This window comes from Muscardinus avellanarius, assembly GCF_963383645.1.
Source record: "Muscardinus avellanarius genome assembly, chromosome: X".
NCBI lineage: Eukaryota > Metazoa > Chordata > Mammalia > Rodentia > Gliridae > Muscardinus > Muscardinus avellanarius.
In genome coordinates this window covers 7,411,834-7,556,012 of record NC_137792.1, presented here as the reverse complement: position 1 = coordinate 7,556,012, position 144,179 = coordinate 7,411,834, and the positions used below count along the sequence as shown (strand labels likewise).

The 144,179-nt window shown below is 40.6% G+C and overlaps 2 protein-coding genes across 5 annotated transcripts; one reads left to right on the top strand and one right to left on the bottom strand.

Annotated features, from left to right (window-relative positions):
• Positions 1-49,214: 49,214 nt before the first annotated feature.
• GPM6B (glycoprotein M6B) lies at positions 49,215-92,501 on the top strand (the record flags this gene model as incomplete). 4 transcript variants are annotated; one of them, XM_080718456.1, is made up of 8 exons in its annotated part: positions 49,215-49,275; positions 58,058-58,177; positions 79,704-79,890; positions 81,712-81,868; positions 85,211-85,382; positions 88,143-88,216; positions 89,205-89,270; positions 92,352-92,501. In XM_080718456.1, 8 exons carry the CDS (start codon positions 49,215-49,217, stop codon positions 92,499-92,501), a joined length of 987 nt encoding a protein of 328 aa, XP_080574582.1. The 4 variants fall into 4 exon arrangements, with proteins under 4 accessions (XP_080574582.1, XP_080574583.1, XP_080574584.1 ...); XM_080718457.1 differs by lacking the exon at positions 92,352-92,501 and adding an exon at positions 90,817-90,897; XM_080718458.1 differs by lacking the exon at positions 58,058-58,177.
• Positions 92,502-96,232: 3,731 nt separating this feature from the next.
• Positions 96,233-138,093, bottom strand: OFD1 (OFD1 centriole and centriolar satellite protein; the record flags this gene model as incomplete). The annotated part of the gene is made up of 23 exons (XM_080718271.1): positions 138,067-138,093; positions 137,617-137,715; positions 131,224-131,424; positions 130,231-130,299; positions 130,112-130,142; positions 126,510-126,617; positions 123,669-123,805; positions 123,112-123,285; positions 120,974-121,080; positions 118,574-118,693; positions 116,749-116,822; positions 114,780-114,871; positions 113,171-113,360; positions 112,085-112,215; positions 110,295-110,406; positions 108,108-108,716; positions 107,045-107,171; positions 105,890-105,990; positions 104,006-104,125; positions 99,520-99,677; positions 97,766-97,918; positions 96,726-96,793; positions 96,233-96,275 (listed from the first exon to the last, which is right to left on the bottom strand). The coding sequence occupies exons 2-23, from the start codon at positions 137,707-137,709 to the stop codon at positions 96,233-96,235; spliced, it is 3,018 nt and encodes a 1,005-aa protein (XP_080574397.1). The 5' UTR covers positions 137,710-137,715; positions 138,067-138,093.
• Between the last annotated feature and the right edge of the window lie 6,086 nt (positions 138,094-144,179).

The following is a 144,179-nucleotide window of genomic DNA, read 5'->3' as shown; positions in this document are numbered from 1 at the left end:
CTCCAGTATGACTTCCTTTTGATTTGATGACATCTGCAACGTATTTCCAAATGAGGTTATCATCTTAGATACTGAAGGTTTAGGACCTATCCATGTTATCTGGGATGACACAATGTGGCCCACAGTAGCATGTAGACTGGGGATGTTGTTGTTGTTGTTGTTGTTGTTGTTGTTGTTGTTGTTGTTTTATTTTGGTTTTGGTACTGGGGATTGAACTCAGGGGCATTATACCTCTGAGATATACCCCTATCCCTTTTTTATTTTTTATTTCTTTTTATTTTGAAACAGGGTCTCACTAAGTTGTTCAGAGTCTCACTATGTTGCTGAGGCTGGTCTTGAACTACCATCCTCCTGTCTGTCTTCCAAGTATTGAGGTTACAGGCATATGCCACTATATCCAACTCTGTACACTTGGAGTTTTTATTTACAGTGTGTAAGCTTTTGGCCACTGCCACACTTTTGCCGCTTTTGACAGTGGAGCACTGTCATTACTTCCTTGTACCAGACATTTAGAGATCATCAATGAGTCTCCAATTTTGAAGGTTACTTGCCAGCTTCTGTACCTCACAGAAAGTGTTGAGTCTGCTCAATGCTTGATGAATATTTGTCCAATCTAGCTACCAATGAATACACGGTACATGAATTGTACTAACTAACCCCTCTCCAATAGTATCTTTCTCATCAAGCCCTAGAAAAATGTAGGCTTTTAAATAAAAATGTTTCATTTTATTCTTAGACAGGAATCTCAATCTTTATTTGTATCTGTTTACCAACTGTTGAAACAAAGGTTTTGACTGCCTCATAATGTCTTTCTACATTTCCCACTTGTGGATTAAAAATAGCATTAATATATCCATTGTAAATTGCTGGCAACTCAAGTTGAAATGTGTCTTTTTACACAATATATACTATTAAGTATTCTCATGTGTTGTTGCTCAAGGTAAGAAGAGATGACATGGTGGTTTTGTCATTTAAAGCAGCCTGGTCTTTTGTACATGCTGTATTTAATTTTTAAAAGACAAAAGGAGAGCTTAATGAGATGAGAACTTGGTATTTCAGTGATGGAAAATGTGAAGGACAAGATACTTTAGGCACATTCTAAAAGGAAATGCAGTTTTCAATATAAAGGTTTGGTTTTAAATAATTCATTCGGCAACATTGGAAGCGTTTGACTCATCTAGATCCCTTGAGTACATTTTCATGGCACTCATGTGCTGTGATGCAGCTGGACTATGATGTCATCAGTATCGCTAGAGGGCTTAATGGATGGCAGTCTTTAGTCTAATTGGTCCAGGTAACTCAAGGTTGCCCTACAAAGTTGATACAATCATTTTTTAATTGAGATTTAATGCACAAAACATAATGTGAACCATAACGTGCAATTGACTGTGTTTTAGAATATTCACAGATTTGTGCTATTATCACCACAATCTAATATTAGAACATGTTTGTCCTCTGTTCAAAACAATACCATATCCATATATCCATTCCTGCTCACTTGACACCCCTCTCCGCCCCACTTCTAAAGAGCCTTAAGCAGCTGGGCATAGGGGACATGCCTGTAATTCCAGTACTTGGGAGCTGAGACAGGAGGATTGTAGGTTCAAGGCCAGACTCAGCAAATTAGTGAGACTCTCAGCAATGAAGCAACATCCTGTTCCAATAAAAGGAAAAAATAGGACTGATGGTGTATCTCAGGGGTAGAATGCCCCTGAGTTCAATCCCCAGTACCGAGAGAGAGAGAGAGAGAGAGAGAGAGAGAGAGAGAGAGAGAGAGAGAGAGAGAGAGAGAGAACTCTTGAAGCGAAGCAACCATTTCTTTTCTTTCTTTCTCTAAGTTTTCTTACTCTGGATGTTTATTTTAAATAGACTCATAGTTGATCTTCTTTCACTGAGCATAATGTTTATCTGTGTTTTAGCTTGTAGCCTCAGTACCTTATTACTTTTTATGGCCTAATATTCTCTGTATATGTATCACATTATGTTTCTCTATTGATCAGTTGATAGACACCTAATATCTTTTTTTATACTGGATAGTGAACCCAGGGGGCACTCTACCTCCGATCTATATCCCAGCCCCATTTTTTTATTTTGAAACAGGGTCTAAGTTGCTAAGAACATCACTAAGCTTTTGCGGCTGCCCTCAAATTTGTGATCCTCCTATCTCAGTTTCCCACATACTAAGGTTACAGGCATGTGCCACCATGCCTGGCTAGCTAGTATCTTTTAGACCATTGTTGTAATGGTGTTTGGTCAAAGCCTAGTGTACGTGGTTGCCAGCCTCCCAATTTCAAAGAATCTGTTGCTCTAGAAGGTAAATTCTTGGGAGATAGTGCATATACCATCTCCAAGCATCCCATACAAAGGTGCTTACATATGTACATGATTAACCACTTTGAGGCATCTTCAAAATTAAGGCAAGAAATGTCCCTGGGGTCCCAGAAAGTAAAAAAAGAATGTGGGTTATGTTATGTACAAATCAATAATTACCACTTCTGGGAACCATGCAGTGAATTGCTTTATTGACTACATGTGAAAAAGAAAAGATATTAGTTGTCCAAGAATGCTATTGCCAAACTTTGCAGAAACGGAATCTTTTCTGTGGAAACAGCATATACTGCTTTTTGTGCCATGGAATTTCCCCTCATTTGACCCAAGGGGTAAAGAAAAACTCTTATGCAACCATCACATTTTTTAAAGTTAATCTTTCATATGTAGGCTGGTTAATAACCAACAACAGACACTTTTATCTAAGAAAAGATGACTAAGATCCTGCCTTTTGCTTTTAGCAAGAGCTGATTTACATATCTAATTCATGTTCTATTAGCAGAATTATGGGAAGTAAAGGAGGTACAGGAAAAACCCGAGACTTGTTTGGTATCTGCATGAAAAGCCCTGCAGTTATGTTCAGTTGTGAAGGCTACCTTCCAAACTCAGAAACAGAATAAACTGAGATGAGATGTTGGCCATTTATTTTAGAAATCTAGTGGGTTTTGGTTATTGCTCTGTAAAATTGATTTTTAATTAAAAACTTTCTCCCATCAATTAAACTTTCCACTAGTACTTTTAAACACACACACACACACACACACACACAATTTAAATGTATATAAAGAACTTCTCGTGTTCTGAAGAATTCTTTGCCCAATTTGAATCTTCCTTAATATTCTAATGTCACATATGTATGCCAAATGGAAGCCTTTATAGAGTCTAAGAGTTCAGAAGAAGTGCCATGTTTGGCGCTTGTGTGCATAGTTTCTATTCTGCCCACCAGTCCATCCATATTTTCTGGAACACTTGTAGATTTTCTAGAAGAGTGTCCAAAACTAGATATAGATATCATCTGGGTCTGGGTTTGGACATTCAGCTTAAACTCGAATTGGTCTTTTGGATGAATTCATCAGTTGAGCTCCTATTGCTCTTAGGGTCAGTTAAGTCTTTGCAGTCCCCTTCTTTCAGCCTCATTTTGAAATCATGCATTTGGTTCCTATGACCCCAATTTAGGATATAATATATGTCTTAATGACCTTCAACCTTTTCAGCTTCTCATCTTTATTTTTTCCTTCTTAAAAGGGTCTCTTTAAATTTTTTACTGATGCATTGTAGCCATACATCTTAATGGCATACAAGATGGTGGAGGCATACATGTACACATCACCCAATTAGCCCTTACTCAATTCCCACCCCATTCCCTCCCCTTCCCTCCTTTTCATGTTCGGCTTAGGGATTTACATTGATCACTAAATTGCTGCAGGTCTTCGCTGGCCTCAGTCCTCCTGTCTCAGCCTCACAAGTGCTAGGATGACAGGCATGCACCACCACGCTGAGTCTAGCTTCTTATCTTTTTGGTTCATCAAGTTCCTCTGGGCATCTGATGATTATGTCACCAATTGGGTTGACCTGACTTCCTAACATCCTTTCACCTGTAGGGTTGAGTAAGAAAATGCCAATCCCTTCATTCGCACCATGTATAAACATGCCAAAACAGGACAAGGGCTGATTCTCAGACCATTGCCATCCCTGGAGACTGCCCGAAAGCTTCCTGCTTTTATCCTCCTTTCTGGACACAGCTTTGAGATCTGTTGGGAATCTACCTCAGAGAAGGTCCTGCCTTCCACATTCTCCTGTGAACAGGAGCAGCCGAAAGTCTTTTCAGAGACTTTGGCAAGGTCCAGATAGCTTGTGTCTAGAGGCTTCCCTCAGCCTAACAGTTTAACCTTATCAGAAAGAAGAAGGAAGTTCTCCTCTAATAGTCCCTGCATCCTCTCCTAAGTACTCATGAGACATTTTAAAATAATCTATTCTAGACTCTTGGCTAGGAGATATATGTATATATGAAACTCACCAATCTATGGTTTTTGAAGCATATATCTTCTTTTTCCCTGTGAAAATTGCAAATGGATTTCCCTGACAGTATTCACATTACAGGGGAGGATTTGGTTATTTTATCTCCACTTGTCTGACAGTGTAATTCGTCTTCACTGTAATGCCTAAATACATTTAGAATATCTTTTAATCAATTTTGGGGCTAAGATGTCTCTTCCTACTGTTTTTCCCTACTCTTTCTTGGCCAAAGATCATTGTTCTTATTTAAGATGTTAGAGGCAAAATAAAGCCAAGAAGGTAATGGGTTTTCTTTTACCTGTTAGAAATGTAAAAAAAAAAAAATCATCAGAAGTGGGGATGTGTCTCAGTGACAGAATGCTTGCCTAGGATGTGCAAGGCCCTGGGCTCAATCTCTTCACAAATTTAGACCATGACTGCTCTCTTCTTGTCCTGTAGCATTGGGGATTGAACACAGGGGTGTTCTCCCTCTGAGCTACACCCCTTTCACTATTTATATCATTTCTTATTTTTCGAAACGGGTTCTAACTAAATTGCTGAGGGTCTCGCTAATTTGTTGAGGCTGGCTTCGAACCTGTGATCCTCCAATCTTAGCCTCCCAGGTATTGGGATTACAGATATGCACCACCATGCCCAGGCTTGTTGCTTTTTCTTAATCATAATGTCATGAGCTACTTTACAAATGAAAAAATGCTCTCGTGTGCATGTGATCTTTACTAGCACATCATGAATCAGTGGTTTTGTTGCATGCATTTAGGAAATGCAGAATTGAACTTCCATTTAGTAACATGGAGGTTTGGGTGACTTTTCTAGCCGCATGGCTCCTGACCTTTCACCTTGGTGTCTTTGCCATATTTAGCACATGGTGTACTTCCCAAGACTTCGGAAGGTTTCCCTCTGTCTTTATCTTCTGCAATTCCTGTTTACCCTTTAATTCATGCCATCCTCTCTTGCTCACATACATGATGGGAAAGGGCAATTCCCATAGACTACTGGCATATCCTGTGCTACCCTTTTTTTCTGTGGGGCTTCTTGACAAATTTACTACCAGAACATCATTTACAAGATGATCTAAGACCTCTAAAGCAGTCTTTGTTTATTCCTTTATATAATATATATGTTTACATATATTTGTGTGTGTGTGTGTGTGTGTGTGTGTGTGTGTGTGTGTGTGTGTGTGTTTTATGGGGGATTGAACCTAGGGACATTCTACCTACAAGCTACACCCTGAAGCCTATATTTTTTGTGGTATTGGGGATTGAGCCCAGGGGAATTCTAACTCTGAGCTACACCCCCAGGCCTATTTTATTCTTTATTTTGAAACAAGATCTCTTTAAGTTACAGAATGCTTAATTAAGTTGAAGAAGGCTTCACAAATTTCTGAGGCTGGCCACAAACCTGTGATCCTCCTGTCTAAGCCTCCCAAGTACAGGAATTATAAGCATGTGCCACCACACTCAGCTTATTTTTTGTTTTGAAACACGGTCTTGCTAGGTTGTTGAGTGTGTCACTAAGTTGCTGAGGCTAGCCTTGAGCCTGCAATCTTTCTGTCTCGGCCTCCCAAGTACTAGGATGACAGGCACACACCACCATGCTGGCACGATCTTCCTTTAAAAACTTCTCTCTTGTACTATGCCTGCTGTGCCCTGGGACCAGCCTGTTGCCCCACCTCCAAATTTAAGAAACATGGCCAGTCTCCCAAGGTTCATTTTACTTCACCAACTTGGTGCCAGGGAGTCAGCTTTTGGTCTGATGTGGCAGCCCCCTGTGTGCTTTCTCAAAGCCAGGAATGGCAGCAGTGCCAGGCAGAGTGATTCAGAATTTATCAGCTACTCTGCTGATTTGCAGAATAAGATCTTCCACAGGTGGGCTTCACTGGTTTGACATTATTAATGCATGTCCTTGGAGGGAAGGTCAGGGGTTAAAGGTCATCATCAATTCTTTCAGATTTGTTAAGTCTCTTGCTGAGTGGCAACCAAGCAACAGATGACCATTTCATATTACTTTATTGGTTCAATTAATAGCAACTTCTTTTTTTCTACTGCCTCACTGGCCTCTCACTGCTTTCCAGAAAGAAATGAACCACATCTGCAATTCTTTGAAATCATTTTGGGATATAATCAATGGATTGCCATGAAGAATTGATTTAGGAAGCCAAGCATGGTGGCACACACCTGCAATTCTAGTACTTGGGAGGCTGAGACAGGAGGATCACATGTTTGAGGCCAGCCTCAGCAACTTAAACCCTCAGGAACCTAGCACGACTCTGTTTCCAAACAAAAATTAAAAGGGCTGAGAGCATAACTCCGAGGTAGAATGCTCTTGTGTTCAATCCCCAGTACTCCCTCTACAATTTTTTTTTTTTTTGCTTTAAAAGAAATCCTAGCAGGGCGTGGTGGCGCACGCTTGTAATCCCCGCGCTTGGGAGGCGGAGACAGGAGGATCGCGCAGATTCGAAGCCAGCCGCGCTGGCGTAAGAGACCCTGTTTCAAAAATATAAAATAGGTCTGGGAGTGTAGCCCGGAGGAAGGAGGGCTTCCAGGAACCCCAGTACCACCAATAAATAAATAAATAAATAAATAAATAAATAAATAAATAAATAAATAAAAATAAAAAATAAAAGAAATCCTAACTTGTTATCATATGAAACAGCAACATGAGTATTTCTCATTTCTCTCTGGGTTCTTTCACCATTTCACAGCACACTTGAAAAAGGACAAGGATGGACCAGAGGGAAATGATTTCTTTGTTGTTTTGCCAAAGACCTCATCCCTTTCCCTTCAAAACGCCACACATCCTGGAGTTTTAAAACTGCTATAATTATCACAAGGCAGCTCTTTCCCTGGGAAAAAAGTGAGTGAATTTCCCATTAGGAGATCATGGTTAAAATAATCCATCAGTGCTGGGACCAAATGTAACTAGAAAGTGTGTTCAAAAGCTGCATTCATTCAGGAGGGACAAAGAACAACCTTGCTCATAATGAGCCCTGGGAAGCAGCCAGTGTGGAGAAAGGTCACACAATTGCAGTTTGGCATCCGGGTAACTACTACCAGCTTACTTCTGCTTGCACGATTGCACAGCTTTTGTGGTGTTCTCTGGGGCTGGGTCCTGGGTGTTTGTTTGTATGTTTGTTCTTTGCAGTACTGGGGATGGAACTCAGGGTCATTCTTTTATCATCAGAGGCAAATGGGGAAGGCTAGTACTGTTCCTGAAAATTATACTTTTTGACTAAACAAAATAGGGCCAGGGGTGTAACTCAGAAGTAGAATACCTCTGGGTTCAATATCTAATACCAAAAAAAGCATATTTTTACAAAGTAATCTAAAACTAAAATAGGTAGTTCTTGGGAACTATATTATACTTTTCTAATTTATGGCTTATATGCATGATATAAAAGTATATGTTTATATAAAATATGAACTGTATATTTTATACTCTTATTGAATGTTTTCCAAAAGCACTCACCCTCTGTATCTCAGCAAAATTGGTCTTAGGATCCCCTTGAATAACAAAACCTATCTCTTCTCGAGTCCCTTACATATAACATGGCAAAACATTTGCATATAACCTATACACATCCTCCTATACACTTGAAATCATCTCTAGATTATTTAAAATACACAATGTAAATGCTATGTAAATAGTTATACTATGTAGGGAAGAGTGACAAAAAAGTCCATACATTTTCAGTACAGACACACTTTTTGTTTTTTGGTGGTACTGGGGTTCCTGGAAACCCTTCTACCTCCAGGCTACACTCCCAGACATATTTTTATACTTTTTTATTTGGAAACAGGGTCTCTTACGCCAGCACAGCTGGCTTCAAACCTGCGCGATCCTCCTGTCTCCGCCTCCCAAGCACAGGGATTACAAGCGTGCGCCACCACGCCAGGCCAGACACACTTTTAAAAAATATTTTCAATCCACAGTTAGATGAATCTGGATGTGGAACTCATGGATACAGAGGTCTCACTGTACTTTTATTCATTTTTACTGCTTCATATCCTTTATATCACCCACCTAAGCAGGAAGCATGGATTCATTTCTTTTTTTTTCTTTTCTTTTTTTCCTGGTACTGAAGACTGAACCCAGGATTGTTCCACCTCTGAGCGACACTCTCAGCCTTATGCTCCTTTTTCTTTTCTTTTCTTTTCTTTTCTTTTTTTTTGGTGGTACTGGGGTTCCTGGAAGCCCTTCTACCTCCGGGCTACACTCCCAGACCTATTTTTACATTTTTTTAAAAATTTGGAAACAGGGTCTCCTAAGCCAGCGTGCGGGGCTGGCTTCGAACCTGAACGATCCTCCTGTCTCTGCCTCCCAAGCGCGGGGATTACAAGCGTGCTCCACCACGCCCGGCTCCTTTTTCATTTTAAAACAGGGTCTCACTAAGTTGTGGAGGGGCTCATTAAGTTGCTGCGACTGGCTTTGAACCTGCGATCCTCCTTTCTCAGCCATCCAAAGACTGGGATTAGAAATGTGCACTACCATACCCGGCAGAATTTGCAGAGACAAATTCTTAAAAATTCTTAGACTCAAAAATTCTTAAAGAGACTTAATTCTTTTGGTGGTACTGGGGTTCCTGGAAGCCCTTCTACATCCGGGCTACACTCCCAGACCTATTTTATATTTTTATTTGGAAACAGGGTCTCTTAAACCAGAGAGGCTGGCTTCGAACCTGTGTGATCCTCCTGTCTCCGCCTCCCAAGCGCGGGGATTACAAGCGTGCGCCACCACGCCCGGCAAAGATACTTAATTCTTAAAGAGACTCTTGAGTGCTCTGTTGTCTTCAGCAGCAGTGTTCACTGGTTGTGTTAGGGACCCTGTGGCTCTCGCAGTCTCCAGCAGTGACCTCTGCAACAGAGAGGGAGCTGCCAGTAGATTATTACATGGTCCTTCCCACCTTTCAACCTAGGTCTTGACTACCCTGCCCACAGCAAGTGGTTCTTGCTGCCAAAATGCAAACAGAAGTTCCTTTTTGGCATTCAGGCTTCCAAATACCAAGATCCACTTGATAGGCTTTGCGGTTTTGACTTTATCACTTTTCCTTTATCCACTGACTTCAAAACTTAATCCATGATTCTACCACTACCTAACACATGCATGCGTGTGTCTGTACACATGTGTACACACACACAGGCACACATACACACACCCTACCCTAAATTTGACCCCACTGAGTTGTACTGATCAGATGAACTAGACTGTTGGTTTTCACCACGAGTTGGTCATGGACTTTTGAAAAGAATCTGTTGAATTCTTCCCCTAAAAAGTATATAAACAAAATGTATGCAGAGCTTGCCTATAGTTTTTTAGGGATTTATAGCCATCAGGCCCAGGCTAGGGATTGACTTTTCCCATATACCCTTTATTGTGGTTTTAAATTTGATGTTATTTTTGAATATACTGCTTTTGTTAATTGAATCTGTCCAGGTTATCTTTTGATTAACAAGTTAATTAGAAAACCAAGAGCCCAAAACAGATTTTTCTTGTTTGATGAAGTCAAATATGGAGTCCTGAGAGTCAGTTATAACGCACAGTGTTCATTATTGACTTTTTCAGCACCACAATATTTATCATTGTGATTGCCAAAAAGACCTACTGTCTAGAGCCAAAGTAATATTGGAATAAATTATCAGTTGAATTCTTATCTGAATTATTTTGAAGATAAAATAAAAAATTTAAAAGCACCTTATTTAAAGATGAATATAAATATGTTGGGAAATGACTGTTATTAGTCTCACATTCAAGTGAGAAAAATATTTTATAGTTGCCAAAGTCAGTTACCTGTATTGACAAAAGAATAAGAGTGGATAATTACCACATCAGGAACAAACACACTTGGATACCGACCTACCTACTGGGTTTTCACAAGAGTTTATCTCATATGATGTGTGACTGTCTTTAAAAACAAAAATCAAGCTGGGCGTGGTGGCGCACACTTGTAATCCCAGCATTGGGAGGCTGAGACAGGAGAATTGAAGGATCGCAGACAGCTTCAGCTACTACTTAGTGAGGCCCTTTACAACTCATTGAGATCCTGTTTCAAAATAAAGAATAAAAAATAGGGCTAGGGTGGAGCTCGGAGGTAGGATGCCCCTGGGCTCCATCCCCAGTACCACACAAAAAAAATCAACAACCCCTCCCCCCACATACCTTCTTTGGAACTACAGTACTGCTTTGTCTTGATTGGACTCCACAGGGAATCTAATTTTTGTTTTGGTGGTGATGAAAATTGAACCCAGGGAATTCTATCTCCAAGCCACACTCAAGCCCTATTGTTCTTTTATTTTGTTTTGTTTTTTGAAACAAAGTCTCCTAGGTTGCTGAGAGCCTCACTACGTATCTGAGGCTGGCCTCAAATCTGTGATCTTCCTGCCTCAGCCTCCCAAGTACAGGTGTGTACCACCATGCCTGCCTGAGCCATTTTTTAACTAAATCTTTTGCCATATAAAGGAGAGTCATAAGATTGCTGGTATTTTCAATTAGGCATCTTATTTTCTTCCTAGTAAGGTTTATATAACATTTTGTACACTATTCTTAAAAATGTGTAAAACTAAAATAAGGGAGGGAAAAGAGGTGAATGTTGTGGGGATTACCTTGATTTACTTCTAAAATTCCAGGTATAAATACCTGGCCAACTGATCATAATTTCTTCAAATTCACTGAGCTTTTTTTTCTTAGTATATGTGTTAGTACTGAGTGGTGTTTCAGTTGTTCATTCTATTGTGATATCAGTTGCTGAGGTGATAAACAGATTTTTTTTAACCTGAGAGAGAGAGAGAGAGAGAGAGAGAGAGAGAGAGAGAGAGAGAGAGAGGCAGACAGACAGACAGGGAGAGAAGAGAGAGAGAGAGGGAGGGGAGGGGGAGGGGAGAGGCAAGGCGAGGAGAGGAGAGGAGAGGGAACAACGTTACAGCCAGCAGGCATATATCGGTGAGGTACATTATTCATTTATTTCCATAGCGGTACATCCTTACTCTTAAGCACTATTGAATACTCTGTGGGTGGTAGGATCGTGTGTGGGAAAGAGCTTAGTTATAATAGCTGACATGTATTGAGCACCTGCTATTCTAAGCACATTCTATGCATCCACTCCTCTAATCCCCATGACAACCATATGGATTAGCAGGGTTCAAGTCCTGACTCCTCCACTTCCTGGCTGTGTAAACTTGTGCAACTTCATTTTTTCATATGAACTAAAACTATCCTTTAGGGTTGATGTTAGTGATAAACATTAAACAAGGTGCTAGTTATAATGTATTTATAATAGTGCCTGATATATAAATGAACCCAATAAATAATAGAAAAGACAATAAAAAGCTGTTTACACAAAACTATTTTTGTGGTGGTAGTACTGGGGATTGAACCTAGGGGCATTCTGCCTCTGAGCTATACCCCCAGATTATGTTCTTTTTTTTTTTTATTTTGAAACAAGGTCTCACTACATTGCAGAGAGCCTTGCTAAGTTGCTGAGGCTGGATGCAAACCTGTGATCCTCCTGTCTCAGCCTCCCAAGTACTGGGATTGCCCACAAGGACCAAACACCTGACTTCATAGAAAGACTTAAATGTTCATAGCAGCTTTATTCATAATATTCCCAAACTGGAATTGACCCCCATGTCTATCATCTGACAAATGGATTAAAAAAAAAAACATAGAGCTGGGCATGGTGGCACATGATTGTAATCCCACATTCAGGAGGCTGAGACAGAAGGATCATGGGTCACAGCCAGCCTCAGCTACTTAGTGAGGCCCTTTGCAAGTCAATGGGACCCTATTTCAAAATAAAGAATAAAATATAGTGCTGGGGGTGTAGCTCAGAGGTAGAATGCTTCTGGGTTCCATCCCCAGTATTGAGAAGAAAAAAAACAACCATGACATGTACATATTATGAAATACCAATCAACAATGAAAAGGAAAGACACAAAAGGGTACCCACAAAAATATGGAAAGATCTCAAACATTATGCTAAGTGAAAAATACAGACTCACACATAACTGTGTGATTCCATTTACATGACATTCTAGAAAAGCCGAACTACAGCAACAAAAAGACTAGTGTTTGCCAGGGGCCAGGGAAAGAGACAAGCTACAGAAAAGTACTTGGACATTTTGTAAAGTGGGGGAGCCATTCTGTACCTCGACTGTGGTGATTACACACCTGCATATGATTACCAAATTTCATCAGACTGTACCCTTAAAAATGGATGAAGTTTAACGTAGTAAACTACAGCCCAAAGCTAGAAAAACTCACTTTGCAAAGTGTAAGGTTGTATGGCATTAGGCTTTCTTGTATTTTAGAGCAGGAGAATGAGAGATCCTGTTTGGGGGCCTGTTTCAAAGGAGAATTATTGCAGGTATACTGAGCCCTCTCCATGCATCTGCCTGCTGCAAATGATATTCTTGAAATAGGCTCTCACTAGGTTGCTGAGGCTGGTCTCAAACCTACAATCCTCCTGTCTTAGCCCCCTGAATATTGGGAAAGGCATTGCCAGCAAGCCCAACTACCCAAGCACAAATGTAACATGCACCCCTTATACAAAGTGGGGTGCTTTCAGATCTTCAATAAATGGTGCTTCCTCTTACCTCGGCTGCTCTGAGATATGGGCATGTCTTGAATTGTCAATGCACGCAGGTTTCTCCCTCCTCCGTGCTTCCTGGCATCCTGCAGTTTTCCAGCACATGGAAGGCAATCACAGCGGCTGAATTCATGAAATCATGAACTAGTTCTTCTCACAGTACTGTGCGTACTGCATGCGCACAGTACAAATCTTGCTTGTTCGTCTACCTCATCCAAGTTCAGGGTCCCCAAAGTGCCATGCAAGTTGCGTCTTTGGGTAGCCTAGCGCCTCTTACTGCACAGTAGGAATGTTCTCAAGAAGTGCTTATAGAATTAATGAATTGACATAATTTCCATTTCAAGATAACATGCAGTTATCAAAATATAACTTAGAGCCAGTGGTGAATACCTATACTCACAGTATTTGGGAGGCTGAGACTGGAGGATCACAAGTTGGAGGTGAGCCTCAGCAACTTAGCCAGACTGTTTCAAAATAATAAAGAGCTGGGGGTGTAGCTCAGAGGTAGAATGCCCCTGAATTCAAAAATTCAATCCTCTATCTGCCTGCCTGCCTGTCTCCTGTCTGTCTGTCTGTCTGTCTGTCTGTCTGTCTCTCTCTCTCTCTCTCTCTCTCTCTCTCTCTCTCTCTCTCACACACACACACACACACACACACACACACACACACACACACACAGAGGCATTCTTCTGTTGTATAAGACAAACCAGAATCTTTCCTAAAACTTTTAAAAGAGGTACTATCAAATTGTATAAATCATGGTGTTGACACCTCGGCTGCTCCTTGTTGAAAAGCATCAGTCTACCAACATGTCAGGTTGTGTGTGTATGTGTGTATATGCAGTATAAAAAAATTGAGCAGTTTACTCTTAAGGTTTATTCTGAGCTTGAGATACTCTGATTCTAAGAAGTGGGGTAGCTCAGATTTTGTGAGCTTAAAACCAGGGCCCCTTTATTGCTATGTGTTAAGGTGAAGAGTTAGGGCAGGTGTAAAAATTGCCTAAGCTCTTATTTTCCTTCTTTGTATTAGGCGGCACTATAAGGGATCATTGGTAAGTAATATGGGCTATACCCCATTCTGTACAATTTTCTTCTGCCTCATCTGTAGTGGGCTGAATAATGCCCCCCCCCAGATGTTGAGGTCATCCTCCTTGGAACCTGCGACTATATTACCTTATGGGGCAAAATGAGATTTTGCAGGTGTGATTAAGTTAAGGAACTTGAGATGGAGAGATTATCTTGGATTATCCAGGTGTGCTTCTTCTCACAAGGGTCCTTATGAGAAGGAGATGTGAGGATGAAAGCCGAGTGGAGAGGGACAGAGATTAGAAAGAATGGACAAATAGCCATTAGAAGCTAAAAAGGCCAGGAAATGGATTCTACCCCTGGAGCCTCCATAAGGGTTCATCCTGGTTAACACCTTGACATCAGCCCATTTGGAAAACTGATTTTGGATGTCTGGCCTCAAGGTAAAAAAGAAGTACTTGTTGTTCAATTTAAATTTTTTATACTGTTGCTCAATTTAAACTTAAACTTTTAAAATTTACTTTTTATACTGGGTTTTGAATCCAGCAGCATTCTTCTTCTGAGCTGGTAATACCCCCAACACTTTTTATTTTTTATTTGGAATCAGAGTTTTGCTAAGTAGCTAAGGTTTGCCTTGAACTTGTGCTTCTCCTGTCTCAGCCTCCCAAGTACTAGGGTTGTAGGCATGTACCACTATTTCTGGCCTCAAAGTAAAAATTTTTTTTTGGTGGTACTGGGGTTCCTGGAAGCCCTTCTACCTCCGGGCTACACTCCCAGACCTATTTTATATTTTTGAAACAGGGTCTCTTACGCCAGCGCAGCTGGCTTCGAACCTGCGCGATCCTCCTGTCTCCGCCTCCCAAGCGCGGGGATTACAAGAGTGCGCCACCACGCCCGGCTTCAAGGTAAAATTTTTTAGGTGTCCTATATATGGGATGCTGGGAAAATACGGGGCAAGCCACTAAATCTGGTTATTGGCTACAGCAGGCATAGGGAACAAATTATGTGTTCTCAAGATTTGAATCCGGCATCTTTTGCTTTTACACTTGAATGTACATACGGATCACATATGGATCTTGTTAAAAATACAGAGTCTGATGGGAGAGATCCAGGGAAGAGGAGGCGGGTTTGCATTATTTGGAGACCCGGTGATGCTGAGGCTAGTATCCATGGGCACTTTGAATAGGAAGGCTCTGGCGGAGATATTCGTTGTCCAGGCTTCTTTCTCCTTAATTGCCTTTGGTCGACATTACTAAAATATTATATCCTGTTGGGGCTTCTTAGTTTCTAGGAGCATGTAGAGAATTCAAAAATGTTTCCAGGCAAGCCACAAAGACTTGGAATCGAGCCAATGTAGGAGAGAATAAAAGAGCTGCAATTATTCAATCTCAAGAAAAGAAGGCTGAAGGATGATTTAATCTTGATGTAGAAGAAAGCAGAGAGTTAATATGTGGGGAATGGTGATTAACTGCTACTCGTCTCTACTGAGCCAGCTAGAGGATAAAATAACAGCAAGAAGGATTCAGGTTTAGGAACTTGGTACTGGGAGGGAAGATTGCGGTTTCCTTAAACTATAGAATTTTGCAGCTGCAGACAGCCCAGAGATCCTTCTTGTTCCATCGCTTTCATTTGCTAGATGTTGCAGTCGAGACTGAGAGTGACCTTTGGAAGGTCACAGGCAAGTGATGGAGCCTGGTGTAGAACTTGAGACTCGAGCACGCTCCCTGACCACCTCAGTGAAGACAGTGCTGTGGGTCGAAAGATTTGGGAGATGCTTATCTCTTTGAAGTGAGTTAAAACTGTAGTGTGCTGAGGCAGCCTTCCCAGGCAACAGAAGTATTCTGTATGTTGGTCTTAGGTTTGCTTCTGCATGTGTGTGCGTGTGTCAAAATCACCTCGTTGTATATTTGACATTTGTGCATTTGACTCTGTGCCGGCTCTTCATCCATTTTGAATATTTTTTTCCTAGCATTTAGAAAATGAACATGTTGAGTTCTTTGTAAATAGCCCCAAACTGGAAACAAGCCAACTGCCTTTCAAAGTAGATTGGATAAATAAACTGTGGCGCATTTCTAGGACGGATTTCTCTACAGCAATAAGAATAAGTAAACTACTGTACTATGCAGCAGTGTGGCTAAATCTCACAATCATACTGAACTGAAGAAGTCAGACACAAAAGAGGACATTGTATAGACTTCCACTTATAGAAAAGCCCAAACTGAACAAACTTATCAGTGATATTAAATGTCAGGGCAGCAAGCCGAGCATGGTGGCACACACTTGTAATCCTAGTCCTTGGGAGGCTAAGACACGAGGATTGCAGGTTTGCAGTGAGCCTTAGCTACTAGTGAGGCCCTCTGCAATTTAGTGAGACCCCGTTTCCAAATAAAGAATAAAAAAAAATAGGGCTGGAGTGTAGCTTGGGGATAGAATGGCTCAATCTCTAGTACTAAAAAAAAAAAAAAAAAAAAAGATAAAAGGTAGAATAGTGAGCCAGGCACTGTGGAGCACACCTCTAGTTGCAGTACATTAGGACTGCAGTTGGAGGCCAGCCTCAAACACTTAGTGAGACGCAGTCTCAAAATAAAGAGGGCTGAGCTGGGTATGGTGGTATATGTATAATCTGTAATCCTAGTACTTGGGAGGCTGAGATAGGAGTGTTGCAGGTTGGAAGATATCCTCATACTCTCAGAACCTAGGGAGACACTGCTTCCAAAATAAATAAATAAATAAAAAGAGCTGAGAGTATAGCTCAGAGATAGAATGTATCTGGGTTCAATGCACTGTACCATAAAAAATAAAAAGGACGGGTTGCAGCTCAGAGAGAGAATACTCCTGGGTTCAAGCCTCAGAATCAATCGATAAAAATAGAGTAGTAGCTAGCTTTGAAGGGAGATGGTAGGGAGTTCTGTCTGGTTACCTAGATACATCCAATTTGTGAAAATACAAAGGAGGTATGTGGCTCTCACTTGTGTGTTTTCTGCATGCAACTAAAAGTTAACTTTAAAATGGGGCCATTAAAAGGTCTCACAAGCAAGTCGACTGTTGTTCTGGAGACCTTAGTTTTATGATTTAATTTAATTTGGTTATTTTGTAGTGGGGATTGACCCAGGGGTATTCTACCCAGGCTATACCCCCAGCCCGTTTAGCTTTTTTTTTTTTTTTTTTTTGAAATAGGATCTTGATACATTGCTGAAGCTGGCTTTGAACCTGTGATCCTCCTGTCTCAGCCTCCAAGTACTGGGATTACAGGCATGTACTGCCACATCGGCTTATGTTTTATTTTAAAGAAGCACAGGTAGATATGGCTGCATTCGAAAGTATGTGCACTTTTATAGAATACCTAGAAAATGCTTGCTAAAATGAAAAATCTTCTGGTAAGAAATGAATGTATTTAAATCTCACTTGTAAAGCAAAGAAATCTACTCTGTAGTCTGTTTTCTCACTGAGCCAGTACAGCCTTTCTTTTATGAAAAATCTCTGAAGCCAGCACCAGCCCTCTGTTCCTTTTTGGCCCTTTGTAGTGCCTCAGAATGAAAGAATGGGGTCATTTTTTAAAAGCAGCAGCTTGTGATAAATAGTAATTTTGTTAGGAGCTGGTTTTGTCATGCTAGGCACATTTCCCTGCGGCAGCTCAGGGAGAGATGCAGAGGGTTCAGATGGTGTAAAGTGGTTCAAGGCGAGCAGCTGACCAATCAGAACTCAGTGGCCAACCAATGAGAACTCAGCAACCCACCAATCAGAACTCATGGCCGACCAATGAGAACTCAGCAGCCGGCCAATCAGAACTTGTCACCCTGAGCCAAAGTTGCAGGAAACCACATTCACCTCCTGCCATTGGTGGTAGTTTAAACTACCTGACTAGCTTACCTGAAATAATTTCATTTTGTGAGACTCTGCGGAAGAGAATTGACATGGCAGAGCCAAAACTGCTGCCATTCCCTCTAGTAATATAAAGCTTGCCCTAGTTTAGGGAAAAAGATAGTTCAGGGTGCCTAGACTGGGCAGGCAATACAGTTCATGTTGGATACCTGCTTTCCTTCCCCCAAATGATTTTTTTTTTTTTTTTTGCGGTGCTAAGGATGGAACCCAGGGACAGTCTACCTCCAAGCTACACCCCTTGCTCTATTTTTTATTCTTTATTTTGAAACAGGGTCTCACTGAGTTTCAGAGGGCCTCACTAAGTAGCTGAGTCTGTCCTCAACCACAATCCTCCTGTCTCACTCTCCCAAATGCTAAGATTACAAGCATGCACCACCACACCCGGACTCCCGACTGAATTTTGTTAAGTTTTGGCAGAGGATGCCAACATGAGCATCCTTGCTCTTGAATGGGCAGATATGGTGCTCACGTGTTTGGTTTTCTTTGCTGGAGATCGAATTACTGTATGTGACCTTCATAGGAGGAAGAGAGCACATGGAAATCCAAACATAGATTCTTCCAGGCTCCACAAGCCTTTTTTCCTTATGAGCTGCATGTCCTTATTATGTGGGTGTAATAAATATTGGCTGTAAGTACAGTGACAAGTCCTGTAAGGCCTTCATTTGGATTCCCTGAACATGGCATGGACCTGGGGATGCAGGTAACTAAGAAAACATTGAATGCAGTTTCTCAATTTTGTTTCCTTAATGCAAACTGTGTTAGAAGACATTTTCATGGGTTGTTGGTGGGAGTGCACAATGGAACAACCTGTGTTGAGGACGTGTCTGTTTTGGGGGAAATGATAAATTCATCGATCCTTTGATCCAGAAATCCCACTTGTAGAAATCGATCGTATAGCTATAAACCGCGCCTGTACAAAGTGACGCATATGAAGCTTTTTCATTGCATTCTTGCTCCAGCTCTTTTGTATGTGTGTGTAATCGCAGAAGACCAGAAACTAGTATCTGTAGGGGGCTGGTTGAATCTCCTAAGTTACATATGCAGCTCAATAAAAGAATGAGGGAGTTGTGCATTGATATATAGAAAGATGCTCCGTGTGTAATAAATAGAAAACAAGATACAAAACAGTAAATCTAACATGCTATTTTATGTGTGTATTATCCTCTATTAAAAGTGACAACCAGGAGGGAGAAAGTTAAATAGTGAATGGAGGCAGAAGAGACCCTTCTTGGTGTATACTTTCTCATACTGCTTTGCTTCGTCAATTGGCACTGGATTATGTCTTTCAAATTTTTAAAGAATAAAAATGAAAATTTGAATATAGATGAATGCATCAAAATGAAACTATTATAAGCAAAAGTAAGAAAAATATACATTCTCCAAACTTTTACCTTTGCTTTCATCAGCTGTGGACCATGAGTCAGCCACCTATTTCTGTCAATAAAGTTTTATTGAAACACTGTCATGCCTGTTCTTTATGTAATGTCTATGGCTACTTTTGCACTATTATGACAGAGTCAAGCAGTTGTAATGGAGACAATAAGGACCATAAGATCTAAAAGATTTATCATCCGACCCTTTACAAAATGTTCTCACATCACGTATGTGGTCCGTTATTGACTAAACTTTGAGGTGCTTGACTATACTTTTATTTATTGCATGTCCTAAAGACTACATGTAATTTCAATGATGTGTTTCCATTGACTTTGTGAAACATGTTTACTATTCTTTTTTGGTACTGGGGATCAAACCCAGGCCCTGGGCTAAATCCCAGGCCCTTTTTATTTTTTATGTTGAAACAGAATGTCACTAAGTTGCCGAGAGCCTCACCTAGTTGCTGAACTTAATCTGGAACTTGTGATCCTCCTGTTTCAACCTCCCAAGTACTGAGATTACAGGTGTGCAGCACTGGGCCCGGCAACATGTTTAGCATTATTTAATGGTCAGAGAAGTGTGGCGTTGAAGAGCTCAAGTGTGTTGCCCATGCTTCCATGCAAAGTTTGGCCAAGGTACAGACTCCTAATCTCTGGACCCTTTTCTGTCCCCTCTGTAACACAAACTTGACTTGATCCATTAACTATGAATATTCTCAATGAGAAGGACAAACGTACTGTTCAAGTTGTTCTCTTATTTTTATCATACCCCCACACTAAACATAGTTTGTATTAAAAGTGTTTCTTTGGACCAACTCCCTGGTTCTGTTTTCCTCTTGCCTTCTTGCTATCAATTATGGGGGCCATGTTCTAACAAATTGATTTTTACTCTACTGTTGTGCTGATGACTTTAGCAACTCCTGTGTGAAGGTAATTGCTAGTTTCATTGTCTTAACATTATGAGAACTGTTAGTATAATCCAGAATAATCAATGATATTTAGCCTCAGGCTGATTATGTTCAATTGTTTTGCCATTCATTTGTTTGTGAGTATTTATGGCAGGCCCATGTACACATCCGGCCTCCAGGCAATGACAGTGTGCATAAAATAATCAACTGATAATGGAAGGCAGTGTGTGATTATGTCAAAATGAATAGACAGGGTGTCGGTGCTATAAGAGTTCACCAGATGCGAAAGTGGTGAAGAAAGGGCTTGTGGAAATCCTGGCAGTTCTATTTTCTCAGCATCTATTGAATTAGTACTCCTTTCCCTAAATCTGTTCCCACTTGGTCCAAGCCACCATCAACTTTGATCTGTCCTGACTCTGGCCATTTCTCCCATGTTTAATTTTTTAAAGCACTTGTATTAAGGCATAATTTACATACCATAAGCGTATCCCATTTTAAGGTACAATTTAAACATCGTTCAGTACATTTATTGCATTGTGGCGCCATTACCACAATCCAATTTTAAAACATTTCTAACTCCCAATAAGATTCTTTACACTTATTTATGGCTAATTCCTGTTCTCATCCCTAGTAACCAGGTTCCCTAGAGAACCACTAATCGACTTTCTATCTCTGCTGCTTGCCTTTTCTGAACATTTTAAAGAAATGGACTTGGGTGTATTCCTTTGTGCCTGGCCTTCATTCAGCAGAAAAAGGTCTTTGAGGTCCGTCTGTGTTGGAGCATGTATCGACACTTTGTTTTTACTGCTAAGTAATATTTGATGGTATAAATAGACTGTTTTGTTTCCCCATTCACTAAAGTGATGGACATTTGACTTTTTTGTGTTTCTTGGCCGTTATGAATAATGCTGCTATGAACATTCATGTACAAGTTTTTGCGTAGACATATGATTTCATTTCTCTTACATATCCATCTAGGAGTGGAAATGCCATATTGCTCTTTGAACTTTCTAGCAATGTATAAAGGATCTAGTTTCTCCATATCCCCACTAACAGTTTTTTATTGTTTTGTTTATAGTCCTTCCAGTCTGCCTGAATGATCTCATCCACTATTTTAGGTTCTAAACGAAATGACTTTTTTTGTTAACAAATGCTTATCTGTTATCTTATACTCCAATTTCATTAATAGATGTAAAATAAAGTGTACATAAATGATTTGACCTGCTGTCACAGGGAGGTTCTTTAGTAAGTAGATTCTGAGATTGAGATGTATATTGGGTACTTCAGGGGGTGGAGGAAAGAGGGGGCACATATCATAGAAGGAAACAGGGTTGGATAGGGAATTTGGGTGGCAATGTTATCACAACCATAACAAGCATTTCCCTGGAGCAGACAATTTTAATGCCTTCCTGTGTCTTTTGTCTGTCCCCTGTATCTCCTACTACTTCCAATTTATCTCCATAATGCTGTCAGAATTCTCTTCCTCCAAAAGTATATTTGATGTTCACAATAAAAATCTCACGGAGAGTAAAGTTTTGCTAAAAATGTGGCCAATAGGAAACAAGCAGAAAGCAGTGTTTATATATTGTATGTAATGTCACACATAAGTAGAAAAACAAGTCAAGAATTAGCTTAAAATATTAGTAGAAGCCCAGCATGGTAGTGCACATCTGTAATCCCAGTACCTGGGAGGGTGAGGCAGGAGGATTCCACGTTCTCAGTCAGCCTCAGCAACTTAGCAAGACTCTATTTCAAAATAAAATGTAATTTAATGAGACTCTATTTCAAAATAAAAACTAAAATAGGATTGCGGGTGTAGCTCAGAAGTAGAATGCCACTGGGTTCAATCACCAATACCACAAAAAGGATAAAATATCAGTCAAGGTAGTAGGCTTAAACTTTCTTCTTTCTATTTTTCTGTTACATAACCCTGTTTTTTTTCTTTTTAATTCTGATCCATTTGAACATTCCTGTTTGGTTTCCATCATGTATTGCTAGTCTTTGCTTTCCTTTACAGACCATTTCTGTATTCGAGTGTTATTTATGAAGCCCTTTTGAATACCACTTGTTTGGATATAGAATATATTTTCCAAGACAATTCTCATGCAAGATAGGCCCCATGGTGAAAAGTTAAAGTGTCAAGGAGATAGTGTATGTGAACATGTTTGGGGGTGCAGGGAGCTGGCTAAGGGACACTTGTGATGTGGGACAGATGCTGGAGTCACAGGAAAAAAGTTTGAAGTTCTTACTTCATTTTTTGGTAGCCCCCTTAATATTTTTATAATGGCCGTTGAATATTCATGTAGTTCCAGACTTAGACTATAGAAAGAAAATGTAGGAGTTTCTTCCCCACTTTGCTTTTTAAGTCTTGAAACAAATATGATTAAAAAGTGATAGAGAGGGCTGGGGGTGTAACTCAGTGGCAGAGCACTTGCCTAGCATGCATAAGGCCCTGGGTTCTATCCCCAGCACTATAAAGAAGTGACAGAATTTTAAAAATCAATTAATATTTAAATCACTGTGTTAGTGAAATTACTTGTAAAAGAACCTTGCTATTAAGCTAGTGTTAGGGCTGTAATTTGGAGGGTGCTTTGGGCTTTATTATAAAGTCCAATATTGGGAATTACTCCTTTGATATGATATATAGGAGCCATTTTCTAATGTACCTGCATTAATCCACTTAGAGCTGAGTGGCTAACAGATTAGCAAACATTTCCATTTTCTATAAAGAAAAGGATATTGTGAGGGCCTGAGTGATTGCGAGGAGGCTGAATAGAATCATAATTCATATATTCAAACTATGCAAAAATATAAGTAGGATTAATGTTGCATTAAAGTCTAGGCAGGGATATTTATGCATTATACTTAGAAATAATATACTGAAATCCATAAAGAATAAAAGCTCCTCATTGTTGAAAGTAGACTTTAAGAGAGAAACTCGTTGATAAATATTGAAATTCTGTTTCTGAATATTATATTAGCTGTTAATTGTTAATTTAATTAGGCTTTTTTAAAATTGCCTTTTACTTCTCGACCAATTTTTCTGACAATTTTTGTTGTTGTTCACCACTTCCAAATACTAAGAATGCAGACATGCACCACCACATCTGGCTAAGGACTCATTTCTATGTTATTATTGACTTGAATTTTGCTTTATAGGACCACATGTATATGCTTAACATCTGGAAATGTGGCAAATACTGAGGGGGAGCTCAATACAAATAGTCTAGGCACAAATAGTACTAAGCTACAGTTATAGGATGGTTCAGTTTTGATGTGCTATACCACAGTAGAATAATTATAGTTAATAGTAATAATAAAAATAGTAATAGACTACATATTTATTTATTTATTTATTTATTTATTTATTTATTGTGATATTTGGGATTGAACCTGGGGCATTCTACCTCTGAACTATACCCTCAGCCGTATTTTTATTCTTTTTTCACTAAGTTGCAGAGGATCTCACTAAGTAGCTGAGGCTGGCCATGAACCTGCCATTCTCCTGTTTCAACCTCTCAGATACTGGGATTACAAGGGCACACCACCATGCCAGGCTAGATTGTATATTTTAAAGTAGTGAGATAAAAGGATTTTGTATGTTTTGTGTAAAAAAAAAAAAACAATGATAAATGTTTGAGGTGATAGGTCACCCTGAATTCATCACCATAGGATGGATACATACACTAAAACACTGCATGGGTACCACATAAGTAGGTACAATTATTTGCCAGTTAAAAAATAATAAAAAAAAAACAGGAGTGATGACACATGCCTGTAATCCAAATACTTGAGAAATTGAGACAGGAATATTGCAGGTTCGAGGTCAGCCTCAGCAACTGAGCAAGACTCTTTCAAGATAAAAAAAAATAAGTAAAAATTTTAAAAGGACAGGGGTGTAACCGGGCGTGGTGGCGCATGCTTGTAATCCCCGCATTTGGGAGGCTGAGACAGGAGGATCGTACACGTTCGAAGCCAGCTTCAGCTGGTTTAAGAGACCCTGTTTCCAAATATATATATAATAGGTCTGGGAGTGTAGCCTGGAGGTATAAGGCCCCTGGGTTCCATCCCCAGTACCACCACCAAAAAGGACGGGGGTATAGCTCAGAGGTAGAATGCCCCTGGTTAGATCCCCAGTGCATAAAAGGAATGAATCAAGAATATGAGTGCTTCCTGCACATATTGGAGGTTCACCCTAGCACTGCATATTTGCTTCAAAAACAGGAGGCAGTAATAGTGAAGATAATCAGGCAAAGATGAAAATGCAACAAAAACGTGTTGAGGGAAGAGATCCACATTTGCTCTGATTGTTTAGAGAAGACTTCTTAACACTTTTCTATAGAACAAGGAAACAGAAGTGCAAGACTACAGTGAGTCAGCCGTGTGTGTGTGTGTGTGTGTGCGCGCGTGTGTGTGTTTGTGTGTGTGTTGGTACTGGAGATTGAACCCAGGGGCTTTCTACCTTTGAGCTACACCTCCAGCCTGATTTTATTTTGAAACAGGGTTTTGCTTGGTTTCTTAAGGTCTTGCTGGGTTGCTGAGGCCGTCCTGGAATCTGCGGTCCTCCTGTCTCGGCCTCCCAAGTACTGAGATGACAGGCATGCACCACCATGCCTGGCTCAGTTCTTTTAAATGAGTTTGGTTTTTGGTTCAAGGGGGCTGGGAGATATCCAGTGTTGAAATTGTGGGGCTGATCAGAGATGCAGTAGATCAATATAGGGGAATTCAGGATTCCATAGAGAAAACAGGAGGCAAAGGGGGCAGTAGAGGAAAAGTTGAAAGCTCTGAAGTTTCGTGAAGTGGTAGGGAGGCAGCCAAATGGCAGAGGAAAAGAAAGATGGAAAGAGAGGGAGGGAGGGCAGAGCACAGGGTATTTAGCATTCTTCTCGGTGGAATAGGGCTTCCCACCCACTCTGCCCAGGTTGGATGTAGTGCCTTTTCATGGCCTGGCAAGAATTCTCAGAAGGACATAGCCTCCTACAATAGAGTGGGAGGTGGGAAAGAGTCAGAGAAAACACAGGATGAGGACCATTGATTTGGAGGTTGCTTCAGGTTCTGTGTGGGTGTATACCTTTTACAGACTGTGTTGCTGAAAACTCACCCACTAATGAAAAGTTGTCTTGCAAAGTTGCAGGCTGTGCTTAAGTCTGTAGAAGCTAAAGCATCCTGCTGGGTGCAGGGGTGCACACCTCAAATCCCAGCTTCTGGAGAGATTGAGGCAGGAGGATCCTGAGTTTAGGACCAGCTTGGGGAGTGTAGCAAGACCATCGTTCTTAAGGCCGAGAGTAGGGTATGGTGGTGTAATCCCAGTATTTGGGTGGCTGAGACAGAAGGATCATGAGTTTCAGGCCGGCCACAGCCACTTGGTGATGTCCTCAGCAATTTTGTGAGACCCTGTCTCCAAATAAAAAATAAAAAGGACTGAGGTTGTAGCTCAATGGTAGAATGCCTTTGGTTCACTCCCCAGTAGATAAATGAATAAATAAATAAATATAAATAAGTAAAGCTGGGGATGTAGCTCAGCGGTAGAGACTGTAGCTTCAATCTCAAAACAAAAGAAGACCTCACATATCCCATAGAAGTGGTAGAATGCTAAAGATTTTAACAAAATACCTAAAATTGACTACAAATATATAACTAGTGGCAAGCTGGAATCGAAACTTCTAGTTGAAAATACAAAACTATTAGAGAATTTTCACTCTCAACGTATTCTTGCATGGAAAAGTAAAATTTTTCTTTTATGTATGTTGGAAGCAGTTCAATTTTTAAAATAGGTTAGAAGGAAGGCCATTTCATTCAAATGAACAAAATTTCTGAAATGGAAATTGGCAGTTTGTCCTAAGTCAATACTCAAGAGCTGGAAGCCTTTCAGGTGCTCATATTTCTACCTTAGAAAAAAATATTTTGGCAAACACTTAGTTGGTACCTGAGTTAAAGTGAGCAAGATCAATTTGGGCTTTCTTGGACTTACTTCATATTAAAGACAGTGAATTGTCATTTTTGTTTTCTTACTTTTGTTCAGAGTATAGTCAGTGGTGAGGAGGAAAGAGGGAAACTCTCTAAAGCACATGATGTACTTAAACAAACATATCAAAGTCAATCACTAAGCCAAGCATGGGAAGGAGAGAGGGGGAGGGAATGGGGTGGGGATCGGGTAAGGGCTAATTGAGTGATGTGTGCATGTATGTCTCCACCATCTTTTATCCCATCAAGATGTATGACCACAGTGCGCCAATAAAAATTTTTAAAAAATAAATGTATCTGAATGTGGAAAAAATAACAGTACAGGAACTCAAAGCCACAGTTAGCTCAGAGACAAACAAATGCGTTGTCAGGTTCTGAGGGAAACCACCTGTAGCTATAGACAACTTGAAAGTGTGGTGGAAAACACCATGAAAATTTGTCATGCTATTGTCTTCTCTAAGATTAAAGATCTTTCAGGATCCCAGAATTGACCTGTATAATGACATTCTCCAATAAATTGCTCTACAAGTTTCTATGAGTTTAAAACTTGGCAACTGTTATACTGTATCCAACTGGAATGTTAATTTTTTTTTTGGTGGTACTGGGGTTCCTGGAAGCCCTTCTACCTCTGGGCTACACTCCCAGACCTATTTTTATACTTTTTTGTTTGGAAACAGGGTCTCTTAAGCCACCGCACGCAGCTGGCTTTGAACCTGCACGATCTTCCTGTCTCCGCCTCCCAAGCCCAGGGATTACAAGCGTGCGCCCACCATGCCCGACATGTTAATTCTTTTGTGTGTGTGTGTGGTACTGGGGATGGATCCCAGGGGCATTCTACCTGCAAGATACACCTCCAGCCCTAATTTTTAATTCTTTTATTTTGAAACAGGGTCTCACTAAGTTTCAGAGTGCCTCACAAGTCTCTGAGGCTGGCTACGAACCTGCCATCCTCCTGTCTCAGCCTCCCAAGTTCTGGGATTACAAGTGCCATCACGCCCAGCTTTGGAATGCTAATTCTGATGCTATTTATTTAAATAATTTTTAACGCACTAAATTGAAGAAATTATTAAATGGGATGTTTACCTAAAAGACATGTATGTGATTGATTAAAGCACCCTTTAACTGTCAGAAGATTATGGCTCTAAAAGTTTTTTTGCCATTGGGTAAGAATTAGATATAAAATTAAGTTTTTCTAGGACTTTAATATACCAACATTTATGTTAAAATAGTTTTTTCAAAATGGAATTTGGGGACCCCTAAAGTAGCAAAAATTATAAACCTACAGTAGGATATATTCATAAGAAAAGACATGTAGAGTCTAGAATTAACCCTTACATTTATATTCAATTGATTTTCCACAAGGGTGCCAAGACAATTATATGGATAAAGATTTCTCCTTTAACTAATTGATTGATTGATTGATTGATTGATTGATGGTACTGGTGATTCAATCCAGAGGCTTTCTACCTCTGAACTATACCCTCAGCCCTTTTGAAACAGGATCTAGTTAAGTTGCTGAAGGCCTGGCTAAACTGCCAAGACTGGCCTCAAACCTACTATTTTCCTGTCTCAGCCTCCCAAGTACTGGAATTATAGGTACGTGCCACTACACCCAGCTAGAATCCTCTTTTTAACAAATGGTGCTGGAACTGAATGTTCACATATATAAGAATGAAGTTTGACCCCTGCCTCACACCATATACAAAAATTAACTCAAAATGGATCATAGATGTAAATGTAAGTTAAAAATAAAGCTGTTGAAGAAAATATTGGAGTAAATCTTTGTGCCCTAGGATTAAACAATGGTTTCTTAGATATAGCACCAAAAGTACAAACTAGAAAGGAAAAATAGATCAATTGGATTTTATTAAAATTAAAAATCTGTGCTACAGCCGGGCGTGGTGGCGCACGCTTGTATTACCTGTGCTTGGGAGGTGGAGACGGGAGGATCGTGTTGGTTCAGAGCCAGCTTCGGTGGTTTAAGAGACCCTGTTTCCAAATAAAAATATAAAAATAGGTCTGGGAGAGTAGCCCGGAAGTAGAAGGGCTTCCAGGAACCCCAGTACCACCAAAAAAAAAAATTGTGCTACAAAGGAAAACACCAAGAAAGTAAAAAGAGCCAGGCATCTTTGTGTATGCCTGTAATTTCTGTGCTTTGGAGCCTGAGACAGAAGGATTGTAGCACTCAGCAACGTAGTGGGATCCTGTTGCAAAAAAAAAAAAAAAAAAAAAAAAAACTAAAAAAGGAATAAGGATGTAGCCCAGGTAGAACACCCCTGCGTTCAATTACCAAAAAAAGTTAGAAAGACAATCCACAGAATGGAAGAAAATATTTAAAAATCACTCTACTATGTGACTTGCCCCCAGAATATACGCTGAAACCCCACACAATTTGATACTAAAAATGACTACTCAAATAAAAAATAAAGGAATTTTTGTACTACTGGGAAATGAACATTAGGGGGGATTTTACCTCTGAGCTATACCCCCAGCTTTTATTTTAAAACAGGGCCTCATTAAGTTACCATACACTGGCCTTGAACCTGCAATCCTCGGTTTGAGCCTACTAATAGTGAAATTACAGATATGTGTCACCATACTCAGCTAACAAAAAATTAAAGGATTTAATAGGCATTTTCCCCAAAAGTTATCCAGATAGCTCATAAACACATGAAAACATGTTAAACATCACTGGTCTTCTGGAAATACAAATCAAAATCACAATGGGGTACCACTTCACACCTACTAGGATGGCCAGAATAAAAAAAGGTAGAAAATATGGGACTGTGGAGAAACTTAAAGCCTCATGCTACTGATGGTAATATAACATGGTGCAGCCACTTAGAAAAACAGTCTAACAGGTCTTCAAATGGCTAAACAGAGTTTTCACCTGACCTCACAAATATACTTTTAGGTATATACCCAAGAGAAACTTATGTCCACAAATCTTGTTCCCTAATGTTTGGAGTAGTATTACAGTATTCAAAATAACCAAAAAGGGAAGTGGTGAGTTGGCCTGGACCACCCTCCCCCTTCATGCCATTTTGGCATGAGGCTGTAACTATTTTCTGTATTTCTATTTTCTGTATTTCTATTTTCTGTATTTCTATCTTTTTAATAAGCTTCCTTAAATCTTCAAAAAAATAACCAAAAAAAGTATGAATGGATAACAAAAGGTGGTATATCCTACAATGGAATATGATGTAGCAATCAAAAGAAAGGAAATACACATATGACAACATGGATAACCTTTGAAATACTGTGAAATAGGTTAAAGAAGCCAGTCACCAAGGATAGCATGGAATATGTCTGAAAAAGGCACATTGGAATATGTCTGAAAAAGGCACATATATAGAGAAATCAGATTAATGGTTGCTTAGGACCAGAGTTGGGTATGTGGCTGGGTAGGGAGGACTGAAGGGTGACTCTATTGGGATCAGGCTTTTTTAGGGGGAACCAAAATGTTCAAAATTAGATTCAGGAGACAGTTGCAACCATATAATTTGAACAAGTGGAAGGAAGCAACATACTAAAACCCCATTTAATTGTATACTTTAAATAGGTGAATTACATGGTATGTCAATGATATCTCAGTAAAGTTGTTTTTTAATGGATTTTGGCTTAATCGTGCATCATACCCAGTGGAAAAAAAATCTGTTGAGCAAATGTTAATAATACATGATTGTGTGCTGTGTCTATTGACTCATATTTTAATTCAGGAAATATGCATCTCTAATTACTACCATTGTATATCTAAGGCTGATGTGTTTGGATAGATCTTTTTGACCATGGAAATTGGCATTCTTTAATCAGGTCAATAAAACAATTACTGCTGGCAGATGGATGTGCCTCCTGTTCAACATTGAGGTCATTTGGGGCCCTTGGGCTTCACAACCCATAGGTAGAAAATTAAAACTATTCAGTGTTTCTTTGTTTTGAACTCTACCAACATACTGTATTAGGCATATAAATTTGCATTTTTCATTATTGTTGGCTAATATTTTCCTCTCTGGTAATGAAGTGCTACTTAGTTAACAATTTTTTTTCTGTTCTGTTTTGAGAAAGGGTCTTGTTGTGTCATCCAGCTGGCCTCAAAGTCCTGGGCTCAAATGATCCTTCTTCCTTAGCTTTTTAAGTAACTGGGACTATAGGCATGTATCCAGCTACTTAACAGTCTCTTAAAAGAGATGCTACTACATTGTCTCTTGTTATTTAAGATAGGAAAATTATACCCTTATTTTAAAATCCAAAGAACATGAGCAATACAGATAGTCTAATAGTAATTACTTGAAAAGCAATGATTTTTTCACTGAATGTGACCACACTTTTCAAAATCTACGCTCTTTCTTCTGGCATGGAACCAAAGAAGAAGTGTGTGTGTGTGTGTGTGTGTGTGTGTGTGTGTGTGTGTGTATGCATATGTAGTCCCTGCTCCATCAGAGATCAGAGTCTCTATGGAATATGTGCATGCTTTGGGGGAAAACATAGAACATCATAATATGGTAAAATGGGGGACATACACCTGAGATTCAGTAGGAATTAAGTCATGGTTTAACACAGGTTGTAGCCCATGAGTTGTAGTTTGAAAATGAATAGAATAGAATTAGAACAGGTGGAAAAGTAAAGAAGACTGAGAAGAAAACTTCTTGAAGGAGCAAAGGCAAGAGGGTACAGGCAGGTTACCTTGCCTCAGCTGGTGCCTAGACTTAGCCTTAAGAAAGCTCTAACCCTGAATCTCATTGGCCTCATCTTTGGAGCTTGGGAACGCAGTGAGTCTAGGCAGTAATTAAGGAACTAGAGTTCATGTGAAGAAGGGTACCATTTTTAGTATCCCTGATGGTTTTGAGGTGCAGTTAAGGAGCCTGGAGTCCTTTCAAAGAATCCAATCCGAACAAGATAAATCTTCATTTCTCCTTCTCAAATCGAGACTCAATCCTTTGGAGAATTACTGTTTAGTGGCAAGGGACATGAATCATTTCTTTTGCTGGCCTCTTAGGATTTACTAGATCGATGATGTTTTTATGACCTTTCAAAGTTGCCAGTCTTGTTTGCTAGCCTGTGCCTGTTGTGTCTTCGGACTCTCCTTTAGCAAGGGTGACAGGGAAAGCCTTTAAGAAAGGCAGGCATGAAATGACCATCTGCATAAAGAATCCATGTTACTTTCACTTTTTTCTTTTGGGGGTAGGGATACTGGGGATTGAACCCAGGGTCATTCTACCTCCAAGCTATACCCATAGGTCTATGTGGGGGGGTACTGGGGATGGAACCCTTCTACCTCCGGGCTACACTCCCAGACCTATTTTATATATATATTTTTTTATTTGGAAACGGGGTCTCTCAAGCCAGTGCGTCTGGCTTCGAACCTGCGCGATCCTCCTGTCTCCACCTCTCAAGCGTGGGGGATTACATGCGTGCGCCACCATGCCTGGCTATTTTTATAATTTTTAGAACACAGTATCCCTAAGTTTCTGGAGGGGCTTGCTACATTGCTGAGGTTGGCCTGGGACCTGTGACCCTCCTGTCTCATTTGTGGAGATAGGAAACTTTAGCGGGTCAGATGTGTCTCCTAAGAGCGTTTCTTCATATTTAGAGTAACTGGATTTCTTCTGCATTTTGTCAATTTTTTCAGGCCAAAGGGTGATGCCCTTCTCCATCACCAGATTGAAGGAAAGGCTAAGGATTCACAATTTTTTAATCAAAGAATGTAATTGCAATTTAATGACGAGAGGAAGGCTGTTTATTACACAGCGATCCAATAAATACAATAGTTTCTAATAAGTTTTTTAAGCCATTTGAGAGGAAGCTTGCTTTAAGAAAATGGAAAACCACCCAAGCCCCTTGGAGGGAGGCAAATCGTTGAATTTCAGACCCTGTTGCTAAGAGCAGCCTTGCTTCCCCTCCTCCTCCCTCGCTTTTAAGAAGCAGAGGCTTAAAAGCCTCCATTGTGCAGGGGGGATATGCTAATTCGAGGCACATTTCCCATCAGAGTCTCTTTTAGGCCTGTCATAGCTGAGATATGAATGATGATAAAGAGAGGAGAAGGCGGCATTATGAGGGTTCCGAGGTTTGTTATTGTACTGGGAGAAAGGGGAAGATTAGGGTGGCAGCTTCAGTCACCCGTGAAGCCCCTCGGGCCCGCGGGCTGTCCAGAGTTCAGTGGGTTCTCATGGGTATGCTTTGCCCTCCCCCTGGGCGCTGCCTCCTGGCGTCTTTGCTAGACCGCCATAGTCCCCTTTAAGGAAGTGTGCTTCAAAGTAATAAATGAGCCAGTGTGAGGACTTTAAGCAAGGGGTAAAGAGCTGGGGATACTGGAGTTGGGCTTCCCCCTTCTGGACAAGGCATAGCTAAGAAAAAAAGTTGGTGTTTCAAAATGGCACTACCAACTCTTTGACACCCAGCCATGATCGATCGAAGGGCTGGGCAGATGTGCTGTTCCCTCAAAGCCACCTCTTGTCATGGTTTGATACAATTGAAGTTATGTTTATTTTCATCTTTAGCACATACAGTCAGCTTCCTCACAGGATAACTAGATATGTAACTAAATGGTTACGCTTTAGACTTTTATTTTTATGGGGCAAATTGAGCCAGGAGTTCTGTATAATGAGACTGACAGTCTGGAATGAGGTCTTCCCTGTTCAACAATAGGCAAAACAGGTTTTCCTTGCTGCTCCGAGGGGCTGATTTTTATGCAGGAAAGTGCATTGATTTAATTCCTTGTGGGCACATTTTAGCTCAGTTAGTTTTTTAAATGTGTGAATTTTATAACCAAAGAATAATGTATACATTAGCAAACAGCCATTAAGACCAGCAAAAGGGCTTCCAAGTTGACACTGCACATGACTCATTGGAGGAAACTTGTCTATTTGTCATGTATACATGTGGTATATTCTGTACAGTTCACAAAAATGAGCAAGCCATTTGAAGCCAGGAAAGTAATGTTAATTGAATTTTAGGTGTGTGTTGAATACTTAGTAGATACTGACGTAGTATAGTATGCTTTTGGTGTTTAACACAAAATAGGCTGTCTTTATTGCAATGGTACAATAGTATCTAAAGTTGTATTTTATTGTTGGGGAAGTACTGAAGACTGAACCCAGGGAAACTCTACCTCTTAGCTACATGCCAGCCTTATTTATTTTATATTTTGAAAAAGGGTCTCGATAAGTTGTTGAAGCTGGCTTTGAGCTTGTGATCCTCTTGTCTCAGCCTCTCAAGTACTGGAATCTCAGGTGTGCTCCACCACACCCGGCTTCCATATGAATCTACGCTATCATTGATCATCCAGGCATAGTGACTAAAGTTCCAACTACTTGGCTGAGGTAGGGGCCAGCCTGGGCAACATAGCAAGATGCCATATCAGAAAAAGAAGTTATAATTATCTAAGACCTTTTCCAGTTGATAGTATCATCATCAGCAGTCTGCTTGAAAAAAACGTCAAGGACTCTACGAGGATTGTGTGTGTGTGATTGAGTCTCAAATCTATTGATTTGAATGTCCTTATGTGGCCCACAACTGGAACTTCCCAATTGCAGTGTCAAGATGTATCATATATTAATTTTTCAAAATTTATAATCAAAGGAAGCAAAAATGCAATGCTCACTTTTATTTTAAAAAAAGGATAGCCAGGAGTGGTGGAGCATGCTTGTAATTACAGTACTTAGGGGGACTGTATAGAAGGAAGAGAGGGCAGGAGGGTGGGAGGGAAGGGGGAGGAAGGAAGGAAGGAAGGAAGGAAGAAGGGAAAGGAAAGGAAAGGAAAGGAAAAAAAAAGGAAGGAAGACTGTAAATAACCAGCTTTTATCTACACTAACATATGTTTCATACTTCATATATTCAGGAGCTGTGGTCATCACTTTACCATATCATCATTTAATCTCCCCAGTCACTCAAAGGTGGGTACAACTAAATATCCTGCTCTATAGGTGAGCATCTGAAGCACCATGGAGTTAAGTAACCTGCCTGAATGTTCCAGCTGGGGAAAATCTCAAACTACTAGCTTTTAAACTGGGGTTTAGTAATACTACAGAAATCATGTGAAGTTCCCCAAAGGAAGAGAGACAGAGAGAGAGAGAGAGAGAGAGAGAGAGAGAGAGAGAGAGAGAGAGAGAGAGAAAGCAATAGAGAGAGAACTTCTGCTCCTTATCCGTCAGGTACCCATTCAGATAGCATTTCTTCCACAAAGCCTTCCTTTGCCACTTCCCTTTCTCCAGCCTTTAGCTGCCTTTTTTGAGAGGGGGTGTGCTGGGGATTGAACCCGGGGCATTCTGCCTCTGAGATATACCTCCAGTCCTATTTTTTCATCTTTATTTTCAAACAGCATCTCACTGAGTTTCAAAGGGGCTCATTAAGTAGCTGAGGCTGGCCGTGAACTGAGGTCTTCATGTCTCAGCCTCCCAACTGCTAGGACTACAAGAGTGTGCCATTTGTGCCCAGCTAGCTGCCATTTTTTAACTGTTCTTTTTATTGTAGTCCTGAGGATTGAACCCAGGGGCATTCTACCTCTGACCTACACCTCAAACCTTTGTGTGTGTGTATGTGTGTGTGTGTGTGTGTGTGTGTGTTACTAGGGGTAGAACCCAGGGGCTTTTCTACCTCTGGGCTATACTCCCAGGCCTATTTTTTGTATTTTATTTGGAAACAGGGTCTCACTATATTGCTGAGGCTGGCTTCGAACTTGCGCAGTCCTCCTGTCTCCCACCTCCCAAGTGTGGGGATTACAAGTGTGTGTTACCACACCCAGCTCAAGCCCTATTTTAATATTTATTTGAAACAGAGTCTCAGTGGGTTGATGAGAGTCTTACTAAGTTGTTAAGGCTGGCCTCAAACTTGAGATCCTTCTGTCTCAGCATCCCAAGTACTAGGATGACAGCCGTGTTCCACCATGCCAGGCTCCTTCTCTGCTATGTTTGCCCAGGATTCATTGTGGTACAGCTTCACTCCCAAGGTTCCAGTCATCATTTTGTGGATTGCGCAAGTTTGAGCAGGGCTGAGGATCAGATGTCACCTTAATAGTCATCAGCATCACCACTAACAGTGGCCCCTGGCTTGATGCTGGGCCTGGGCTGGGGAATGAAGGAGGTATGTACTCAGTACCCATGGGATGCCCAGTTTAACATAATCCCTGTTAATGGGCTGGCACTTGATAAATACACATTAAGTGAACAAATGAGTGGATTAATTAGAAGTTAAAACGCTAAGAACTGGTTTTAGGTATCCGAGGAGCAAATCACAATTATTTCAAATGGACTTCATCACCTTCTGTGCTTCTTAATATGTGTTAATGAAGAATTCCTGAGCCACCTAGATTTTTCTTTGATTGGCAAGGAGGAGCACAAAGGGAAGGGGATAGAAATGTTCTGGCTGAAAAGTTCAAGAGGTACAATTTTAAGCTGGTGTTATACATTGAGAGCACTTAGGGCAGCCTAATGGACAGCATTAAATATACTAATTATCTGCTTTTTATCCATAGTGATAAAAATCATCATGAGTGGTTATTTCCGTCTTCTACTGAATGTATTAAGACAAGTATGAGGTTAACAGGCTTTAAATTCATATCTCATTTCTTTTGAGTTCTTTAACTAGGGCTAGTAGTAATTAGTAAAAAAAAATAGCCAAATTGCTTTTTCAAAAGGAGTAAATTACTGCATGATTAACTGCAACCAACCATTTTGTATGAACACCATGAATTACTTGCCACCTTTATCTGTAAAACTGAAAAAGAAGCAGAGGTTACACAGCACATCTAGCATATCAAATAAGACTTTTTTGTGGTACTAGGGATGGAACCCAAGGGCTTTCTACCTCCAGGCTATACTCCCAGACCTATTTTTTATATTTTATCTGAAATAGGGCCTAGGTTACTGAGAGCCTCACTATGCAGCTGAAGCTGGCTTCGAACCCACACAATCCTCTTGTCTCAGCCTCCCAAGCACTGGGATTACAAACTTGCGCCACCACACCCAGCTCAGCATAGAATCTTTTAATGCTTTATCAGTTTAAGTGCTCAGGGGCATTTCCTGTCTCCCCTCCCCCCACAAGCAGCCATTCTCAGCTGGGGAACATATTTAACTTATGGGCTACTGTTATTGGTGAGAATTTCTAGTCATTTTTAACTCATAATAAAGCACAAAGATGTGGACTGATTTTCTTTTTTGCTGTTATAAACACACGCATGTATTCTGATCATATACAGCTGTCACTGCCTTACAATTTTTATATGGTTTTCTTAAGTGGGCAGAAATGAGTGGGTTCTCAGCTTGGGAGCGAGAATTTGCCCAGAAGCCAAGGTCCTCCCCTGAGAATGGGTGGAGCAGGTGACCATTATCCATCCATTAAGCCCTGGCTGTAGCAGGTTGTCAGGCTCTGTCCTGGAGCTTTATTGCCTTCATGAAAAAGGATTTCGACCCCACTCTGGTCTCGTCTATTAATCATAGCAACTACTTTTTATTGAGTGTTTTTAGGTGTTATGCAAAGCCCATGGCATACATTAGCTCACGTAATCCTATGGCATGGCTTATCAGTGGCTTTTCATTAAAAAGATAAATTGACATTAACAAGCATTGATTTCCAAAGAGTCATGTAACCTTCTCTCTTCGCTGTCTTAGCCCAATAAAGGTTTTCTTTTTAAATGATATTGTGTAAAATATACATGAACGTGTTTTTGCAAAGGTGTAATGTGTGTTTTTAGGGAGAATTATCTCTGCCTACCCTGTATGTTATACTTTTGGCATTGGGCCTTATCCTAAGAGAACATTTGCTTTGCTATAACTATGGATCAGGGGGAAACAAGAGCATGTTCGGATGTGAGCTGAGAGAATTTTAATTCATTAGTCCTGTGTTTCCTAAATACAAACTGGGAAAGTTGAGAAGTGCTAAATAGTTTAAATTTTTCCTTCTTAAGCTGGCTGTGGTGGTACATGCCTGTAATCCCAGTACTTGGGAAACTGAGACCGAAAGATTGCAGGTTCAAGGCCAGCCTCAGCAACTTGGTAGATATTTCAAAATAAAAAGATCTGGGGGTGTAGCCCAAATATAGAATGCCCCTGAGTTCAATACTTACTACCAAAATCATTTTTTCTTGCTTAGAAATTCTGTATACATAGTGTTTATTCGAAATAAGACCAGAAAATCTGAAGCATTGAACCCAATTCTCATAGTTTTCTGTGCAAAACATTCTAGATTAACTCCAGAGCCTTCAACTTAGATGTCCGGGTGGTTAAAAATGGAGGTACACATGTAACCACACACACAAGAAAAGCAACAGAGTCGCGCTAAGTTGCTGAGGCAGGTCTCGAATCTGCAGTCCTTCCTCAGGGGGGAAAGAACAGCAGAGTGGCCTAGGGCAGGGTGGGGATGGGGTGGGAAGTGCTTTCACACATCCAGTCAGGCCAAGCAGGTTCACACATGAACCCATCAGGGACATGGAACCATCTAGAAGGACATGACATTGGTTGGTCCTTTGCTTGCCACCTCTCTCTTGGACCCGTATGATGGTAGTGGGAGCATGAATAATTTCCACAACAGATACCGCATTCCATCAGTACCACGTAGGAGGTGTTGCGCTGAGGCTCAGTGCAGTACTTCACTGTACTAACAATAGTCTAGTGGAGAGCTGGGCACGGTGGCACACGCCTGTAATCCCAGTATTCGGGAGGCTGAGATGGGAGGATCGCAGGTTTGAGGACAACCTCAGCAGCTTAGTGAGACTCTATTTCAATATAAAAATAATGAGCTGGGGTGTAGCTTAGAGGTAGAATGTCCCTGGGTTCAATTCCCAGTCCTTCACCCACACCAAAAGAAGGAGATGGAGGAGGAGGAAGAGGAGGGGGAGAAGGAGGAGGAGGAGGAGGAGGAGGAGGAGAAGGAGAAGGAGGAGGAGGAGGAGGAGGAGGAAGAGGAGGGGGAGGAGGAAGACAGAGAGGCCAAAGCAAACTTTCTTTTCTTTTCTTTCCTTTCCTTTCTTCATACTGGAGATTGAACCCAGGGGTGTTCTACCTCAGAGCTACACCCCCAGCCCTATTTTTATTTTGGAATGGGGTTTCACTCAGTTACCATGTATGGGCTCTGAACCTGCGATCCTCCTGCCTTGGCCTGCCAAGTACCAGGATTGTAGGTGTGCACCACCATGCCCAACTCAAAACCAAGCTTTCTTGATGCACCCTCAATTCTCTGAAAGTTTCATGATAGCTGGGCGTGGTGGTGCATGCTTGTAATCTCAGCATTTGGGAGGCAGAGACTGGTGATCTTAGTTCGAGGACAGCCTCAGCTACTTACGAAGGTCCTTGGCAACTTAGTGAGACCTTGTTTCAAAAATAAAAAGACTAAAAAATAGGGCTGGGGACGTAGCTCAAAGGTACAATGTCCCTGGGTTCCATCCCTAGTACCACAAAAAAGGGAAAGAAAAAGAAAGAAAGAAAGAAAGAAAGAAAGAAAGAAAGAAAGAAAGAAGGAAAGAAAGAAAGAAAGAAAGAAAGAGAAAAAAGGTAGGTTCATAATGTATTACTTCATCTTTATTTCTATGCTACTGGGCGCATCCCATAATTATTTACCTTCAGTTCTGAGTTTTTATAGCTCAGATGTTTTGTGATTTACCCTGGAATTTGAAAACATGTTTTCCTTGGGCAAAGCAGGCCAAAGATGTCGAGATATTGAGTTGCACCTGCCTATGGCTGCCTTCTCTGGAGTCACCCTAATGAAGATTAGGGTTGGCCCAAATTGTCTTTTCTCACCTGAATGGGAAGCAGGTAAAAACATTCAGATGTCCTCCCAGTGTAAACAGCTGCCATTCGGAGACTGGCAGTTATCAGGAGACACACAGGTGAGTTAGGCATGACATCGCGATGAAATCTCGAGGGTTTGGGGCTCACCCAAGAGGCTTCCTAAAAGAGATGGGCATCAGGCTGTGTATTTCAGGAGGAGAACTGGAGCTAATCAGGCAGGGTGGGGTGTGGAGTTTGGGGCTGATGACTTAAGGAAAGTCTCCAGCAGAACACCCCAAGATCCCCCAACTTTGTAGTTGAAATGCTGACTCTGGATAAGAGAACACTCCAGCCCTCATGTTTTCTCATGGTGCTAAAAGGAAGTGCTCTGGACACCTGACCGGGAACCCAGCAGCTGTGGTTCAGAGCTAACAAAGAGGGACTCGGAAGGTCTGCCCTTGTTCATATTGATCTGGTGCATGCTGGGTAGATGCATTAATTGGAAGTCCTCACAGGAAGAGCTTATTGATGGTGTGCCACTCTTAATGAGGGAATCTGAGCTCCCTGCGGGATGTGATGATTAATCAGGAAGGTTGTTGTCAGTACATCAGCTGTCTGTCTCATGACATATGCCTTCTATACACAGGAAGAAGTGTGGCAACCTTCTTTCTTTCTCAAAACCACTTAAAAAAACTATCATGTGGTGCTCATCTCTTTGGATTTTTTTTCTTGCATGCAGTTCTGTCATTTTGGGTTCACTCCCCAGTTTGATGACACATAAAATAAGGGTATTATCTCCCTTGCTCCCTGGGATCTCTGGCTCCCTAAAACTAAGCTTCACTTTGGTCCCTAAGCAACCCAGACTCAGGGCAGGCCACCTGCCTTCCTAAGATCAAGACACTTCCCTTTTGTCACCAATAAAATGGGGTAATAATCCTTCTCTCTTATGGTTGTGATGTGGATTAAATCAAGTCATGCCACCACCACTGCTACTTCTTCATCTTCTTCTGCTTTTTTCTATTCTTCTTTCTCCTCTGCTTCCTCTTCCTCCTCCTTGTTGGACCTGAATAATGAACCCAGGGGCACTCAATCTTTGAGGCGACATCCCAGCCTTTTTAAAAAATTTTGAAACAGGATCTCATTGAGTTACTGAGGCTGGACTAGAACCTGTGATCCTCCTGTCTCAGCTTCCCAAGTACTGGAATTAAACATGTGCATCACCAGGCCAGGCTTCCACTACCTCTTCTAAGGTGAATTTCTGTATGTGTGTGTACATATGTACTGGGAATTGAAGTCAGGAGCATTCTACCTCCAAACCATTCCACTGGCTCTTTTTACTTTGAAACAGGGTCTAGTTTGCTGAACGGCTCAATAAGTTGCTGGGGCTGGCCTTGAACTTTGGATTCTCCTATTTCAGCCTCCTAAGTACTGGAATTACTGGTGTGTGCCACCATCCCTGGCTTAAGGTGGAGCTCTTTAAATGTGAGAGTTTGATAGACTTTCCCTGTCCCCTCCTGCCCCCCATAGCTGGCTGCCTGCCTCTTTTGTACCTCCACTTGCATCTCCTCCAATCACCTTGCCAGCATAAAGCATTTGGGGACTCTTCCTGACTGGTGTCCTCTTTCATCTGTCTGCATCTTTCCCTTGCCTTGCCCTCACCCCCACGTTTCCGTAGAAAGTAGGCTGCCCTGGCTCCCTTTTCTTCACTTCCTGGCCCTCTCAGAGCCCCTCTCTAAATTGGTTTCCATTCCAGTCTCTGTGCTGATGCTGGCACGAAAATTGGAATTTTCCATTTCAGTGGTCTTTGCCAAGCCCTCGCCTTCTGGCTGCCTTGACTATGGAACGCCCCCTCCTGCTTAAAATTCCCTCCTCCTCTGTGACAGGGCCCTGTCCTGGATCTTCTCCAGCAGCCTCTGCATCCTTTGAGGGTGGTTCTTCCCCCTAAATTATGTGGCACCTGCATGCTTTTCTCCTCTGCATCTTCTCTCCAGCGTCGCACCCACTCCTGCAATAACTGGTTCCTCTCTGTTGATGACACCCAAGTCTTCCATTTCTAACCCTGCCCAGACTGAGCAGCTACACAGTCCTTGTCCCTGGTACCTGTGATTGTGTCCTTATTTGGAGATAGGGTCTCTGTAGCCACAATCAACCAAGTTGGGATGAAGCCATATTTGATCAAGGTAGGCCCTAATCCAATTCTTCCTTCTGAGAAAAGACAGACATAAACACTCGAATGAACACCATATGTTTCCAGGGGCAGAGGTTGGGATGATGCTTGTACAGGCCAAGACCCATTCAAGATTGCTGACTATTCCCAGAAGCTGGAATAGGTAAGGAAGGATCTATTCTTAGATCCCTTCATAGAAAACAGGGTTTTCCCACATCTTAGTTTTGGACTTTTAGCCCCAGAACCTGGGGAGAATAATTTCTGTCCTGTTAATAAAACTACCCTGTTTGGGCTACTTGTTATAGCAGCCCTAGCTAACCAATACATAACTAGATCTCCTTATGTTCCCTATGGCACTCATTATCCTTTTATTTCTCACCTTGATGCTCAGTTTTTCACTTCTGCCCCAAGTGTGGAGTGGAGTGGAGTGGAGAGTCTCCACTTCTTGGTTGTGTATAGTCATGCTACCCATGATCTCTCTGTTCTCCTATCCAGCCACTAAACTGTCCTTTGTATAATTTTCCTAAACAGCTTTGTTTCATTGCTGCTGCAGCACACAGACAGACAGACAGACAGACAGACACACACACACACACATTTGTGTTACTGGGTGTTGAATCCAGATGTGTTCTATTTCTGATCTAAACCCCTAGCCCTTTTTATTTTGTATTTTGAAACAGCATCTCACTAAGTTGCTGAGGGTCTCACTAAGTTTGTGAAGCTGTCCTTGAACCTGTGATCCTGCTGTCTCATCCTCCCAAGTACTGGGATTATAGGTCTGTACCACATGCTCAGCTTAAGGCATATATTTTGTGTGTCCCTACCACCTACTGAAGATGACTGCATGTTAAAATTACGTAGGGAGATTTTTAAAGCACTTGTGACCACCACGTGCCCCTGACTATCAAGTCACAATCCCTGTAAGTGGGATTCTAGCATCTTTACTGTCCAAACTTTGCAGGTGATCTTGAAGTACAGCCCTGCTTGAGAGTCATAGGCTCAAAAAACATGATAGTAGCCAAAATATAGGGAAGAAAAGACAGGTTTAAGACAGTTGTTCTCAACTGGGGGTGATTTTACCTGCCAGGAGACAGTTGGCAGTGTTTGGGAACAATTTTAGGTGTCCAAACTGGGGTGGTGATACTGAGTAGAAGTCAGGGATGTTCCTAAATGTTTGCAATATCCAGGACAGCCCCCATAGCAAGGAAAGAACTGATCGCAAATGTCATTAGTACTGACCTTGAGAAGCCTGATAGAAGAGACTGAAGAGAAATAGCAGTGCGGGAATTAACCTTGAGACAGATAGATGTGGTCCACACCAGTGAGAAAAATGCCTTCACCACCTGATGCCCCAGGCTGTCCTCGGCTGTGCCCCTTCTTGATCTCTGTATATTCAACTCTTCAGGCCTGTTTCTACCCAGAAAACCTCATCCTGCTCCTGCCAAGCTTAACTTCTTGTGCTACTCTTGGAAATGAGGTTCAGTGGAGTTTGTTTTGTTTTGTTTTGTTTTGTTTTGTTTTGTTGGCAGGAGAGAGAGGCCAATCACACCTCAAGTTGGCTTTTGCCAAAATAAACAATCGCTTTTTTGGTGGCTCCTAAAACTTCTAATGAGGTTCTGCCTATCATTAAATAAACCACTGAGTAGGTTCAGGAGAAACTGGCCTGAAAGAATCTGCATGTGTTTATGGACTTTATCTAGTTTCACATTAGTGACCTACCTGGGAACCACCCCTACCATTAAAGAGAAACATGAATGATGATGGCTTATGCTTGCAAAGCTTTACAGTTCATTTATTCGTTCACTCATTCACTGTGGTAGTAGGGAGTGAAACAGGGAGTGAATCCTACCTTTGAGTTATACCCAACTCCTTGTATTTTTTATTTTGAGAACACTAGTTCCTGAGGGTTTAGTTAGGTTACTGAAGCTGACCTTGAATCTGTGATCCTTCTGTCTCAGGTTCCAGAATACTGGGATTACAGGTGTGTGACACTATGCCTGGTAATTTGTATGTTCTAAATGGGTGAAAATTGTTAATACTCAGATCTGTGCATTGATGGTCCTGGAACATTGTTTATCAGTCTGGTGTCTTTGTTTATGTAGAAAAAATGTATATGTATTCAGTACTTTTCTAATGTGAATTTGAGGTTTCCATTTTATATATGTAAATTCTCTTTTGTAAGACTGATATTCTCTTAGACATTGTTTAATTTTTTTGTGTGTGGTACTGGGGATGGAACCCAGGGGCATTCTACCTCCGAGATACACCCCCAGCCCTATTTTTTATTCTTTATTTTGAAACAGGATCTCACTAAGTTGCGGAGGGCCTCACTAAGTAGCTGAGGCTGTCCGTGAACCATGATCCTCCTGTCTCAGCCTCCCAAATGCTGGGATTACAAGTGTGCCCCACCACGCCTGGCTTTGCTTAAAATTTTGACAGCAGGTTCTTAAAGTTATTTTCTACCCTGTTCCCAATCATATTACAATTTTTTCTTGTTCCATGGGAAGGAACTGGGGATTGAACTCAGGGACATTCTACCTCTGAGCTCCACCCCCAGCCCTTTTTTATGTTTTATTTTGAAACACGATCTTGCTAAGTTGCCTAGTCTGTCCTCGAATGTGCAGTTCTCCTGGCTCAGTCTCCCAAGTACTGGTATTACCGGTGTGCATAACCACACCAAGCTTATATTCCTATTTATAAGTGTTCATATTCCATCAGCCAGCCTGATTTGTCTTTTCGGTTCTTAGCTTTATGCAGTGTCATTTCTTATAAAGAAAACAATAGAAAATATGCTTAATATATGGAAGAAGACATCAGGAAAAAAACCCATATTAGATGACAAGTTAGAAAGTTAATTCTGGTCATGGAGGATACAGCTTTGCCAAATTGACAAAGCTTTGGGACATTCTGGCTATGGCAGAGACACAATTCAAAGCAGTCATTCTGAATTTCTGTATTTGTTCTCTCTTTCTTGTTTCTGCCTTTTTAAAAACTTTGTGACATCTTAACCAGCACAAAATGATGAATATTTAAAATATTTCTAATTTATAAAAGTATACTTGCTACCTTAAATGTACTGCTTAGAAATTCTTGCTGTATTTGTAATTTTATTCTCTCCAAGCAAAGAGAAAGCCCAGATAATTTATTGCTAGAGTATGTCTTTGATTTTGTTATGGGGAGTAATGTGAAAATAGGACCTATTTAACAAAAATTTATTGTGTGTGTGTGTGTGTGTGTGTGAGCATGCACATGCATGTGCACACATGTGTGCATGCATATGATATTGAGAATTGAACCCAAGGATGCTCAAACTCTTAGCTACACCCTCAACCCTATTTTATTTTTTTATTTTGAAACAAGGTTTTGCTAATTTATCATGTGTTGGCCTCAAACCTATAATCCTCCTGTCCTAGCCTCCCAAGTATGGGAATTACTGGTGTGCACCATTGCACCTGGCTTAACAAAATATTCTTTAAAATTAGTTTACTTAACATTCTTTCAAGTAGGTGTGGGGGAGTCTTACCCTCAAATGTGAAATGTAGTTCTTTGGTTCTGAGGTTGTTACTCTGGGTGTTGATTTCCTTTAACGGGTAACAAGGGAGGATTCTACCAGAACAGATTTAATGTTACAAAAATGTTCCATGAAACCTGAAAATTGCGGAGGAATTAGTCACCAGAGGGAATATGAAAACCTCTCTTCTTGGTGATTAATGACTCCAATCATTCTGAGGCCAGAAGGAACCGAAAATATAATTCTAGTAGGCTGGGAAAAGTAGGCATTTACAAAATCTTTGACAGCACTGTGGCCAAAATAAAATCATGCAGTTAGGTCATGGTGCAACTCAGTGAATTACAAGTTGGTTGAAAAATCATAGTTCTATAGCATAGAATGGCGACTCGCTTTCTGACGTGCAGTATGTGCTTAACAAGTCCTACTATGCTCATTTCATTGTGGTGATACCATAGAACTCATAGTGGGTAGGAGCACCCTGCTCTAGGAGAGTTTTCTGTGTCCTGTCAGCCTTGAGTAACCTGGTGACGATGCCATCGCCAGTTTATATATGGGCTTCTCGTATACATTAGTGCTTGGAACGTTATTGCATTCATATTTACTGAGTAGACTGGAATTCTAGAGAAGACTTGCAAGTACATAAGATGAATCATATGAAACTGCTATTCTTAGGAAACATCAGTAGTTTCATATGGTTGAATCTAATACATCCATTTTGTGTCAGTTTTTCTTATTCTTTCTTTGGCTTTCAGAAGCACTCTAATGTCTCACAGCATGAGGCTCAAAGAAATACTTTGAGCTCTAGGAGACATTCCCCTGTCCTATTCAGTCTGTGTTTTTATTTTTTTGGTACTGAGGATTGATTCCAGGAGCATTCTACCTCCAAGATACACCCCCAGCCTAGGGTCTCGCTAAATTTCTGTAGGTGTCCTCAAATCTGCAATCCTCCTGTCTCAGCCTTCTAAAGACTGGGATTACAGGCATGCACTACCATACCAGGTCTATTCTATTTGTGTCAAAAATGGATGTGTACCTCACAAGTATACACACACACACACACACACACACACACAAATATATACATATACACACTTTTCTTTCTTGTTGACAATTTTTCTCTCTTATTTTCTGATTTAAATGGTTTGTCATAAACATCAGTGAGATTTTGGGGTGTTTATGAAATGATACAATGGTAATTTCTAGAATTGTCATATGTCCTTTTCCTAACAAAAATGATGAATTTGTGACTAAGGCAAATGTGATAAATTCTCACTTCAGGTAGATATACTCACTATAGCTACTTATAGTCAAAGTAGATGAAGGCATCAACTGGAAAATTTGTAAATATTTTGTCCATTGGCCTTGATTCCTGTCATTATAATACAGAACTTAAGAACTGTCCTTAAATTTAGAATGTCTTCCATATTCTGCTTTGCCACTTGTATCAATATTAAAATAATAGTCCTACCTGGGTGCAATGTTCTGCAATTATAGTCATGGTTATTGGTGAGGCTGAAGCAGGAGGCTCGTTTGACCCCGGGAGTTCAGGGCTATCCTGGGCAACATAATGATATCCCATCTCTAGACAAATAAATAATAAAATATTATTAACCATTAGTCAAAAATTATTCAACTCTGCCAGTTCTTTGTTAGACATTTTTTGAAAAACAATATAATGGCTAATCTCAAGCATCCTCTTTTGTGTCCAGTGGACTTTTGCTTAGGTTTTAATTTTCATTTGAACTGGTGAGAGGAACAAGCTGGTCACACGCATCAATACCTGCCACCTTTCTGTATGAATGAACCTAAAGACTCTTTGCAAAACATGTGTGAAACTTTCCCATGAAGATATATCATAGGGTTTTCCCATGAAGGTAGTTATATCACAAGCAAATCTTTAAAAAAAAAAAAGTCTGCAGCTTTAGGCTACCATGCTTCTCACCAAAAGACAATAAAGTTGGCTGGGGCCACAATTTATGGGAACAGTTTATTGTGGGTGTGGTCTTTGGGGACAATGGTTAAAATGAAAAGTGAGATGTAAAATTTAAAGAAAGTGTTGAGACAGGGTGAACTGGTTTTCAAAATCTTTTCTTGTTTAACACACCAGAAGCATTGAATATAAGAAGGTTTGGGGGATTATCTAAAAACCAAAGCATTAAAAGATCAGGTTGTTAGAGGATTTTGGTTCAAGCTCTTAAACATTTTTAAGGTGTTGAACAACAAACCTTCAAAGCTTGGGAGAGAGTTTTTAGGAGTAGTGCCCAACTTGTCTCCGTATCTGCCTCCAAGATGGGTGTTTAGCCCAACAAACTACCAGACTCCTCTTGGTCACTCTGTGGTTATCAGTGGTCATCTTTGTATTTGGCTTAACATGTTTAATAGGGACAATGAATGTAAGTGAGCCAACCAAATGCATTTAAAATAGTGCAGAAATTAGTGATAATTGTCAACATATGGCTAATAATCATGATTATAGGTTTACATGCTATGGCAGGTTAAGAGTGTTGGTCCAGTAGTAGCTGGGTGTGCAGGAAAGCTTGTGAAAGTAGCGATCAAAACTGCATTATTGGTGCAATAACCTCTATGCTGAGTATTCAGAATGCTCTTAGCTGGGCGTGATGGTGCATGCTCCCTGCGCTTGGAAGGCTGAGACAGGAGGATTGCACAGGTTGGAAGCCAGCCTCAGCTACTTAGGCTCTCAGCAACTTAGTGAGACCCTGTTTCCAAAATAAAGTATAAAAAAGCTCTGGGAGTATAACCTAGAGGTAGAAAAACCCCTGGCTTCCACCCCAGTACCACACACACAAAAATAGAATGCTCTCTTAAAAATGCTGTTTGGATTTTGAGTGAGAAGTTCTGTGTGTGTGTGTGTGTGTGTGTGTGTGTGTGTCACTGGGGATTGAACCCAGGGGTGTTCTACCTCTGAGCTATGCCTCCAGCCCTTTTTATTTTTTGTTTTGAAAGAGGGTTTCGCTAAGTTATCACCTACTGGCCTGGAATCCATGATCCTTCTGACTCAGCCTCCCAAGTACTGGGATTACAGGTGTGTACCACCACACCCAGCTTGTGTTAATGGTTCAAATAAATATAATTCCATACAAAAATAATCACAATTGATTACAAAATGTTCTGATTTTCATTCCAAGAAACCACCAAATTGATGGCTAGATTTACTTGTAACATGCTTGTTTTTATTTTTATTTATTTATTATTATTTTTTTTGTGGTACTGGGGTTCCTGGAAGCCCTTCTACCTCCGGGCTACACTCCCAGACCTATTTTCTATTTTTATTTGGAAACAGGGTCTCCTAAGCCAGCGCACGCGGCTGGCTTCGAACCTGCGCGGTCCTCCTGTCTCCGCCTCCCAAGCGCGGGGATTACAAGCGTGCGCCACCACGCCCGGCTAACATGCTTGTTTTTAAATGAGGGAATGTACCTTTTTATAAATTCAATTTGAGTTAAAGTTACTATCACATTGTATTAAATACAAAGAAATGGATTCTGGTACCAAATTGTTACATTACTATTGTTAAATCCATGTTTGGGTTTTTCTATTTATCTATCTATCGATCAATCTATCTACTATCTATCTATCTATTTAGAGAGTGTGTAGAGAAAGTATTTTATTTATTTTATTTTATTTTATTTTATTTTCGGGTCTGGGGGTGGAACCCAGGGGAATTCGACCTCTGAGCTACACCCCCTGCCCTATTTTTTATTCTTTATTTTGTAACTGGGTCTCACTGAGTTGTTGCAGAGGGCCTCACAAAGTAGCTGAGGCTGTCTCCAACCACGAACCTCCAATCTCAGCCTCCCAAATGCTGGGATTACAAGCATGCGACACCACACCCAGCTTGAGAAAAAGTATTTTAAAAAGCAAATAAGTCAGATGTGGTGGTGCACGCTTGTAATCCCAGCACTTGGGAGGTGGAGACAGGAGGATCCAGGTTCGTGGCCAGCCTCAGCTACTTAATGAGGCCCTCCGCAACTTAGTGAGACCCTGTTTCAAAATAAAGAATAAAAAATAGGGCTGGGAGTGTAACTTGGAGGTAGAATGTCCTTGGATTTCATCCCCAGTACTGCAAAAAAAAAAAAAAAGCAAGTAAATTTGAGACCATGGGCATGTCCTGTGAATATTTTTTGCCAGGGTTGGGGATATATTGAATAAATAAACCTGATACGCCAATAAAGGGGTGGTCTGGGAAAGCATGTGCTCATGAGAAGACACGCGTTCTCCTGAGACAACATATATTGCGGCGACCAACTAAGTCACGTGGTAGGAGGGGGGCTCTTTTTCTTTCTCCTCCACATCCTTTCCTCTGATGTCACAAATCTGTTCTTTCCTGGGAGAATTAATTAGTATTCATTGGGTGCAGTTGGCAAGAAGAAAGAAGGGGGAATATCTTAAGACAGACAGCAAGGAGGAAGAGTTGGGTGGGGGAACGGGTTCTTCCCCCCAGCCCCGGAGCCGCATTGAAGTAGAGGCTCAGTCGGGTGCAGAATGGCTGTTTTATAACTGGGATCCTCGGTGACGAACGGCTGCCTGTTCCTTGGCAGCTGTCTTTATGGACCAGTAGGCAGAGCGAAATTGACGCTGACAAGACTTTTGCGTCCTGCAAGGGACTGTAATCTACTGTAGTGAAGAACAGAGCGTCTCAATCAGGCGGGTGTAAATAAGAGACGGAGGGGAGTCCAAAAGAAAAGGAAGAGGAGGAGAAAAAAAGTGTGTTGGGGGGAGCAGGGAAAAGCATTTTTGGTGGATGGTATGAAGCCAGCCATGGAAACTGCAGCCGAGGAAAATACTGAACAAAGCCAAGAGAGAAAAGGTACCCAGTGCTCTGACAATAGCCTGTGTAAAGCTTTTCACTGAGGGTGCTTGAAAAGGGCTAGTCGGATTTTTGTCTCTTTTAAATGGCTCTGAAACAATCCCTATGGCATGGTCTTGTTTTTAGGGTGCTGTTTTGCTGCGGGATGATGGTAATTTAATAGAGCAGCCTTTCTTCAATGTATTCCTGTTGCAAACCTTTCTCCTGAATGTGCTATTTCATAGAAGGGTATCGTAGTTTGTCGCCTTGGCCAGCTGAATCGGGGAAACTGTCTCTTTTATTAATGTAATTAGTCATAGCTTAGGTTCTATGTTCTGCATGTTATGTTACAGGGATATGCAATATGTTGTTCCCTGTCAATGCTGAGGAGGAACCGGAGGGGCATGCATGCTAATCATGTGTTGGTTCCACTAAGATGGTAGTGATTTAGACATTCTCTAATTTTCTTATTTTAGTATAATTGCTCTTTCCGTATATGAAGCCCTGATTATGACATGTAATAATCATTTATAGTTGGAGCCTGAGAGAGGGGATATCACTCTGTCACCTCATGCTAATGGAAGGGAGGGGGTCTTCTGCTAATTACAACTTAAAGATTTGAGAAAGGGACTAATAAAGTTCCCTCTTCCTTGAAGAGGAGCTTAGACCACGTCACAATTTTTGATATACAGAATAGTGTTTTTGAAGAAATGAGTGTTTTACAGTAAGAAGATGGCAGAAAATAGAAGCTAAACTGAATCTTTCTTTTTCTAAATAATGACTGATGGCAAGTTTGATGCCCCGTGGAATCAGCCTAGCCCCTGCTAGGTTAATGGCATCGCATTGCACTGTAAACGATCTCACTCAGAGTCACAGACTAGCATAAACACACAAAAAATATGTTCTCTATCTGCAGTGGCTTTGATATGAAAATCCATCCTGTGAGATTGCTTCTCATGGCCCTCATGCCCAATGACAGCCACTAAACTATAGTAATTCTCCAGGATGGAGGCACAAGTATGTTTTTCTTACAAATATACAGATCGAACTGTATGAAATCGCTGATTTTTCGTCAACCATTTTAACTCTGCAAAAGCAGCAACTATATGTAGTTCAACTTACTAGCATGCTAGGTTAAAAGCTACTTGCTTTTAGGTAGAATTTCTTCTCTTATACATGAACATTTTATTCTAAACAGACCGATTTTGGTTTTGTTTTTTTAATTTTTTATTGGTGCAATGTATTCATACATCATCCGATTTTGTTTTAAAAGTTAATTTAGTGTTTAAAATGTGATCAAATATATAGTAGCTAAAGCCTGCTATCTCAACCTTTCAAGTGTGCAATTCAGTGGCACATAATAGTTTTCAACATTTTCAAGTTGGTCCTTTAATTCTTGTTTCAGACCTACCTCTTACCAACAGAAACCCACCCTGGTTTTTCTTGTACCTGTTTCATATTTTTATATATTTTTGAATCGACATGAATTGCTGGATAGCAATCAGGAAACCTTTTGGGAATGTTCATTATGCTGAGGGAACGAGATAAAAGTTTAAAGATTCATTTCCATGATGATTAGAGACTAAGGTGACTGCATGTTTAAAGAGTATGATAATGTAATAGCATTGTCCTAAGGACAGTTTATAGCATTTATTTTCTTAAAGTAAGTGATTTAGTTGTATAAATACCTCCTATTTTTATTAATCTGGTGTCCACTCATGACAGATAAAATGATTCTAGTCTCTACAAAACATATCTTTTGTTTTTCTCTCCAAAATAAGCAAAGAACATGTACCAGTATAAACTCCTCACTACATAATTGTGTATTTCATCCTTGTTTAGACTCATGGATTGCCATCTTATTTCAATTAAAATTACTTAATGATAGGTCCATAGGTGGCAACGATATCCATGATTTCCTCTATGTGAAAATTCCTTGGCTGTGGTTTTAGAGAGATGATTAGAAGCAAAAGATCACCCTGGAGGAACTTTCAGAATTGTCAACATTTATAAACATGAGCCATTTGCTAATTAATTCAAAAACACTAAGCTACCAACTGCTAGCATCACATGTATGAACCATGCTTGAATAAGAAATTGGGCTAGGAAATTGCTTTTCACTGATCGCTAGCAACAAAGATTGTGATCTTATGTGACCCGCTAAAATGCTGACCTGGAAGCTGGCTTGTCTCCTCATCCTTATTTAGATGAATGTGTTTATATGCCTGCTGTACAAGTCAAAACTCACACAAGTACCTTCTTCGCCGCTCCCGGTTTGCCCCCACCCGTTGTCATTAAGGTCCAGATGGTCATGTGTGCTTGTCACTCCACTATTCCCTCAGATTTCATTTTAAGTTTCTCCAAGAAATGCCTATTTCTAGCCGGGCGTGGTGGCGCACGCTTGCAATCCCAGCATTCGAGAGGCTGAAACAGGAGGATCATGGCTTGCGACCAGCCTCAGCTACTTAGTGAGGCCCTTTGCAACTCAGTGAGACCCTGTTTCAAAATAAAGAATAAAAAAAATAGGGCTGGGAATGTAGCTCAGAGGTAGAATGTCCCTGGGTTCCATCCCCAGTACCGTAAAAAAAAAGAAAGAAAGAAAGAAAGAAAGAAAGAAAGAAAGAAAGAAAGAAAGAAAAGAAAAGAAAAAGAAATGCCTATTTCTTTGAAATTAAAATTTAAAACTTGACACTGTTACTTATAGAATGCATTATGTAACTCTGGGGCCAATAGATCCACCCCTCCCTTTCTTTCTTTTAAGCCTTTCAGCAGTTCTTATTTTCTAAATGGAATCCCATCCATTTTGTCACTTCCTGCAGTTTTTTTTTTAATGCACGGTATTTTTCCCTTTTCCCACTTGTTTTCCAATGTCAGTGGGATATTTTTGCCCCACCTAATAGTTTGTAAGTTAATAGCTTTGGGTAATTATTATGGTGTCTCTTAAGAATGTAAATTAAACTTGGATTTATAAACTGACCTCAGCTCTTCTAGTTGGTGCCTTTTCCTGGGAAGGGATCTGGCAGGACAACACCTTTCAGCTATTGTGATTCACTAACTCCTACAGAGAGAGCTTTTATTAAAAAAAAAAAAAAAACCTTTAAAAACAGAATGGCTTTGTTTGTTCCTGTTTTTGACCAAAATAATCCAAGTCTTTACAAAAGGAAAGCATTTGTGTTTTTTTAAATAGTCTCGTAGCTTTTATCAAGGCATACTACTGGATAACCAAAAGTCACAAGAAGTGTTCAGTAGATATTCAGGGATTTTTTTTAAGAAAAGCAAGCCATCTTTTGTAGATGGATGGATGGAATGCCAAATTATTACAAATGATGGTTTTTAAAATTGAAAGCATTAAATTAAATCAAAGAGTGAGGATTGAGTAAGCAAATTCACTGAAAATGGAATAAGTGGAGGAAATAAATAAGACAGAATCCAAGGAAGTAGATCATGAGATCCAATAATAAAAGACGAAGAGTTAGGTATCCATCGATTTCAGTGGAGTCAATTCATTTGTGAAAACAGATGCATCTGGAACCATACAATCACTGTATCAACAAACAATTGAATCATAACCACTCTATATGCTCTCTTATGTGAAAAATCGGAGTGTGATGAAAATTATTTTTATGACATATAGAAAATTGGAATCTACCAAACTAATTTTAGCCAGGCATAGTTCAGTTCTTATAAATGATTGATGAAATAAATTCTAGAATCCAAGCATCAGATGAAAGTTCCTAAGCACATAGGAAAAAAAACATAGTAAGTTGGAAATGTTTAACTTAAATAGCAGGATATAGTCAGAGCCAGAAATGGATTCAAACCATTGACTTTTTTTTTAAAAATCAACATATCCATCTTAAACTTTTTTGTTAAATAGATACAATTTCTTATAATTTTTAAAAATTTAGCAAAATGTGTTTATATATTTGGCTCCCCTTTTTTTGTTTAAGGAAGACAGGCACTCCTTTAGAATGTACTAACAGCCCAAAGGAACACATTTAACATGTTACATTATTCTTAATGATCTAACAGTTATTGGATTTTTATTGACATTTTCTATTTTGTTTATATGAATGTGGTAAAGAGAAAGTTTTATAAGAATTTGCCAAAGTGTACATCTGAAGAGATGGTGTCTGGGGAATAGGCTATAGATCCAAGTGCTTTGCCAGATGGTGCAGGACATACGTGGTAGGTATAATATGGCATCATTTTTTTAAGAAAATTGAAATGTGGAGAAAGAGCTCAACGAGCCATTTGGTGTATCTGCTACTTTTGTTATTAGCAATTCCATAAGCCTGCTTTTCAGGACTTGACCTTGCTAGTTATTTCATCGGAGAAGAATTCTGGCCCACTTCTAAAAATTCAGATGTGTCTTTCTTAAAATTGAGCATAAACTCAAATTAAGTTTGAAGATCACGTTTCTCTGCGACTTAGATGTACAGGCTGATTTAGAGTAAAAGATCTTAAGAAAATAATCTTGTATCTGAAAACATGCACAATAGCCAGTATTCTAATCATGTAACTTCCCCTCACCGGGACTGGTGATGAATTGAATCGTTTCAAAGACACTGCCTTATTTTTTCTCCCTTGGACCAAATGCATACATAGGAGATGGAATGCAGGGAGGCTATGGGATGCAGGCAGACAGGATGCGCCTTGGATTTTAAGTGAGGAAGGCTACTATCCTAGCTTTGCAATTGCCTTTTTTTTTTGTTCACCATTTGTTTATTCATGTATTTGCTTAATAATGTTCTCCTTTGAAATGTCATCCTTCCTCTGTCCTCTCAGCACATGTTAGGAAACTGAAAGGCTGCTAACTCACTTTAAGCACCATTAGGAGGAGTATAATCTTGAGTTTAACCATAATTCTGCGGGACTGGTGGTGAATTAAGTAGCATATAGCAGTGCCTTAGAGGGAGATTTTGATCCCAAGCCAACCTAGTGATATTTCTCTTTGAAGAGTATGTAATAAGAGAAAATAAAATGTCCTCATTTTTTATGAAATTGTATTAACTGCTCTATATATTCAAGCCTTACTATGATATATATATATACACACACATATAAAATCGTGTGTGTGTGTGTGTGTGTGTGTGTGTGTGTGTGTGTGAGACTGAGAGCATTGAACCCAGGGGCATCTTATCTCCAAGTTACACCCCCAGCCCTATTTTTCAATTTTTTTTATTTTGAAACAGGGTCTCACTAAGTTGCTAAAGGACCTTAATAAGTTGTTGAGGCTGGCCTTGAACCTGTAATGCTCCTGTCTTAGCCTCCCATGTACTGGGATTACAGGTATGTGTCACCACGCCTGGCTCACTAGGCTATCTTTGATGTCAGTGGTCAACACTCTTTTTCTGTAGAGGGCCAGGTAGCAAATAGCCGCAGATCTCTGTTGTGTCTGTTCAGATCTGCCGTCAGAACATGAAGACAGCTATAGATAGCATGTGAACAAATGATCCCAACTGGGTTCCATAAAACTTGATTTGCAGAAACAGATGGCCATTATTCACCAGCCTTTACTATATTCCATTGTATCATTATGGCTTTCTCGAAATATTTAACGAATAGTTGAAAATGAAGGATGAAAAATACCTTTGAAAGACCTGGCCTAGCAAATATGGTCTCTTTAAGCAAATTAGTGTTTGTCAGTTAGTTGCTTCCAAAGACAATCTCCTATCTGCCAACAAGTATTGCAATCTGCACATCACTTGTACAGCCTGGCCACCAAATCATATTATCTGAGGAAATAGGGAAAAGGGGAACGAGGATCATTTTGCTTTCCTTTCTTCAATTTCTCATTGTTTGCATCATGTCCACCTCTGGAGAGGCCCACTCACAGTTGAGTTTCCCTGCATAAACCACTTCATCCCCAGTCTGATCTCAAAGGGGGATATTTCATAGTGTCCCCTCTGGAGGGCATAAACTATTTTCTCATTCTTGCTGGCTGCCTGGAATCAACAGGGCATTTTCACATACCAGTTGAGCTGAGGCTTCTTACAATCAGGCGACTCCCTTCAAGGTATGGGGACCCTTTTGAGAATTTATGCTGTGCTCTATGACATTTTAAATAACTTTCCACATCATATCTCGTTTAACTTTGGCTCAAAACTCTAAAATGCAAGTGATTTCCTTTTCTTTCATATGTAAGGATTTACTGTAGGGAAAAGACCTCTCCAAAAATATTCGTCCAGGGAATTAGTAAACATCCATCCCGTTGCCCAGTCCCATCTCCTCATCTGCTGAAGTAGTCGTATTTCAATGCTAAATTAAGTGTCTCCAGCACAGCTGCCATGGTTTTCTCAGAAAACATATCAGTGCTGGGCAGTCCGTGGTTTTTCATTATTGTTGCCCGGCAGCCAGTGTCCGATTACCCGAATGTCTGCACACGTCCCCATCCATGTGAGCAGAAGAAGAAAGGACACAGATAAATAGTCTAAATTGCAAGCCTTGGCTAGGGTGGAAGGCAGCATGGTGGGAATCCTAGAGATCCATCTCTGGGTCTGTGAAGTCCCAGTGCACTCCCTTGCTTTCAGCCAAATATTCATTCAGCTAACAGGTAGTGGGCATCTATCGTGTGCTAGATATGCAGAGATTTTTTGTTAATCCCAGAGGCAATCTACATCTGAACAACACTCCCAGCCCTATTTTTTTATTTTTATTTTGAAACAAGGTCTTGCTAAATTTCTGAGGAACCTTACTAAGTCATTGTTGAGACCAGTCTCCAACCTATGATACTCCTGTCAGCCTCCCAAGTACTGGGATTACAAGCATTCACCACTCTGCCCAGCTTGAGACTTTAAAATTTAAAATGGAAGGTGAAGGGCTGAGAGTGTAGATCAGAGTGGTAGAGAGATTGCCTCCCATGCATGAGCCCCCCAGGTTCCATCCCTAGCACCCCTCAAAAAAAAGAGGATGAAAATTTTCACACTGAAAGCGAATGAGCAACTTAGAATCCTCTTACTTGATGGCTCAATGTGAAGGGGCTTACAGCCACTTTACCAAGAGGAAATCAGATCATACCATGAGGTGACTTGCCCTTTTGGTTCTTTCTACCTGTTGCTCTAGGTTTCTTTGCTTCAAAGAATGTAGCACCTTTGTCTGAGAATCCTTGAGCAGCAAAGAAAACACATACGTCTAGGATGGGCTTAGAGTTCTGAACTTTTATACACTCTGAATTATTAACATCAGTAGCAGAGGTCTTGGACTGTTATAAAAGACATTGCATAGCTCACCTGCACAGGGACTTCAGACAGACTTTCTTAGTTTAGCAGCTGCTTCTCTCTGCAAGAGTAAAAAAACTACAGACACATGCCATAGGATATAGTGGTCTCAGTAGTGCGCCCTCTGGAGGGAGATTGCCTAACTACATGCCCAGGTTTCCTCTGTCCCCTGGCTGAATGATCAAGGGCAAGTGATCCTTATCTTTTTGTCACCCTCCTTTCTTCATTTGTCAAGATAGGATCATAATTTCATGGTCTGCTTGTGACAGATGAGATAAGAGGCACCATATGCTTAACATGACGACCGGGACACCCTAAGCACTTCATAAATTATAGCTACCATCGTCATTGTGGACAACAGCAAAAACAGTTTTATTGTACAGTTCTGATCTTATCGAAGTGTCTTTTATTTTTCCTTTTAAACAAAACATTTTTATCTTACCTGGAAGCCAAAAAGTTCTTCTCTAAAACACTACCTAGAAAAATAAAACATGTCTTTTTTACTTGAGCGCTTTCAGAGAGCAAAGGTGCCAGGCACCATGAGGTTTCCAGTGACACTGTCAGGGGGTTTGCTTGTTTGCCTCACAGTGTGGTATTTACTGGGTCTTTCTCTCCAGTGATCAGAAGTGCCAAAAGGAACATTACGACCCACTCTTCTGATGCAATCATTACCCACATCAATGCCAGAAGCATTTGTCAAATCCTTAAATATTTGTGATACCCCAGAGGACATACCCCTATTAGGTTTTATGGGATTTTCAGATATAAACTGGACACAGTGACCTTATGGTTTCTCAGGGATTTCAAGATTGTAATTCAACTAAGAATTACCAGAAGCTTTCTCTGTGGCAGGCAAATTGGTAGGTATTTTTCTCTCCAGTTACCTAAGAAGTAGGAAATATAGTCAAGTAGAGATCCAATCCCCAGGAGACCAATTGTCACCACTTGACCGAGTCAGGAGTGAGACCAGCAGCCCTTTCTCTGTAATACACTGAATGATCATTGAAATAGGCTTTAACGCAGAACATTCCAGACTCTGATGTACTGAGCTGAAGGTGACAGAAAATACTGCAGATGTCAGTAGAGGACAAGTGTTTTGTCCAAGATTCAGCAGGCCACAGGGTTATTTGCCAGATTTTTAGGACTGGAACTGGGTGCCATTATGGAGAGTGAGCCTATATTCACCTTTGTTTGTGCAGCTGGCAATAATTATAGTGCTCTGTTGGTCTGAAAAGGAAAGAAATGGAAAGAAAAATATGCGTGAAGCCAAATTTTAACTATAAATAGTATCTTCCCCAAATGAGCATTTTAAGGGGTGGGTTGGGGGGATGGAGAAAATGAACAAAGCAAGGAACATTTTGATGAGTTGTGTAAGGTTTAATTTTAAAAGATGGAGGAAGAGACTCCGACAGTCTTAAATTGATCGTGCTGAGCTGTTAAACTGACACTGAAGGATTGCGTTTCAATAGCATTTTAAGCTCCCCGTTTCCTTTAACTATATGGTTAAAAAATAAATAAAAATGCTGATATCGAATCTTTGCTGGAGATAGAGACACTGACTCTTTGCCACCTGAAATTGGCAGTGAACAGCAGAGCTGAAATGGAAATTGGCAGGTACCACTGGATGTACCCAGGCTCAAAGAACCACCAGTACCATCCTGTGCCAACCCTGGGGGACAGGGCTAGCCCCTTGAGCAGTCCAGGTAAATACAGCCTTGGGGTGAATTCTAATAGCAAGTCAACTGTTAACTTTACTATGATATGTAACGGCTCTTTCAGTTTGGTGATATTTTATGTTTTGCTTGATGCATTCATTTGTCAACATGGGCATGGGTGGAATTGGCCCTTACAAGTTATTTTAATCATCTTTCATTTTTCTCTCCCTCTTTCCATTCCACCCCATCTTCCTCCACTTTCTCCCCCTTCCCTTTTTCTTTGCCCCCCCACCTCGTCTTCTCAAGGGGAACAATATGCAGTGAGATATGCCTTTGGGTTAACCATAAACTTTCAAATGTCTGAACCAATAATGGGGGAGAGAGCCACACATGTCTGCCGTGGGGCCCAAACTGGGTCAGGAGGGTCAAGGATTCCTGGCTCTGGGGCTCCTGATCATCCTCAAATGTCTTTCCAACCCCAATGCTTTGCACTACCCTCTTTAACATCAGTCATTGCCTTTGAGAAAGGAAAAATCAAAGCCTGTGAAATTAGGGTTGGAGCACTGTATATTCCACTCCCACCAGGTAGGTCTCAGGGGTCTGTTTTCCATTTTCCTTGCTCATGAGGAACATTGATCTCTTAAACTCCTACGTGCCAGGTCAAAGTGAAATGCTTACAAGTGGATTTGGTTCCCACCAGGACAGGGAGAGTGCTGAGCATTATAAACATCCACCCTCCCATAGACCCCAAGTCAGCACGTGTCTTATTGTTCAGTTCAGTTAATTAAAACTCAGTGATTTTGCCAACTCAGAACCATAGTTCAAACTATGTAAAATGTGACATAAGGGGCTGGTGGTCAGTCACATAAGCACAACATGGCTTAAAGTACTGCTGCGATTTTCATATCAACCCTTTATGTCATCTTTCCTAAATGGTTACTTTTTCAGGAATAAATCAGACACGGCAGTGTAGCAAGTACAGCTCTAGAAAGAGCTATCCCGAGGAACAATGTAAGATATCCACTAAATGGCCAAGTCCTAAAACCCACCGTTGATTTAATAAAATTGTGTCTTTTTCTTTTAAGACCTAAATTGTGGCATCTGATTAATTAGCACAAAATTTGACACACTATTTAATTCTGTATCTTGGATTGTGCATTCTTTCATTGGACATGCGGCTGATAGGTTCTACGTAAGCCCACGAGGGGCCGTTGACTAGAAAAGGTGAACAAGAATGGATGCTTTGAAGAACAAGGGGGCATCCGGAATCTTGATTCAAAAACTCATTAGGTGTGATATATCCATTCAATGGGTTACTACTTGGCCATAAAAGGAAGGAGGTATTCACACATGCTATGATGTGGATCAATACCCAAAACAGAAGCCATACACAAGCGATTGGATGTTGCGCAACTTTGTTTATATTAAGTTATCTATAACTGGTGAATCCATAGAGACAGAAAAAAGATTCGTGGTGCGAGAGGCTAAGTGAAGTGGAGAATAGGAAGAAGGAGGCTATGTGGTCACAAAACATGATGAAAATGTTCTGAAATTAGATTGCAGTGATTTACACAGCTCTGCAGATTTACCCAGAACCACTGAGTTGTACACTTAAAACAACTGTATTTGTACTGTATAAATCCTATATAATAAACTATTTTTACAAAGAAAACTCCTCTACAAGTCAGTATACATTCATAATTCAAGGGCTGGGGACTAGGTGGTAGTATTTGTTAACATGACAAGAAGGTCCTCATCTTATCAGAAGCCACTGCTTGAGGCAGAAGGAAGGGTGCTCATTTTAAGAATAAGTAGTAGATGACACTGTGTGCTATAACATACCAGCTGCAGCAGCTGGGTACTTGTATAAATCCAGCCTGTTAATCTTTCTAGAGAACACCAACCAGATAAATGAAGACCACCAACAACCCCTTGTCCAGTGAGGTCTGATTTTAGTATCAATATTATTTCAGGTCAACATAGGTTTTGCTGCCAGATAAGTTATGTAGAAATGAATTTTAGAAAACTCTTATTTTTCAGGTTTCTTTTTTTAATTCTGAAATGGTATGATAGGAGATTATAGAGCTCCCATGGTCTGAGGCTGCTGTGATATTACAAGTGAGAATTCTGTGAACTAGCAGGTTCTTGCCTGGGGAAAAAAACAAAATCTCTGAACTCGATTTAAAGAATTACCTTCCTAGATCCTTAGATGGTCTCTAACCACACCGTTTTAACTTTTGTGTGCATCGATGGCAATCATTGTTTAAAAAAAAAAGAGCCGGGGGTGTTGGCGCACGCTTGTTTAACGCCAGCGCTTGGGAGGGTGAGACAGGAGGATCACACAGGTTCAAAGCCAGCCTCACCTACTAAGTGAGGCTCTCAGCAACTTTGTGAGATCCTGTTTCCAAATAAAGTATAAAATAGGTCTGGGAGTATAGCCCGGAGATAGAAAGCCTCTGGGTTCCTCCCCCAGTACTGCCAAAAAAAAAAGAAAAAAGATGCTTTGGAGGCACAAAACTTTGGGACTAATTTGTGTCTGGAGCTGGCCAGAGACCTCACGCTTGGCAGTATGATGATGGTACAAGCCAGAGTGAGGGGGGATCAACCCAGCTCTGTCATCTCCCTCCCAGGTGCCAAGAGGCTTTGTTGGCTCCAAAATTAATGCAATTGCCATTCCATACTTAGATCCCAAACCAGATGGTGTGAGGGGGAAAAATAGAGAATTCCATATGGCTCTTGTGCCTTGTTTTTGGGGTGTGTGTGTGTGTGTGTGTGTGTGTGTGCACAGAGTTCTCGGTTTCTTGTCACTGGAGGAAAAGAGGTTTTGATACAGGATAACAAGGAAGTCTTTGACAAAGGAAAATGCCTCTCTCTCCTATGTGGTCACAGTAGCGGGGAACTACCACCCATCCCCAACTTCCTTATTCCCCCTCGAAAGGCTAAGGTGGTTGTAGTCTCCTTGTCTTGAGTTTTTTTCATATCTGTCCACCTTTCTGCTGTTCACTCCCCAAAGATTTAGATTTTAAGGACTTTGATAGTTGCTCTTTTACTATCCATTTTTTTCTTGTCTGTTCATTTTTTTAGCACCTTGGGCCAGGTAAGAGATTCATATTTTATCTAGGCCTACAGGAGGTCAAGGGATGGATGGTGTAAGACTTCCCTGGGCGCCTAGACCTATAATGGGGGTCTGATGCATGTGATAAGTGGTAAAAGAAGTAATAGCTGATCTATATATGTATTCCATGGAACAATGTGCTTCACTGGTAGGAAATATTCTCAGGCTGCTATAGATTATGCTACATAGGCTTCACAGCACAGTCAAAGAGAATTTAGATCCTCTATCCCAATGTGGGCTATAGCACAGCAGAATTGGTATCACTCAGGAAATTAATAGGACTGCAGAGTCTCAGGCCTTGCCTGTCCACCCTGAATCAGAATTTTATTATTTCCAGATGATTTCTCTGCACATGAAAGTTTGAGAAGCATTAATCTGAAGCGAGGTCTAAGAGCAGGAAGGAAGACAGGATGAAATTAGTTATGTGAATTTAACCTCCAGGTCTAGAAATCTCTATCTGTAGAAAAGAGAGAACAGTTGTTAATGTGTGCATTCTTCTTTTCCCTCTCCATTTATTGAGAAGCATGAGTAAGAATTGCCATAGCCATTGGAACCATGCTGAGTTTTGGTTGGTTTGAAGGACAGTGTCCTTTGATTCTCTTATCTACTGTTCTAACGAAGGAGATTGGGGGCAGGTAAGCAAAAGTGGAAAAGGTTGATTTCCTTGTGCAAAGAGAGGGCCAGAGGAGAAAGTCAATAATGGAAGCTTGGGAGAAGTTCTCAAATGCCTCTCATATTCCCTCTTCAATGAAACCCAATGACATATAAGATGCTATCACTTAATATAGTGGTTTAGTCAGCTTTTCCATGCTGTGATTAAACTACCTGACACAACAACATAAAGAAGGAGAAGTCTATTTGACTAATGATTTCAAAGGTACAGTCCATAGTCAGCTGAATCCAAGGCAGACATCTGGTAGACAGATCTACCTATTCCAGCCATGCTCCACCTGCCTCAATTACCACCCAGTAAATCGACTCAAATGACTAATCCTTCTGTCGATGTTCCCACTGATGAGGGAATTTTGCTATTGTTCTTTAGCATTTCTCTTTCCCAACCTAAGGTTTTAAGGCCACACTGAGTTTGAGGGCTTTCTCCAAAACACTTAAAATGTATTTCAAGAGAAAAATACATCTATTTTTAAATTCACCATTGAGACTCTGCATGTGATCAGGTATATTCACTACAACCGATGCGCTGATCGTCTTGTGTGGGTTCCGGGGGTGCTGCCTCTCTGTTCCCCAAAGCCTGGGTACAGGAACTTTCTGACTTTACATGGCTCAAGTCGGTCTGGGGGGAATGCTTCCAATCACTTTGGGCATTTCCTGTTTAATTGGGAGAGTAGTAAACATAGTGCAAGCTATAGTTCGGGTCCATGCTGTGACACTCCTAAGGTCTATAGGGTTCTTTTCATTTGATTTGCTGCTATGTAGATTACTTCATCTTTAAACCAGGAGTGCAAGCTTATAATCCCAGTACTTGAGAGGCTGAGACAAGAGAATCACAGGTTCAAGGCCAACCTCAGCAACATAGGAGGCCCCGTTTCAAAATAAATAAATAAAAAGGAATGGGGTGTGACTTAGAAGTAGTATGTCGTAGCCGGGCATGGTGATGCACGCTTGTAATCCCAGAATTCGGAAGGCAGAGACTGGAAGATGGTGGTTCGCAGACAGCCTCAGCTACTGAGCGAGGCCCTTCACGACTCGGTGAGACCCTGTTTCAAAAACTAAAAAAAAAAAAAGGACTAAACAGTAGAACCAGGGGTATAGCTCAGAGGCACAATGCCCTTGGGTTCCATCCCCAGTACCACAAAAAAAAAAGAAAGAAAGAAAGAAAGAAAGAAAGAAAGAAAGAAAGAAAGAAAGAAAGAAAGAAAGAAAGAAAAGAAGTCGTATGTCATCCCTGGGTTCAATCTTCACTACAGAAAATAAATAAGAAATATATATATATATATTCAAATCACTGGCAGTTTTCACAAAAATGTGGCGTATAATATAGTACTTATTTTATAGTTATTTAGTAAAGACTGTAATCAGCATATGTACATGTGTGTGCAATTTCTTGACTATTTATGAACATTCCATCTGTTGTGTCCATTGTCTCATCAGTAGGTTAGCGAATGAGTACATGGTTTATCAGCTGTCTTTGCCTTTTGGTCTTGTGCCTGCTCTCATCTCAAACTAGGAAAAGAAAGCAGAGATGAGAAGCAAATCGACCCATCATGAATACCGACCTGTAGCCTCTGGTCAAGTACAACATCTGGCTTTAGGGACACAACTTGGATTTTCCAGACTGAGTCATTCTCAGGCTTTTAGTAACAGTGACATCTGGTCTTCTCTTTCTTTATAATGCCTCTTGTAGTTACTTAGTTTTGTCTTGAAATCTCTTGCCATCCTTAGAGATAACTTGGAGGTCCTGGGAAGGACCAACGTGCCTTTGCTATATTCTTTTTTTTTTTTTTTGTGGTACTGGGGTTCCTGGAAGCCCTTCTACCTCTGGGCTACACTCCCAGACCTATTTTTATATTTTTATTTAAAAACAGGGTCTCCTAAACCAGCGCGCGCGGCTGGCTTCGAACCTGCGCGATCCTCCTGTCTCCGCCTCCCAAGCGCGGGGATTACAAGCGTGCGCCACCACGCCCGGCATGCCTTTGCTATATTCTGGTCCAGCCTACACTCAGGGGAAGGAATCAAATTGGTGATACAAGTCTGTACTTCCAGAATTTAGGGGGCTGAGAAAGGAAAATTGACAGTTCAAGGCCAGCCTCTGCAAATTAGCAAAACCCTCAGTAACTTAGTGAGACCCTGTTTAAAATAAAAAATGAAAAGTGCTAAGAGTATAATAGTTCAGTGGTAGAACGCCTTTGCATTCATTGCCCAGTACCACAGAAAAAGGGACACAGCACTTAAACCAATAAATTTTAGCCCAAATCTGTTTATTCATACACTCCATCCATATGCATTAATACTGATATGCTTGTGCTATGAACTCCTTATCCATACAGACTCGTGCATGGAGTATGTGGAAGTGTTATTCCAATTAGAGGAAGAGGTATTTTTTAATTTTTAAAATTTTTTTGCAGTACTGCGGATGGAACCCAGGGGCATTCTACTTCCAAGCAACACCCTCAGCCCTATGTTTTATTCTTTATTTTGATACAGGGTCTCACTAAGTTGCAAAGGGCCTCACCTAAGTAGCTGAGGCTATCCGTGAACTGTGATCCTCCTTTTCCCAGCCTCCCAAATGCTCTGATTACAAGCATGTGCCATGCCCAGCAACATGTTTTAATTAGCTTCCTTTGTTTTCTTTTTCCTGATAATAGGTCTCTATCCTCTGCTCACCTGGTAAAGGTCCTGACTCCTCCCTGGCCCTTTGCTGTCCTCAGCACAGAGGCCTCCTACCCTGCCTTGTTGACCAAGCCAGTAGACCACCGCACCCCTAGCCCACCCCACCCAGGATAATGTGGCACCAGCCTTTGGCCACCAATCTTCAGTTCCCCAAGGAGGCTCATAGCCTTTTTATATTGTTAGTGTCTTTTGTAAAAAACAAAATTCAGCGAAACAAGTCTTTTTTAAAAGCTGTTTTGATTGGTGCAGTGCAGTCATACATCTTAATGGAGTACAAGATGGTGGAGGCAAACATGCACACATCACTCAATTAGCCCTTACCCGATTCCCACCCCATTCCTTCCCCCTCCCTCCTTCTCATGTTGGCTTAGTGATTGACTTTGATATGTTGGCGAATGTACATCATGTACATTGGGGAATCTGAAACAAGTCTTTTTTTAAAACTTGGTTTGAAGCCAAGCATGGTGGCGCACGCTTGTCATCCCAACATTTGGAGGCTGAGACAGGAGGATCTTGGTTCACAGACAGCCTCAGCCACTTAGTGAGGCCCTCTGCAACTCAGTGAGACCCTGTTTCAAAATAAAGAATAAAAAATAGGGCAGGGGGTGTATCTCGGAGGTTGAATGCCCCCTTGGTTTCATCCCCAGAACTGCAAAAAAAAAAATGCTTTGAGGCATAATTGGCCTGTGTACACTGCATCTGTTTACGTGTCTGTTTGGTAAAGTGCTGACATCTGTGTGCCCATGAACCCAGCAACACAAACAGGATGCTGACATGTCTGTCACACCCTTTTCCTCAAGCCCCTTTTAAATTCTTCTCTGCTGTTTTTGCTTTCTGTGCCCTGGATAGTTTACCTCCTCATGAAGGACCCTTGGGAAGATCTGTTCACATGAATTCCCTTGCCCTTTCTCATTTATCCTTTCCTATAAAATGGTTTATGACACTGATGGCTTAATAGTTCCATGGCTGTGTCTGCTTTGTCTCCTTCTCCTTCCACTGCCGACGCCCTACCCCCCTTCAGTGAGACTCAGAAAGACCCGCTCTGCCACCGCCTACAGCGCAAAGACTTTAGTTGGCACCCACTCCGGTCCAGCCCACACACCAGTGCCAGATTAATCTCCTAAAAGCACATCTCAAATCATGTCACTCGCCTGCACACAAACCTTCCCTCTTGCCACTGCCTGCAAATGAAGCACTGAGGCTTGGACTTGGGTGCCGCCCCCGGGGCAGGGGAGGGCCCACCTGCTCTCCTGGCTCCACATCACAGACCGCGGTGTCCTTGAGAAACTCAGCTATACTACTTGTTTCTCTTTTCTTTTCTTTTCTTTTCCCTTCTTCTTCTTCTTCTTCTTCTTCTTCTTCTTCTTCTTCTTCTTCTTCTTCTTCTTCTCCTCCTCCTCCTCCTCCTCCTCCTCCTCCTCCTCCTCCTCCTCCTCCTTCTTCTTCTTCTTCTTCTTCTTCTGCAGTACTGGGGATGAAACCCAGGAACATTATACCTCCATGCTACACCCCCAGCCCTATTTTTTAGTCTTTTTAGTTTTTGAAACAGGGTCTCACTGAGTTACAAAGGGCCTCACCAAGTAGCTGAGGCTGTCCACGACCCTCAGTCTTCCGGTCTCCACCTCCAGAATTCTGAGATTACAAGCATGTGCACCACGCCTGGCCTTATACTATTTTCTTCATTCTAATTAAAAGTTTGTCTTATGGGGTCATCTTCCACCCCTCTCAAGGTGGAAAGGCATACCTCCAGTCCCAAGCACAGTGCCGTGCACACAACACAATTCTGCAGACACTCACTGAAAGGCTAGCATCCAGGAAAGCAGAGGTGTGGTCTCCAAAGCAGAGGTGCCATCTCCAGGGGCTCAAGGAAGTTGAGCACCGCTAGAGCTCAACATTGCTTCCCATAGATCTCCCTGCTCTTTACATCTGTGTGGTCTGGACTCAGAGTGAGCTTCCCCTACGCAACATCATTCTCCCCTATTCCTGATCTTTAGGAAAACTAAAGCCAGTTCCCATAAAAGGCAAAGAAAGAGACAGGCAAGTATCTGTTTCTTGATTGTTTTTATTCCCAGCCATGTAAGTGGTTTTTTATGTAATCACTTATCTTGCACTACTGAGACCTTATTACAAGTGTTGGAGGTTAATTTATTTTAAGTCTTTTATAGTGTGCCTCAGAAATGAAAATTCTTATTAAATAGATTTTAGGAAAAGCCTTTAAAAGGATTTTCCAAAAAATTATTCCCTTTATGGCATTAGTCTCAGCATTCTTATTATTACGTAGTTCAAACATTTTATGTTTAGGACTGTAAGAAAGTTAAAAGGGAACTGGAAAATAATGTATCATTTAAGTGATTTTGTACATAGCTCCTCAACAGAAAGACCTTCTGCACCCCAAGATTTGACTTCATGATACCTTCTTATTGTACTGTACTAATGTTATCAGGCATTGGGGAGTTAGGTCCCTTTAAATTCTTAAAACTAACTGAGCCCCTACCTCAATCACTTTTTATTTTCTACTTTGAAACAGGGTCTAAGTTGTTGAGTTAGGTCTTCAACCTGCAATCTCCTGACTCAACCTCCCACATACTGGAATTTCAGGCATGTGCCACCATGCCTGCCCCTCCCCCAAAAGCTCTTACCTGTGTAGGTTATACCTATGAATATTTTCCATCTTAGACTTTATAATGAATAAATGCATTTTAATAACCTTATTTGTTAAAATAACACATCTGTTATGTTATCCAAATAGTGCTCAGAAAAGACAACTATTTTCCAAATCAAAATACTTGAGAGAGCAAGTACTATTTTACATTTTTGCAAATCTCTTTACTGTCTTGATATTAGATGGCTGATTCTTGCCTTTGCCTCTGCATTCATTCAGAGGAATCTTGAGGTGTCTTGCTTTAGTTGAAGTATATGAAAAAATGCAATCCCCAACAGGTATGTAGTTGGAGAATAGAGGAATGTTTTAATGGCCTTTACAAATAATTGTGGAATTCCTCTTTGCTGATAAGCCAACATTCCACAAGTAGTTGTTTCTTTTTTGGTAGAGGTGCTAGGAATTTCACCACCACACCTGGCTAAGTATTTGTTTTTTAACCCATTTGTCCCACAGAACATTATTTATATATTCCATATATATATACCATATATATATTCCATATATATACCATATATATATATACATGCCATACATATACATATATATATATTCCATATATATATTTGTCTTAACGGTATATATATATATATATACCGTTAAGACAAATATAATGGGTTTTTATGACATAATGGGTTTGTTTTTATATGACATAATGAGTTTGTCCCATATATTATGCATATATATATGAGACAAACTCATCATGTCATATAAAAACTTATATTGAACAACAAATATACCACGTATGATGGTCACTTTGAAATAAATATGGGTTTTTTAGAGTTCTTTTGAGAAAAGTAATAGGCAAATGATTAGAGCATTATAAAATATTTCATATATATAATGTGTATAAAAGATATATAAACTCTATGATTTCCAATCTATTTTAATGTACCTGTGCCAATTTCATTGAAATATCCACAAAATTGGAAATTTGGGATTTAATAGCTTAAAGACTTTGTGGTGTAGAATCTGAAAGCATATTGATGAACTTTTTGCACTCTGTTCCATTAAAGTCTGTTGCCCAACCTTGTTTTGGCTCTCATATTCATTCAAGAATGATTTTGTAAAAATCACACATTGGTTGTTTGGAAAATATTGGTTCCCTGAATTGTACAGATCTTCCAAATATTGACAGATTTCATTAATCTCTGTAAAAAGAAATCCTCTGTTGCTATTGCCACTGATTTCATCAGGAATCCATCTAAATTTTTGAAGCTGTCAGTTTCCTGTGGCAGGTACAAGTGTCCCCAGTTTCACTGGCAGCAAATACTATCAGTCGTTTCTTTGAAATGACAGGCTACTCGCTTAGTTCATTTTTGAGAAAACTTCTGCCAATTCCTAAGTCTAAATAACTATAGCTTGTTAGTCATCCTTTCAAGAAAAAGGAAATGGCGTTCTGCAAAAAAAAAAAAAAATGATGCTAGTTTAGCTCGTAACTCAGATACACCAGAAATTTCCCTGAAGATCACCATCATATGTTGACAGGGAGTGGAAGTGCTTTGGGACCCTTCCACTCACGTCATTGAACAGAATATTCAAGAAAGATTCTACTCGGCTAGACATGGTGGAACATGCCTGTAATCCTAGTACTTGGGAGGCTGAGACAGGAGAGTCCCAGGTTGAAGGACAGCCTCGGCAAGTACAAGTTGTGAGACTCTCAACAACCTAGCAAGACCCTGTTTCAAAGTAAAAAAACAGAAGAAGGGCTGGGGGTGTAGCTTGGAGATAGAATGTCCCTGGGTTCAATCCCCATTACCAAAAAAAAAAAAAAAGAGTATACTCCGGTTGAGACTTAATAACATTAATATGTTTTTATTGTACCAAGGATGTTTTAAAGTGGAACTGTCTTTTTTTTTTCTTTTCCTGTAAGTGCGTGGTGGTAAAGAATGTGGTGCTGAGAAGTACGCTTTGCCGACACTGTCTGATTCGCACTAAGGCATCAGCAGTTTTACTGTGCAAATGTCAATGCAGTGAGGAAAAGTAAATAACATCTTAGTGCTGTTATAAAAAAAATTTCCCATCACAGACCTCCTGAAAGGGTCTCGGTGTCTCCTAAGTCTGCACAGACCAACCTTTGAGAACTCGACATTCTGCCCTCCAGGTTCAGGGTAGACCGGTAGGATGGATTCACTCTGGACCTGCTGAATCAGAATTCTGCATTTTAAAGTTGGCCTAAAGTTTGAGGACCACCGCTCTTTGATGGGGCTTTGCAAGCATTTCCTGTAATGGGCCTGATGGTAAATATCTGCAGCAAGTACTGGACTCTTGATTCTGCAGCTTGAGAATGAGCGACTAGGGCTGTGTTCCAACAAAACCTTATTTATGGGCCCAGAAATTGGAATTTCATGTGCTTTCCATGTGTCACAAAATATTTTGAGCTTGAACAAAAACTCTTTACAAACGTAAAAAGCATTCTTAGTTTTCTCGTTACACCGAGAGCCAGATTTTTCCCATTGACCACAATTTGCTGACCTCTTCCTTGTACCACTGCTTCTCCAGCATGGGTGTTCCATTGAAATCACCTGGGGAACCTTTAAAACGCCCAAACCCTTCTAATCGCTGAATATCACCCCTGGAATTCTGACTTATCTGCGGTGAGGCCTGGACATCAGGACTTTCACATATATCCAAGATGATTCTAATGTACAGGAAAACTTGAGAACTTCTCTCCATTTTCTTAAACTAAATTTTGTTTTAAAAATTGGAACCTCAAAGCAAGGATTCTCACCTGGACACCATTGACATTTTAGGTCTGATCATTCTTTGGGCGTGGGATGTACTAAATATTCGAAATAATAGTAGCATACTTGGCTTCTACCTACCATGTGCCAGTAGCATCTTCCAAGGTATGATGACCAAAAATGTCTTAAGGCATTCTGAATTGTCCCCTTCTGAGCAAAACTGCCCAGCATTGAGAACCACTGGTCTAAACAGTATGTAAGAATTTTTATACTATCCCGGTGCCTCTCTAATTTGGCACTAGTGATGTTTAGAACTGGATAAATGTTTTTATATTATTCCTAAGGATTTGAACCTAGGGTCATTCTACCTTTGAGCTACACCACCGCCCCTTTTAGTGTTTATTTGTTTTTTGTTTTTTGTTTTTTTTTTAATTTTTTATTGGTGCACTGTATTCATACATCATAGTGGGATACAAATTAGTGTTTATTTGGAAACAGGATCTCACTAAGTTGCTGAGGCTAGCCTCAAACCTGAAATCTTCCTCCTGTCTCAGCTTCCCAAGTGCTGGGGTTACGGAAGTGTGCCACTGTGACTGGCCAGGGCTAGATACATCTTTGTGGTGAGGAGCTGCCCTGTGCAATGTGGGATATTGAGCTGCATCCCTGGCCTCCACTAATAGGTGCCAATAGCATCCTTTCTTCCAGATGTGATGACCAAAAATATCTCTAGATGTTGCTAGACATTCCCCTGAGGGGCACAAGCATCCTCTGCTGACAATTCTTAGCTCTCTCAGTCAGGAAGGCTTCGTTACCCTGACCCTACTTCTGCTTCTTTTAAATAGGATTCTGCCTGCCTCCGTTTCCCAGTTGCTTGAAAGTTACAAAGCTTGGTTTGTTCTCCTTTTTTAATTTTGTGGCTCATCGGGAATCAGTAAAATAGCAAAGAAGGCCCCTGTAGAGGAGCGTGTGATGTGTGTGTGTGTGTGTGTGTGTGTGTGTGTGTGTGTGTGACATTCATTCCCTGGGGAAGAATCTGGGCCCTTGTTTCCGCTGGCCCCCCTTCTGCGCCAGCATTGAATTGGCAGGCAAAATCACAGATAACTTGGGCAAATCACTTGGCCGTTATGAACTCAGAGCCATAGCAACGGCCATCCACAAGCCCGAGGACAAAAGTTGTTTTATTCTCTTGTTCTGCACAATAGGTTCTTGGCATTCTGGAAACAAAATGGCCATTGAGTATTAGGGGCACTGATGTGTATTTTTTCTCCCTACTATGTGGTTTATATTTAAACTGTCTTAGGCTATACACACTGGAGCTTTTGTACGAATCGAAACCTAAAGCTCTCTTCAGCCAAAGACTGGCTAATTGAAGGCTCAAGACATTATTCGTTCAACAGAGGTTTGGGGATTTGGTGAGAGGTACATAGAATTACTAGTCAAATAAGCTACAAGATTTGGCACTGATTTTTCTTACATGAGCAGATCAATCATAAAAAATGCTTTCCTTGCTTCTTGTGGTTCCTGTTAACCAACACAGTCAGTGCTGGCTTGAAAATGGGAAAAAGTCAGTAGGTTGACCTTTGACGAGTATCAAGGAGAGCTGGGAATGTAGCTCAGTGGTAGAGTGATTGTCTTCTCTCTCTCTTTCTTTCTCTCGCTCTCATCCTGAGGATTGAACCTAGAGTCATTCTACCTCCAAACTACACCTCTAGCCCTTTTTAGTTTTTATTTTGAAACAGGGTCTTGCTACATTGCTGAGGCTGGCTTTGAACCTGTCATCTTCCTATCTCAGCCTCCCAAGTACTGGGATTATAGGTGTGCACTATCATACCAGGCCTAGAGTACTTGCCTAGCATGTACAATGTCCTGGGTTTTATCCCCAGCACCACACACGTGTGTGTGTGTGTGTGTGTGTGTGTGTGTGCGTGCGCGCACGCGCGCACAGGCGCGCGTGCACAGGCGCGTGCGCACGTGCACACTGGTCAAGCAAAACACTGTTCTTTCTTGACTAGGACCAACTTTTAATAGCATAAAACTCTGGTGATAGTGGTCACCAACCCCACTATCAGTTAGTTTGCCTGTGACTTCTGATGCTGGAGACAGCCTGAACCAGAGGTCTACTTCCTTTCTCTGTATTGGCACAGCCAGCACCATAGGGAAAGATGGTATATTTCTAAGTCTGCGTTCTCGAGTGGCTGTGTACCTGTTTCCTCAGGCCCTGCCTAAGCTGGGGCACTAATGCATCTTTCCTTGTGTGTGTGGTACTGGGGGTGGAACCCAGGGGCTTTTCTACCTCTGGCCTATACTCCTAGACCTATTTTATACTTTATTTGGAAACAGGGTCTCACTAAGTTGCTGAGAGCCTCACTCGGGTGGCTTTGAACCTATGCGATCCTCCTGTCTCAGCCTCCCAAGTACTGGGATTACAAGCGTGTACCACCACACCCAGCTCTACTGCATCTTTAATACAAGAAATTCCAAGGTTAACAATACTTGCTTGGCTCTACAGAAGCACTCTAATTGCATTCTTTTCAAGCCAGCCGAACAATATGGAACATTGTGGGGTTTCTTTCCTTGCAGCACTTGGAACTTGCCACTTAATTTGCAAGTGGCTAGATTATGGCTGAACCCAGCAGGCTATCCATTTTCTTAGGGAGAAAGCATCAAGTGCCATTGAATACGAAAGGGGACATGCGAGCACACTCAGGACATCATACCTGGGGTGGGAGGACGGACCTGCTGACTAGAAATGAGCTTCTCTAATGTCCCCATGCCCACAGATCACTGGGGCAGGGGAGGGGGCTTGTTACAGTATAGATGCTCACTCAGCTAGTCTGGGGTGGGTCCAAGATTCTCCATTTCTCACAAGCTAATGCTTCTGGTCCCTGGACCACACTTTGCAACATAATACACTTGCATCTCTTTTTTATCTCTGAAATTTCTCACCCATAGACGCTGTCCACATCCAGCCAGGTACAGTGGTAAATGCCTGTGATCCTAGTACTTGGAAGACTGAAACAGGAGGATTGCAGGTTTGAGACCAGCCTTGGCAACTTAGTGAGACCGTGTTTCAAAGCTAAAATATAGGGCTGGAGGTATAGTTCAGAGGTAGAATGTCCCTGGGTTCACTCCCTAATACATGAAAGAAAGAAAAGAAGGAAAGGAAGGAAGGAAGGAAGGAAAAGAAAGGAAGAAAGAAAGAAAGAAAAGAAAGAAAGAAAGAAAGAAAGAAAGAAAGAAGAGAAGAGAAGCTGTCCACACCCACGTTTAGATCTTCAGAGCCACAAACCCACATATTCCCTTGCATCAGCCAGGGTGATCTTTTACAAGCCCAATCTGTCCCCCTGCTTAAACATGCTCATGACATCAAATGATTCTGAGCATGGAGTCCAGAATCCATAAGATGGCCTATGCAGTCCTACATCATCTGTAAGATACCCTGCCTTCTGTCTCGACGCCACCCTCTCTCTGAACTATTATTTGCTGTGTTCACAGTTCAGGCAGCCTGTAGGTGCACCTTGCTCTCCCACCATAGGGCTTTCTTTGTACTTCGATCAGCCTCCCTACACATCCTCTCCCCCTTTACCCAGTTAAGTCTAATTCATCTTTCAGATTTAAGCTCAGGAAGCCTTCCCTGGTCACCCCTTCCCTGGTCATCCCCATTGCTTATTCCCCTCATTTTTCTGAGTTTAAGATAATTGGACTGCCAGGCATGGTGCACAATACCTTTAATCCCAGCAACTTAGGAGGCTGAGGCAGGAGGATGCAAACTCAAGGCCAGCCTGGCCAATTTAGTGAGACCCTGTCTCAAAAATTAAAAAGGGCTAGAAATGTGCCTCAGTGGTAAACCAACCAAAATTGGGGCCAATGTTGCCCCCCTCCCACAGAATGTTAATTCCAACAGATAGTCTGTGTCTTTGTCTCTCTGTACTGAGAATTGAACCCAGGGGTTCTCTACCTCTGAGCTACATCTGAGCGACACTCATAGAACACTGCTCATGACATCAAATGATTCTGAGCATGGAGTCCAGAATCCATAAGATGGCCTATGCAGTCCTACATCATCTGTAAGATACCCTGCCTTCTGTCTCGACGCCACCCTCTCTCTGAACTATTATTTGCTGTGTTCACAGTTCAGGCAGCCTGTAGGTGCACCTTGCTCTCCCACCATAGGGCTTTCTTTGTACTTCGATCAGCCTCCCTACACATCCTCTCCCCCTTTACCCAGTTAAGTCTAATTCATCTTTCAGATTTAAGCTCAGGAAGCCTTCCCTGGTCACCCCTTCCCTGGTCATCCCCATTGCTTCTCTCTCCCTCTCCAGCCTCTCCCACATACACACTTGCACGTACTTTAAATGCTGTTTATGTGAAGGCAGTAATAGTATCCTTGACCAAAGTGACCGGGGTTAAGCAATGTCTTCCACTCTATGGCTGTGTTCCTTTCCCCTCCTCATTGTTCCGCCTCACCACAACTTCAGTGAGAGACCCCAATGCCTGTGAGGATGGTAATAGCAAGGTTCTGGGCAAGAGCTTCTTTGAGTGAGGGCTGGGCTATGCCTTTTGAAACCCTGTACTAACTGCTTCTGTGAAGTGAGCTATAGATCACCTGATGTTAGTTCTTTGGTTCTATTTAGTATTTAAATACTTGACTCATTAGCCATGGATGATTCTTCATAGCTTGATGACTAATACCTTGAAGATCATGGATTCATCTATTGTCCAGTGTTTCAGCTATTTGAGACAGGAGGGTCAATTTGGTTTCTGTTTTTCCATCTTGGCCAGAAGCCAGGAATCATTTTGTGGGGTTAGATTTTTATTGTAGTGAAATTTGGCTTATCATAAAAGAAAGCAGATGGAACTGACCTCGTAAAGAGCTTGCATGATTCCTTGGAACAGTTGTTTTCCAATTTGAGCATACATGAGCATCACCCAAAGGATTTGTTAAAACACAGATTACTGCATCCACTCCAGAGGCTCTCTGACTCACTTGTTCTAAGAAGAGAGGAGGCCTGTGAATTTGCATTTTTAATGTGTTTTAAGTGCTGTTGATGGTCCAGAGACCATACTCTGAACACCAACCCTTCTTTTAGAATTTTTTTTCTGTAAAGAATTAAAGAGTAAAAGCTATGTGGCTTGTCACAAATATTCATGGTGGGGCAAAAATAACCAGAAAGTTTATAAATGTGGCTCTGTCTTATAAAATTTTATTACAAAAATAGAAGTTATAGTTTGCTGATCCCCGGTTTTGGAGAAAGTTGAGCATTACTTCTATGATGGGTACCATGGTGGGTAGTTTGGTATTCCCTTTCAGAGTAAAGGGGAAGTCATTAATTCTCCTCTAGAAATATTGCATTAAATGTGAACGGTCCCTTGATGGAGTATGATGGTAGCAGTACTCAGAATGACTTAGTAGTTAAAGCAATGGCTGCCTTTTCAGGCTGGGTTTATATCTACTCCTATGAAATGAAACAGAATGACACTGTAAGCACAAAGTAAAAAGACCTCTTTTCCCCCTCCACATAAATACACGTAGGACTAGCTATGTAATGTGTAGGTCTCGTATTACATAAAAATTCAGGCACTCTTATTCAAAAATTGTTAATAATTGAGGTGGGCATGGTGGTGCACACTTATAATCTCAGCATTTGGGAGGGTGAGACAGGAGGATTGCAGTTCCCAGATAGCCTCAGCTACTACTTAGGCCCTTTACAACTCAGTGAGACCGTGTTTCAAAATAAAGGATACAAAATAGGACTGGGGGTATAGTTCAGAGGTAGAATACTCCTGGGTTCTATCCCTAGTACCACAAAAAAATTAAGAATTTCAGGATGGCCACAGAAGCACATTACACCAAACATGGGTGTCCTGTGTGATTACAGAAGTTGCCTGGCCGGAAAGCTGACCTGAGGATTTATCACCATCACATCCTCAGCCACTCCTTCTGCCACATACACACTTGCGTGTACTGCAATTCAAATGCTGTTTATGTGAAGGTGTTAATAGTATTGATAGTTTTAGAAAATATTTTGCTTTTTCTTAGTATTTCAGGTAGTTTGAGGCTGAGCATGTGCCATGTTCCCAAACCGCCCAGTGTTCAGTGATATTTTGGACACTATAGATAAAGGTGGCTTCTAAAATGACATAGGAGAGACAGTGGGAAGTTCTCCATTCCTCTTTAATTGGACATCAACCAGATAGATAACTTTTGACCTGAAGATAACTGGTCAACCAAGCTAGAATATGTTTTCCATCTACCAGTATTATTTCTTATCGATGTTGCCTATGTCATATGCTACAAGCTTCTAGTCCCACTGGCTAGCAGGGTCTTTAAGAGTCTTATCTGTGCATGTGGAACAAGATGGTGATTTCAGTTCCATAGGAGTCTGGATTCCTCTAGCTACAAATTAAATCCTCTGTTGAAAACGTAAGAGCATTGGCTTCTGCTGAGAGAGTACAATTCATTGAAGCGATCACCCAGCTTCTTGAATCCTGGTTTCCCCTGCTGTTACAAAACTAGATCCACAGCATGGGGCATATGAAGTCCTTGAGAGGTAGAAATTGGAGGAAACTTTAGCCTTGATCTAGTATTGAATTTGGGACTGGACAGCAACATACTTCTAACTCTACTTGTCTTTGGGAGCCTGGAAGCAGCTGTGGTATTTCCTTTGAAAGAAGCAGAATGCTCTACCCCTATGGATGAAAGATCCTTTTGAAGTGGCAACTGTGGATTTGGAAAATGAGTTGTATTTTTAAAGGGTAAATGTGCTATGCCAGAACACCTGACCCTAACTCCAAATGATGGGAAAGGATGTAGGTTTATTAAGTATATATGTAACAAAATACCCAGAAATTAATAGGCATTTTAACAAGTTACGTATCGCTGCCACCAAATTAGCCATTTAAGTATCCTGCACAATATGTCTTTCTTGCCCTCTCTCCAATAGGAACTATAGTCTCTCACCCAATTTTACTGGCTCTCTAGTGGTCTGTATCCCAATCTCCATAATGTTTTACTATATTGAGTATATTCCTTATCTACCGGAAGCATTAGACCGATCTTGAAGGCAAAGAAGATGTATTTTTGAATGTTTTGGTACTGGGAATTGAACCCAGGGGCATTCTAACTCTGAGCTATACCTCAAGCACTATTTTATTTGAGACAGGGTCTTGCTATGTCGCTGAGGCTGACCTTGAACCTGCAATCCTCCTGTCTCAGCTTCCCCAGTACTGGGATTACAGGTATGCACCATTATGCCAAGCTTAGAAGATGTTTTATTTCAGATATGTATACTTGGTGCCAAGCACAGTGGTTGGCAACCCACCCACTGTATCTTCAAAGGTAGCAAGTTTGCATGCCTGTAATCTAAGTTTTTGTGAGGCTGAGACAGGAAGATTACAGGTTCGAGGTCAAAATGAACTAACTTAGTGAGACCCTGTTTCAAAATTAAAAAAAAAAAATAAAAAAGGGCTAGGAGTATAACTCAGTAGTAAATAGCCCATGGATTCAACCCCAGTACCACACACATAAAAATGTGCTAAATTGACTAACTCTTGGGTAAAACTGGTTATTAACCAGTTTACATTACAGAAAAGCAAATATATGCCAAGCCAAAATATCTTTTAAACCAGGCATGGTGTCACATATGAGACATAGTAAGACCCGGTTTCAAAAAATAAAATGAAAAGGGCTGGAGATAAAGCTTGGAGGTAGAATGTTTTTGGGTTCAATCTCCAGCATCCAAAAAAATGTGCCATTGAAGTAATATTTTGCCGTGGCGAAATTAATGATTGTCCATTATGGTAGCCAGTAGTACAAGTGCCTATTGTACACATGAAACATGGTTAGTACAACTAGGTACCTGAATCTTTCATTTCATTTCATTTTAAATAACTTTAACTGGCACGTGTGCTACTGGCTACTTTACCAGATAACACAGTCCTGAGGCCATATGTCTGTCCAATAAGGACTGGGCACAACTGGATTCCCCAGGAAAGCAAGCATTGGTCTGTTCTAAACATCATCATAGAGACTAAGAAGGAGGAAGGCTGTGAATGATGCCACACACAGGCCTCTTTCTTTTTTATTATGGGACACATCAAGGCCAAGGATGTTGGCTTCACTTGGCTTGGGAGCTTGGAAAGAATTTAGACTTTAGTTATATTCTTCTCACTGCAGAAAGTCATATGACAAAGTAAGATTGTGCTCCAACATCCTGGTCACAAAGATCCTCACGGTACTGATTTGCTAGTGAACTGAACCATATTGTACCCTGGTTTCTATTTCAGCAAATGCAAGTTTCCCTGAATACTAGGAAGGCCACCAGGGGAAAAGAAATTTAACTGGCTTAATATGCTTGTCCTGAAGTAATGAATCGTTCTTGATTGCTGTTAAACATCCTAATGCATTTAGAGTGCTGTTTCCCTGACAAGCCATTTACTTAAGGGTTTGTATAATATAAATAGGGATGGGAGGTTAGGAAAGGTACTTACATTACCCGGAGGCCAGCACTGCTTACTATACTGAAGCATAAATGTCTCCAAACTGAAAGTGTCACCTGGCTCTGCCCTCTAGAGAGGTTTTTATGGACATCTTAAGTAAATGTTTATTTTAAAATGGGTAAGAGCCAGGCACTGTAGCACATGCCTGTGATTCTAATACTTTGGGAGGGTGAGATGGGAGGATCACAGGTTTGAGGTCAACCTGAACAACTTAGGAAGGCCCTCAGGAGCTTAACAGGACTCCATTTCAAAATAAAATGAGCTTCTGGGGACATAGCTTGGGGATAGAGTGCTCCTGAGTTTAATCCCCAGCACAAAAAAGTAAAATAAATAAATAAATAAATAAAGAGTAACGATCTCATCTTCTTAAAGTTAAAAACATAGTATGGCTCTATCTCCTTCATTTCACTTCATGGATGCTCATTTTATCTTTTTGTTTGTTTTTCTTCTGTTGCATTTTTTTCCCTTCAAGTACTATCACTCACCAGTTCTGGGTTCTAACTCTGAAAGTATGTGTTGGGGAAAGGGTAGATTGAAGTTGGGGAAGGGGAGGAGGAGGAGGAGGATTTTGAATGAATTTCTGTGCTTCCTGGGCTGGGTGGGGGAGCATTTTTATAAAAAAGTTAAGATTGTTTCTGACATCAACTTGAATGAAACATGAGTGGACCCACTTGCGTGGATCTTAGTGACTTTGTACTTCACCAACCTAGGGATCCAGATAACCCCGGACCGTTCCAAAATGATCACGTTGCTATTTTTCCAAACCTGGTAACTATAATTACTGTACCATCAGCTTCTTCCAGTTCCTGGGAGGTTGGGCTTAAGCCATTGGCTGCTACAGCAGTAGGTGAACTTGGAACCCCAGAAGGCTGAGTTTGGAGAAGGCCTGACTATCGCTCTCCTTTTGGGGGCTGCAGTTCCACTGATACACTTTGGCTTTGTTAGTGGAATGAGGATTCCCACTGACACTTGGGCAAGGGTCCCTCCAACTAATCTGTCAGTAAGTCAAATTGTCATTTGACTGCTCTGTCACTCATTATCCTTCTAGACTCTGAGCAAATTATGTTCTGTTCTTGCTTGGAGCCACAGGGTCGTCACGTCCAGAAAGCAAGACTGTGGGAACCACTCCCTGGTCCTTGGGATGATGAGGTGTTAGCCGTGGAGCAGGAGGGAGATGGAGAAATAGACACTACTGTGTTAATCGGTGGTCTCCTAAGGACTGGAGGCATCCTTCCCATCACAGCACTTTTTTCTTTCCTTTGGATCCAGGCTGCTTCGAATGCTGCATCAAGTGTCTGGGAGGAGTCCCCTATGCCTCCCTGGTGGCCACCATCCTGTGCTTCTCTGGAGTCGCCTTGTTCTGCGGCTGTGGCCACGTGGCTCTCGCCGGCACTGTGGCGATTCTTGAGCAACACTTCTCCACCAACACCAGTGACCATGCCTTGCTGAGTGAAGTGTAAGTCTCTGCTTCCTTTTGAAATATGTACATAAGATGCAACCCCCTTTGCCATGTTTTTTTTTGAAAGACTACCAGGTACCTTCCTGCCAGAAAACAGATGCTTTTTAAAGCTCCCTCTATACAGATAAAGTCCACGCCAGAAGGAAAAAGAAAGGGCTAAGAATGTGGCAGGCTTTGGGATCCCAGTGTGGGATCTCACTTGGGGATAGCAAGGTATACACCTAAGGTGCTCCATAGGGTAGCGGGGACCTATGACAAAGTGACAGGTTGGTGCTCCTGAGGATGTCATCAGACTGAGCCTTGTTCCCAGGTAACCATTACCCTCCGGTTTTATTGTAGGAATGATAGGAGCCCCAATGAGGACTTGCCCAACTCTAATTCTGTAAGAAAGCATTATAAAGGGGGAAATTCCAGGAATTTCATCCTGAGTCTTGGTTTTCCCATTCTGGAATAATTCTCAATGGAGTCTCAACAATTCCCAACTAGAGTCTCCTATCTACATAAGTTCAGCAGCTATAGTACCTATTTCCTTCAAATATCTTCCCCTCTCCACTCCTTAAGCATTTTTGTTTTCTTTCCTTTAATCCCAAGGTTCCACAGCAATTATGTATCTTGTGATTATAAGAAACCACTCCATTATAGTGACAAAAAGGTATGAATAAACTTTTGTGGATGATGGAATCATGTTGGAGGAGTGCTTAGGGAATTCGTCCTGATATTCACGAATGACATCCAAGGAGATGAATAGGAGTGGGTGAAGTTATAAGAAGGGATGAATCAGGACAGGGGACTTATTGTGTATCAAACATGTTCCGAGAGGCAATTTTTAACCAAGACCAAACCTGAGAAAGTTATTATTGATCTCATTAGCTAGTGATCTCAACCCATGGTTCTCATACCTGAGAAGCTTCTAAAAATGCCCATGCCTCAATTAAGCCTAATTTTTAGGGGTACAATCCAGATACCAGCATTTTCTAAAGTTCCACTGATTCCAATGGTCAGCCAAAGGCTGAGGGCCTGTCATCTGGATCTCTGTCAACTAAGTTGTGAATTAACTTTCTATAATTTAAGTCTACTTGTGTAGTAAGGCTATCAGTGCAAAAATATCTACCCAAATTCCTCCTTAATGAGGACCTGAAACCAGGAGCAGTGGCACACTTCTGTCGTTCCAGTACTTGGGAAGCGGAGACAGGAGGGTTGCAGGTTCAAAGCCAGTCACAGCAACATAGCAAGACTGGTTCAAAATTATAAATATTTAACATTTTTTAAAAGGTTAGGGTTGTAGATGTGGCTCAGAGGTTGAATGCCTCGAAGCTCAATTTCCAGTGCCAAAAAGAAAAGAAAAAAAGAGGACCTAAGTGCTTGTTCAGGAATTCTATCAGAATAACATTTCCCACCAGGCCTGGTTTGGAAACATTTTGATAGGGTGGAAGGAACATGCTGTCCAATGAGCAGGGTTCAAATGCTGGCTCTGCCACTAACTCTGGATCCTTGGATGGGTAACTGAACTCCTTCATACCTGTGTTAAGTGAAAATGAAGATTCCATCCATCACTGCAGAGGACTCAGGTATTACTAGATTATGATTGCCCCTACCCAACCAAAGGAAACTTCTCTTTTCTGGCATAGTTGTCTACCTCATCCACACACCCACCATGGAAAGAAGGCCCAGGTTGCTGGGCGTGGGCAGAGGTGCCTACCCAGGATGCCCCACGAGCCCACTTATGTCACAGCAACTTTAGCTCACATCTTCTTTTGAGTTTGGAAACATAATTTCTACCACACGTGAATTTAACATTTCAGTCTCTTCTTTTTGTAGGATACAACTGATGCAGTATGTCATCTATGGAATTGCGTCCTTTTTCTTCTTGTATGGCATCATTCTGTTGGCAGAAGGCTTTTACACTACAAGCGCAGTAAAAGAACTGCACGGGGAGTTTAAGACAACCGCCTGTGGCCGATGCATCAGTGGAATGGTGAGTTTGAACCTCTGGTGTACAGTGAGCACTATGCCTGTGTATTATTTCTATTTGGTGAGAATCGAGAGCTATTTGAGAGTGGTGGGAGGATCTGTGACACAAAAATTGGTCTTACCAACAAACCATTAGGATTATGAAAATTCTCAACATGTTATTGATAACAAATCAAAACTGATGGCTGGTAGTATTAAAGGTTTCCTTTATCAATGCGCAGATAAGGATAGTGTATATTCTCCAAAAATAAAGTTCCCATCATGGATGATGACTTGTATATCATCCCAATGTTTTCCTTTGTCTTTGAATATGAATAGTGGCCGTAGAGACTTATGTGCTCTAGGATAAATGGTCACAGTCCTATTGTATTTTTTTTTTTGTGGTACTGGGGTCCCTGGAAGCCCTTCTACCGCCGGGCTACACTCCCAGACCTATTTTATATTTTTTAATTTGGAAACAGGGTCTTTTAAGCCAGCAAGGCTGGCTCTGAACCAGTGCAATCCTTCTGTCTCCGCCTCCCAAGCGCGGGGATTACAAGCGTGTGCCACCACGCCCGGTAGTCCTATTGTATTTACCAGCATACACTGTACCAAGCACCTAGCTGAACTTTGTTAGTCGCTGGAGGTGCAAAGATTAAAGCAGGCTCTTCCTTGAGGAGGTTACAATTGAAGACATGGGTTAGCGAACAATGGCCTATGGACCATATTTGGCCTACTACTTGTTTTCATTTTATTTTTCTTATGTATTTTATGTTTTCACTACTGCTTTTTAGACAGATATAAATGGTCCAAAAAAGCCAAATGAATAGTGGGATTTCATATGTGAATATCAGACAAATTCAAGTTCTGATGAACATAAATCATTTTATTGGCATAGCCACTGGATTAATTTGCATCTGATATGTGGCTGATTTCCTGCAATAGTGGTAGAACTGAGTAGTCACGAAGGAGATGATATGTGGTCCCCAAACCCAGTACCATTCCCACCTTCCCTCCAACCCAAGGGCATTCTACCTCTGAGTTATGACCCCAACCCTTTTTAAAATTTATTTATTTATTATGTATTTATTTATTGTGGTACTGGGCATGGAACCCAGGGGCACTCAACCTCTGAGCTAGACCTCCAGCCCTATTTTTTATTCTTTATTTTGAAACAGGGTCTCACTGAGTTGCAAAGGGCCTAAGTAGTAGCTGAGGCTGTCCACGAACCATGATCCTCCTGTCTCAGCCTCCCAAATGCTGGGATTACAAGTGTGAGCCACCACGCCCAGTTTAAATTTTATTTTAAGATAGGATTTCACTAAGTAGCTGAGGGTCTTGTCTCACTAAATTGCTAAGGCTGGCTTCAACCCCGCAATCATCCTTGTCTCAACCTCCCAACCTGTGACACTGTTTTCTCTGATTTTACTTTTTAGTTTTTGTGGTGCTGGGAATTGAACCCAGGGGCATTCTACCTCTGAGCTACACATCCAGCCCAATTTTTTATTATTAAACAGGGTCTCACTATGATGTTGAGGCTGGTCTTGAACCTACAATTTTCCTGTCTCAGCCTTCAAACACTGGGATTATAGGCTTGCACCACCACACTCATCTGTACTTTGGCTTTTTAAAGTTTAGGTTCACAAAACAACAGAGCACAGGGATGCTAATGAGTGCTTGAACCAGGCACTAAAAACAGAAAGTTGTAAGAGGTAGGAAAGATGATCAGCTCTGCCCCTGTTCAAGAGGCCCTTGGTCTAAGTGCTTTGTGGGAGGTTTGCTTTGTGGAAGCTGAGGAAGCAGCTCTGAATGCTGGCGGCCACCATGACAGGAACAGCACCCAGCAGGGCACCCTCCACTGGGCACCAGCTTTCCCTTTGGAGCCCTGACCTCCTCCGGAAGGAAGACTCACCAAGGCCAAGAATCACTAGCCCCCTTTCAAGTCCTGGTGGTGTTTTTGAAAACACTGTGAAGTTTCCTTTTGATGAGAAAAGAAAAAGAAACTCTAGCCAGATCATAAACACTGGGGAGGAAGGGGAGGTGAAACTGCTGAAAACTTTGTTTCTTTGAATATTTTTAGAAATGCAAATGTTTCTGAAGTCATAAATGTCCTTGCAAGAACCAGAGAAAAGGGCTTTGTTTCTGCAGTACCCAGGATAACCAATAGGTGGCAGCCCCTCCGAGCTTGACCCCAAGTTGCCTTGCACTGTCCAGGCATCTCCTGCCATACAGAAAAGTTAGATGAAGCTGAGTATGGTAGTGCACGCTTATAATCCCAGTACTTGGGAGGATGGACAGGAGGATAACAGGTTCACAGCCAGCCTCAGGAACTTAAACCCTGTTTCAAAATAAAAAATAAAATAGGGCTAGGGGTGTAGCTCAGAGGTAGAAAACCCCTGGGTTCTATCCCCAATACCACACGTACAAAGTCAGATGAAATCCTCAGGTCTTCACAATTAGCTTAAAAATAACCAAGCTGAACTCCAAACCTGCCCACACACCCAGTGGGTGCACATTCTGAGAACAGAAATACCACAGCATGTCTGAGGCAGCCTTTCAAAGCTCTCTGAAAACTGATAGTCAAGGCAGGTTGTGAAGAAAGTTGAGTGCTAGATTATGTTCTTGGAATCGCCCATGGCCATTTACCGGTGAACACCATGTGGTTTTTTCCTAAGTCACTGCTTTGTTTGCAAAGCTACCACAAATCTCCAAAGAAAACTAAAGGAAAATGAGCATTTTGTCACATTCACTGTACTTTACGCTTGTGTTCATGGCTATTTGAAACTTGATAAAGACTCAAGCATCTAATATTTTAGTAATTTCACAGGATTGGGAAACTAGCAAAATTTTCTTCCAAGAGAAGGCTTCCTACAGCATTTGCTATTCTTCAATATCCACAGGGGATGTAAAATAAAGGTAATTTTGATAAAGTGGTGTTATTGTTCAGTGGCCTGTAAAAGCATCCTACCTCATGTTAAGTAGAATGCTTGGAATTTTCAGAACTGATGTTTACAGAACTGATGTTTACCTTGTGAGAGGCCTGTCACTAATTAGCTCTGTGATCTTGGATGAGAAAGGTTAACTCTTGAGGTCTTGTGTCCTTGATGGTTAAAAAAAAGGGACCTGAAAAAGCCCCTTTGGTGGCTTTGGGCGCTACCATTCTAGATCCTCTAAGATGTGGAGGGTAGCTAGTTCTGCTTTCTCCTACACTAACATTTCCTTCTAGATGCCATGGCTGGATGGGGTCCGGAACTCCATCCTGCATCCCACAGGTTCAGTATGGGGCCCAGAAATGCACAGTCCTTCCTCTGGAAGATGCAATTGCTCATATGTATGATTCTCTCTCCTTCCCCTCCTTTTTGGCCAGTTCGTTTTCCTCACCTATGTGCTTGGAGTGGCCTGGCTGGGCGTGTTTGGTTTCTCGGCGGTGCCTGTGTTCATGTTCTATAACATATGGTCAACTTGCGAAGTCATCAAGTCACCACAGACCAACGGGACTGCGGGTGTGGAGCAGATCTGTGTGGACGTCCGGCAATACGGTACTTCCCTTAGTTCCTCTCCCCTTTTTTTGCTTGTTGCATACGTCTGAACCTTAATTATTACACGGGCATCTTTTTAATCGTTATGACCTGTTTCATACATTCTTCTAGTGAATAGTTTATCCTCTTTCTCTCCATATGCACAGTTTTCTGGATGGAAACATCACTAAAACTTCTACTTGCCATGATTCTGTTGTATTTTCCAGTTGAATATATAGTAAAAGATGCCTTTTATAACACTGAACTACTTCATAAGGCAATTTTAATAAAAGACTTGTGGACATCCACTATAAAAAGATTATATATTTTATTTAGTTTTTTGATACTGGGGATTGAATCCAGGGACATTCTACCACTGAGCTACACCCCAAACCCTTTTTAATTTTGATACAGTCTCACTAAGTTGCTGGGGCTGACCTTGAACCATATGTCCTCCCATCTCAGTCTCCCAAGTACATGTGCCATAATACCCAGCTATATTCTTAATTTTTTTGTTTTATAACTGACTTTCATCTAAAATCATGCACACACTGTACAATCCAATTAATTTTCATGTGTGTATGTGGTACTGGGGCTAGAACTCGGGGGCACTCGACCTCTGAGTTGCACACCCAGACCTATTTTATTATTTTATTTTGAAACAGGGTCTCACTAAGTTGCAAATGACCTCACTAAGTTGCTGAGGTTGGCCTCGAACCTGTGATCCTCCTGTCTCAGCTTCTCAAGTACTGGAATTACAAGCATGCACCACCAGTCCCAGCAGTATGTCCAACTCTTTAAAATGAGTGTTTAAAAAATGGACAGCTGCCTAAACATCTGTACAAAAAAACCTATATATACTTCAAAGTTATATTTAGGATATATTCTGTAAAAGTTGTCTTTAACTGTTGAAAACTGGTTCAAATGTTTTTTTCCTAGTAAATGGGATCCTCACAAGAGAACTAAGGTTGGTTTTTGTAACAAGCTCCTCTCGTCAATTAATTGGAGATTCGACTTCCCTGCTGAGTGAAAGAAGGCAGCATCCTAAGGAAGAAGTCTAATTACTGTTCCCATCCAGGATGGTAGAAAATCTGTTCTTGGCAGAAAGCAGCAGCTAGGGAGGAAAAGAGTTTTTTATTAGAATTGAGGAGGAAATAACTGTCCTTCCTGGGCCTTTCTGGAAAGAAATGACTGTTTCAGCTTTGATTCTTGTTTTTCTTGTGTGGTTTAGTCTCAGCATCTTATCTTACAACATAATATGAAATTCACCTAAAACTACCCATCAGAAAAATCTCTTCTTACAAAGACCCAGGCATAACAACACTTAAAAACAGAGCCTGAGGTCAGATTTTAAAGTATTCTAAAGGAGTATCTAAATATATATTATTTACCTCTTCCCTAAAAATTATTTTACCACAAATTTTTGGTAGTGAGTAATCATCTTTTAAAATCTTCTGTATTTGCCCAACCAGTTGTCCTTGAAGTCACTGGTTTCAGTGAAAATTTCCCATTCTTCTGAGGCATAAAGTTATACTGTTGGCCTCTGTCAGGTATAGAGGGGATAATGACTTTTGGGTTTTTTAACACTCTTTTCTGACCTCCTGGGAGAAGTGTAAATGAACTGTGCTTATTAGTTAAGCACACATATACTCATTAAAGGGAAAAAGAACAGCAGCCCAATGGACAGCTATCACTGTGGAAGGGACTCAGAGTTTCAGTGAGTGATGACACAGAAATGAACTGTATTTGTCCCATTCTCTGGAGTAAAGAACATTAGGATTTTTCCTTTTAAAGTTTCAAATTTGATTTTCAATCCAAAGTTTTTCCAACACAAACCATGTATTGCTGCTGCTGTTGTTTGTGGTGCTGGAGATGAAATCTAGGGTTTCACACATGTAGGCAAGTGCTATACCATTCAGCTACAGCCCCAGGCATACAAAATACAAACCCAATGTTTTTATTGGATTCTAACAAAACTAAATTACCTAAATTCAAGTTGCCGTGCAAGTTTCTCAATTTTGACACTTACCTCATAATGGACCACTCTCAGCGAAGAGCTTGAGTAGCTAGGCCACTGCCTACAGCATTCACATGGAAATACATGTAACTTCAGCATGTTGCAATGCCTTGAGAGGGGTCATCCTGCAGAGAGAGTTAATAAATTCACTGTGGGGAAAACTTAGCTGTGAAAATCATTTTTAAGCCTGGAGTGGTGGTGCACGCTTGTAAGACCAGTACTTGGGAGGCTGAGATGGGAGGATCACGGTTTGCAGCCAGCCTCAGCTACTTAGAGAGCCCCTTTGCAACTTAGTGAGACCCTGTTTCAAAATAAAGAATAAAAAAAAAACAGGGCTGGGGTGCAGGAGATAGAATGCCCCTGGGTTCCATTACCATACTGCAAAAAAATCAATTTTTACAAATATCAACACAAATGCAAACAATGCACAATTGTAGCAGCAAAATAACTGAGCTATTTAAGTCTCTCATGGACCAGGTGACTTTGCCCCTGCTCTATTGTTCAAATGGAACTTACTCTTTACTCCAAAAAGCCTGTTCTACAGAGAGCAGATGGCTTGATTTTTGAGGAACTTTGCCTCCAATTACATTGTAAGTAGTGGCCGAAATGGTGAAACCTGTAAGAACATGAGGTTGGCTGGGGAGTGCTCAGTGATGGAGCTTTTAACATGCCTGAGGCCCTGGGTTCAATTCCCAGCACACACAAAAAACCCACCCTGAAGCACTGACATTTGCATTAACATTCCATTGGTATTCATTTTGCAGGTATCATTCCTTGGAATGCTTTCCCAGGAAAAATATGTGGCTCTGCTTTAGAGAACATCTGCAACACAAATGAGGTAAACCTACCATTTCAGAGGGCTCCTCGAGAATGGCTTCACAAATTAGACAGAAAAAAGGTTCTCCTAGCTGGAAAGAGCAAGAGATAGCCAAAATGCTACTGCAGACAGCTCTTTTCTATAGATGCTTTAGTGAACACTATGTAACCATCGCTATTCAATCATTATGAACCTACAAAATGATCATTTCGTATGCTCCGGTTCATTCCATGAGGATGCCTGGGAATCGGTGGGCATTTCCTTTGAGGAGTAATTTGGGAGTGACCTCAAACCTACAAATCGGAGAATCCATATTTCTTTTCAGAAAGTGTTTAAAATGAAACACTTATCACCAAACAGAATGTCAATTTTCACACAGAAAACCTTCCCCTAGATATGTACATATACTAAATTTTTAAGAAGAGGTTATAGATAATCATTTATATTCCCCAAACAACTTGCTGTTATTTCTACATTTCACATTAATCCTAGTTGGCAACATATCATAACACTTTGGTTTAAATTATCTCAACCCTTAGAATAGTCTTCGTTCATGAACTTTTAACTATTTATAAATCAAAATTCTTAAGTGCACCAGTGGGAGCATGCACACATAATAAAATACTAATGTGGTTTTGGAAAACAATGAGTTACAGAAATAATCAGCTCTTACTCTATCTGGCTTGTCAGTTTGTATATCCATAGCACAGACTGACTCAAAGCAGAGCCTCCTGCCACACACTGCAGTCATGAGGGGAACATTACAATATACAAATGGCTGAGGCCCAGCCCCTAGATGTTCAATTTTAATTAGTCTGGGGTATTGCCTGGATATCAGCAATTTTTTAAAGCTCTCCAGGGGATTCCAATATATGGAGGGGAGTGCAGGCTTATATCCAGCCTTGCAGAGAACAGCTGCAAAGGAGGAGGATGAAACCACATCGCAGAATGTGTATAGGCCATTTAATTCCACATCAAATGCTTATGCCAGTGCCCTGTTCTTTCCTAGTTCTACATGTCCTACCACCTGTTCATTGTAGCCTGTGCTGGAGCTGGCGCCACCGTCATTGCCCTGGTGAGTAATTGCCCTAGGACCACCCAAGTGTAGCCCCCGCTCTTCAGACTCGCAATGACAGACTTCCCTTCTAGCTTTTACAAGCCCACTGAAGCAAACGAACCTGGCACTCAGCCATGGGTAACTATTACCTCTGTATACTTACCATGTGTCTAGTCTGCAGGAAGTAGTAGTGGTTTCCTTGACACCAATGGTAATGTTACTTGGACTCTGTGGAAAGAGGAGAGGGTACCTAGCATGCATTTAGCACTTAAGTGTCATGATTTAATTCATGGACAAACGTTCACATGAGGCACTGCCCATTTCTTTGCAAAGAAATCTTCTAAACAGAAATATGCACACACATACACACACACACACACACACACACACACACACACGTACATGCATTTGTATATAGTTGATTTCATTAGATGCTATAATTCTATAAAGTTACTTCAAACACTGAAATACCGAATACTGAACCACTGCCCCTAGGGGAAATACAGAGGGTCCCTGCAAGCCTCTAGTCACATCATCCTCAGTACCCTGTCAGCAGATAACTTTGTTGTATAGTGTTTCTATGTGTAATGACACCTTATCTAGTATATACCATTGGTTATTAGTATAGAATTCATGGCCAATAGCTTGACATTCATGCCTGAATGAAGTTTCTCTAACACACATTACCTCTGTGAGGCATATCAGTCTTTTTACAAGTCATCTTAAACAGCAAAATCAACAAATCACAGAAATATGAAAAAGCAGCACTAACTCTACCTCCAGACACACTCATTTACAGTTTGGGAGCTGAAACAGGAAAGCAGAGTGTGGCCTTGTCCAACCTCCTCTGGAACTGTGTGCATTAGATGACTCAAATGTTTCACTGCTTCGTGCATGTCCAGTAATGACTGAGAAAGTGCCTCAAGTACTGATTTGGGTCATTACAAATAAATTTTTAAAAGTAGGGAAGTTTTGAATCTATACATACCAAGGATCAACTGTATAAACACACAGGTTTGTGTGTGTGTAACTTGGGGGTGCTGCTTAGTTTGTGCTTTGAAGAAAACCAACTCAGATTGGTAAAGTAAGAAGCGAGGTCTTAGCTGCTTGGAAAGGAATCATTCCCAGTTTTTCTAACCATTAGGTCATTCCTTCCTGTGACAGTCTATGAAAAAACAACCCATGAACTCTCTTGGCTGAGCAACAGGCAGGAAGAGGACTAATTGCTGCTGAGCAGGCAGTTTTAGAAAGATGAGGAGAAATAGGCATTTTTGCTTCATCTTTCCCACGTAGCTGACCCAGCTCTTCAGCTTATTGTACTTGAAACACATCCAAGTCTTTTTAATAAGCTTACTGAGGGTCAAGCCAAGGACTTGTATTGTCTATGTGTGATGAGAAAGAGTTTGTGTGCTAGATATGAACATCATCTGTCATGTTTGAAACTGGGGCAAGACAAATACCATAGACTATGAGCTGGCACCCATCCCTGCCCAAGCTTAGAAGTATTGCGACATGGGCCCTCACTGCCTGTATCTTACTGTCCTGTTTTGTTCTCTTCCACCAGCTGATCTACATGATGGCTACTACATATAACTATGCGGTTTTGAAGTTTAAGAGTCGGGAAGATTGCTGCACTAAGTTCTAAATTGCATAAGGCCAATAAGGAGCGTTAGAGAGCTCTACTCTGTAGCGGGAATATCACTGACACTTCAGACTAAAGCAGAGTCTAGGTTTCTGCAGTTTTGTTACAGTAATTTGTAAATAGCTTCAGTTAACTCATTTCGCATGGTAGAGTAATATGACTTACTGTTCCTGAATTACAAAATAATGACATCTGGCTATTTCCACATTTTGAAAAGGATTCAGTTATCTACTGACATTGGTGAACAACCTTTCAAAATTTTTCCTGAAAAGCTTTGAGCAGTATCTAAATGAAGTATTAGTGCTATAGCATACCTGCATTTTCCGTTATTTTTGCTTGCGAACCAGTTTCGATGATGAAAGTGAAAACAAGTGCTGAAGATAAAATGGAAGAGAAACGTTTTATTTTGGGTTTTGTTTTGTCAGACTCTTTCTAGAAAATATTTTGCAAGTACATTTTAAATTAGATTTTAAAACAAATTTTTTATGATCACATGGTTCACCCACTACCAAATAAATGCCCCCCTCAAACCAGATGAAAAGGTTTTCACCCATTTAAGTTCTCTGGAAAAGTATAGGTATTTCTTTTTTGCATAATGCAAACATTCCTTTAGAACCCACAAAATCGGAAACCTTTAATTTCTTTTGGCAAATCGTAACTGTTTCCCCATAGCTAGTTCTCAAGCTGCACGTAAGATTTTAATGGGAAGAGAAACTGGGCTTACATCTGAAGGTCTCAAATACGTTGAGAAGAAAGTATGAAACAGAAGGAAATTGAAATATAGATTGTGCAGGAAATATAGGGAGAAAAATGGGAAAGAAGCGTGTGTCACATCAACTGTAAAGAATGATGAGAAGGATTTTTACATTTTGTGAAATGAAATAATGGCAGTTATAAAATGAAAAATGTAGTTTCAGAACTAAAATTTTGTTAATACAGAAACTGCATGCTTTAAGGCTCTTAATTTCAATTTTGGCATTCATTTAATTTTTCCATGTTAAATATGTAGTTCCTTAATTACTCAAAATAAACATTGTTTGCACTTTTCTAGGCCTTTGGGGGAATTGATTTTTATCCACAGGTGGAAAAGATCTTTGCATTATACTTATTTAAAATAAACACAGCATGTTTAAGGACTTCTGAATTAGTCTTTACAATTATCCTCAAAATGGTAAAAAGCACCCTTCTCGTATTTCATGTTTTTGCTTTTTCTTAACAATAACTTTGGCCATTTTTTCCCGAGTTCACTCTATTTGTGTACTAACTTTTCTTCAGCCTTTTAATATGAAGCCAACTAGTAGAGCATGCTCTCAGTGTCTGCTAGCTCTGCTAGCAGAATGAGTATTAATAACGAATAACCCTCGCCCCTTTTACAGTCGAGTCCGTCTAATCTGCCTAGCAGCTCGCTTTGCCTTCTCACGTGCTCACTAGCCATCATGCTCACCCTTCTTTTCCAGATCCACTTCCTCATGATACTGTCTTCTAACTGGGCTTACTTAAAGGATGCGAGCAAAATGCAGGCTTACCAGGATATCAAAGCAAAGGAAGAACAGGAACTGCAAGATATCCAGTCTCGGTCAAAAGAACAACTCAATTCTTACACATAAATGTTTGCCAGAGTGTTTCAGCCGACGATTATACAGCTCTGACAAATCATCAGCTGCTCTGCAGTACAGATGTGTATCCCACCAAACAAACAAATGTAGATGTACCAACATTTCACTGTCTGTCTCAAGCTACTGGGATGTATCTCTAGGAAAACCTTCCAGTGGGTAAACCTTTTTCTTTAGAATATTGGAGGTTTCATGTCAGCCATTTTAAAGGGCAACACTTTGACAGAATGACTGTTCATCCTTTGAAAATTTGTGGCATGTGCATACTTATTGCTAGAGAAATTCTACCAGGACAGTCAATGGGAAAACGTCACACTCCTTGATGTGCCAGCGTCAAGGGAGGTGACCATAAATTCACATATGCCATCTGTACTCAAGTAAATTATCTACAGAGGAAATAAAATGGAATGGGTGTGAAGTTCCATCTCTGACAGCTGACATTTATTAAACTTTGGCTCATCAAAGATAATGTGATTCTTCCAATTGACTCTTTAAACAGAATTAGTACCCTCAATTCCAGGACCTGTTAATTTCCCGAGCCAATCAGTAATCTATTTCTTAATAATGCTAAAACAAGCTACAACAATTTTGCTGAACCTATCATGGAAGAAGATGGATTCTGACTCAGCAACAAGCTTTCCAGAATCAATTTTATAATAGATTTCATTTTAACAAAATGATAATAGCCCAGTTATCATTCTTCTTGGGAAATAAATGTCAGCTCTGCCTTAATGAGTATTTGCTTGAAATTTCTAAGAATTTATAACCAGATGCCCCAAAACCCTTCACAGAATTTTGTTCCATAAATATTTTTAAGAAGTGTTACCTTATTAAAATGACCACCATTTTAAACCATTTTTAAAAGTGGTCTGGATCGTGAGTTTACAGTTTCATACCAACTATCTAAAACCTAACTGCAAATTGACCACAGACCTCTCTAACCTCCTACTTTTATAGACTTGAATGCTTAAGTAATTTAAATTAGGGTTCGTATTTATTTCATTTTTTCTGATCTAAATCTTAGTTTCCTGGAATAATAATGTTTGATGTTCAGCAAGAATACTGCTTGAGTTTAAGCCATTTTCAAAAGAAACTTGCCTTCTAAACCATTGTGTTTCAGAACATTAAGTGACTATAGGTACTGGGTATTAGTGATGGTAAACTTTGTGTTGTTCTTTTTGAAATGATCCATATAATTGTTGGGTGCATCAGTGCTTTTCAAAGGGGCTGCATACTATAGGGTTAACTATGTATATTCATGTTAAGAGTTAACTTGTGGTTTGGCTGTTTCCTGGATTTTAAAACATATACATGTGCAGAAATGTATTCAAATGAAAGGAAGCATACCTTTATCAAGATGCTATTAAAATTGAACATCAAGTATAATATTGGATTCTTTTTTTTAGTTAATGCCTAAAATGCCTATTTTGGATTTTTTTTAATTGGGAGAAGCTCTTCTGTGTAGAACAGTTGTTCCAAAGTAGCTTAGTGTTTTGTTTTCCTGTTGCATGACAGACTTAAATATTTTTTCCAGCAGTGGAGGTGCTGTTAGAGTCCAGTGTTTTAGAAAAGGCAGTGTCTAAAGCCTAATTTTACTTTTCTAATTCTGGTAGCTATTACCAAGAATTTTTGAAAGTTTTGTTGAAGTAGTCTAATATTTTTTATGTAAAGAGCATTAAATTTTGCTATGTATAAATTTTTGTAACCTAACAGTGAATCAATATTTTCTATCAGTGCCAAGGGCTTCCTGTAGTTCTATTCAAGTGTTACAATAAATATTTGTAGATAATAGTCAATACTTGTGTATGCTTATTTTAAAGATCTATTTAGGTGGAAATAGTTGTGGATGTACTAAGAGTAATGAAATAAAATTATAGCTTCATTTGCTTGCCTTTTTACCATACATAAATCCTATCTTTCTCTGTCCTCAGTATGGTGTCATTTTTCAATAATATGCATTATCAGGACTGCATCTTTGTATAGAAATCTAGTCTGTGAGGGAGTGCTACATGTTTTATTTCTGGCAAAAATCTCTTTTCAGCGAGAGCAATTTGAGAAAACAACATAACCCACTGGGCTGTTTTGCATAAAATGCCACTAGTACTTTATAGAGCTCTGTGAAAAGTACAGAATTTTTCTGACTAGCTTCCTCAAAAAATAAAAGCCATCTACTCTTACCCTTAAGATTAACACAGGGCAGGCTTAATCCTGGTAAAATCAGGAACCATGGGGGGGATCTTCATGAAGGTCCATGGATTGTTGGCTAATTTTCAAATCCAAAGTACAAAACTCTATTGAAAGAAGATTGATTGAGGAATATAATCAAATTTAGGTCTAGCAGTTACTCTGAAGCAACAGAGCTAAGTTTGTTACCTGGGGTTTCATTTTATAGTTTTTAAAAATGACTTATCTGCCAGCATGATTATGCATTTGGATTTCCTACATCTGACCTTTCCCAGTGAGGACCAGTCTTTGTCATTACTAACACCCTGACATTTCTAAATGAGGTGCTGACTCTGGATCATCGCCCTTCATTCACGCACGGCCGGCCGGAAAACAAGCGCAAGCCCAATTAGCCTGCTCTTTGTCACACTACTCAGTACCTTCTGTTTAAGTAACATTTTGTGCAATTACATACATCACAAGTCTCCTGAATAAACTGTAAATAATGGTCCAATAAGATCACAAGCAGTCTCTTAATTATTGACAATAATCCTGCCGCCAAATGTAGGAACCTCTGGAGGGTGGGGATTTTTACAGTTACACCCGGTAAAATTTGACTTTCAGGAAATGAGAATGAAGTCCCAGTTATAGGAGTGGAGCATAATCATTTAAAAACCAATAAACTAAGTCCATTCATTAAAAATGAAGACCAAATATTTGACAATAAAGATGGTAACTCAGTCTTCTGCTGTTGCTATAACAAAATTACCTTAGACTGGGAAATGTATAAAGAACAGAAATGTATTTCTTACCATTTTTGAGGTTGGAAAGTCCAAGATCAAGGCACCAGCAGGTGCAGTGTCTAGTGAGGGTCTGGTCTCAGCTTTCAAGATAGCACCTTGTTGCTGCACCCTCAAAGGAGATGAATGCTGTGTCTTCAATGTCTTCAAACAGGGGAAGGGCAAAAGTGCCACACACTAGTTCCATCACTTTTATAAGGTCACTAATTTTATTCAGGAGGGTTCTGCCCACATCACTTAATTATCTCCCAGAAGCTCCCCTCCTAACACCATCACACTTGGGTTAAAGTTGTAACATATGTATTTTGGTGGGACACACACATTTAAAGCACAACAGATGTCAAAAGTACTATTTCTAGAGGATAGGATGGAAAAATCTGTGTCTCTATGTACAGGAAGAAAAGCTAAGGGTGTTGGGGAAGACAGCCTTCTGTTTTATAGGTGGCAGCTAAATCTGATGAGGGAGAGACACAAAATATAGGTCTGGGGTTTGACAAGGAAATTAGTTTGCAAATAAGTATAACCTAAGGCAAAAATGGGTAAGGAAAAAAATTTTAGTATAATGAGAAATTCTATGGCTAAAGAAGGGTTTCCCTTGACTAAATTATACTTGGTTCATATAGTACAGTGCCAAAAATGTGAAAATCACACTGGATTAAATAAAGTTTTTATTGAGAATTTTGATTACAGAGAAACATTTGAAAAGGACTGTTATATAACTTCACTGCTGTATGTGAGGAAGAAGCTGGACAGCTAATATGATTACCAAATGTCATCTGGTTCTTCATGAGAAAAGCCTGTGAAACTAAATTAGGGAAAGAACAAACATTAACAATTTTTAAAATTTGCATTAGATTTGGTATATTTATAACATTCTCATTTCTTCCCTGTGGGATTTCTGCCCTCACTTACCATTTGTTTGTATCAATTTCATAAGTTAAATATCAAAATTAAATTTTTGCAGTCAAGTTTTTTTGGTGTATGTGGTACTGGGGATTGAACCCAGGGGTGTTTTACCTCTGAACTACACCTCCAGCCCTTTTATTACTTTTTATTTTGAAACAGGGACTAAGTTTACCATGCACTGTCTTGAATCTATAATCCTCCTCTCTCAGCCTCCCAAGTTCTGCGATGAAGTCAGAAATTTTGATTCTGTTTCTTTAAAGCAACCTCAGGTATCTGATCACTTCTCGTGGGCTAACAAAATGAGCACTAATGTTTTGTCAAAGGAACACGGTGTTTGGGGAAACCATACCTTTCGTCCTTATCACTGGATTGTAGTGTGTCCACAAGTGAGCATTCTCTGACCATCTTTTTTGAACTCTGACACAAAGGGTAAAATAAGAATTTTGAAATTAGACAAGAATTAATGCTATTAAATACTGATCTAAGAACTATATTTGAAATATTTTTTTTTTGGTGGTACTGGGGTTCCTGGAAGCCCTTATACCTCCGGGCTACACGCCCAGACCTATTTTATATTTTTATTTAGAAACAGGGTCTCCTAAGCCAGCGCACGCGGCTGGCTTCGAACCTGCGCGATCCTCCTGTCTCCGCCTCCCAAGCGCGGGGATTACAAGCGTGCGCCACCACGCCCGGCTATATTTGAAATATTAGTGAGTCTAAAACCATGAAGATGAAGAAGCACACCAAAACAATGATATGTACTTTCAACACCTTAACTCAGGCTTAAAAATATCAATGTCTCACAAGGCATTCATTATTCAAAGACAAGTCGTTATTTCTTTCTTGTTCTTAAAACAATAAGAGATATCCCAACCTATTAAGCTTTGATATAACAAAATGTCTTCAAATTTTTATCTAAGCAAAAATTATGAAATTTTGCCAGCAGAGTGTAATATATTTAAAAGTCTCTAGTTTTGCATGGTAGTACATACCTGTAATCCCAGTACTTTGGAAGCTGAGACAAGAGGATTGTAGGTTCAAAATAGCCTCAGTAACATAGCAAGGCCCCATTTCAAAATAAAACGTAAAGTAGGGCTAGGGATATAACTCAGAGGCAGAATGCCCCTGGGTTGAATCAAAAGGGGGGAAAGAAAAGAAGAGAGAGGGAGAAGGGGAGAGGGAGACACATACACACACACATGCACACACACACACACACACACACACACACACACACACAGTCTCAAGGTTCTATCTGAATTGCCAATATCTATGCTTTTAACTTTTTTCTGTCTTCATAGAGAAGACAGATTCCTGCCCCAATGTGTTAAATCACAGCTCTCCACATGCCAACTTTTCCACCACCCACCCTGTCCATAACAAAGGTACCTTCTCTGCAGATTCTTGGTCTTTTCCCTGCTGGATGATTTTCATGTATTTCTCTAAAGGATTTTCACCATGAGTAGATTTGTCTTTCATTTCTTGAACACTCAGTTCTAATTCTTTTTCCATTTCAATCTTCAATGATTCTTCAATCATCCTCTATGAAACAAATGGGTGCCAAAACAGGAAATATACAAATACATTTTAAAAGCTTTTCAGTGCTTAAATACACAGTGATATAATCCAGACCCTATAAACTACAATCTACATACCAGATTTAAATTGAAATTATTGCTACTACCAATGCTTTTAGACCCAAATAACCAGGAATCCAAAGAACATTCATATGGAAGATTAATTTAAGTAAGATTTGGCAGACATGTTAAGCAGCCAGAGTAATCCATCTGTCTAGGACCAAAATCAGGATGTAGAAGACAAAAAAAAAAACTATAGGAAAGAGGAAGGCAGTGTGTATCCCTGGAAGCAGCTGTGGCCTGGTAGACACCTCCCCCACTGGCTCTTCTAGTCCCAGATAGCTGACCTTGGAAGCCTCTTCTTTAGACCCTGTTTACAGAGGGAAGCTCTATGGCAAAACGTAGTCTGCTTCACAACTCTATTCACAATAGCCAAATTATAGAACTGAGCTAGGTATCCATCAGCTGATGAATGGATAAAGCAAATGTGCCATATACACACAATGGAATTTTATTCAGTCATAAAGAAGAACAAAATTATGTCATTAACAAAAAAAGGGGTAGAACTAAAGAACATGATGCTAAGTGAAATCAGCCAGTCTCAAAGTCAAGGGTTGTATGTTTTCCCAAAAACGTGGAAGCTAGAGAGAAATTAGAAAACAAAGAAGACTTCAGATAAATGAGCGAGAACAGTAGAAGAGTGAATGGAAAGTGGATGGAGGAGGTAGGTGGGAGGGGAATATAATTAATGACGGAAACAGTTCAAATAATGCTATGTCCATATATGAAGATATCACTACCAATATTACTAACATGTATTGGGTGTAGATGCGGGTGAAATCTGGAGGGAAACACATCTAGGGCTGTGTGCATGATGTGTGTATCACTTTGAACCTCACTATGATGTTGTTAAAATGCACCAATAAGCCGGGCGTGGTGGTGCACGCTTGTAATCCCCGCGCTTAGGAGGCTGAGACAGGAGGATTGGACAGGTTTGAAGCCAGCCTCAGCTACTTAGTGAGGCTCTCAGCAACTTAGTGAGACCCTGTTTCCAAATAAAGTATAAAATAGGTCTGGGAGTACAGCCTGAAGGTAGAAAGCCTCTGGGTTTCACCCCCAGTACCACCAAAATAAAATGCACCAATAAAAGTATGTTAAAAATATAAACATTTAAAAAGCCACAAATAAGCTGGGCACAGTGGCAAACACCTGTAATCCCAGTACTTGGGAGACTGAGACAGGAGGATCATGGGTTTGAGGTCAGTCTCAGCAACTTAGAATGACTCTTAGCAACTTATCAAAATCCCGTGTCAAAATAAAGACAGAATTCCACTGGGTTCAATTCCCTACACACACCCGAAAGAAAGCAAAAGTCATCCTTTACCTTGGCAGTGAGAGGTGTGGTCTCTCTGCAGCCTTTCTCATACTAGTATGACAAGAGAGGAAGTGATGGCCTCTTCAGGGACCCGCCACTCTCTACTGCAGGAAACTCCCAGCTCACCTCCCTGAGCCCCAGGTATGTTGCGAAGGGGTGCAGAGGACAGAGATTTAAGTCACACACGTTACCCTTTCCTGATCCAGTTTTTCCAGTTCTCTTCGTTCCCGTTCTAGAGCTTCTTGCCTCTCGCTCTGCCTTTGCTCTTCTCTCTGCCTGCGCTCTCTCACTTGCCGGTCCCATGAATCTTCTTCCTCCTTTTGTTCTTCTATTTGTTTCTGATCTGTACCTAATAGGACATCAAGAACAGCTTCCAACATCAGAATTTTCTTTTCTTTTTTTGTACTAGGGGTTTAAACCCAGGGACATTCTACCCCCCAAAGCCCCTTTTTAAATTGTAAAACAATGACTGAGTTGCTGAGGCTCTCGCTAAGTGGCCGAGGCTGGCCTTGAACCTCAGATCCTCCTGTCTCAGGCTTGCAAATACTGGGGTTACAGATGTGCACCAGTGCACCTGGCTCAGATTTTTTGTGTGGTACTGGGATGAAACCCAGGAGCGTACTGCATCCGAGCTACATCCCCAGCCCTATTTTTTATACTTTATTTTGAAACAGGGTCTCACTGAGTTGCAAAGGGCCTAAGTAGCTGAGGCTGGCCTCGAACAGTAATCCTCCTGTCTCAGCCTCCCGAATTCTGGGATTACAAGTGTGTGCCACCATGCCCAGCTCAGCATCGGATTTTTCTAAGGAACGCGAGACAATTTGGTGGGAAGACTGCTTAGTTCTTTGCTGACTGTTGATCTGCTTCCAGCTGCAGCTCCATTTTCATTGTCTGCAAGCCCACAGGCCCAATCCTAGTCATCACTCCTCACCTTTTACTTTCCTGAGATGAATACAATTCACTTTGGTCACAATGACTCCAACTGTGCTCCCTCCAGGCCGCGAGTTCCCATCCTCTTCACCCATCTCCCTTGTTCAGCCTTTCTACCACGACCCCACCCATCTCCCTTGTTCAGCCTTTCTACCACAACCCCTGCATCTCGGCTCCTGATTACACTCTCTCCACTATCTTGGGGACCCAGAGTGAACCACTGACCCCTATTTATGTACACAACAGCTTCATAACTCTTCCTTTCTCTCATACAGATGCTCAAGTCTCCCCTTACCCCAAACAGAACGCAACCCCCTACCGGGCTCCAGAAGCCCTGGCCATGCCATTTTTGGTTTCCTTCTTCCTCCCTAGGATTTTAATGGCTGCCTCAGAACTGATCATTCCTGTGGCTTTAGTTCCAAAATCTCGCACTAGCCTCATATCCACGTTCCTAGTGGGTTCCCTGCCATCAGCACATGGAAATCCCACAGCACCTTCTTTATCTCTAAAGTTATGGTGGCCCTTTGTTTGTTTAGTGTGTGTGTGTGTGTGTGTGTGTGTGTGTGTGTGTGTGTGTGGTACTGGGGATGAAACCCAGGAGCTTTCTACCTTGGGCTATACTCCTGCGGTTCGTGGCAAGCCTCAGGTTCTTAGTGAGGGCCTTCACAACTTAGTGAGACCCTGATTCAAAATACAGAATAAAAAATAGGGCTCAGGGTGTAGCTTGGAGGTAGAATGCCCCTGGGTTCAATTCCCAGTACTCCCCACAAAATTAAAAAAAGCAAAGAAAAAAATCACTAAACATGCTCTTTCTTCCATGTGTCCACTCGGCCACCAGGGTTTGCAGGTCCCCCAACCCCATCCTTCTGTTGCAGAGCAGGTCCTTGTCACCATTCCCCTGGACCACTAAATGCCTGAGTCAGTGTTCTCCCTGATGTGAGTCTGCCATCCAGCACCCATTGATACCAGCACTAGGTATTTCCTGCAGGGAAAGTGTGGATTTGCCATGCAACGTCTCTGCTCTGGCAGAATCCAAACCCATGGTGATCAAGGATCTGATAATCTGCTTTTTTCTTTCAAGACTGATTTCCTACCTTACACTACGAGCAGCCTGTAGCAGCCCACTCACTGGTCCCTGAATGCAGCCATATCCCCCTGGCTCGGGCCTGTGCCTTCACTGTCTCCTTAGCCCAAGGAATTTGTTTCCTCCGGCCTCTCCCGCCAGTCCTGAAATGCTATTTGAGACCCAATTTAAATGCCACCTCCTCTGTGATGTTTATTCCTGAACTGCCAATACGTATTTTGGAACCTTACTTAAACAGTATCTTGTACCTGCTTTGTCAAAAGCCATGTGTCCTTGTTTCTCCCACTAGTATGCTTCTGGGCAAGGCCCATGGTTTAATTACTTGCCTATTCCCGCTAGCTCTTGGCATAGGTCCCTAGACTTCAAAGGTTTAATTAAATCTCAGTCCCACAGATGACTACACTGGCCTTTTTCTTTCAGCCCTGGCCCATAATCTACATTTTTTTTCTTTACCCAAGCAATTCCAATAAGCAGAAAAATTCAGAGGTTCACTAGAGGACTTCAAAGCATTTTGCTGTGCCTTTCCCTGAAGTGGTCAACAGTCCCTGAATAAGTGTTACTAGTAGGGAAAAGGCAACACAGGTCTCTCTCTCTCTCTCTCTCCCTCTCCCTCTCCCTCTCCCTCTCCCCCTCACCCCCCCCTCTCTCTGCCATGGAATTATAGAGCAGAGGAGGCCATTAATCTTCTCTGCTGGCAGAAATGCAATGTCCCCCTTGCTGGTGGAAAAGGGTTACTGCTAAATAGTACCACTTTTATATAAAGAACTGCAATCTCAAAATAAAAGTGTTGTTTGGGTTCTAAATTTTAAAAAAGTAAAAAGGGCTTTTTCTCTACTCTGGGGTGCATTTTGTAGCTATAGGTTGGCATAGGAAACTTCTTTGGACACAATAGCCAAGACAAGAAGCATGCCCACTGGGTACCTCAAAGACACCAAGTTCCAGCCTTTTTCATTTACTTCTGTGCCCAGATGAAGAGTTATAATGGTGAATATGACACTTTCTCTATTACTAAAACACAACCATGCTGCTTACAAAGTTGTTTCAAGAGCCACTACTATAATCTACATTATATCTCAAGGCAGAACACTGATCTCCCTCTTCCTATTATGTTTGGGTTTTCTCCCTCACTGGGTGCCTGGCCACTGCCCCTCTTCAGCTGGTGTAGCACCTCCCATCCACAGACCTTGGTGGCGGTTTACTGACCTGGGCCCCTTGCCCCCAGACACACCATGAAGGCCCAGGTCAGTTTTGGTCACTGCTAAATGTTTCATCCCTAGAAGAGTACCCAGCAGAGAGAAGGCGCTACATCAAGGCTGGTTGACTAAGTACCTTCCAAAAAAGATTAACTTGGCAAAATCAGCCCTCTCAAAACTCTCACTTTTTCTAATAATTCCTCATATTCCCAAGTACTGTGATTTAAACCAAGAAACTGCTAATAAGTGGCTTTGAGCTGGGCGGAGTAGTACATACCTGTAATCCCAGTACTTGGGAGACTGATGCTGGAGGGTCATGGGTTCAAGACCAGCCTCAGCAACATAGCAAGGCACTCAGCAACTTAGTTAGACCCTATTTCAAAATAAAAATAAAACAGGGCTGGGGTTGTAGGTCAGAGGTAGAACGTCCCTGGGATCCATTCCCAGTACCACCAAAAAAAAAAAAAGAGAGAGAGAGAGAGAGAGAGGCTTTGAATATGTTTGGGAGGGACTCAAAGTTAGCTTTACTTGATACACTTCCTGATACACTTCCTTTCAAATTTGAGGCTTACATACTTTGGTCCAGGAAGTAAAGGACTCAGCAGCTGGCCCAGGCTGGAAGTAAACACACATCTCCTCTCAGCTCTAATCTCCACTCCCTGCACCACCAGAGAGGGAAGCAGGAAAGTTGTAAAGGCCAAGATGAAAGAAGCAAGGGCCAGGCAGGAGAATTCTAATCTCGTTGCCCTCCAGTAACAAGTCAACGTTATCAGCTTTTCTCAAGATTGAAAGATAGTTTTTCTGTTCAAATTTCTTAAGACATAAAAGGATCAAAAAGAAAGATAATATTAAAATGCTACAATCACATCAAATATGTAGGCCAAGAGTTGACCATTATTTCGGCTGTTGACCATGATTTACCAAGGCGATAAGGCTCCAGTGGAATGGGAATGTTTTGTGCAGAAGTCTGAGGAAAAAGTTTAACTGCTTTGTCAGACTCTGAATAGGTAAAGAATAAAAAAGGTTTAAAAAGCAACTCTCACTGAGGCTGGTGAACATACCGATGATGCCAGCACTTGGAAGCTTGACAGGAGAAATGCAGGTCTTCACTAGCCTCAGCAACTTAGTGAGACCCTGTCTCAAAGTAAAATACAAAAGGCTAGGGGCGTACTCAGTGGTAGAATGCTCCTGGGTTCAATCCCCAAAATCACAAAAATAAATAAACAGCAACTCTCCTGGGAAGACTAAACAAGAAGCCTTCTTTCAGTTTTTCCTCCACACTGTCACTGCACGTTCACATGGGCAGTTACTTTAGAAATGCCCTTAAAATGATAATACCCCAACCTCATTTCTTTTAAGTTATACTTCTAAAAAGTCCTTTGGTGACACAGGAAATCACTTATAGAACACACAGATTGTCATTCAGTATGTGGCTGTGCTAACGCGTAATTTAAAAAAAGCAAAACTTACTTGCATAGTGATAAGGGATAGACCTGATGGGCAGAGCAGCTGCGGCAGCATCCACGTGGGGCATATCGCCAGCAGGGAGCAGCCCATCTGCTTCGAACTGCCTTGGCTTGTTCCCTGCATCTACAGAAGGTGCAAACCATTGTGCAATAAGCCTTCATAATAACAAGAAGAGAGGGCAGTGGAGCTTGGGGGTGCACATGAAGTGAGCTAAGGCAATCCAGGGAGCCCTTTCCTGCAGGATTCCAAGTTCTCAACCCTTTGCCAACACATTCACTTTTTGAACTGTTTGTTTTGTTCTGCGATGCTAGTGGTCGAACCCAGTTAAAGTGTTCTTATCTTTTAAGAGAATTAAATTTGTTTACAAAATTGGATTTGTTTCTCAACAGAAAAATCAATCCAGTAACAGAGAAGAATTCACTTCACTTGCTGATAAATCATTTGAATTCAATTTAAGTGTCAATGGTTTAACAAAGTTCCTTTAAGTGGCAAGTTAAAAAGGCCAGAAAATTTATGAAGCCTTCTTTTCTCTCTGTGTGTGAAAGAGAGAGAGAGAAAGAGTGTGTGTGTGTGTGTGTGTGTGTGTGTGTGTATGTGTGTGTGTGTGTGTGAGAGAGAGAGAGAGAGAGAGAGAGAGAGAGAGAGAGAGAGAGAGATAGATAGATAGATAGATAGATAGATAGATAGATACTGGGGACCGAGCCCAGGGACATTCTACCTCTGAGCTTCACCCCAGACCAATTTTTAATTTTTTCTTTGAAACAGGGTCTTTCTAGGTGGTTGAGAGTCTCACTACTTGCCGAGGCTGACTTTGAACCTGTGATCCTTATGTCTCAGCTTCCCAACCACTGGAATTATTATAGGCGTGCCCAACCATGCCTGGCTAACCATCTCATTCAACTGTTCTAAATATAATCATTTCAGATTTGATGATGAAGTCTTAAAGGCTAAATAAATACATAAAAATACAAAGATTTATCAAGCTGGGAAAAGCCTCAGGGAAAAAATGAGGGACTATTAGAGAGAGAGTCCAAGACAGGGCTACATCCAAAATGCCAGTTTCGGAACTCTTATTTTAATATTCTTTCACCTGCATTCTTTTACTAGGAATGGAATTTACTTTTTCTTCTTTTTTTGTGTGGGTCTACGGATGGAACTCAGGGACATTTGACCTCTGAGCTACATCCCCTGCCCAAGTTTTTATTCTTTTTTTGAAACAGGGTCTCACTAAGTTGCAGAGGGCCTCACTAACTAGCTGAGGCTGTCCGCGAACCGTGATCTTTCGGTTTCAACCTCCCAAATGGGGGGGCTACAAGTGTGTGCCATCACACTTGGCTAGGGATGGAGTTTTCCAAATCTGAGCAATCAACAAAATCAGTATAATGAAAATAACGCCTTCATATTCCATAAAAAGGTAAAATAAAGAAAAATTGCTTATTTTAAATCTGAGGTAATTCCAAACTTGGTAAACTAAGATTAATTTGTTGGCTTAGCCTTTTTTTGTGTGTGTGGTATTAGGGATGGAACCCAGGGGCTTTCTACCTCCAGGCTACACTCCCAGACCTATTTTATATTTTTATTTGAAAACAGGGTCTCACTAAGTTGCTGAGGCTGGCAGCAAACCTGTGCGATCCTCTTGTCTCAGCTTCCCAAGTACTGGGATTACAAGCATGTACCACTAAGCCCGGCTTATTGGCTCAGCTTTAACTTTGAAATCAAAGTCATTCTGAAATCTTTAAAAAGGGAACTCAGATGCACCCCTGAAAATTCTCATAATAGAACATTTCCCAATTTATAACTGCTTTGCTTATACTACAGATTGTTTCACTAAAACTAAGCTTTCTCTATTTTCAATATATCAAAACCAGTACTTATATTTGAACTTACATTCAAAAGATGCTTCAAATTCCTTATTATCCTTAAAAGCTAGCTTGTTGAGATTTGTATATTCACTTGTGTCTTGAACTTCAGTTTGTCTCTGATAAACACTGGATTGAAAGAATAAAATTCATGAATGCAATGTCTTAGTAATGTAAAACCCAAGAACCAAGGGCAATAAAAAAAAGCCTTCTGTGGCTCAAGAAAACGATTTACAAAATTCTTTTTGTCTTTTAAAAAACAGCTCCATTGCACTGAGGTTCACCTGGTTCCAGGTATTGTTCTCAGCAATTAATACATGTTTACCCAGCTACTCCCCATACCACCTCAGGCCCAAAGGTAAACACTATCATTGTTAATAAAGAGTGTTGTGCTCTCAGTGCTATTCCTAGGAGCTCAGTTTTCCAATAATCACAAAATGTTTCTGAGAAAGACAAATCCCGCACATCCTCAGCACAACCCAGCTGAAGACATGACAGCATAAGCTTCAGCACACATGTGTGGGTCTTGTCCTTCCTTTTGGCTTTATCGCAAGACAGTGCAATATAAAAAATCAAATGCCCTAGGTATGTGGCAGTTTTCAACTCTATACAGCAGAACTACATATACATTATGTACCCAGACTCCATCCTGGAACTATGGAGTCAGAATCCCTGCCATGGGAACCAGGCATGGGCAGAAATCCTATGAATCACAGCTTAGGTAACCCACTGGTCTAGTTTCTAAAGGCATCCACTTCTTCTTCCTGTTTCAACCCACTAGAACCTACTATCACTTTGAAATTTTTTTCCATGCTACATAAATCAGAATTATATGTTTATATTTAAATGCAAAACATTTTTACGTGACTTTTTAATATGTGAAATTATTCCAACTTTAAAAATAAGCCCAGTTCTCACTTTTGAAAGGAGTATAGAGGACAAAAATTTGCTTTGATAAATTTTATACATGTTTATCTTTATTAACCAAGACTTATGCAGATGTATATTAACCACATCCCCCCCCTAGGTAGTCATATGATTCTCAAAGATCACACATAAATTTATAATCTAACTGCAAATTCTATACTGCCACATGATATTTAATAGTGTCTAAAAAAGGTAGTAAAGGCTGAGACCACAGGTAAAATGATTCAAATGAAGCCCATCAGAAAAGGGTGCTTACCTGGCCTTTTGCTCTGGAGGGCCAGAGAAGGAAGGAACAAAGAGGCTATGCCTAGAGTCAGTAGGTGACACTTGGAGCGCTATGTCAGGACAAGGACTGGGGGAAGGAACACGTGACCTGACCAGACCTAAGGAGAAGGAGGAATCAAGGTAAGATTATTACAAGCTACACCAAAAAGATACCAATGAGATTTTTTTTGTGGTACTGGGGATTGAACCAGGGACATTCTACCACTGAGCTACACCCCCAGCCCTATTTTAACTCTTTATTTTGAAACAGAGTCTAAGTTGTGGAGGGCCTCATTAAGTAACTGAGGCTGGCTGCAAACCTGCGATCCTCCTGTCTCAGCTTCCCAAGTACTGTGCTACTACGCCCTGATACCAATGTGAGTCTTAAGCCCTATTAGTTTGCCGGGCATGGTGGTGCAGGCTTGTAATCCCAGCACTTGGGAGGCTGATACAGAAGGATCACACAGGTTTGAAGCCAGCCTCAGCTACTTAGTAAGGCTCTCAGTAACTTAGTGAAACCCTATTTCCAAATAAAATGTAAAATAGGTTTGGGAGTTTAGCCCGGAGGTAGAAAAATCCCCTGGGTTTCATCCCCAGTAACACAAATAAGTCCTATTAGTTTAAAAGTAAATTATATTTTCCTTGTAAACAGTGGTGTACAATGTGTGGGATCCACAAAGGTAACAATTCAAGCACCTAAATTAACTATAGAGGTAGTACTAGAATGTATAAAACTAACCAGGAGCAGAGGCAAGGCCACTGCTGCTCTCTGCACACCTGTGCATGCTAAGCAACCACTAGACCTTGACATCCTTTATGCCACTGATTTCCACAGCAACCCTGAGACATGAGGAATGCTGTCAACCAGGAGATGGCAGATTTGGAGCAACCTCAACTCCTCCGGCTAGGGCTCTCCCAGACTGAGTGCTGCATAATTTGTTCACCATTTCCTGTTATCTAGGAGCTGTACTCTCATTCAAATAAGAGGTCCCAGTTAAGACGATCAGGTCTCTATAACTCCAGGGAATCCCACAACACTCTGGGCAGGGGCTTACCTTCCAGATACATTTCATTATTGAGGCTTCTTCTCGCTTTTGGAAGGGGTGTGGAAGACAAGCGTCTGGAGGAAGTTCCCCTGTGTGACCTCGAAGCTATGCTGCCCATCAGTGCTTCAGAGGCATCATTCTTTTCCTCTTTAGGGGTGCCCCCCTGAGGCTGCTCAGAGACAACTCCATCCTCTGCAAAATGGCATCTTTCCGAGGAACTGGCAGGAACGTTTCTGAAAGCTCCTACTAAGTGCAAAGATGGTGGACTCTTTGATAGTAGAGGGCTCCTAGAAAAGTGTCTATTAACTCTTCGATGGTAATCTCTGAAAGCTTTTTCCAAGCGTTCGGCCTCTTGTTCTAGCTCTTTTACTCTTGCCTTTGTATTGGCTACAAACTCAATTTCAGAGTCCGGGGAGCCAATCTCCATCCCTGCATTTGGAGAGCCTATGATTCTTGGTACAACTGCACCTGCCATGACCTTCTCTTGTATAAGAGGACTGTTCAAGAAATCTCTATGTATATCACCAGTGTGAGATGTCATTTTGCCACTTCCTAACCCATACAAGGACTGATGACCCAGAGACGGTTTTGGATTGCGGTACACTTCATTCTCCAGTGCTGCAGATTACAAAAAGATAATTTGAGAAATGACAATAAAAGACAGTGAGTAAAGTTAAAATACCTGAGAATAGTATTTTTTGGAAAAATGAAATAAGGACACACTTGCACATTAAACAGTTTCTCAAGCCACAATACTATTAACATGTACCAGCTACAGCTTCATATGTTTTCCTTTATAATGCATGATATAGTTTCATGATCCAGTATGTATAATTTTGAAAGCCAAAAAGGTTTGAGAAGTAAAAAATGTCTTTATAATTTACTTGGTGGGAAAGTTCAACCAGACTTGAACTCCTCTGGTTGGAAAGCTTGACCTGAACTGAAATAAATCCATTCATAACTTTACTTATCCCAACCAGCATGAATATCCATATGTTTGACTGCAAAATGCCAATGTGTTTCACTATAGAATGATATAGAATGAAAATCATAGCCTCATAATTTCCAGGGCTATTGCAACAATCCACAGTGTACAGCCTGGACTTCAGATAAGGGAAAGAGGTCTTGCTTTTACAACACTGTGGCCAAGGAACTCTCACTGGTCTCAGTTTACAAATGGAGGTCAGAGGTTTACTGAGGCTGGGTTGCATAGTCCTAGAACCACTGGAATTTCCTAGTGCAAAGCCAGTGGATGTACCAGTCCTCGTCCCAATGTCTCCCGATGATGATACAGAAAAGAAGCTTCCAGTGAGTAGTGCATGTATACAGAAGAGTCCTAGCCTCACTTACTTATTTTTCATGATATAAGACTGCTGTGACCTTAGCTATGGACAATGTGGCAACCAAAACTGCTCAGAAAACAGGAGGAATGTGGAAGAATTAGAGAGATAAAAATAAAAGTAGTGCAGGTAAGCCAAGCGTGAAAGGACATGCCTGTAATCCTAATTCTTGGGAGGCCAAGACCAGAGGATCACAGGTTCAAGGATATCTCAGCAATGTAGCGAGATCCTCAGCAAACTAGCAAGACCCTGTTTCAAAACAAAAAGTAAAAAAGGCTGAGGCTGTAGTCTGGAGATAGAATGCCCCTGGGTTAAATCCCCAGTATCAAAGAAAAAATAAAAGCAATGTTCTTTTTGCTAAGCCATCCTGCTTCTCTCATACATTTCATATATGTGTCTGTTAAGGAATAAATAAAACTACTGAAAAGTCAATCAGTCTTATCAAGGTAACAAATGAAAAAGGAAAGACAAGAATAAATTGGGGGGCTTCTGTGTTACCACCATACATTTCCTATGAAGGCAAGTCACTTTAGCAGATGACCAGTCAGTATTCCTGAGATAGGAAGCTTTACTTCTAAGATCTCTGTGTCTCTGACACACACACACACACACACACACACACACACACACACACACACACACACACTTTTTTCCAGTGCTGAAGATCAAAGCCAGCAACTCATACATGCTAGGCAAGTGACTGACCACTGACCTATGTCCCCAGCCCTAAGATGACACATTTTATTTCTATAGCTTTCCCTCAATACAAGAAATATGTGTTCAATAAATTACAATTACTATATTCCCACAAATGTAACCAGAAACTTTAAACGCAAAAAATATTTATGTCTCTTACCTGTCTGAGTATGTTTCAACTGCAATTTTAAATCAGCAACCTGAGTAGTTAACCTCTTTACAGAAGCATCATAATCTAATATCTGGGCCTTGAGATGTGCAGAATGTTCAATCTGAAAAGATTCAGAAAAGAAAAAAATCAATTTAAAACAAATCACAGCTTGCTGGGCGTGGTGGTGCACGCTTGTAATCCCTGTGCTTGGGAGGCAGAGACAGGAGGATCGCGCAGGTTCAAAGCCAGCCACACGCACTGGCTTAGGAGACCCTGTTTCCAAATTTTAAAAAATGTAAAAATAGGTCTGGGAGTGTAGCCCAGAGGTAGAAGGGCTTCCAGGAACCCCAGTACCACCAAAAAAAAAAAAAAAATCACAGCTTGCTTCAAAAGGAAAAATCATCTTATTGTACTAATACTCTTCTGGTTTTCAAATTCTAGGAACTTTACACCAGTAATCAATGTGTCTCTATTTTTAAAAAATAACAAAAACTAGACACACAAACCAGCTTTTCATTCCTATCAAAGAATGGCTACTCTAGGGCATGCAGGCAGAAATCAGAAAAACACAGTGTACATTTATTTGGAAGCCTCAGGATGAGAATCAAGAGACTAACATGGGTACTACCAGGTACTTCAAGAATTTTGTGTTTTGAGTTTGCCTTTCTTTCAATTTTATTATTATAAAGTCAAGCCAGGTATAATGGTGCACACTTTTAATCCCAGTATTTGGGAGGTTGAGGCAGGAGGAGCGCAGGATAGCAGCTAGCTTTAGCTAGTTAGTGAGGCCCTCCACAACTTAGTGAGACCTTGTTTCAAAATAAAGAATAAAAACTAGGGCTGGGAAGCCATGTATGGTGGCACACGCTTGTAATCCCTGCATTCAGGAGAATAAGACCAGAGGATTGTGGTTCGTGGACAACCTCAGCTTAGTGAGGCTCTTTACAACTCAGTGAGACCCTGTTTCAAAATAAAGAATAAAAAAATAGGTTTGGAGGTGTCTCTCAGAGGTTTAGAAAGCCCCTAGGTTCCATCCCCAGTACCACACACAAAAAATCTGTCTTTTGAGGCCAAGTGTGGTGGCACATGCTTGTAATCCCAGCATTCGGGAGGCTGAGACCAGAGGATCATGGTTCACAGACAGTGAGGCCCTTCACTACTCAGTGAGACCCTGTTTCAAAATTTAAAAAAAAAACAACAAACTAAAAAATAGGGCTGAGGTATATAGCTCGGAGGTATAATGCCCCTGGATTACACCCCAAGTACCACACACACACACACACACACACACACACACACACACACACATACACACAAAAAAACCTATGGCTGAGGGTGTAGCTCCAAGATAGAATGTCTCTGGATTCAATCCCCAGTACCATAAAAAAATAAAAATAAATACAATACAAAATAAAGTCATATAATCACTAGAGAATGTTCTTCGGTGAAAAAGGATACTTTATCATATTTCAGGGAGTAATTTTTATGTTAAAATATCTGGGTACAGTGGTGAATGCCTGCAATTCCAGTACTTGGGAGGCTGAGATAGGAATACAAGTTCCAGGACAGCCTCAGCAACTTAGGGAGACCCTGTTTCAAAATCAAACGGGCCAAGAGTGTCACTCTGGAATAGAATATCCATGGATTCAATCCCCAGTACCACAAAATAAATGAATAAACAAATGTGAGGGCACATGTGCATGAGTGCTGATTTGTGCTGACAGGATTTGTGTAAAGCTTATTATACGCCTACAAAGTGGACTGGCGTAATACTGTCATAAGAGAACGACAATACTCACTTCGCTTTGTAGCTGTTTTTGCAGAACTTGCCTGTGTGTTTCAAACTCCTTATGTTCCAGTGCTATAGCATTTTCTGCTTTCTTTAATTCTTTCTGAAAAGCCAGAAGCTCAGGAGCTGGCTGAGCTATGCCTTAAGAAGGTGAATAAAACAAAATCTCTGATTGTTATCAACCTAAGCCTCCTATTTCTCTTAACAAAAGCAGCACTAAAGTGGTTTTAAATCATTTCTCTTTTTGTACTCAAGCAATTAATACTCTACCATTTCTATTAAGTAGACTAAGAATAATCCTGATTCACAAGTTTCAGAACAAAAGGATTTAATACACATTAATACACACTGTATTACCCTTGGAGTCTTATTCCAAGTGAAAGAATTCTTTCAAATCCTCAAGGCCTGCTTTTCTCCTCTGCCATGCACATAAGGCATATAAGAAGCTCTCTAGCTGTTCACCTATTGATGCCTTCCCTGAGGTCTCCTCTGATGTAACCTATTGTCAGTTACAGTCAGGGTCCAGGAAGAAAGATGGTGCCCTCCACCTGAGGACCCTTTAATAAAATGCACCTTAAGCAGTGTCACCACAAAGAGTAGACTAGTGACAGGGCCATGCTGTTAGCATTCCTTTGACCTGGAGGGTCAGGGGAGGGAGAAATTCCCAGAATTTGAGTGAGTGGGTATAGGAGCCACGCTTTGATAAGATACCATACACAGGTACTGTGACCTCACTTGGCAGTAAGATAGAGAGGACAGGCTAGGGTGCTGTACAGAAAGGTTGGGACAGTGGTGGGTTAAGAAGCAATCTCAATCTCCTCTCCTGGCCTTTTTCCAAGTGCTTCCTGGAGTCCCTACTGGACAAACCCAACCAGTAGGGGGCAAGGTGAGCCCTGATACCACCCACAGAGGTAGCATAACTTGAAAATGTACCTTCTTAAAGTGATACTGTTAGTTATGCAAGCCAAGGAAGCATTGCCAATGTGAGAATCTTACAAAATCTTCCCAATATAAGCCTTACAGGTACAAAGCTCAGTCTTATAATACTAACCGATTAAAAGTTATAGAAACAAGCATATCAGAAAAAAAGACATACGATTAAGGAGATGCAAGTTTTCATTCCTACTCTCTTCTAGTTGTTGTTTAAGTAATTTATTTTGGGCCTGAAGCTCTAGCTTCTCTTCTTTCAGTTGTGAGTAATCACTCATCTCTTTAACCTTTTCATTCAGCAAGTGGTTTTGTTTGGTCATTGTCAAAAACTGGGCTCTGACACTCTCTAATTCAACCTGAAATTAAAAAAAAGAAAAGTTATATTTGAATAATATCTTTACCTCAAAAAAAGTTGGAAAGCTGCTTTAATTTAGGCATCCCAACATAATTAGGCATCCCAGTGACAGAAGTCAGCTTCTCTGCAACCACAAGACCATAACTATGACAAGAACAGTCATCTTTTGCTGGAATTGGAACAGGATAAATTCATACTCTGCATGTGTTCTATGAAGCCAGTGCTTCTAATGAAGATTATCACTCCGTTTTGCAAATGCAACCAAGTAATGATCACACATTGTCGAAATACTTTTCTTTTTTGGCACTAGGGAGTGAACTCAGGGGCATTCTACATCCAAGCTACACTCCTAGGTCTACTTCATTTTTTATTTTGATACACGGTCTTGCTAAGTTGCTGAGTCTGGCCTCAAACCTGTGACCCTCCTGTCTCAGCTTCCCAAGTACTGAGATTATAAGTATGTGCCACTGTGCCTTGGCTGCAAGAGATTTTTTTTTAAATATGAAAAGGTGAGATAGGGATATTCTCTAACCTACTGTGAAGTGCTTTTATAAATATATTGCATATTTGGGTACAGAAGCCAACCAATTTCTCAAACTATCATGAATGCAAAAGTTAATCTTAAATACAGAATATTTGAAGTACCTAAGGTTCCAGTTGTTTAAAAAGACAGCTTTCAGAAAGAAAGACACTAATGAATAGAAGTAAAGTAACAGTGACACGTGAAAGCTGCATTTCATTTTGTTTTAATCTGTAAGATAAAGATATAAAGACTGGAATTTTTCTCCGCTACTGATGGGACAGAAGAGGCAGAGGTAGAAACTAACATGCACTAGCCATCTGCTCTGGGCGAGGCACCTAAGTTAGCTCACTGAATTCCCTCAACTATCATATGATAAAGGAAAACATCCCAAAGTTTACAGATCAGGAATCCGAGGTCACAAAACTCGCCCAAATGCACACAAACAGTACGGAAGACAAACAGGATCTGAGTAGGACTCTAGGATTCAAAACTTCCAAATTTCCTATATGATTTTGAAAGTAAGAACTACTAAATTATCTTCAGCCATCGCCTTCTTAGTTAAAGAACAACCAGGCCCAACATATCAAAATGACTTAAGCTAAATTATGCAGGCCTAAAACTAAAATTTCACATATTACTTCAAAACACAACATCAGGCTGGGTGTGGTGGTGCACGCTTATTTAATCCCAGCGCTTGGGAGGCTGAGACAGGAGGATGGCACAGGTTCGAAGCCAGCCTCAGCTACTGAGTGAGGGTCTCAGCAACTTGGTGACACCCTGTTTCCAAATAAAGTATAAAATACATCTAGGAGTATAGCCTGGAGGTACCACCAAACCAAACAAAACCAAACAAAACATCTACTTCAAAAAACAAAAAAGAAAAGGCTTAACAATTACCTCAAGTTCTTTCATACGATTTAAAGATTGAGTTAGTTCCTCCTTTTTTGAATTAATAGTTGTGAGCTCCTCTTGCAAATGAATAGCTTTCTCTGAAAGAAATAGCCTACCAATTAATAATGTTTTCCTAATGAATCCAAGTCATTTAATAATTTGCAGCCAGTATGCCAGAACTCATGACCATTATTTCATCATCTAAAATAGCAGATTTAGAAGTAAACTTAGTGGCAAGTAAGAAAAAAACTGTTATTCAATGGGTAAAGTCACAACTATCATGTATGTGGTGAAATTCCTCCTGCTACATGTTAACTAGAGTTAGACCATCTGCTCAGAGCACCAGGGCTCTAATGTTGAACATAGGTCATTTCCTTAAAGACAAAGATCTGTTACTATTTTGTAGTTTTTACTTCCTCCTACACAAGTCTATGTAGCTCAAAAGTGTATTTACTAAATACACTATGGTACTTACTAATCCACAAAAGTAATATTAGTCTCCACAAGAGAGCAGAAAAAGGAGTAGCCACATGTTGAGTGTCTGGTCTATATCAAGTACCATCTCTAATTTACTTCCAAAAATTTTTTTTTTTTTACGGGTCTGGGGATGGAACCCAAGGGCATTCGACCTCCAAGCTACACCCCCTGCCCTATTTTTTATTCTTTATTTTGAAACCAGGTCTCACTGAGTTGCAGAGGGCCTCACTAAGTAGCTGAGGCTGTCCACAAACCGCGATCCTCTGGTCTCAGCCTCCCGTGAATGCTGGGATTACAAGCGTGCGCCACCACGCCCGGCTCTTTTTAAAAATTTTTTATTGGTGCATTATATTCATACATCATATTGGGGTAAAAAATTTGTGTGGACATACATGTACACATCACTGATTTAACCCCTACCCAATTCCCACCCCATTCCCTCCCCATCCCTCCTTCCCTTGCTTGGCTTAGTGGTTGACTTCAATATGTTTAAGTACATTGTGTGTTTTAGAGAACTTCCTTCTTCCCCGCTCTCATCCCCTCATTTAGGTTGTCTTATTTGCTCCCCTATAGGATTTCCTTTTTCATCTAGAGTTCCTCCTATAACCCATTTCTCCCTAGCTCTCACATATTAGGGAAAGCATCTGATTTCTTATTTTTTGTGACTGACTAATCTCACTTAGCATAATGTCCTCCAGTTCTATCCATTTCCCTGAAAATGATGTAACTGAACCAAAAATCTCTATAAAATCTCCACCAACAGTTTTATTTCTTGTGAAATAATCTCAAGACTAAAAAATTATTCAACTTCTGTAGCTCGGGTCACTGCATGTGAGAGCTTAGGAGGTTATATGTCAAGTAAAATTACCATGAAGCATAAAAATACATTAGAAGTATATCACAGAGACAGAGAAGTAAAAATTTTCCATAAAATCTCTCACTGTTAATATTTACCAGATGGCAATAATAGTCATGTCACAGATTATCTATCATAATACCTTGAAATAAAGTTGGATAAAATACAAAAAATACTGAAGACATATCAGTATCTCTTGTGAATATACAAAACATTAAACACAAAAGGTTTCCAAAAAGGTAGTGAGCAGGGTGTGTGTGTGTGTGTGTGTATGTGTGTGTCTGTGTGTGTGTATGTATGTGTGTGTGTAGTACTGGGGATTGAATCCAAGAGCACAATAATCCTGAGCTACAGTCGCAGCCCTATTTTATTTTTTAGTTTGAAACAGGGTCTAAGTTGCTGAGGGCCTTGCTAAATTGTTCAAGCTGGCCTCAAACCTGCATTCCTCCCAAGTACTGGGATTATAGGCATGCATCACCACCATCAGCTTTTTTTAATTTTGTAAAATCAAAATTACAAAAAATGTAATCCTGAAGTAAAAATGAATTAAATTATATATTTTAGAATATTGAATAGATAGAATTCAGGAAGCGAATAAATTACATCAGAACTGAAAATAAAGACTCTTCTCCCCCCAATCACCTTTATTCTTCCTTTCATCTTCAATCAATCTATTAGTTCTAGTGATGTAGTCATCCTTTAGTTCAAGTTGATACCTGAGAATTAAAATGAAGAAAAATGAGTTCCTTGTTATCTCCCTGAAAAGAATGCTATCAATGCAGGAGCTTCTCTCTGGCACAGGGCATCTGAGAGTGCTGAACCTGACAATGTGTTAACTTCAAAGTCTCTCAGTAACTAGGGTTAGGGATCTGAATTTTGAACATTAAAAGGTCCAGTAAAACCCCTTCTGGATCCTGCAAATTGGGTCTCAAAACTCAGCTGCACAAAATGAAGAAGGTTATCTCAAGGTTACTGAAAGCAATTACTTTTCAACTGGTCATGACTGGCAGAGAGCAAAGAAGTAAACCAAGTTAAACTTACATAGCACATGATGAACTTTTAATCCCCAGTGACAACAAGGCCATCACTTCCAATCCACTTGCCACCATCTTCCCACCCCCAACCAGGGTAAGTACTTTTGCCCTTAGGGTCTAAGCATTGCATAGAGAGATAACTGCTGATGGCATTATATCCATATCAGTGATAAAAAAAAAAGGCCCGTCTTCATGGAGCTTTATTTTCTTCAGGAGCTATTACCAGTTGCCCGGTTCAGAGACAGAAGAAAAGGAAAGAGGAGAGACAAACATTCCTATGGTGAATACCCTTTAAACTCCCACATTTGCCTAACATATGAACAATATCAAAATGATACTGAAGCACTGTCTGCATAACTATGTGAAATATATATTTGTTCATTAATTCCTAAAATTTACTACAGATATACTAGCATTTCCTACTTTAGTAAAGAAACTGACAAAACAATGTAGTGAAAATCTGTAAATTCAAAATTGATAGATGGAAAAGGTGATGTCTTTCTTTCCTCTTTTGAACTGGGGATTAAACTCAGGAAATTTTGCCTCAGAGCTATACCTCCAGGCCTTTGTCTTTTTTATTTTGAAATAGGGTCTGCTAAGTTGCTGAGACTAGGTGTGAACCACCATGCCTCACTTACTCTGTAGTATTGTGTGAGTGTGTGTGTGTGTACTGGGGCTTGAACCCAGGAGCATTCTACCTGAACTATCCCCTCAGCTTATTTTTATTATTATTTTTGTGGGTCTGGGGATGGAACCCAGGGGGATTTGATCTCTGAGCTACATGCCCTGCCCTATTTTTTATTCTTTATTTTGAAACAGGGCCTTACTAAATAGCTGAGGCTGTCCGTGAACCGCCATCCTCCGGTCTCATCCTCCTGAATGCTGAGATTACAAGAGTGCGCCACCATACCCGGCTTTTATTTTTATTTATTTATTTATTTATTGGTGGTACTGGGGTTCCTGGAAGCCCTTCTACCTCTGGGACACACTCTCAGACCTATTGTTGTATTTTTATTTGGAAACAGGGTCTCCTAAGCCAGCATGCGCGGCTGGCTTCGAACCTGCGCGATCCTCCTGTCTCTGCCTCCAAAGCGTGGGGATTACAAGCGTCCACCACCACGCCCGGCTTTTTATTTTTAATTTTGAAACAGGGTTTTACCAAGTTGCTGAGGGCCTTTTTAAATTGCAGAGGTTGGCCTCAAACCTCCCATATACTGGGATTATAGGAATGTGCCACCATGCCCAGTTGATTCCATATGTTTTAAAAATTATCCTAACTCAAATACTCATGGGAAAGGATTAGTCAACTGAAAAAAATAGTTATTTTTTTCAAACACTAAATTTTGCCATAAAATGTTAGCCTTATCTTTGTTAGGTTTTGCCACATTTCTACCAACTTAATTCAAACATATTTCTTTCAAAATGTCAATTACTTTAGAAGTTCATTCTTGAGCTTTTGGTCATAGGTCTCTTCGATATTCTTTATATTCTGCTCTCGTCTCTTAAGTGCCTCAGCTGCACTTTTATTTTTTTCTTCTTGGAGTCTCTGGGTCCTGAAATTAACAAAAATATATAAGCAGAAAATAACTACAATATCTAAGGTGATGAAATTAAGAAAAAATAAGATATGTTTGTAGTTCAGACTGAAAACTGTTAGGTAACCATTACTACTAGAAAATGAAAGAGTTAGATGTCCTCCTCCATTGTACCAACTGACCAAGATACAATTTATGAGAACTAGCAGAGGGAGCTGGATAGTAGCACCTTTTAGTAGAGAAAAGTAATTTCCCAAAGAAGATAATACATAAAAGGTACAGGTGATAAATGGCCATAATCCATTCACAGGTAGAAGACTGACATATCAGTTACAAAGTCATAAATACAACTTAAGTTAGACATAAAGAAGACAACTTATACTAAGAGTGAAGTATTAATGTTTTCTATTATTATTTCTATTTATATCTCTTTGCATCTCTGCTAAGCTTTGCTTTAATAAGAGGTTGCTGCATTTTTGTCAAGATATTCGTATTTGTGATTTCTCTATTGCGAAATATAAATTGATCGATAAATGGCTTTATTTTTTCTTAAAAACCTTCAGTGTTATGTGTTTGCCTCTTCTGTAATATTTTTTCTGTGAAATCTAATCCATTATCCCACAGATTAACAAAGGCAGGAGATCTGTGTTTATTATTTAATAATCTATTTATTGGATACTAAAAAGCGTGAAAATAGAGAACAAAAAGTAGGTGGATTGATAAGGGCTCTCAAATGTTGAAGAGTCATCTCCCTGCTATCGATTTAATCAATATGATTTTCATAGTAAAACTTTAAGTCAGCAGTAATTAATACCAGCTCCCCAAACAAGGGGTCAGGTTCACAGGTGTTGTTGAGATTAAGCCATCCTGAGAGGTACTAAAAAAAAACTCTGACCAGTCAGAGACAGGATCTATGAATTAGCCCCCTCTGCTGGCTGATCTGCAAAGGAACAGAGGAGAAAAAAAGACATTTCACTTACACTCAGGAAGAGGAGGAAATGGAGGGGAAAAATGATTATATGGGCTGGGGTTATAGCTCAGTGGTAGAGTACTTGCCTAGCACATGGGAGGTTCTGCGTTTGATCCCCAGCACCGCAAAAAAAAAAAGATAAAAGAAATGATTATATAATCATGAACTATCTCTGCCCAAATTTTGTTCCTTTTCTCTCTTTTGATCAATTTACCTCTTCAGTATTAACAAAGAAGATAGTAAGGTAGCAAGGGGAAAAATAAAACAAGTAGTCTACAGAAGTGGGAAAGCAACATTAAAAAATATGGGGACAATTTCTTTAATGTTCTAGAATTTCTGGAGTATCTATGAGTGCCATTTACTTATTTACTTTGGCCTTGGGGACTGAGAACCCAGGGAAATTGTCTCTCCAAGCTACATACCCAGCCCTTTTTATTTTTTATTTTGAAACAGGGTCCTGCTAAGTTGCTGAGGCTAGCCTCACATTTGTGATCCTTCTGTCTAGCCTCCCCAGTACTGGGATCATAGATGTGTGCCACTGTACCTGGCTCTACAAGTGTTAATTAACAGCTGATTCCAAATGAGAAAGAAGGCTCATTGGACACTATAGATGAGTGAGCTTGCTATCAATCCCAGGTAAGATTTGAAGAATAAAATGTGAGTATTTAGAAGTAGGTGACACACATTCCATGAAAAATAATTTCACCCAGCAGACAGCCATATTTCCTTTCTTGAGCATACCCCAGGCAAATACAGCAGACCTGGATATTTGGAGTTCAGTTACTATTAGATCTGAACGACTGAATGTAACTGCAAAACATACGCGATCCATTCAAGCACTATTCGCTTCTCCAAATTTTTCTGGTTTTACTGCGGTATTACGATGATGTTTCATTCTGTTTTTCATTTCATACAGGCTTGTGTCTATATTTCACGAGTAAAATCCTAGTCTGTGTTTCTCTCAACTTGTACTTTTTAAAGCTAGTGATATCGCCTTTACAACTAAGCTCTACTTGGCAATTAAAATATGTGAACACAGCTGGACATGGTGGTATATGCCTGTAATCCCAGAACTTGGGAAGCTGAGATAGGAGGACTGCCAGTTCACGGCCAACCCCGGTAATTTAGTAAGGTTCTCCACAACTTTGTAAGACCCTATTTCAAAATAAAAAATAAAATAGGGCTGGACATGTGGTTCAGAGGTAGAATGCCCCTGGATTTAATCTCCAGTACTACATATACACACACAAAAAGAGTATGCGGACATATACTTAGTAAATCTTTTTCTTCTCATTCTGAATAATCCAAAATGAACACACATTACTTACAATTCAAAAGCTTCAACTCTTTGCTTCAGCTCTGCTTCTCTGCCTCTTAGCAAATCTATATCTTTTAGTAGAAGCTGTCTTTGGGCATAAATTTCTTTGGTTTCAATCTGTATAGGGAATCATGAAGTTTTAACAAGAAAGTAAAATAGATTCGAACAGGGTATCTGGAAAGTATAGGCATTTAGGGTGATAATTCACCTTTCAAGAGTTTTTAATTCAAGGTACACTTTTGTCTTTGCACAGAAGATATTCTGCCCCCTTGCAATTTTCTCCCCCCGTGACTGTTAAACTGTATTACCCTACATTACTAACACCCCTTGCTCAATTATTCTACCTAGTTCTTTAACATCTCTCATTACCTTACTTGACAAGCTCTTCAGCCAAAAACAAATTAAATTAAATGTACATTCAGCAATGAACCCCATGGTGACTGGCTGGTGGTGGTGTCCAAATGTTTCAGTTCATGGTTCATTCTGACCCAGTGTGCTCAGATGGACTACTGAATGAAGGGGCCTTCCTTCCATTTATAAGTTCACTGAATGAGGATTTACTATTTATCATATGTCAAGCAACATCCTGAGAACGGGACATGAAAAAGTAGAAGGATATAGTCCTCATCTTTAAGGATCTTACAATTTGGTCAAGAAGAAACACAGTATAAAGACTACAGAGGAATGAGCTTGAATGAGTCATTCAGTAAAGGGGAAGATATCACCCAGGTGATTTTTAAGCTAAGTTTTTGAAGGACAGTGCAGTTTTATCAAGGAGAAAAGTGGACACGCATTCTAAGTGAAAAGTTAAAGGCATTGATGTTCTGATGAGGATGACAATACTCTCCAACACATTCAGGTAAATACATGAGGATATAGCAAATCATCTGGCTTTAAGATGAAACTGTTAGTCTAAATACAATCTAGTACCTTAAAGATTTGTTCTTCTAGCATTTATTTATATAGCTGAAATGAGCCTAATTCCCAGAAATGCTGGACAAAATTGTAGAGGGGATCCACTTAGCCTTAAATAACAAGGTTTTACAGAGAAGCCGATCCACTTAGCCTTAAATAACAAGGTTTTACAGAGAAGTCCTAAGCAAGGATGGACACTAGGGGGAGGCCCTCCTACTTTCAACATCTCCTGACAAAAGCAATTCTGGAGACACACTGAAGAGAGTGCTGCAAACGCAATCTGGCTTAAGAGATTCCTTCAGAAAAGGAATGCTTTCCTGAAAGAGCAGATCCAAACACTCCCTGCCACTCAACTTCTCCAATTCCTGTGGAGTCACGTTCCCAAGTGACATTTCCCTGTGCGAATAACTCTCAGCCCTGGACTCTTCTATTCCTAGACCTTGACTTTTTCTCACTTCTTAGCTTCCTCCAATGGCCTCACACTACAGTCTGCTTCCACTCCCCACCTGCAACTCTGAACACTTGGTCTACCCTTATTCTTCTACCTACCACTTTCCCTGGACCTCTTCCTTCATCACCTGGAGACTGTCACATAGCTTCCCTCTTCCCCTAGGTCAGGAGCCACCCACCTTCTCCTTGGTTCCCTTTACAACCCAACAGAATCCCAGGGTCTTCATTCAATCGGCTATCTTTCTTGGGTCAATTAAATTATACTGTCTGCAAAGCTCCACTCTCCAAGCACCACTAGCTTTCCACTGTTACTGAAAGGGGCAGAAACACAAGGTGCTCAGACTACACACCCTCTGGAGAACACAAATAGAAAACTAACCTCCAAGCACGTGGTTGGGTCTTTCTCATTTCCAGGCTCCTGTCTCAGCTGGGTCCTTGTCGGTGTTGAGCAGACCTCCCTGCTTTAAATAGCTGCTCTCCCCTTACCCACAGCAGAGGTTCTATACCTCTGAGCCTCTCCTCAAACCCTCACCTGTTCCATCAATCTGCCTGAGTGTCTCCTAATCTCAGAGTGGACACTCACCCCACTATTCTTTCCTTTCTGCCATTTCAAAGGAAAACATCTGCATAGTCTCAACAAGACCCGCCCTTCTCTTTGCAGACTTGCCTCCAGTGTCTAGGGACTGTCATCAACTGTCTGTCCTTACCTTATTCCTGGATCTTGAAACGACATACTAACAGCTGCAGGAAATAGCCACGCAGTAAACTACTCTCAGATATTACCTCTTGGTGCTTTTGAATTCTTTCAAGGGTGCTCTTTTCCCGACAAATGAGGGCTTCAGTTTTTGCTTGACAAGTTCTCTCAAATTCACTCCGGAACTCAGCTAATTCCTTCTGATATTTTATTTTCTCATCCGCTTTAACTTTTGTTATTTCAGTATCTTTAAAATATCTCAGCTGTAAATAGACCACACAAAATTAACAAAGTGAGCAAGACCGAACCACATGCTTGGAAGTGAATTTTCTATTCTAGTTCTCCAGAACTAGATTTTAACAATCCTAAAGAGATAGTAAAAATCCTCTCTTCATTGTAAGTTTAATATTAAAGTTATGCACGAATATATCACATTTAGTTTAATTCATATTTTGTTTTATCCCAATCACTGTACCTCTAGGAGTCTGTCAAAAGTTATGAACACATAAAATCAATTAAAAACAAAAATGATATGAATAGCAGTAGAGTATCCCATCCTTCCTAAAGGTTCTAGATGCTTCCCCACATATCCTAGATTAAGATATTAAAAGACAAGCAAAAATATCACTCTTATGATGCTGCTCACCTTTTCAGACATTTCTGTCCGAAGTTGCTGTTCTATTTCTCTCTTATATTCATTTAGCTTTATTTCTAAAGACTCTACCTTTGGGTGCTGAGGATAAGCATCTGCAAACTGATCATCGATAAGCTGAAGCTTCTCAGCTATTAAAAAATAACACATGAAATTAGGATATGTAAATCAAGTTAGGCGTACAAAAGGTCAAAAGCAAAGAAGATACTACTTAGAGAAAAGTGTAGGGATGTCTGCTGTTTACTCTGAAGTATATCAAAAACTTGAAATGAGTTAATGAATGGGCAGATAAGTGTTGAAGCAAGTATAATATCAATTTCACGGTGTACTCTAGGTGCCAAGGCAGAGTGTTTATTGACCTTGATTAAAGTTAACAGATGCTTTCAAAATGATGACTTTAAAAGAAGATAATGTACTTCAAACCCTCCACTTCACAGATAACAAATGCCATACAGGTTGCATCACTTCCAGAGAGTTAAGAAATTATAAGATAACTGAGGAGAAAGTGAAGTCTGTTGACTCTCGAGTCTCTTTCCAGGAGACTTGTGGCCCTTAAACCCACTATCAAGCAGAATCAGCGAGAGCAGGGTACAAATCTGAACCTAGAGTGAAATGCCAACCACATACGATACCGACGCCACCAAAAAAGTACACACAGGGGGAAAAGACTGGCAGAAGTAGATTAAAATACCAGCGGTATTTGTGTCTGGAAGGTATAACTAGATGCATATTTCAAGCTATTTTCTGTATTTTCCAAATGTTCGATAATGGTGCAGACCAACACAGGACCTTCTAGCCGCATGGAAATGTCACTTGGGAAAATGACTCCACAGGAGCAGATCCAAACTCTCCTGCAGGTACTCACTCCCTGCACATGCCTGTAATCCAGTACACAAGAGGTTGAAACCAAGGGATAGCAGGTTTGAAGTCAGCCTCAGCAACTTATCAAGGCCCCCAGCAACTCAGGCCTTGTCTTAAAATCAAATAGGGCTGGGGGTGTCATTTAGTAGAATGCCCTGGGTTCAATCTTCAGGGTTCCCCCACATACACACAAAAAATACCTGATTTCAAAGAATTAGCATACAAACTAAAAGAAATATCTTATTAAATTCTTATAATGAGTACATGTTGAAATATTTTGGATGTGTTGGGTTAAATAAAACCTATTATTAAGATAATTTTATCTGTTTCTTTTACTTTTTTTTGCAGGTCTGGGGGTGGAACCCAGGGGAATTCGACCTCAGAGCTCTACCCCCTGCCCTATTTTTTATTCTTTATTTTGAAACCAGGTCTCACCGAGTTGCAGAGGCCTCACTCAGTAGCTGAGGCTGTCCACGAACCATGATCCTCCGGTCTCAGCCTCCCGAATGTTGGGATTACAAGCATGCGCCACCACACCCGGGTTTCTTTTATTCTTTTAAAATTACAGCTACTAGCCAGATATGGTGGCACACACTTAGTACTTGGGCTGAGACAGGAGGATTACAGGTTCAAGCACTGTCTCAGCAAGTAGTGAGACTCTCACCAACTTAGTGAAACTCTGCTTCCAAGTAAAAATAACAACTAGAAATATAGGGCTGGGGTATATAGCTCAGCAGTAGAATGACCCCAGGTTCAATCTCCAGTGCCACACACAATAAATAAATAAATAAATAAATAAATAAATAAATAAATAAATAAATATGGCAACTACACAACTTAAAATTACATATGTGGCTCATAGTATTAGAAAGTACTGCTTACAAAAAGTATATTATTTTCCTAAAGGAATTAAACCTATACTTAAAAGCCTAGTCATAAAATACAGTTCTTTACAAATTATGAATTTGTTATCTTCTTACAAATTAAAAGTATTACTATTACTTAAGATTAAGAACAGGGCCGGGCGTGGTGGCACACGCTTGTAATCCCCGTGCTTGAGAGGCAGAGACAGGAGGATCGCGCAGGTTTGAAGCCAGCCTCGCTAGCTTAAGAGATCCTGTTTCCAAATTAAAAAATATATAAAATAGGTCTGGGAGTGTAGCCCGGAGGTAGAAGGGTTTCTAGGAACCCCAGTACCACCACCAAAAAAAAGAGTAAGAACAGGACAAGAAGTTATTAAGCACATGAATTTTTGTGTGTGTGTGGTACTAGGGATTAAAACCAGATGCCTTCTATCTCCAAGCCAGGTGCCTTCTATCTCCAAGATAAACCCCCAGCCCTTCTTATTTTGAAACAGAGTCTTGCTAAGTTACCACACACTGCCTTCAAACTAACTACAATCCTGTCTCAGACTCCCAAGAACTGGAATTATAGGCAGGCTGCACTGTGACTGGCTAGGCCTATCAGTTTAAATAGCTGCTCTCCAGCTCCACTGAGCATAAAACTAAAGGGCAGGATGGTATAGTACAAAAAGCTCTAAATCATGGATTTAGAATCCAGAGAACTTGGATTATAATATTGGTTCTGATCCAAACTGGATGTTCTAAATTATTCTTCCTGGGACCTCAGTTTCTTGAACTATAAAGTGAAATGATGTTCTGACTTCAGCTCTTCGCAGATAGAATATGATATTCCAACTTAATGACTGTTAAATAAAGTTAGACAAGCCAAGAGGAAAGAACCGCCCAGCTAAGAATGTGGGCTTTGGGATCCTGTATGATTGACCAGGATAGTCCTGGCATTTATAAGTACAGAGAATGATATGGAAGTCCCTAGTCCCTTTTAGCAACATGATTCCAGAAGAAATGAATCATGTCACCTACACAGGTAGCATCTCTCAAGTTCAAGGAACAATAACACAATATGATAACTTTCCTACATTCAAGAAGAAAAGAACAGAAAGGATATAATTACCAAGAGAATCTCTTCTAGGAAATGTTGAACTTGTTTGAGTTTCCACATCACAACTCTCTTTAGTTTGATGATATTCTACCAATTCTTTCAAGAAGTTTACAAGAAAACCTAGAAAATACAATGTATAGAATTTTGTTTCAGAACGTTCATTCAACCATTGCTTAGTTACTGTTTACACAGTCTTGGTTTAATAATGTTATCATTTTTTAAATTTATCTTTTAAAAATAATTTGTGTGGTACTGAGTATTGAACCCAAGGACATTCTGCCTCTGAACTACATCCCCAGCCCTATTTTACTTTTAATTTGAAACAGGGTCTTTCTAGGTTGATGAGTCTCACTATTTGCTGAGGATATTCTTGAACCTGTGATCCTCGTGTCTCAGACTCCCAAGTACTGGGATTACAAGTGTGTACCACCATGTCTGTCTTAAGAATAATTTCTGAGGCAGGGCCTTTCCAAGCATTATACAAAACCTATAAAGAATAAGGAAATTTATGAATACTTAAAATTAAAAACTTAAATATGGCATGGAAAAGGGTCAAAATACAAAGTATATAACAAAAATTTCTGCAAAAATAAGGAGACAGAGTACTCACTGTCACAGTATCAAAGAACTCTTGAAAATCAGTAAAACAAAAAACAGGAAAAGACATGGACAATCTAATCATAGGAAATAAAACTTAAGTGTCCAATAAACCTGAACATTTCTGAGAAAGCGGGTACTGGGGAGTAAATGCAAGAGCATTCTACCTCTGAGCTATACTCCTGGCTATTTTTCAATTTTTTTAAATTTTGAAACAGAGTCTTGCTGAGTTGATGAGATTCTAGCTAAGTAGCTAAGGCTAGCCTTGAACCTGTGATCCTCCTGTTTGAAGTACTGGAACTACAGGAGTGCACCATTGAACCCAGCTGAACATTTTAAAATGCTGAAAAGAGCCGGGCGTGGTGGTGCATGCTTGTAATCCTAAGACAGGAGGATTGCAGGTTTTTGTCTACAAGTTTAATAGTTTTGCACTTCACATTTAGGTCTGGGTTTACTTTTAGTTTCTGTATAAGGTGTGAAGTCTGTGTCTAGATTCATTTTTGTGCATATGAATGCTCAATTATTCCAGCGCCATTTATTAAAAAGACCTTCCTCCAAGAAATTGCCGTTGTACTTTTATAAAAATTCAATTGACTCTTATCTGTGTCAATCTACTCAGGGCTCTCTATTCTACCCCACTGTTCTAAGTATCTATTCTTTTGCCAATCACAGGAAAGGATTGTAACTTCCAGAAAGCAAAGGGCCAATGTCCAAATTTTCTGGGCATCATTATCCTGAAATCAAAAATTGGGATAGAAAGTATGGGTGAGTAGAATCTAAGGTACAATGGTCATTCAATTGATCAGCACCTCCACAGTATAGACATTATAAAATAAGATCAGGTTTGAGTCAGGAGGCAGACAAATGTTAGGTACAAAATGTCTTCCTACCACGCTGGGCATGGTGGTGCACGCTTGTAATCCCCGTGCTTGGGAGGCTGAGACAGAAGGATCGCACAGGTTCGAAGCCAGCCTCAGCTACTTAGTGAGGCTCTCTCAGTAACTTAGTGAGACCCTGTTTCCAAATAAAAATATAAAATAGGTCTGGGAGTATAGCCCAGAGGTAGAAGGCCTCTGGGTTCCACCCCCAGTACCACCAAAAAAAACAAAAACAAAATATCTTCCTACCTGTTTTTGATGGTCTCGATTTCTTAATTAGAAGCCATGACTTTTATAATCATGTAATAGCCACTATTCACATACAGCTAAATTATACTATAAAACTAAATTAAAATTTTAATTGTTCAGTCATACTAGCCACATTCTGAGTGTTTAAGAGTCACATGAGGCTAGTGGTCACCACATGAGACAACAGAGATAAACATTTCCAGCATCACAGATGGTTTTATTGGAAAGCATCACCCTAGAATTCAGAATTTACCATACTGAACTTCAGTATGAATTATCTATTTTGCAGGCAGCCCACAGTGTCTTATGACCCAATTTATTTTCCTTCTGGAAACTTCACTCCCAAGGGACGTGGCAATTAAGTCATGGACTAAAGGCTGGCAGAAAGTATATACTTATATGTTTGTTGAATTAAGTTCTGAGTGAATGTATGTCCTAGTAGGGATGGTAGTAGTGCTGGCAACAAACAAATATCCAAAAGCAAACAAACAAAAAAAGAGCCATTATGTAACATCACAGATTTCTTAAAAGATTGCTAGCTTATTTTCAAGCTACAAAGCCCATCATCAAGTCCAAGATAAGAACTGGCAAAAGGTTAGTATCAAGGCCAAATTTAAGGTACTTTATCGGGTCTGTATAAATGCTGAGGAATGAATAGAACACTTATTACTGGAAGATATTCCTTAAATAAATATTAATATATAATACTCTTTCAATGTATTTCAGTGGGATATCTAGCATACAAAAATATTTGGCCTAACTGTTGGTAGTTTAAGAGAGAGTTTTTTTGGCAGAAATATTCTAAGCAGTACATATTTTTAGAAAGAATATCTTCCAGTCTTTAGTAGGATTCTTGCTTACTGTTGGCAGTTTCCTTATTTGGTATTTAAGAGTAATTAAAAAGATTAAAATATGGGGGGATGCCCCGCACTTAGCGAAATAACAGATGAATCACTGTTTATTTAAAAGGTAAGGTATAGCCAGGCTCAAAGGCACAAGCCTGTAATTCCAGTACTTGGGAGGCTGATGGAAAAATTACAGGTTCCAGGCCAGTTTCAGCAACTTATCAAGACCCTCATTCAAAACAAAGAGTAAAATAGGGCCAGGGGTATAGTTCAGAGGTAGAACACTCCTGTGTTCCATCCCCAGTATCAACAAATTAATTAAACAAAAATAAATCAGGAGCCGGGCATGGTGGCACACACTTGTAATCCCAGCATTCGGGAGGCTGAGACTGGAGGATCATGGTTCGAGGATAGCCTCAGCTACTTATTGAGGCCCTCTGCAACTTAGTGAGACTCTGTTTCAAAATTAAGAATAAAAAATAAGGCAGGGAGTGTAGATCAGAGGTAGAATGTCCCTGGGTTCCATCCCCAGACCTGCATAAATAAATAAATAAATAAATAAATAAATAAGTAAATAAATAAGTAAATAAATCAAAAGATATAGTCAGCAAGAAAAAAATCAAATGATTTAATTAAGATTAAATTTCCTAGGGCTGAAGTATAGCTCAGCAGTGGAGCTCTCGACTAACACACAGGGCCCTGAGTTTGACCCCCAGTACTATAAATAAAGTTTAAAAAGTGCTTATAGTTCCTTCCCTCTAAAAATTGCTGGCTTCATACTTTTATAGGAAAAAGTATACAAATATTGTTATTCTTTTCTTTTTGTGGTACTGAGGATTGAACCCAAGGGCAATCTACCTCCAAGCTACATCCCCCACAACCCAGCCCTATTTTTTATTCTTAATTTTGAAACAGGGTCTCCCTGAGTGGCTGAGGCTGGCTACAAATTTGTGAGCCTCCTATCTCCATCTCCCAAGTCCTGGGGTTTACAAGCATGGGCCAACATGCCTGGCTTGCTATTTTCTCCAATGGTGAAGGCTCCTACCTTTTTGGTTTTCTTTTTCAAATCCTGAAATCTGTTAAAAGAAAATATTTTACCATTAGTTAATTATTCAGTAATAATTAAAAAAATCAAAGCAGGTTATGAAAGCTAAACAATCCTACCAGTGATTTGTAGAGACTGGATGCAGGGTTGATTTTAATGAGTTGTAATAGATCCTGCATAGTAAATACCTTAAAGAAAAAAAAAATTAAGTAGCCATGGTTTTACACCAGTGTGTAAGTGACAAGTTAAGGTGTGTTTCTGAATATGAAATTAAGAATTATGATTCAGATGAAATAAGATTATAACCATACTAATGTAAAATTGAAGCATTTATACTATTAAACAAATTACAATAAATATATTGAGGTTAAGGGATAAATTTTTTTCTGGTACTGGGGACTGAACCCAGGAGCATTCTACCTGAGCTACACCCTCAGCTCTTTTGAAATTTTAAAACAAGGTCTCACTACATTACCATGCACTGGTCTTGAACCTGCAATTCTCTTTTCTCAGCCTCCCAAGTACTGAGATTACAGGTGAGTAATAGAACTTTTTTTGGTGGTACTGGGGTTCCTGGAAGCCCTTCTACCTCCAGGCTACACTCCCAGACCTATTTTATATTTTTTTATTTGGAAAGAGGGTCTCTTAAGCCAGCGCGGCTGGCTTCGAACCTGCATGATCCTCCCGTCTCTACCTCCCAAGCGCAGGGATTACAAGCGTGTGCCACTACGCCCGGCGAGAATATTTTCAATCATGTAATTAACATCTAAATACTTTACAAACACATGTAACACTTACACTTGGTCTAGCACCGTACCAAGCTCACACTAAACAATCAACAAAAAGGCAGTTATGGGTGTAATTTGTCAATACAGAATATACGAATATAACTCCAAAAAACATTCAGGGATTCCACATATCACTATTTTACAAAAAACTAAATGATATACCAAAGGATTAATAGCAATCCAATTTAGTTCGCATGTGTTATGTAACACACACATTATGTGCAGCTATGATGTATATTCAAAGAAACAGAAATGAATCTAACTAGTCAAGAACATTAGCTATGGAAACTGTTAATAGAAAGTTTAAAAACAGAAAGACTTTACCTTTTCTTTTGCCAAACCACTTTCTGAAAAGAAAATAGAAAGTGTATATTCATAGCCACATCTTTGTAAGTGATCCGCCACCAGAGAGTTCGAGGCTCCTTGTAAGAGGGTGCTGCCTTCCATTGCGATGGATGAAGGCTGCAGTTCTCCGCTCAACACAGGGTTCATCAATTCATTAATTAGCTGGTTTCTAAGTTGTGTCTAGTATAAAAAAAGAGAAACAGAATAATTCAATAGGGGCAGAAGAGTTTTCAGTAGGATTGTTCACTAAAAATATACAGACTTGTCACATTAATTGAAATCCTTCCCATTGTTTCCAGTACGGTTCTAAATCCATGCCATAAGCTAGGAGCCACCCCCTGCACAATCTGGCTTAACTTGTAAGAGAAGAACTCTAGTGGGTTTGGGCAAAAACTTCCTTTCCCCAGCTCCCACGTAAACTGGTGGTCAGCCAGACCAAATCAAATAAAGGAGAAAATTCTGCCACTTCATCACATCTTTGAAGATTGTTGGAGGATATTAAGATAATAATGGAACAGGACGTGGTAGTATATGCTTGTAATCCCAGTACTTAGAAGGCTGAGACGGGAGGACAGTAGGTTCGAGGACAGCCTTGTCAACATAGCAGTCCACAAAATAATAACAATGATAACAGTAATAATAATAGGTCCAAAAAGCTATAAAAATAATTGTACTATCAGGTCAAACTAGTTTATTTGGCACAATTAGTTTGAACCAAAAGTAAAATTAGGTTTCAAAAGGGAAATAGCACATGCAAGAGAGAAATTAATAAGCCCAAAGAAGGCTTATTAAGAATGCATTTTAGCTGGGAGTGGTGGCACATGCTTGTAATCCCAGTGCTTGGGAGGCTGAGACAGGAGGATTGCACAGGTTCGAAGCCAGCCTCAGCTACTGAGTGAGGCTCTCAGCAACTCAGTGAGACCCTGTTTCCAAATAAAGTATAAAATAGGTCTAGGAGTATAGCCCGGAGGTAGAAAACCCCTGGGTTCCAACCCCAGAACCACACACACAAAAAAAGAATGCATTTTCACACAGAGTAGTTATATTTCAAGCCACTGGGGAGTAGAATTTTCTTACAATTTATAAATAAGAAAATTAGGCTCAAAGTAAATAATTTTCTCAAGATTACAACACTGGCATCATTATTCATTTGGGTTTTAAGAAAATCCCCAAAATTAGACTTCTAAATGTTTATTTTAATACTTTTTTTTTTGCTGTGGTACTGGGGATTGAACCCAGGAACATTTTATCTCCAAGCTACACTCCCAGCCTTTTTATATTTTGTTTTAAAATAGTGACTCAAGCCGGGCGTGGTGGCACACGCTTGTAATCCCAGCATTCAGGAGGCTGAGACCTGGAGGATCGCGGTTCGTGGACAGCCTCAGCTACTTAGTGAGGCCCTCTGCAACTCAGTGAGACCCGGTTTCAAAATAAAGAATAAAGCCAGGCGTGGTGGCGCACATCTGTAATCCTAGCGCTTGGGAGGCTGAGACAGGAGGATCGCACGGGTTCGAAGCCAGCCTCAGCTACTTAGTGAGGCTCTAAGCAACTTAGTGAGACCCTGTTTCCAAATAAAGTATAAAATAGGTCTGGGAGTATAGCCCGGAGGTAGAATGCCTCTGAGTTCCACCCCCAGTACCACCAAAATAAATAAAGAAAGAAAGAATAAAAAATAGGGCAGGGTTGTAGCTTGGAGGTCAAATGCCCCTGGTTCCATCCCCAGACCCACAAAAAAAATAAAAATAAAAAAATAAATAAAATAAAATAGCGACTCACTCACCAGGCATGGTGGCGCACGCTTGTAATCCCAGCATTTGGGAGGCTGAGACCGGAGGATCGTGGTTTGCAGCCAGCCTCAGCTACTTAGTGAGGCCCTTTACAACTCAGTGAGACACGGTTTCAAAATAAAGAATAAAAAACAGGGCTGGAGGCTGGGAATATACCTCAGAGGTAGAGGGCCCCATGGGCTCCATCCCTAGTACTGCAAAAAAAAAAAAAACCATAGTGACTCACTCAGTTGCTGAGAGTCTATCTTGCTGAGGCTGGCCTCAAACCTGAGATCCTCCTGTCTCAGCTCCCCAAGTACTGTGATTACAGGTGTTCGCCACCACACCTGGTTTGTTTTAATTTATTCTACATACAATTTGGAAATATACAATTGGGCTGAGCTTGAGTGAGTTGCCTAGATTTGTGGGATTCAGCAGGAAATAATATATAATTATATTAAAAGAATACAAGCAAGCAACAAGTAGAGTTCCTCTGCAACCTATTTCCTATAGCTTTAAACTACATAATTATGTAGTTTCAAAACAGTAGAATTATACATAATTACAAAGATAGATCTTACACATCTAAAATTATATGTTTAAGTCAGGCGTGGTGGCACATGCTTGTAATCCCAGCATTCAGGAGGCTGAGACAGGAGGATCGTGGTTCGTGGACAGCCTCAGCTACTTAGTAAGGCCCTTTGCAACTCAGTGAGACCCTGTTTCAAAATAAAGAATTGAAAAATAGGGCTGGCGGTGGAGCTCAGAGGTAGAATGCCCCTGAATTTCATCCCCAGTACCACAAAAATAAAGAAATAAAAATAAAATAAAATGACATGTTCAAGAAGACATTTACATTGAACAAAATATCTATGTCCAGCCTCATCTAAGACAATTTACTACCTGAGCAAGAAAAGAGTAACTACAGCATCTTCCATGAGAAAAGTTTAAAAGTAGTTTAATCACTGCTGTAACATACAAAGCAAGTGGTATATTTAGACCCAGCTAAATTAATAAAATAATTTAAAGTATCTTGCATACTAGTACTGAAACAATACAATAATATTAAATGAGCTATGAATGGTGGTACAGTGGTAGTACAAGCTTGTAATCCCAACATTCAGGAGGCTAAGACCGGAGGACCTTGGTTCGCAGACAGCCTCAGCTACTTAGCGAGGCCCTTTGCAACTCAGTGAGACTCTGTTCGAAAAATGAAAAAAAGACTAAAATGTGGGGCTGGGGGCATAGTTTGGAGGTACACTGCCCCTGGGTTTCATCAATACCGAAAAAATAAAATAAAATGAGTGATATAAGCAGGGAGAAAGTTGAGCGAGTAGGAAAAAATTAAATGACATTATAGATGACTTTCCATCTTGACAAACACAAAAAAGCATGTCAGTTAGAACTTGCTAGAAGGTATCACAAAACTGAAGCATCTCAGCAGCTAATTCAAAAGGGAAATCTATTTTGAATTAATTTTGGAATATTCCTTAGATAAAAATCAAGGAGTAACGTGAAAGAGAAATTATTGTGGGGAAAGAGGAAGTAGAAGAGACTTGTGAAGCTTCAACACTCATCTCAGAACTAATTAAATCCCTCCAAAATAAACAGAAGATTTGACAAGTTTCATCTAATACATATGTGACTTTGTATTTAACTATAAATACAAATTCTTTTCAAATAATCAACAGAATGTAGGCTACTAAAAATTCAGTAAATTTTAAACATAGAACTCATCTAAGCCAGTTATTGATCTGAGAAAGTAGCCATTAGCTCATTCTGAAAAAGTAAAAGTCTGCCCTGCCGTTAATCAAGTTGGAAGAACATAAACAGAACAGCCAACGGCAAAATTAATAGGAAGCAATATTTCTACTGAGTCTACACTATAATTGTAAAACGAACAAGGCTAGCATGACATTGCTACCAAAGCCAAAGGAGAATAGCTCCAAAAGATAACAATTGGCCAATATCAATCATGACTGTAAATATGATGTAATCACTATGAAATTTATTGTCAAATAGGGCATGCCCAGGAATGCAAGAATTGTTCACTATTAGAAAGTTGTATTATTGAAATACAATTAATTCCAACCAGGTTAATACAGCACAATTAATTCCAGATATGTTAAAGAGTTAAATGTAAAAAAAAAACTTTCTAAGATTTAGATTTCTTTTTTTTATTATTCTGGTATTGGGATTGAACCCAGGAGCATTCTACCTCCAAGCTATATACCCCTGGCCCTTATTTTTGTTTTGAAACAGGGTCTCACTCATTGCTGGCCTTGAACCTGTGATCCACCTGTCTCAGCCTCCCAAGTACTGGGATTGCAGGCATTTGCCACACCACCCAGCTCCATTCTAAAATTTAAGAAGCAAATATTCATTCTCTTAGTGGAGAAATGAGAATATAAAGCAAAAAAAACAAACAAACAAGAGATCTAACCATATTATAAATATCTAATATCATTATGTTTAAAGCCAAGCTAAAATTGAACCCCAAGATAAAGTACTGCAACAAAAATAAAGATTAGTAGTTTCTATTACAAGAGCTCTTAAGGTATTAATAAGAAAACACTAATACCCTAGGGAAAAATGCGAAAGAATACTGCCAATTGATAGTAAGCATACAAAAGGCCAGAAAAAATGTGCAACCTCATTAATAATCAATGGAATAAGCTGAGCTTGGTGGTGGACACTTGTAATCCCCGCCCTTGGGAGGCTGAGACAGGAGGCTTGCACAGGTTCAAAGCCAGCCTCAACTACTTAGTGAGGTTCTCAGCACTTAGTGAGACCCTGTTTCCAAATAAAATATAAAATAGGTCTGAGACACCGGGTGTGGTCACGTGAGCTTGTAATCCCCGCGCTTGAGAGGTGGAGACAGGAGGATCATGCAGGTTTGAAGCCAGTCTTCCTGGCTTAAGAGACCCTGTTTCCAAATAAAAATATAAAAATAGGTCTGGTAATGTAGCCTGGAGGTAGAAGGGTTTCCAGGAACCCCAGTACCACCACCAAAAAAAAAAAAAAAGGTATGGGAGTATAGCCCAGAGGTAGAAAGCCTCTGGTTTCTACACGCAGTACCAGTGGGGGAAAAAAAATCAATGGAATAAAAAATTAAAAGAAAATTAAAACTATGTTTTTTCAAAGCATAATGATAATATTAGAGTGAAAAAACACTCTCAAATAGCTGGTGGAAAGGAACTATTACAATTTTTCTAGAACCAAATGTATACATCAAAAACCTTAAACATGTTCATACCATTTACCTCAGTAATATGATTCAGTCTATGCTAGGCAAAAAATGAGAGGTGTAAAGGAAGGGTATGTGTAGACTTGATCGAAGCTAACCGTTCAACAACAGGGAACTGCTACATAAGGTACCCATACATCCAAAGACGAGCCCATGGCCACTGAAAATGAAGATTTCAGGAAACATAAGGAAACAGGGAAATGCTCACTATAAAATTTAACTTTACAAAGGATACACACAATTGGGCGTGGCAGCGCATTGATGCAATCACAGTACTTGGGAGGCTAACACAGGAGGATCACATGTTTGTGGCCAGCCTCAGCCACTTAGTGAGTACCTCTACAACATAGTGAAACCTTGCTTGAAAGTAAAAAAAAAATATGACTGGGGTGAAGTTCAGAGGTAGAATGCCCCTGGGTTCAATCCCCAGTACCACACACACACAAACAAAGCCAGTCGTGGTGGCGCACGCTTGTAATCCCCGCGCTTGGGAGGCTGAGACAGGAGGATCGCACAGGTTCAAAGCCAGCCTCAGCTACTGAGTGAGGCTTGTCAGCAACTTAGTGAGACCCTGTTTCCAAATAAAATATAAAATAGGTCTGGGAGTGTATCCCAGAGGTAGAAAGCCCCTGGCTTCCACCCCCAGTACCACACACAAAAAAAGATACACACATTATACCAATTAGTGGTTTATTAAACATGTTTTTTCTCCCTTCTGCTTTTCAGTACTTTCCATATAAATCTAAAGTATTTTTGTGAAATTACAAAAGCAATGAGGAAAGAAAGTGGTAAAAATCAGGCCTATTTTCCCTTCATTTTCTATTTTAAATGTAAAACAAACTTTGGAAATGTATATCAAATGAAAATACATTGAGCTCATTCTACTCCTTGCTTATTAATTCAAATATACAATGAATACATATTTGCTACCCGCATTAAATATTCATATGTTCTAACAGAGTTTACAGAAAATAGCTTAATTCCTCAAACTGTTGTACAGCGACCAGTACACTTAATATTTTCTTTATGATGTCAATATGTGTCTTCATTCAAAAAACTACAAAGAAACAATTCAGGAACCTGTGTATCAGATTTATTAAACAGGCCCAATCTTATTAAAATATGTTCATTGTGTATTACCAGTTCCTGTCTTAATGTCACTTCAACAAATCTGTTATTTGAATATTCTCTTTTCAAGATGACTAAGATTCAATCTTTTCCACATAAAAAAACGTAGCTCACCAAAACAATATACATATCACACTATTTTTTAAAACTCAAGCTCTTGATTAAATGTGGAGTACTTATCACAGGTTACATTTTTAAGAGTTATGGCACATATACACCTAAATTTGGTACCTTAAGCGTGTCCAGTATACCCCGATCCTTAAACGTCTGGTATAGCTTTTTTCGTAGTTCATCTTGACTCAACATATCGCACTTGGGGGGCATGGTGGACTGAAAGAAAAAAATGTTACCAGTTACCTGGTGGGCAGAGGGGAAGTGAATTTCAGAACAGACCAGAGGCCTTGGGGGGGGGGAGCCCTAAGAAGCCTAAAGTAAGGGGGAGGAGAGAGCTTTAACGAACTCAAACTGGAGATTTCCTTTCCACCCTTCCCCGGGGATGTGGCAGGTGCAGCTACCTGAGCCATCATCAGGTAACCGCTTCCTCCAGAGCCCACCTCGCCAACTTGAGGGGGGATCCCTGCCCTCGGAAGCCTGCCTCTGTCTCGGGGGGTCGGGAGGAACCGGGGTAGTTGTACGTTACGCCTAATACTCCGAACTAGGAACTCTGGCGAAGACGCACCCTTCCTTTCTCTCAGGTTCTGAAAAGTGGGCGGGGCCGTACCCAGGTGACGCCCTCACAAAGGGTGCCGGAGGGTGGAGACCCGGAGAGGTGGGGGACCAAGGGCGGCGGGGGCACACCCGGACAGTTCACCGCTCAGAGTCCATTCCGCCTAGCCCTCAGGGCCGCCTAAGCTGTAGCGTTGTGGCGCGTGCGCACAGTTGCTCAGCCCCAAAAGGAAGTCCCGCCCACATCTCGCGAGGACGCGTCTGTAGAGATCTCGCGAGAACTTCTCCTGGCGTTCCGGACCGAAGCTGCCGGGCGCGGATCTCCGCCGCGTGAATTGACTGGGCGTTTCCGTTGTTGGTGTCTCCCTACAGGTAGGAGTTGGAGCGAGTGGGGGGCGGGCGTTCTGGGTCCTTGGGGGACGTCCCAGGCCCCGCGTGATGCGGATGTTGGTTTTGTACCTCTACCCCGCCCCGGCCGGGGACAGCCGGTCCCTCCATCGTCCTGTTGGTCCTGTCCGGCCAGCCCCCGGCCGATTCGGTCACAGTCCACCCTACCAATCCACACCAGGTTTCGACCTGCAAATGTCCGCCACTCGGAGGCTTAGCTCTCACTGGGTCTTTCAGCAAACCCAGTGTTTCTTACCTGCGGCACTATTGCCACTTAGAGCCGGAAAGTTCTTTGTCGAAGGAGGCTAGCCTATGTATTGTTAGAGACTGACAGTGTCCCTGGTCTGTACCTACTAAATGCCAGTAGCACCCCACCCGTACTCGCAAATGTGACAGCCAAACATGTGTCCGTGTCCAGACACTGCCAAGTGTTTTCTGGGAGGTAAAATCGCTCCCGGTTGATAACCAGAGTTCAGCTTTATAGAGTGCCCACCGTTAAGAGCTGTGAAGAAGATTAAAAAGGTGATCTGGCGCCCCCTAAGATGCTAAGTCCAATTGGAAAGGAAAGGAACCAGTAATAAAAACTTTGCAGCCCAAAACGTATGAGAACAAATACACGCTGTAGAAAGGGTAGAGTTTAGAAAAGGAAGAGGATGTTGAAGGTGAATGTGGTAAGAACATCTCTATGGAAAAAGTGTGACTTTTCAGTGTCGTGATAGGTAGGATTTGGGTGGTGAACTAAAAGGAGAACATCGGAGAAAGGAGAAAATGAGCAAAGGAATAAAAAGCCAAGACTCTTCTTGGGGACAGTGGGGGTTCTGGCCTGATTCTAAAGTTGTGTGCTAAGGACATAAGATAGATCTAAGTCCTATGAGGACACACTTGGGTCAGTGTCAGCTTTGTGCACAACACTGGAGAAAAGTACAGGGAGTGACCCATGGTTGTGAAAAATTTAAAAATATTCAAAAGGGCAGCAAGAGTAACAGACTTCAGAGGAGATGGACAGCCTGCAGGTTTTTGTCGGAAATAATTGTGGAAGAGACTTTTGTGGATTTTTTTGGCGTTACTGGGGATTGAAACCAGAGGCATTCTACCTCTGAGCTACACCCCCAGTCCTATTTTTTATTCTCTATTTTGAAATAGGGTCTCACTAAGTTGCAGAGATCCTCACTAAGTAGCAGAGGCTGGCTGCGAACCTGTGATCCTCCTGTCTCAGCCTCTCAAGTACTGGGTGACAAGTGTGTGCCCCCACACCCGGCTTCTCTGATGTTTAAAAAGCATCAATGCCTGGAGTGTATATATATTTATATAAACTTCAGTGCACATATGTGTATATATGTACTGGGGATTGAAACCAGTGGTGTTCAACCCAGCCCTTTTTTATTTTAAAAGAGGGTCTCACTAAGCTGCCAAAGCTTGTTTTGAACTTACAATCCTTCTTTCTTAGCCTCCCAAGTAACTGATATTAAAGGTATGAGCCACCACTCCTGACACCTGAAGATACTTTCGCTCCCACCCTCACTTTTGGTCCCAAAGTTGAATAGAAGTAGATAAAATGTTCTCCAAGAGTCAGCATAAACTCATTCAAAGGTGGGGAAATAGCTTATAATAATAAGAGAAATTTCCCACTAGAAACCTACCAATAGAATTCATACTGCTCCTCTCTGCAATAGATATGCGCCATGCCAAGCCAGTTTAGTTTTGCAGCCCAGAAAGCAGTTTTCTGAAAGTTCTTCCTGAGAGGCTCTAAAGAGATCTGTTATAAAAGTAGATGGGCTTGGAACTGGGATACCTGAATTTTGTCTCACATTCGCTTGCCACTTCAAATTCAACATCTTAAACGTTTTTAGCTTCCTTGTAACTCCGAATGAGTGGTCCTGACCTCTGTGTGTACAGTGGTTTGGATTAAGTCTAAGACCAGAGTTAACAAACATTTGGCTCTCGTGTAGGCACTGCACTTGCCCAAACCCATAGCAGATATGAATTATTGAATACAGCAATTTACTGTTGACTGTACTTTGCCTCAGATTCTTGCTCAACACCATTTCCTGGCAGTCAGTACCAGTTAATTAGAATTCTTTCACTATATGAAACCCTTTGCCAGCCCCAATCAAGCCAATACCGCAGGAAAAAAAAATCCCTTTTCTATTAGAAAGCATATCATATTTGTAAATAACACTGTGCCGTGCATGGTGGCACACACTGGTAATCTCAATATTTGGGAGGCTGAGACAGGAGAAGCACAGATTCAAGGCCATCCTGAGCAACTTAGTGAGACCTTGTTTCAAAATAAAAAATAATTAAAAGGACTGGGGGCATAGATTGGACATAGAATGTCTCTGGGTTCAATCCAGTACCAAAAAAAGTACTTTGTTGTACACCCCTCCCACCCAAAAGTCTTTGCCCCTTTGGTGTAAACATAATGGTTCCTTTAGTTCCTCTCATTTTGTTTCTAGAGAATTGCCTAGACTAGGTCCTGCCCCTTCAAAACACATATTTTAGAGTTATTGATCCTTTTAAAATGTGATTCCCAGAACTGAGTATCTTCCTCAAAGATATTAGTAGAGATGACATCAGCCCTTTCCCAGCTTTGCTTAGACATCATCTTTCTCAATGCAGCCTAGAATTGTATTAGCTATTTTGACCATCATGTCAAATTGCTGCCTTTTACGGAGTTTGCAGTAAATTAAAATTTTGGGTTCATATAGATAAATTGCCTCTCTTTTTCCTACGGGGAATTGAAGCTAGGACCATTCTACCTTTTAACTACATCCCCAGGCCTTTAAAATTTTTTTTACTGTTTTACAATGGTCTTGCTAGGTTTCTGAGAGTCTCAATAAGGTGCTGAGGCCGGTCTTTAACCTGTTATCCTCCTGTCTCAGAATCCCAAGTACTGGGATTAGACATGTGCCGCCATACCCAAATGGTGATTTTTTTCCTCTAGGCTTTTCTCCTCTAGTTGTGCAGTTGACTAAAAAAAAAGTGCAAGGCTTTTTCATCCTCTTAAATTATACCTTGTTAATTTCACCTGATTCTTTTAGCCATGGAGAAGTCTCCTTCTAATGAATTAGCTATCTTTTGTATTTATCTTTAAATGTTGAAGTTGTTCCAGATGTTGGGCTGGACTAAGTTAAGGTTAACCTCAAAGCCTATGTAGAGACCCTGAGCCATAAATTGACATAGAACATTCAACATTCTGCAGGTATTAACACTCAAAACAGCTGTGAATCATCCCTTAGCAGATAAAGTGTGCTGACCTGGCCTCTGGCACTTTTGTAGCTCTAGGGATACCACAGTAAACAAGTCAGTGTGTCTGGTTCTCATAGATGGCACGGTTCTAGCAAGACTGTGTTTTATCACCCAGGCTATAGGTCTCCAGTTTGTTCTTAGGTAAATACCATAATACCCCACAAAGTGATTTTCTGTGTGCCAACCACATTTCCCTTCCAAAACAGAAAATTTAAGTTTGTTATGACTTGTTCTCAGCATAAGTGGAGTATATGATTGACTAATAATGTATTTTTCCTAGGAATTCATATTAAAGAGTTAATGCATAACAAAAGCTTTCAATATGGTATCTAATTAAACGAGGCATTTGATACATATTTTACTGGTGTTTTAGTCTCTTTGAATGTACTTATTTATAGACTGAGATAACTCCTTTTCCTGTTTCTGAAAACATTTACCTGTTTCTGTGGGCATGACATTTTTCTATGCCTGTGATTTATCGAATGTCACAGTAGATATGTAATCACATTTGTTAATCCAAGGTATATGATTGGCCAGGGCCTAAAGACTTAGATTTATTGAAATGCCTTTTTTGTGTGTATGTGGTACTGGGGAATGAACCCAGAGGCATTCTACCTCCCCTATTTTATTTTTTATTCAGAAACAGTCTTGCTAAGTTGCTGAGTTTGGTCTTGAATCTTTGATCCTCCTGTCTCAGCCTCCCAAATACTGGGTTTACTGGATGTGTCCCCGTGCCTGGCTGAAATGCCTATTGCCTTACTATGCTTATCTTGAAGTTTGCATCCTGCCTAACCTGGTTTCTTTCATGCTTGCTGTTTGAAAGTCAATGCCCTGGGTTCAGTCTCTGGTACCGAAAAAAAAAAAAAAAAGTCATTCTCTTTAACAGAGAAAATGGAAGTTAAGCAGATCTATATCAACCAAGTAGTTGAAGCAGTTGACCTTTGTCCCCTCCATTTTCCTGATAGAAACTTAAGAATTGTTTTTCTTAACATATTTTACACTGTGTTCTTTATTGGCTTTTGTCCTTCCGACACCAGACTCACAGGTTACCGGTCCTGTTTTGATCTTCATTACCAGAGGCTCTTAGGAGTATCTTTTTCTTTGTTTTCCAGCTTCAAGAGGCCCCCTGCATCCCTTGACTGTGGCCCCTTCTTCCATTTTCAAAGCCATGAATGTTGCATCGCTGTGACCGCAATCATACGCACACTTCCTCTGATTCTCCTCCTTTGTGGCCCTCATTCCCCTTTACATTTGTGTTTATGTTGGTTCCGCCAGGATATATCAGGGTAAACTCCCTATGAGCTGATGAACAGCTTTAATTCCACTTGCAACCTTAAGTCCTCTTTGCGAGGAACCCTAACATGTTCCGTAGATTAGGACATGGGCATCTTCAGAGAAGGTGCATTACTTAGCATGATCACCTGATCTAGCATTTGGAAACCATCCTAGATCCTTGTCTTTTCCTTAAATTCCCAGTTTAATCTATTACCAAGTTCTTGGTAGCTACCTCCTATACCTCTAGACTTGGCCTTCCTTGGAGATGCTTCAAGAGCTTCTGTTTAAAGTAATGGGAAAATTGATCAGGTACATACTCATGCCATCACAGACATTTTAACCATGCATAACCACAGCAGATGCTATATACATACACACACACACACACACACACACACACTAACATGGGGGGGTTCAACTGGGAGTTGAATCCAGGGGCATTCTACCTCTGAGCTATACCCCCCTAGCCCTGTGTGCGTGAGGTGGGGTACTGGGAATTGAAGCCAGGGCCATTCTATTTCTATACACTCCCAACCCTTTTAATTTTTTGTTTGGAAACAGGGTCTCACTAGGTTGCTGAAAGTCTTGCCATATTACTGAAGCTGTCTTCAAACCTGCAATCCTTCTTTCTCAGCCGCTGAAGACTGGGATTTACAGGTATGTGTCACCATGTCTAGCTTATTTTTTAATTTTAAAATAGGGTCTAAGCTGCCGAGGGCCTAAGTTGCTGAGGCTGGCTGCAAACCTGTCATCCTCCTATCTCAGCCCCCCAGGTACTGGGGTTACAGGCATGTAGCACCATGCCCAGCTTACTCTTTGTTTTATATATTGGAAATTCAAGTAACACTTGCTTTGTGGGTGGTGATAGTTGCAAATCTTTCATAAGAGTTTGGAGTCATTGATCTGGAGCTGTGCTGTCACATAGTCTAGCCACTAGTCGCATGTGACTATTTAACTTAACTAAAACTTAAAATTCAGTTCTTCAGTCACATTTACCACATTTTGAATGCTTCCCGGCTCCCGTATTGCACGGTCTAGTCGTGGAACATTTCCATCCTTGCAGAAAGTTCAATATATTGGACAACAGAGGCATGTCACCTTTGCCCATTGCCTGCTGGTGGTGAACCTGCACGTAATTGCTAAATGATTGCAGGTGTGTCTGAGACAATGGAGTTATTTTCTACCACGGCTTTCAGTTCTTGCATTTCACCTGTGAG